This window comes from Polistes fuscatus, unplaced genomic scaffold (assembly GCF_010416935.1).
Source record: "Polistes fuscatus isolate 324 unplaced genomic scaffold, CU_Pfus_HIC Scaffold13, whole genome shotgun sequence".
In the NCBI taxonomy this organism is placed as follows: Eukaryota; Metazoa; Arthropoda; class Insecta; order Hymenoptera; family Vespidae; genus Polistes; species Polistes fuscatus.
In genome coordinates this window covers 4,246,577-4,381,537 of record NW_025113031.1, presented here as the reverse complement: position 1 = coordinate 4,381,537, position 134,961 = coordinate 4,246,577, and the positions used below count along the sequence as shown (strand labels likewise).

The window sequence follows — 134,961 nt, the reverse complement described above, 5'->3', positions numbered from 1 at the left end:
TATGACCGTAGCTCGAGTCACCCCACCCCTCCTATTTACCTTATATGGCAGTCGCGAAATGTTTTCTATGCGTACTCGATGATAGACGATGTGTTACTAGAGACAATGCTCGTTACCTCGTTTGACTTTGACCTTCACTTCGCATGTTTTTCTTTATCTCTGCGTACGTTCAAACGTATTTGATCATTATTACACATAAACGTTGATATAAAAAGTAAATACGTTATGAATAATACGTTAAATATGTTATATAAAATCTCCTATAATAAATATTTTTATAGGACGTTTGTTTAAACAATGGCACAAAAATTAAAAGACTGCTATAATATCATCATAATTTTGGTTTAATTTGGTTTATAATCATAAGTCGGTAGTCGCATTACCGACCGAAAAATGCTGATAGTAAATTACCATCAGAGTTACCGACCGCGACGAATGGAGGTTTAGAGTTTCGACCGAGAGAGTGATGTAAATTACCATCAGAGTTACCGACAGTAGAACCTTCATTGTAATTACCATCAGTGTTACCGCCAGAGTGGAAGACCGACAGTAGAAAAACTAATTACTTTATAATGTTTTTAATAACTTTTATGTATTTACAGATACCAGGGAGTTGTACAAAATTATAGAAATTAAAGTTGCGATGTATAAAAGAGATTGCATTCGATTCATTCATTGCATTGCACAGGAACATTAAAAAAAATGTACATTTGTTTAGACATTAAAAAATGAAAAAATGCTAAAATCAGAGCGTTTATCTGAATTTTCTCTTTATTTCAATTAAAATTCTCGTTACACACCATGCGCAACGTTAGGAAAGTCATATAAATAAAATTTAAAAAAACAAATTTTATAGAGCACAATGGCTCAATCTAACGACGAATTTCGAGGAGGAGGGATCACAGAACATATACTCCTAGTTTTTAAGCAACAATTGACACTTGCATCTATTATAAAACAATTATTTTAATGCACTAATGCACTCTCTTTATGTTTTCCAAATCTTCAAATACTTGCAAACCTGAAAATCAGAATATTGTATTAGTAAAGTATCAAGCAAACTGAACGAGTTATATATGTATAATATGTATCTCATTTGTATAAGATGTCACTCTCTCTCTCTCTCTCTCTTTTTTTCTGTCTTATACTTTTTATATTAATCTTCTTTATGTTATAAAGAAAAGAGATATAATTACCACAACTGATATCAATATAAGAAAGTAAACACAATTATTGTGTAGATAGAAAAGTAATCACAATTAGACTGACGATGAGTGTATGTATTCATGCTGTATTCTACCAGATGTTTGGAAACCTAAAAAAAAGTATTAATTAACATAGCATTGGTATAATATAAAGAAAATTAATATATAAGTGTTGTTTATACGTGTAACACTTTCCTTGTCAATATTTAAAGAATAATGTATAGAATAAAGACAATATACACTAAAACTTTGTCACTCTAGACGAAAAACACAATTGTATAGAAAAGAAATCACGTTGTAGATATTTCTTAAAACAATTGATATCACATTGCACAGCGAACACATAATCGTATAGATAAGAAACCACGTTATCGAAATCTTTAAAACAAATGACATAAAGCAATATAGCCATCCTTAAAGAATTAAAATATATTGAAACAAAACAATTGACTCATCTCTCATGCCAACTATGAAAGTATAAATTCCCATATTCTGTATTTATATGGAAACATTCTTGTTATTTTAATTCTTTAAGGATGGTTACAGTGCTTTATTTCAATTGTTTTAAGAAATATCTACAACGTGGTTCTTTTCTATACAATTGTGTTTTTCTGTACAGTTTCTTAAAGTTTCTAGTGTATATGTCCTTATTCTACACGTTGTTTTTAAAATATTTTAACAAGGAAAGTGTTACACGTATAAAACACTTATATATTTAATTCTTAATATTATACCATTGTTATGTTATTTTATACTTTTTTTTAGGTTTCCAAACATTTGGTAGAATACAGCATGAATACATATTCATTGTCAATCTATTTGTGTTTACTTTTCTATCCAAAAAATAATTGTGTTTACTTTTTTATATTGATATCAGTCGTGGTAAGTTTATCTCTTTTCTTTTATAACATAAAGAATAGTAATATAAAAAAGTATGAGAAGGGGAAAGAGAAAGAGAGAGTGACATTTTATACAAATATCATACATATACTATATAGCTCGTTCTACATACATATAATGTATATTAGTTTAAACAATTAAACAAAAATTGAAGGAATGTTTAAATCAGAACGTTGCCATGTGATAAAGTTTTTAGTCTATATTGTTTTTATTATCTTCGTTATTTGTTAATATACTTATATTTGATTTGTTTACTTTTTTTAGGTTTCCAACATTTGGTAGAATACAATATGAATGCATATACCTTGTCAGTACAATAATTGCTTTTACTTTTCTATCTTGATATTTGTTGTGGTAAGTTTATCTCTTTTTTTTTATAACATAAAGAATGTTAATATAAAAAGTATGAGAAGGGGAAAGAAAGGAGAGTGATATCTTATACAAATATCATACATATACATATATAGACTCTTTCAATTGCTTGATACTTTACTAATACAATCTTATGATTTTCAGATTTGCATGTATTTGGAGATTTTGAGAAGCACAGCATCTATTAGGCTTTCTTATTGTTTTGTGTATCAATTACATACATAAAAGAAAAGTTTACAAGATTTTAAAATTAATCCAGGCAATTTTTTTATGATACTGAAACGAGCAAACACCCCAGCTTTCTTCCATCATAATGGTAAACTTTAATAATTCACATTTACCATTAGTATATTGTTTATTAATTGTTTGAATATATTAATTGTATAATTGTTTAGAGAAATGTACTTTCTTTTTTCATTTACATATACGTTAATAAATGCCAGAAAAAGTAATTTAATTATACACGTTACTTTGTTAGTTAGTATTCATTCAATATTAACAATTGTATAAAAATTATTTTAATGCACTAATGCACTTTTCTTATATTGCAGCTAAATATTATCCTCGAAGTCATCACTGCGCAGGAGCATTAAAATAATTACATAATAGAAAAATACGAAAATCAACGTTATAATCTTAAATTTATCGATTAGATGGATTATTCACTTTATACACATGCGCAACGTTTGCAAAGTCATATAAACAACATCTAATAAAAGTACTTTCATAGAGGACAACGTCTCATTTCAACGGTGGATTTCGAAAGGGACGGTACATAGATCATATATTCCGATCTTTTAGACAACAATAGACATTCCTATCGATTATTTAACAATTATTTTAATATTCTAATGCAATCTCTTATATTTTAGATTGTTTAAACATATATGTACTGGTTTAAACATTACATACTTATTAACGTACTTTGAATATAAAATATTTTAATGTGATATTTTTCTGGATAAAAATTTTATTATCCAAAGTCATCATGGCACAGGGACGTTAAAACAAATGTATATTAGTTTAAACAATTACACAAAATTGAAGGAATGTTTAAATCAGAACGTTGCCATGTGATAAAGTTTTTAGTGTATATTGTCTTTATTTTACTCGTTATTTTTTAAATATTTACAAGGAACGTATACACCTAATAAAAAATAAATTAGATAGGAATAATTATTAATTGGATTAGTAATTAGATAATTATAATAATTCATAAAATTGATATTTAATTATTGTAATAAATAAATTATGTATGTTTTTCTGTTCTGTGTGATAAGGATTATAGAGCATATTGTCTTTATCTTTTCGTTATTTTTTAAATATTAACAAGATACGTGTACCTTAAATAGTAAAATAGAATAAATTTTTTATTTATTTAAAAATAAATTATCATATCTAGCTTGACTAGCGTGGTCATGAAGAAAGCCGAGTTACGTACGTGACGGGACAAGCTTGTGTGCGTGAAATTTCTATATGGTAATTGGGAATTTTGATTGGTCACTTATCTCTGCAATAATTATCAGATCATTCTTCTTTCCTTTTCGCGGCGTTTCCTTGGTGCTGGAGATCGGACGGATGCTACGTCGTTCCGTTAATCTCAGGTAATTAAAAAATATTTTCTAACGTAAATAATCTTCCTATATACTAATAGATTCTTCTAGCAAATGACTTCCAAATGATATAATCGAAAGATTACGATAATGTCGAGGATAAAAGTATTTGCGTAGAAAAAAATTTCATGTACATTGGTATGCATTTTTCTACGTAATATATATATATATCTTGTTTTACGGCATCATTTCTATGGATATCGACTTATAATGTTCAATTTTGATTGTTTGGATTAATAAAGTATATATTTTCGACAATTTTTATGTTCCTATATCCTATTTTTAACTATTCGATATTTTTCTCTAATAGGTGGAAAAATCTCAAGTAGCCATTGGTCAACGGATTTCGCTACTTTTTTTGAAAGTTGACTACCGCGCATACTACCGCGCGCAGCAGATGCGCAGCAGAGGCAACGCAGTGGCAACGGAAGGGGTGCAGGGGAAAGGTAGAGGAAACGCCATTTTCTGTCAGCTGTATATGTTCCAACGTACTGCGTCATCCGTTTAATCCAGGTAATTAAAAATAGTTCACACCTTCCTGTTATATATCAAACGATAGCTAATACAAGATTTTCATACATGAGTGTTTTCAAAACGAAATATTGAAAAGTTCGATAGATATATGTGAAATATAACATCGATATATCTCGGCGTCCCGCCAATTCACCAATGTTACTTAACAATATTTCTTCTAATTTCCAGCTTTTTTCATGGTATCGATACTTACTACCATCTCTAATGATGCTCTAATTAATTATTTTTCATAATTATGTATTCAAAGATCGTATTTCGTATTAAATTCGATTTTATCACATACACACACATACAGGCATATATACATAAGTATAGGTAGCTCGTACACATACACTCATATATTTGATTTTCTTTATGTTATACTAATGTAATCTTTTTTTTTCTTTTTTAGGTACCGAGCATTAGAGAGTCCAGCAGGAATACATATACTCAGTCTAACAATTGTGTTTACTCTTTTTTATCTTCATATTCATCGAGGTAAGCGTTATTCTTTTTTTTAAACCATACAGAAATGTATACAAAGAGTGAGAACGAAAGTGAGAGAGAGAAGAGAGAGAGAGAGAGAATAAGAAAACAAAATATTCTATCTACGGGCAATAACGAATGTGTACGTATATTCCAGGAATTTCTCGAAGCGAGAACAGAAGAAACGAAGACAGCCGAAAACAAAACGAAGACAGCCGAACGTTCGACATGAAGGACGCGATTACGTGTTCATTCCAGATCGTTCCTTCAACGAGCTAACAATAAGATCTAACGACGTGACGTATTAAACTATTATATATATATAACGTTATCGATTTTTATTAACAATTTTTACTGATATTAAATACTTTATATGTAATTTTATACAAGTAGTGAGATAAAGGCAATTAATATTGCTTGAATTTATATTGATTCTTTATGATAAAATATCTTTAAAAGTGTGCAATGCCTTCAGGAATGATTCACAGGATATATTGTTCTATAATCTTTTTAGTATGTTTCAGCTTTTCAGAGTTTTATTTAATTTTATTTTATTCATCGTCATCCTAAGGGTAGGATACCCATCCTGCAGTCATCAATGAAGACTAAAAGTAAGTATATTTTCCTATTAAACGTTTCTATGATAACTTTAATGGTTTTTTATTATAACGATGATATTAATTGTTCTTTTTCTTTTTCTGTTTCAGAACATCATTGCAATCGAGCGCGTAGGCAATGAGGTACTCGTGTGTTGCATCGTAAAAATAAAATACAAAAGAATCGGAAAGTAAAGTCAGTGTTGATCGTCGCATGTTAAAGTTTCGTTTGCTCGGTTAAGAAACTCCGTAAGTTTCTTTTATTCGGTTTAAACGTGTGCTCATCGTCATCCTAAGGGTAGGATACCCATCGTGCATTCATCAATGAAGAATAAACGTAAGTCAATTTTTATTTTAAACACTTTCTCAATAATTATAATAATTTTTTTACTTACAACAATGATATTTATAATTTTGTTTTTATTTCTGTTTCAGATCATCATGGGAATATATCAGTGTTGGAAGTGTTTGTGAATTGTGTTTGTGAAGTGTTGCAAGTGTTCGTGCATTGCTATCGTGCGCGAAGCAATATACGGGAGTGTTGTATCGTTAAATATAATTAAAATCACGGATTAGAAGCACGTTCGTTCGTTTTCTTTTCAATTCCGTCGCGTTCGCGAACTATTTTTGAAATTTATATATTAAATTAACTGCGACCAATGCAGTAATTGCATTAGAGTTTGTTCGAGTAAAGTTGTATTTTTATCTTTAAACAGTCGCACAGACTGTTCGCGTATTAGAATCAGTGCATCAATGAAGATTTTTTACTTGCATTGACTGTGTGCAAAGCAGTCTTTGAATTAGTTGTGTAGAATCAGTGATCGGGCGTAGTAAATTAAAATCATACGCGAATTAGAATCAGTGTTGTTCGTATAATAAAATTTCGGTTTCGCGATAAGAAACTCATCTATAGTTTCTTATTTTCGTTTATACCGCGTTTTTAGATTCACGCGAGGTGCATCGCCATGGTGCAATTGAATTTCATCCCATTGGAATGCATTGTAAGTATCTATTTTTATTTACATTTTATTCGATTTTATTTTATATGATTTTGGATTATATTGCAAATAACTTATCGTTTTGTTCTATTTTATTTTACAGATATGACGACGGACTTTCTACCTTATCAAAGATGTGGAATGAATTCTTCGATGGATCTTCGATGGATCTTCGATGGATCTTCGATGGATCTTCGATGGATCTTCGATGGATCTTCGATGGATCTTCGATGGATCTTCGATGGATCTTCGATGGATCTTCGATGGATCTTCGATGGATCTTCGATACTCGCATTCTACAATACTTGCTGCGAAGTAGGAGTGTTTTGGAGCCATCGTAGAACTTCTTATGCCGTGAGTTAAAATTTAAAGTCCCTCCGGTGCTCAATCATGTCGAGGATGAAAGGTCCTAATCGGCACGAGTTACTGGTTGTAATTATTTAAATAAATTAGTGACGAGCACATGAGTAATTCCTTTCTAGGAGTTACTCATGAAAATTGTATATTATATTGTATATTGTATTGTATATTTTATATTAGTTCAGGATAGGTTTTCTTGTCTCATCGGTTAAATTCATTTAATTAACAGTGCAATCAATTAATGCACTTTCTTTTTTATTACGTGTTTTGTTCGTGGTTAGTAGTGATGAAATCGAGCATTTATTTACTCGTTTTCGTCCACAAAAGCATGTAATAAATGTCTTACATGCATTGCTTCGTACTTAGTTTATCTAATCGCGATTAATTTTGATATATCGATACTTCGATATTACAAATAAATGAGCAAGAAGACAAACTCATTCGCGACGGATAGATTCTAGCAGTTAAGTGGTGGCTCAAAGCCCAGTTCTTTTATTAGAACAGCCAACTTAATGAAAGGAGTCGTCCGAGGTTTTTAAATATATTAAAATATATTAAAAGATATTCAAAGTCATTATTTATTAAAAAAATTGTAGAGTCCTTAGTCGCTTAGATGAATTTTTATAAAAATGTATATTTATATGTTATGTATATATGTGTTTTTAATCATATTTTTAGATCAGGATTTTCAGCTTCTAATGTACTAATCTCCCGTTTCTCCCCCCTATACTTTCTGCGTTCTCATCTATACGTGTGCCCAGGTGCTACTCGTATGGGTGAGAAACAGTTGGTATAGGTTTAGTTTTAAGTTTTTTCCCCTATTGGCGGCTGTCATTGTGCTAGTGATTGCACGGTGTACGTTGCACCTGTGTGTGCGTTTAGGTGTGTGCATTGTACATCGTTTCGCGACACGTAATACCGCGCTTATTATTTTTTAAGTTATTGAATAAAAATAACTTGTAGAGTCACGTGTACGATACAAACTTTTTTTTTTTTTTTTTTAACAATCGTTTTGCATAGTAGAGTTACCGCATTTATTTGTGGAAACTTTGATATACTCGTATATTACTAGTATGCATATATACTAGTGTATACTTGTATTTTTGCTGTAGTTTTTATGCAATAATCACTAGCCTTGGCAGACGATTACAGCAATCAGTACGTATACCCTTTAGCATATAAGTTTAGAAAACGTGGTTGAACTAGGGTGTCGGAGGTGCCCCGGGGCATGCTCTCTAGTTTAGGCTTTTGCACCCTGGTGGTATGTGAGAGAATCGTGGAGTGAGTGGTGGGTACGTATGTGTATTTGCTCTTTTTAAATACGGGTAATTGGCAGACAGGTAGCATACTTCTTTGAGCGAATGTGAAAACTTTAATTTTAAGTAGGTAGGACCCAGGAAAGGCACTAGGCTTACTTTCACTCCGGAGTGGAAATTCCGCCTCCTGGTTTATACAGAATTGTTGCAAAATTTTATCATCTCATTCTATTATGCTTGTTTTGTAATTTATTTTGTGACTCTTCTGTAATCTTTAGTATGTATCATAATTTATAGAGGCATTTGCAACCATTTGGAAGATTCATTTCTTATTCGATTCTATCTCGAACGAGATAGAGTCGAATCAAATTGGCAAAGCCTTTGATGAATTTGATACTTATTTTAAGTATATAATATTAGCACTTCGCACAATAGCGATTTTCTCTTGTAATGAAAAATATTTGATATAGTTCAATATAACAAATGAATGAAATGAAAATATTGCAAGAAAATGCATTACATTTGTTGCATTATTAAATTTCAATTGAATTTTGTTATTTGATATTAAAAGTGCGACGTGTTATTAGGTCATCGAGGGAAATTATCTGCTTGGACGTTTGATTAATTGTGCTCGTGTAATATTATGCAATGAACTCTAAGTTCATCCATGGTTATACGAGCTTGAATATAATTAACATTAAATAAATTAATTTTTTCATAATTCCATATTAGAATCATAACGAAATAAAAGTTAATTTGCAAAAAAAGATATGAGATATCTTATCTTTCTTGCACGTTGAAAATGTCCAATGCAGTTTTCAGGGATGAAGAAAGAAGAGGCTAAGGCCGAAGAGGCCCCCACTTAATTGTGGCTGAAGAGGGCAACTACATAGACTATTAAGTTATTTTCAAAGGTTCAACAATAAGTTCGAACTTTTCGAAAATAGCTCTTTAGTCATATTTTATATTCTATTGTATTATTTATTTGCTCGTCATTAATTTGTAATTGTAATCGGAGATGATGGACCATTCCATCTCCTTGGCACATCAAATCTGTGTGCCATATCGTCCAAAAGATGCATATGTGTTTAGTTACAGTCAGAAATATTAAATTTTTGTATTATTAAATTTTGAAGTTTAAATAACGTTCGGTAAATATTACAGTAATTTCTCTTTTCTTGTTTCATCTTTTAAATTTTTCACTTTGATCGTATTTTATTAAATTTGCAATTTTTCTTTTCTATATAATGCAGTTTAAAAGTATTTCATAATAATTAATAGATATTACTTTTTTAGTAACATAGTATTCTTATTTTTCCTATTTCTTTATTTTTATTTATTTTATATAAATGTAAAATCACGCGTTTAAATTTAATTTTATTGCAACGGTAATTAGAGATTTGATAAAAAGTAAATAAAGGATTCAATTGAAAAGTGCATCTGCGAATTGGACCACTCATATGTTAGGCTATTGTATCACTTGACTGTATGACTAATATAGTTTGCTTTTTGTTACAGGTAATCATCGTTGGATTTATCATCAAACCTTCTGGATTCTTTTTTATTTGAGTGTCTTAAATTGCTTCATTTTAAAATATATGTATATATAAATGCATTTCTGAAGGCACACACATATTTATATATTAAAAATTAAATATAATTATATAAAATTCTATATTACAATATAAATATACTATATATACTATCAAAGTATATGTCATATACTATCATATATACTATCAAAGAATATTACATTCTTTTATAGTATTGTATCGTCATCGCCTTAAGTATCTACTATCGCCCATTGATGGTCAGGTTAGTAACTAAGAGTAATGTGGTTACGCGAAAAGTGGACTTGTGAGCTTCTATGTACTTCTGTCTGGTATTGGTTGAAATATTACATTACCTATTAACGTATTTTAAATAGAAAATAATTTGGATATATTTTTATAAAATTTACCGATAACTTACATTGTTATTTAATCTTTGCTTTGTTAGATTTCGACATGTAAACGTTTTACTACCGAATAGGTGAAATTTTTATGGTGGGGCCTATGAGTTATGTTTCTTAAAAAACGTTCTCAATTAAATAATTTTCTCTCGTTTCATTTTTTTCTGATGTGGACATCTTCAGGATGTACATCCTGGGTATTCGGAAGCGGTGAACTCCTCGTGGTTAGACCCGGGCAATGGTGTTTTACTTTCAATATAATGTTTATCATATTTTATATGCTAAACATTCTATTGCAAGTAAAATCTAGCCAAAGACCGCTTATAATAAAAATTATAATAGTAATTAGTTTCTTTTAAATCCCTAATTAATATCATATTCTTTAACTCTCCTTTCCTTGGTTCCATTTATCCATTTCATATACAGAAGCTAATTACGTTATAATTAATAGTTTCATAATTATTTATTATCTCGATATTTGTCTGTTTGTTGTGATAAGGTTTATAGTGCATATTGTCTTTATTCATTTAGTTATTTTTTAAATATTAACAAGATACGTGAACCTTAAATAGAAAAATAGAATAAATTTTTTATTTATTTAATAAGTTTTCATTTAATTGCGAGTAAAATTGTCGAAAACATTGTTTACACCTTTTTTTTTAAACGCGTCAGTACAATTCAAAATCGATTGTAACGAACAGGGTATTATTTTAACATTAGATTTACCAGAGCAGTCAAAATGATTGATCTTACAATTTCAATTGAATATATCTATAACATTTTCTTTCCGTATAATGATATTATAACTTTTTTATTTTATATATATTAGACTGTGCCAAATAAATCGACTATTTTTTTTTTTCGGTCCCATATCAAAATTTCGTTGAGAGTGACGAAAAAAAAATTGTGTCAAAATTTGAGCCCTCTATCTTCATTTTTCAGTTAGCGCTCGCTAAAATAAGAATTTTCGCCAAAAAAAGTTTTTTTTCACTTATTTTTTGGTTATAGACAATTCAATATACCAAATATTAAAAAACCCTTGGTATGGTTTTGTAGGAAATTAAATTCTCTACAAAGATGATTTTTTATCGAACTTAAAAAGTCAACAGCTTTTTTTTTATAGCTGATTAAATTACATTTCGTTCTATAATTTTCATTTTTAATTATTGATGAACACTTATTAAACTACTTCCTAACGAAAAGAACATACTAATGCAATTTTTCTAGGAATATTTATGATCTAAAAAAATAGTTTTTATGCCGTAATGAATGTAAATACTGTTGAGTAATTTATATTCTTTACTTTTAAAATAATGAATTACATGTCAATTCTATTTTTTTTTGTTTTTCACCTTATTGATTCACACAAAAAATTCGGTGAAATTTTTTTTTACAGTGAGAATTGCACAAACCTATGATTGTATAAAAAATCATTAGTATTTTAATAGAAATAGATAATTACTAAAAACGAAATATCTTAAAAAATTTTAATAAATTAAAAAATGATATGCTAATCTTTATTATTGTCTTTATTCATATGTTTTACTAGTTTTAAAGAGCTTACATTTTTTAAATAAACATTAATATAATTATGATAGACACACTTTTAATCTTGTTATATATAAATGAAACTAATAAGATCTTTACTTGAATTATTTTAAAATCAGTTATGAGATTCGAGTAAACATATTACTCACATAAATTTCGTTTGTTACAATTGGGATATTTTTTGCGATGCTCAGCAACAACTTGTAATAAAAACTGTTTTTGTTCTTTATCACAAGTGAGACTATCATTATATTTATCAATTAACGCTACAGCTCTTTCGGCAATATCATTTACAACTTTTATCGATCGAACAATTTTTAAAGAAGCCTGGTACTTATTCGTTGACGAATAAAAATGACAGAAAAATATATATTTTATTAATTTTAAAGCATGAATAATTTTCAAGTCAATGAGACTTATAAATAAAAAATTAATCTTTTTGTCTTCATTTTATTTGGTGATAAAATTATTTTTAACTTCTATAGTACCGTACTACAATCAATTAAAGCATAAAAACTATTTTTTTAGATCATAAATATTCCTAGAAAAATTGCATTAGTATGTTCTTTTCGTTAGGAAGTAGTTTAATAAGTGTTCATCAATAATTAAAAATGAAAATTATAGAACGAAATGTAATTTAATCAGCTATAAAAAAAAAATAGTCGATTTATTTGGCACAGTCTAATATATATATATATATATATATATATTATTGACGTTTTTTCATTATTATCCAAGAAATACAGATATTTATATTTTTAAAACTTAAATTAAAAAATAATTATGCGCTTACTTAATAACAAATAAAGAATATCTAAATATCACTCAATAACCAATCAAAAAACTAATATAATCAATTATAGACATGTGGGGGAATGATACCACAATTATATAAGCAAATAGAATAGCTTTTATTTCTTTCTTTTTCTTTTTCGTCATAAGTCGAGGTGATCGTTACTCGAGAACTGACTTTATTCGTAACAAATATATTTTTATGCTATTACTATTTTTTTACCTCACCAAACACTTTGTTTAAAGACCAGTCAGTTTGATTAGTTTTGATAGAAATATAGGTATATCAAAATAACTATTAAATCTAATATTGAAAATAACGGTTTGAACGATGCGTAGGACAATAATTGGTTTAAATTTGAAGAAAAATCTTTTCTATTTACACAATAATTATTTTGAGAAAAAATAAATTTTTTTCAATTAATAAAATAATTTTCTAAGACAATTGGTTTAAATTTGAAGACAAATCTTTTTCTTTTTTACACAATAATTATTTTGAGAAAAAATAATTTCATTTCAATACGATAAAATTGTTAATACGATTAAAATTTGAAATAACATACAATCTGCGATATATTTTTGTCCGGGAGTGTACGTACGCTTACGATTAGAACGAAAGTTATCGAGAGAGAGAGAGAGAGAGAGAGAGAGAGAGAGAGGTATATACGTTCGAATAGCGTATGTATGTTTGCTGCGCTTGCGTTTCTCGACATTTCTCTTCTCCCCCTCTCCCACTATTTCCACCCTATTCTCTATTTCATGAGGGAGTACCATCACGTCGGTTATGTATAAATGTACGTCCGTTAAAAGGAGAGATAGTTAACGACAAGTATGGGAAACGTTTGACAGGTCTGATAGGCAGTGATAATGCTCTTCCCAATTGATGTTAGTCTTAAGTGAATCAGTTTTGTTCATTGATCGTGCCGAGGCTTGGTATTATTTGATATTCTTGCGTCAGACAGATAGACAGACGGACAGACTGCGAGAGTCAGAAAGGAAAATCCGATGAATTGTTCTCTTTCTTCGACCAGTTAGAAAGGGTGGAAAGTTGAGTGGATGCGGTAAAAACGGGGGGAAGGGAGGAGGTTCGTCGAAATTTAATGCTGGAAAATGTAGCATTAACGTAAATAAAAAAAAAAGAAAAGAAGAAAGGAAGACGATTAAAAGGGTTACGTGATATTCGCGAATGATCTCGATTTGTTTCATTCGTTAAGGAGGGAGGTGGTGGTGGTGGTGGTTAATGGTCAGGATGTTGATCGAGGACGAAAGGAGGAGGAGGAGGAGGAGGAGGAGAAGAGAAGCTACGACGACGACGTTGACGACGACGACGACGACGACGGAAAGGACGTGTGCGTGTTTGAAACACACAGAGGGATGCGGCAACGCAATATCAACTTGTTTCGCGATTTTCGTGATCGCTTTGATGATGGTCAGCGAGCTTAGCGATGCGAAACAATTAGGTTTGTCAATTTTGCATTCACATGTTTCTTCTTATTCTTGTAGATTTTGTTGTTTGTTTGTTTGTTTGTTTGTTGATCTATAGTCTTGTATTCATTACTTTCCCAGACAAACTTATTTTACAAGAAGGATGCAGGTTGGAAGGTTTGCATCCACTTCTCATCGTTACTTACAAAAATATCACCATATCGGTAAATTATTTGATTGATTTATTTGAAATATTAATATTGATATTTGTTTATTAATATTAATATTTGTTGTCATTATTTTAAATACGAATATTAAAGGATTATTATTTTAACAGGTAGACAAAATTACGGTACCTCATAAAGAACGCGTTATGGTTAGGTGTCGTGAACTTGGAAAATACAAACTCATCGGTGATCCATCCTTACATTGTCGTAATGCAACGTGGAATGGGAAATTACCTTCTTGCGTGCCTACTACGGCTATTTCCAATTACACCGGTTAGATAATTCTAATATCTTTAGATTAAGATTGATAATAATGGGAAATATATTTTGTACATCGACTAATTCACAACTCCTCTTCTTACTCGAGGAGATTCAGAAGACGTTCCACCGACGATCGTCTTCGGATTGCCAGCAGGTTCAGCTGCTATCGAACCCACTGGTACGCTTGCGGTATTTCCTGGGAGCATCCTTCATTTGGAATGTCTTTTTGCTAGAAGATTAGGCAATCCAGAATGGACGTGGACGTCGACTTATCGTCAATATTTAACGGGTCAGAAATTTCTTATTCTTCTTATCTTATTAAACGTTTCGTACCTTAATCGGGACTTCTTCTTCGACAACTGAAATTTTATTACGATAATTTTTTCAAAAATTAACATTAAACATATTATAAAACATTAATATGTAGTTTTTCATAAAAAAAAAAAGTCGTAATAAAATTTCAGTTGCTGAAGAAGAAGTTCTAATGAAGGTACGAAACGTTCAATAAGATTGAAATTAAACGTTCCGTTACCCTTTCCAACTTCCCTAAGACACATTTATTAATCATTTAGGATGGGCAATCGCTGCTAAAGAAAGAGATTGGAAGTATCGATTGTCGATATATTACGCCAAAGTTCAGGATTCTGGAGTATACACGTGTTCAACCCCACGAGGCCTAGGAAATTCCATAAAAGTTCACGTAGTTGGTAAGATTAGAATTTTTAAATAATCATTGAATTATATAGTTTCAATCTAAACAAAAAACAATGAAATTTGAATCTATCTCATCTTTTAGACGTCCAATGTCCAGTAATAAATTTACCAGAGGGACCGTTGATCGGAAAAATCGAGGGTGCACGGATGGGTCACAGTGCTAATTTCGAATGTCCCCTTGGATATAGATTAGAAGGTGCTTCGATGATAACGTGTCAGTATAACGGTGAGCAATTGGTTCTAAAAATCTTTCCAAGCGAAATTTCGATGCGAACAATGGTACATGGCCGAGGAGTTTTAATGACCACGCGACAGGGCTGCAGTACTGTTAAATAACACGAGTTACCAGAAAAAAAAGATATTTTATATTAAAATATATTCACATATTCGGTACTTTGCGTTAACCTCTTCAAAACTCTTTCAACATTTTTCATTGAAATCGTGCAGGGATGCCACGTCGTGCAATGATCGGTGACTGACACTGAACATTCTGTTTGGGCCGCGTCAGTCACCGGTGACCGACCGGTAACCGAACTGTTATTTTCAATAGTAAGTAACACGCGTGGCCTGACGAATCATCGCGTGCTGGCACTCGATGTCTTAAAGTCACAGGTCATACACCATTATTTCATACATTTAAATGTAAAGGACTATAATCCTCCTGTCGAGCGGCCGAATGCGAATTGTATAAGGCGTCGAAATAATTCGATCGTAGGAGAGAGTTAAGCGAAGACTCCCGTCGTCGTGCGATATATTCCAGGAATGTGGTCAGGAGATATACCACGTTGCGAGGCAATAACCTGTCCGGCGATAGATCTACCCAGTGATACTTGGTTACAACTGCTAGAGCACAACAATAGTTTTGGCGGCAGAGCTGTATTCGCTTGTATGTGGGGTCATAAATTAATGGGATCTCAGAGCATCAAGTGCGAAGGGAATGGCATGTGGAACGGAACCACGCCAAATTGTTTCGGTAAATTTCACATTTGATTATTTACTTTTCAAATTATCATCCAAATGTGTACTACTTCCAAAATCTTTTTCTTCATTTTATTTTCTGGACAAGATAAAAACCAATTTAATTGATTTTATATTTATTCATTATGTTTCCAGAGATCACGTGTCCGTCGCCATCGTTACCGCGAAGTGGTCGAATTGTCGATCAGATCTTACAATCTAATCGTAGAAAACATCATCGTAATCGGATTTATAAGGTCGGAGCTCTCGTTAAATTTGCCTGTTTACCGGGTCATCAATTGATCGGGGAAGCGTCTGTAATTTGCACCGAAAATGGCACGTGGTCGCATCAATCACCAGTTTGTGAGTTTCGTTTAATCGTTTCATTCATTCATTGATAATAATATTTCTTATTTATTTTTAGCTAACACTCCTCGGTTAGAAATCTAGATTTCATTTTTATCTTTATCTTCGGCCAACAACGACACATATGTTCGATACGATTCTCTTCTTCACTTTGATACTTACAATTTAATTTACCTATAAATCCTTCAAATTTTTGGGATTGGTTTAAAGAAAATACCATTGTTTAGGATATTTTTTTATTTTTCGACGAATATTACTGCGTTTTCAAGTTTGCTGATCATTTTTCTTTCTTTTTTTTTCTATTGGTGATTTAAATTTGACTACTACAGAATGTTTATTAATTTAAAAAAAGAACAAATAAAAAAGAGAAGCAATAGTTAAAAAAAATTTTCAGGTAAAGTAAGATGTCCATATCCTGGTGACCCTCCACATGGGCGAATTTCACCGTTGAAATTCTGGTATACACCTGGCGATAATATACAAGTCAGTATATCCAAAATGACATATTTTCTTCTAGCGTTTATCTTTTATTATCAAATTCTGAATAATCAGGTAGATAAATACCGAAAGATTAGGTACATGTAAAAAATTGAATATACAGGTGACATGCTCTCCTGGTTATGTCACACCTTTGGAACCTGTCAGAAAGCCAACGTGTCGAGAGAATGGAATATGGAGTGCACCACCACCACCATGCCGTTCTTACAAAGATGTTTGATCGATTTCCACGACGTTGAAGACAAAAGAAAAGGGAAATAAAATACAAACAAAAAAAAAAGAAAGAAAAGTCGACCTGATTTTCGTACGAAAGTAATCGCTTATCCGCACCGATCGTAACTCTTTAAAATTCATTCTAATGGATGAAAAAAAAACATTTAGAATGCGTCGAGTAATAATACGACGCGTTTAATAAATATAAAATAAGATCTACAACGAAGAGAGTACACTTTCTTTTTATCAATATTATACGATTTATTAGAAATCATTTTTCTTTTCTTCATCTTTTTTTCGATTCATTAGTTTTCCCAGGTAGAATATTTTTTTTTTTACGAGGGATATTAAATTAAATTAGAGGAACATATAATTATATTTGTCGATCGCACAAATGCAAACGAAATATCGTCATTAAATACCCTCGATAATAATATTTAACTAATCTGACACTTTTCTTTTTTTTTTATATGTATATGCAATAAAGTGTCTGTTATTCTTTAAAAATTGTCTACGAAATTTTGTCGTATATCTAAGAGCCTTTATATTCTCCTATCTTTCGTCGTCCTTTATATTTCAAATTATTATTTTCAGTTACATGTAAATGTATTTTACGTTACATACATATTTTTTATCATTATATTATTATATATTATTTTATTTTATTTTATTATTATATTAAATTATATATATTATTAAATTATTATTATTATATCAATTATATTATATTATTAATTATATTATTATGTAGATATTTTTCTTACCATAAATTAGATAGAAGCGTGCGCATAACAAAGATTAACGCATTGATTGTTACCTTGGTACCGTTATTATTATCACATCGATCACTATCATCCAAAGACAAACCTAATTTTTATCCTTTCGTATATTCTTCTATTTCTCTTTGTTCTCTTTTACTGTGTGTGTGTGTGTGTGTGTGTGGTTTTTTTTTGTTTTCTTTATAAATAGCAATTTGTAAATAGAAGAAATTTTAGTAGAAATAAAAAATGGCAGTTGTTAAAGCAACAACTTGTAAAGAAGCGATAAAACGTTGGGAGGAAGAAAACAAACAAGATCCTACAACTGCGAAAGAACTTAATCTTAGTTTTCAATGGCTTCCTATAGAAAAAATGGACAACTCTTTGGCTAGTTTAACAGGATGTGAAAAATTATCTTTATCTACGAATATGATTGAAAAGATTACCGGTGAGGATTTACGAAAATAGACATTTTTTTGAGGAATCGTATATACGTTTAGTTTAATGAACAATTACTCGATGAAATATTCATTCAAATATATCCTATAGCTATAGGTGATTGTTAGATTCTTATTTAAATATTTTCTATAACTTTAGTTAGAATTAAAATATGGATTTCTATTTTTAAAAAATTGTTATTACTTCGTGTCTTGACAAAACAGGAATTAGGGCTCTAAAAGATAGCTGCAATATATTTGTTGTTAAAATAATTTAATTAGTGATATTCGATCGTATCGATTAAAATAATAAAAAAAAAAGAATTAATAGAAAAATAATAAATAGAAAAGATAAAAAATAAATCATGTATGTTTCGTAGGAATTGGAACATTAAAAAATTTAAAAATCTTATCATTGGGCCGTAACGTTGTTAAAAGTTTTTCCGGTCTCGAACAACTTGGCGATAGTTTGGAGGAATTATGGATTTCTTACAATTATATCGAAAAAATGAAAGGAATCGGTGCAATGAAGAATCTTCGAACATTGCATATGTCTAACAATTTGGTAAGAGATTGGACCGAATTTGGCAGACTTCAAGAAATAACGAATATTAGAGATTTATCTTTCGTTGGAAATCCGCTTTACGATAGTTTCGAGGTATCACCAATTATAACGAACAAGAACATTGTCATTTGATTATTCAAAATATATATTATCGCGCACAATTATTTTCTATCATTTATTGTAGGTGGATCAATGGAGGCTGGAAGTTGCACGACGTTTGCCATATTTAGAAAAATTAGATGGCGAACCTATTATTAGAACCGAGGACAATACGTTTGTCAATCAATCAATGTTAATTAGGAACGAGGGTTCTCCGCAAAATTCCAAAATTTCTGAAGATACGCCATAATTTTCCCATTAATTGAGATCATTTATATCACTTTTTTTCTTTTCTTTTTTTCTTTTTTCATGAATAAGCAATAATTTTTATACATATATATCATTTATTTGTTCTCACGATACAAGATAGATTGTACATACGTTTTTGGTGGTCTGAAAAAAGCAAAATATACTAAGAAGTTCGATTTGATTCGATGCACGAAGTTTATATCATGGTTAAAACATACGGTGGTGGTATAGGTATACCTATTATTTAATTAAACTTTGCTTTTTGATATTATAAGGCGCGTCAGTTGTGTTAAGTGTTGTTTTACATAACATCCTGATCATTCGTATCTGTACAAGATACACGGGAAAGGCGCAAAGTTATATATATATACGTGCATTAGAAAAAAATTGACGTGTATTATGCGCTTGAGATTAGTTCTTTTCGCATTCAATTTTTTTATTCTTATCATATACTTCTCCTTCTTTTTTCTCTCTTTTTTTATTTTATTTTTTTTTTTTCCCCCGACTTCCATAAAACCATACATCACAAATGTATTTTAAATTTGTTTATCCCAATCATCACGCAAAAATAAGAAGGTACATACCTACTTCTCGACATTAAACGTTTCTTTTTTTTTTGTTTCTTTTTTTTTTTCATAAAATCGCATAAGAAAGATAGAAAGAGAGAAATATAGAGATAGTAGGAAAAATATAGATTGTTCGAGCAAATAAAATTAGGCGTAAACACACCCTTTGTTTGTATTAAACTTACGATTCCAAGGTTTTTTTTTTCTTTTTTTTTTTTTTCACATTTATCATTTAAATCGCATGATTTTTCGATAGATTTTGTTGTCGTTCAGAAAGAGTCGTGTGCTAAGACGTGTTGTCGTGTTCTTTCAATGTGTTACCGATTTCATCGGTATATAATAATAATAATAATAATAATAATAATTAAATTTCCTCCAAATTTCCTGAGATACCTATTTTAATAGTTTAATTTATGGACAAGATAAAAAATCAATTAAATAATAATAATCTTTCGAGACATCGTTTTAATTAACATGCCACAATTTGTTTACTTCGTAATCGGTTATCATTGTCGTGAATTTTTGACTGGCGTGTAGAGAATGATAGAATAAGTTTAGATATATTGACCAACGACGAGTAAGAAAAATATTCTTGTATATCGATCATTCATTTTTTCATTTCTTTACTTCTTTAGTATTATATATTCTCGAAACGAATCCAAAATAAGTATAGTATAACATATAAAGTAACGTTTCGAGAATATGATCGATCATTTAGTTGCGATCAGAAAGAAAAAACATAGGTACATATATACATTGTACATGTTACATTACGACAAAACCAGACCAGACGAGACGAGACGAGACGAGACTTTTCATTTCATTTCATTCATTTCATTTCATTTCATTTCATTTCATTTCATTTCAATTCAGTTCATTTCTTTCCTTTTATGCCCTTTTTTTTCTTTTGTTGGTTAATTAACATCCTTCTAAATTCAACAAATCGTACGTACCGAGTTGGACGATAATTTTTTTTTTTTTTTTTATGAACATTTACCGTTAACTACATCACACAGACATATTTTTTTTTGGTTATTTTTTTTTACTCTACTTTTCCTCGTTTCGATCTTTTCTTTATTATTTTTATTTTCTTTTTATTTTTTTGCTTTTTTTTAGTAAATTTGTTGTTCGTCCTCCAAACAGAAAAAAATAAATTTTTGTTGATTTTCTCGTTGCTATATTTTTCTTTTTCCCTCCCCATCGGTTTCTTATCAAACATTGATTTTAATTCGAACACGTGATTATTTTACACAGGACATTGGGATTAATTGGCGTTAAATATCCAGAGAAAAGATATTAACGAGCTAAATTCTTTTCATTCATCATTCGTTCGTTCATTCGTTCATTCATAACCGTTGATATTATCTTCGACCTCATATCTTAACCTGTGCATTTAGTAGATTTTTATTCATTAGAGTGATGCCAACATTTTTATGATGTGGCGAATCGTTGTTTTTGTTTCTTTACGAAGTCGAGGGCTAGCTTATCACCGGCTCTCGTTTCCAAAATTTGAAGAATTGGATGGTCTGAAATAGAAATCGAGAAAAAAATATATATTATATATAATCGATAAATATTACTACAAATTAACAATGCATTAAAAATTAAATAAAAAATCTAGATAATATATTTTGGTATTTAACCACAAAGTTTTACATTATAAAGGATTATATTTTATATATTTATACTAATTTTGTTTTATATTTATATAGGATTACATTGTATTAATATACAGTAATTTATACAAATATGACATGCACCTAATATTTGATTAATATTTTTTCTATTAATAAATGACATGAAAATCATTTGAAATGAAATTTTGGAAAATTTACTCTAAACGTATACTACTTACTTCGATTTTTTTGGTGCATTAATGGTAACTCAGTATGTTTGAGGCCATGAAAATTATCTATACTGGTATTAGTGTCAGCTACACCGGGTATCGTGCTTAATCCCAAAAATGCTTCACCAGCAAAATCGTTAGCTGTGAGTACATCGTGATCCATTACGGTGAATAATACTATAGCATCAGGACTTTGACACTGTTCCACGCTTACCGAACTTTATTTTAAACAAACAATTCAATAGTATTATTCGATAAAATCAAACCCATCGAAAAGAAAATAAAAAACTAAATATAATCTATATAAACTAAAACTACAAATTCGTAAACTTACAATTCGAAGCACTCGTCGAACATCGGATTCAAAGTTCTTTTCTTAACGTTAGTTTGTTGTTCAGCACAATGCTCGAAAACTTTTCGTGGTAATAATTCGATTATCACAAATGGATCGCTAAAACCATTTGGATCTAACGGTATTACGTCTCTAGCATTAATCACTTCCACGCAAAGCGAATCGTGATTTAAATATGCTCTTACTGTCAAAACACCATACTCGGATGTCATGGTATTCATTTGGTCCTATACAAAAATTGTGAATAAAACAAATTCAAATATTTAAGGATAATTCGTTGAACAATTATTTTCTTCTTTCTGACATGAATTATTATTATTACCTGCAATCGTTGATAATAATAACGATTTATAAGATAATTCGTATCCATTGTATGATACTTCAATCGTTCATCCACATTTGAATAATTTCGACTATTAAGTATCCCTAAAGGTAGACCCTTTTCATCCGCATGAAAGAATTTGGTCAATAAAAGAAGCGCTTCGTGCAATCTTTCGTAAAATACGGATGGTTTGTCCTAAAATAAAATCAATGTTTAATATTATCATTATTAATTACGATCGATATTTTGAATTATCTTTTATACAACGTACTCCTGCATTTCCATCCATTTGGTTGCTCAATTCACTTAATACTACTTCCCAAACGTCCTGTAAGACACGCGTAAAATTGACTGCTAAAAGGGCTGAATTAAGTGCAACCAAATGCACATCTAAATATTCCAATAACGGATTGATTGCTTCGGATGTCGGTAAACTGTCCGGTGACCAGGCAAGATGAAACATTGATTTCTTCAAAGACGGTCTCATCTGAACGCAACGACAACGATTTTATACAAATTTGTGTGTGTGTGTGTGTGAGTCTGATATCGAGCATTTTTTTTATATATTTATTATAATAAATTAATAATAAATTAATAATAAATTAATAATAAATAAAAATAATAAATAATAATAATAGAATAACTATTCTATTATTATACAGGGTCTTTCACCTAACTTGAACACCTTTTACCTTCATGCCGATTCTCGAAACAATTTGATTAATGTAAAGTAACATTTGTCCGGGTGTTTGTTCCAATGGTAAAGTCAATGCATTTCTCCATTGCACTCGAACAGAATCTCCAGCTTGATTTTCCAATTCCGTTAGAATTTCCTCAACCTGAAGTTCTTCTCCCAGATCTAATAACCATCTTCTTACATATTCTAAACCATTTAAAGCTACGCACATCTAAACAAACAAACAAAAAACACATTTATAATATATTAGTAAAATGATAATTGAAAGTTTATCGTTTAATGTCAATTTATGTATGATTGTAGAAAATGTATACAGTGACAATCAGATTTTATGTCTACGTGTAAAAATAATTAATATGGGGAAAAAGAAAAAGTGATAAAAAAAAATAAAAAAAAAAGATTTTTCAAATATTTTCTAAATTATATCGAAAATAAATTATCATTACAATAAATTTATACTCGATTAAATATTTGTTGACGATATTATGCGAATAATATATAACATACTCACAAATTTTATTAAAAATTACTATGATTCGTTTAAATAATATAAAAATGTTCTACTCGTTCAAAATATTTTCTTTCAATGAAACAATTTGTTTCTGATCGATTACCTCATCCGTAGTTTTGTATGGTGTCTGGTCGTCGTAATATCCACTTTCCGTTAATTTTTGATGGATTATTTCGGCATAGTAATTGGCAGGAGTACAGATAGCCTATATAAGAGAAACAAAACTTATACATGATTACATTTAAAACATTGTTTTGAATGAAAATAAATCGAATAATTTCATTAAATCACTTACATCAATAACCTTTGAAACGAAACTGTACGATCCAACGAGATCTGGCCATTCTAATTTTTTCCAAAATTCTTTGATCTATAAATATTTAAAAACAAATTATTTAAAAATATGCTCATTATCGTATTAAATTAAAATACAAATTATTGAAGTAAATTACCTGATAAAAGCACGCAGTTGCATCGATTGCAGATGTACAATGTTTGACTATAAAATCACCGGTACATATTCGATCCAATTCCGTAGCTCTTCGAATTCTTTGAACTGCTTTCAATTTTGCCAAATCCAACCATTTGTCAACAGCTGGTCTAAATAACTCGTAATATTTGCAAATTATCAGAGATTTCTGATCGGATAATGGTAACTTTTCCTTCATACTGAAAATACAAAACAAAAATTAATAAGTATTTTATAAATTATTATTATTATTATTATTATTATTACATTGTGCGAATCATTAATGAATATACCTGACAAAATTTTGCAATGCCAGATAAAACTCAAATATCGGTGTCCCAATTTCTGCGCCAGGTGGTAAAACGTAATCAACATCGCTGTTTTGTCCATGAATTTGAAGACAAGCTGTGGTGACTCTTGCACCGAGTTCATTTTGAATCTGTCGAATTATTTAACGATTAATATTTTAATCCATAACGATCGGTAATTTTGTTTCTTTTCGATTATCTCGACGTGTAAACAAATATTTCGTATCTGTCGCTAGCTACATGAAATAATAAAATAAATCCTAAGAAAATTGATTGATATTTAATTTAAAGAATAATTCTATTTAAAAAATAATAATTCTCAAATTTGTGGTTTATTAACAATTATTAATAATTATTCATTTAAACGAAACAATAATAATTAGTTAATAAATATAGATATTATAATAATAATCTAATGAACAATATTAGAAATATCGATTATCGATTGAAAATATTTGTTTTATTGTAAAAAATGTAATATCACAATATCGTGTTTCGTGGTAGAAAATTAGATTAATAATTGAAATAGGTAGGTAATGCAATTTTCAATAAATTCATGCATTCGCTACTAGCATGCATATCTAAATGACATACGTGCAGCACATACTGCAGTGCCAGTGTTACCTAACATTTATCGAGGAAATAAGTGAATTTCCGCTGAAAAGAAAAGAATCTTTAAAAAGGTTTAAGCACTATTCTCGTGTCGATATGTAATTTGTACATTAGTCTCTTGATGTCTTGTAAATGAAGACTTTGCATTAATAAACTACAATGGTAATGTAATAATATTACGTTACAAAGAAATAATGCTATAGTAAAAGATAAAGTGGTTTTACTAATGTCAAAAATATCATTATTATATTTTTTCTTCTTCTTTGTCTTCTATAAAATTCTATTTCTTTGAAATTGCATGACCACAGTTATACAGAAGATGGATGTCACAGGGTCGACAGGTAATTTATAATACTTTGACATCTATAGGAAAATATTGAAGAATATGGAAGAAAGAAAGACAAGGAGAGAGATTAACATTTTGTTAATCGACGTTAGAAAAGTACCTCGGAAGTGTTCTCCATGTGTTTCGTCACGTGTTCCGCCAGCTATGAAAAAACATTATGTGTACAGTCAAATAATTATGAACCGATGGACAAATAAACTCTTGTGAATCCTTTCATTTTCTTGTACACGTCAACGGTACATAATCATTTTCTTAAATATCGCAAGCTTTTTATATCTTGTATAGTAAATATATGTATGTGTATATATGTGTATGTGGCACGCATATGTGTACATTATTCAATTTTTGTAAGTATGTAATATAAACATCGATCGAATCTATTAAAGTAACGTCACAATATCGTGCTTTTCTTAAATTATTGACGTAATAATTAAAATATAAAATTATTTTATATATATATATATATATATATATATAAGAAGAGAGAGCATATAAAAATACGATCGATGTCTGCGATCAAAGCGTCAAAGCCAAACATAGCACATCGAGCTCGACGAGGTTCAAAAAAATGATAATTTTATAAATAACATCGTGTGTTTTATGTGGTCACGTTTATAATTTTTTGTTTTTCGCTGTGACGTAATATACCTAATAATCTCAAATAATTGTCATCATTGATATTAATTACTTTCGTATTCTAAATGCTTACCAATTTTTCCAACTGCTTGTATACTATCGAAAAATATGGTACACCGTTTGTACTGAAAGCAAAATATTTCAAATATATATATATATAACGAGTTAATCAAAATGTAAAATACACTTTCTGGTTCGATAAATAACGTAAAATATTATACAGGTATCTAGCTTACCTTTCAAAGAGGACATTATAATACATACGACCCTGTTCCAAGTCGACCAATAGTGCCGTGACTAAATTTGTAAAATCTTGCAAGACACGATCCGCATCTTGATCAGGTTCTTGATCGTGATACATTGTTTGATGTCTTACGTTCTCATACCTAGAGATTACAAAATGTGAATAATTTGAAGAGTAATATTTTATAAAGAAAAAAAAAAAACATAATATTAGGTTGATGCATATGAAATGTCGGATTTTCCTTAAATGTGAACGTTTTCTCTCTCTCTCTCTCTCTCTCTCTCCTCCCTGTTTTCCTTATTCTTTTATTTTTTATGATATGAATTCAACCGATATTCGTGTAATTTTGTAATAATGCTGCTAAATCTGCACGCAATATAAATCAGGCGTTTGGGAAGAATACTGGTAACGATCGAAAAGTGCATCGTTGCTTTGAAAAACTTCAAGACAATCTGAAAAAGTCCATATCAGAGTTTATTGATTCTAAAGATCGGAATTTCTAAAAGACCGACATCTGTGCATTATAATCTCGTTGAGAAAAATATATTTAAGCGAACGGAGCAATATTTTGATTAAATAAACAGCTTTTGAGAAAAAGAGATATGCAGTTTCAAATATTCACTTTAAAAATCCGACATTTCATACGCACCAACCTAATATTTTTCTTATATCGATTGAAATGTACCACTCGAAAGTTCCCTTTTTAAGGGCTGTTACAATTTCTACCCTTATTTCCTTGTTAAATGGACAACACAACGAAAAAGCGTTCATGTTTGATAAAAGACCCAAACATCTGTAAAATAAAGTTGAATAAATGTATTGATCAATTCAAATCCAATTGTAAAAGAGAAGGAAAGATTTTTCTTCATCGGTTGGTATACTCAAATAAATTATTCAAAATTCACCTGAGTAAATTTTCGAGTTTGGATATCGATGATCGATGCAATGGTGGATATAACGTACGATGTTGTTGAATTTTTTTCAATGATACTTCTAAAAAATCATTGAAAGAATCCGCCAGAGATTGTTCCTCGTCTCGCGACGACGACTCCGTTTTTTTCAAATGCCATAAGCTATCCATTTCCTGAAAAATAATGTTAGTTAACAAAATACTACCATCAATTAATTCATTGATCCTTTCGATCGATCCATTTCGTCCATTAAATTTTGTCTAAGCTCACTTTAATTGTTTAACTTTATTTATTATTCTCTAAATATATTTATTATAGTCTTTTTATTTATACTTATCTTTATTATTATGTATCTTTTTTATATTTTAATTATCAGTATTATATTTATATTATCTTTATATTATCTTTTTATCTTTCTATATTTATTCTGGTTACGTAACAATGGGTAATCCCCGTAAATGTTTCAATAAACATAATAAACAAAATCAAATTATCCAAGCTTAACATTTATCATTAACAATATTATTATAATCAACGGATTTAAAATGTTAACCTGAAGAAGGCGATGCAAAACTTTCATATCGACACCTGGATGTTTCGAACTGGCGATCCATTTGATCATTGTTTGTTGTAATTCCGTGACGTCACCTTGCACAGCGTGTTGATGAAGAATTGTCAGTGCAGTTAATGGTAATTCACCTGTGAAGTTTTCCTACAAAAAAAAAAAAAAAATCGTGTAAACGATTGACGCAAATTGTTTGAAATGTTTGTAAAAAATTCATCGAATACCCCTTGCTTGTTCATTTCGTGATCAAGGAATACGGTATAAAGTCTTTCCTGTTGTCTAAGTTCAGCCCAATTATCTTCTTCGGATGTTCCTCTGTCTTCCCGTGTGGATAACCACAATTTTAATTTGATTCTACCTTGTATGTTACTCCTTTGCGTTCTTGCCTCGAGTCTATACCAATTTTCCAATCCTGTGCTTGGAATATCCTAAAATATTTCACGAAAAATCAGATAAATTCAACATATTTGTCCTTGCCATTCGATTTCGTTTGACGAATATGGGGTTCTACCTGAAGTGGAATATTCACGCAACCTAAGAAGTCATCTTGACTACCGGAACGTGCGCTTTGCGCTATTTGTTTAAAAAATCTTCCAAGACCTTTAACACCTCGTACCTCGTTTAATTTACTTACGGCGTCGAATACCGAAGATTCGTCGTCGTGGTCCCTAAAAATTCAATTAATCATTTTTTCATAATTTTTTTTATTTTTAACTAATTGGTAACTGTTTTTTTTTAGTAGGTGAAACCTACTTACGAAGACATACCATATATCGAGATGCAAGATATCCGTGCTGATATCATCGATGTCACTGAAATCAAATTTTATATCGCAAATCATTTCAGAAATTCATCTGTTTAATTGACAATTTTTCATTTTTCATTTTAATACACAATTATTCATTTTATTTAGATTTTTCATTATACGCGTAACATTGTGAAAAATATTATTTCAAATTATTGAAAATAATTCATCAATAAATAAAAGAAAAGAAAAAAATGAGTCTGAATACTTTAGCGACAAACCGTACACAAATTCGAATTCAAATGAAAATAAATAAAAATACAAAATGTAAAAATGATAAAAAATTTACAAGCGAAATTTTTCTCTCCATTGCGGACTCAATGTGTGCGGTTTCACTGTGGTAGCGCGAATAAATTTGGCAGGAACCGCTCCGCTAAAGGATTCTCGATGTTCTCGTCTGGTGGTATGCTCTTTGCGTTTGAATGATAATCTGAAACTGACAATTCGATAAACATTCCGTCAATTTCATCGGAAAATACTTTCTTTTTTCTTTTTTTTATCTTTTTTTCTAACAACATATTGAAATAAATAAATGATTATTTTTCTCACAAAATGTTTAATCGTTGTTTCACCATAATTCCAATTTCGGCAGGTATTATTAAATTATAAGATAGAAAAAAAAATATACAAGGTGTACACAAAAATGTAGAAACGAAATTATAAACGTTGCTAATGTTCTATCTCAAACACTCTATGTCCACTAAAGGCGGTATTAATTGTGCTACTCTTTCTCTCTCTCTCTTTCTAATACCAGATGGCGTAGCTAAACAATAATAAGAGAAAGAGAGAGAGAGAGAGAGAGAGTGAAAAGAAGGGTGAATCATAGTACTACATGTGTGTTAGTGCTTTCGTTTGCTATATACTTCAAGTTACTAACATGTAAAGTAAGAACAGAAGTTGTTACATCCGGTGAACCTTTTGTTATCACACGTTGCATTGTCTCTTCGTCAAGAGAGTTTGTTCGAGATAAATATTCGCGCTTTGTACTAAGTTCGATGATGTTACACGAAGCCGTCTTTCGTGGATTAGATATTTTAACATGAATAGTCCTAGAAATATCCTATTAACGGTCCCCCAGTTTTCTCCGTTGCATTATATGTGCTGGTAATTATGACAGCCGAACGAACGCGATAAGTCAAAAATGGAAATTAAATTAATAATATCTTCTTTATTTTTAATATATTATTTTTTTTTTTTTTTATCTAATCCAATGTTATAATTATCGTCACATATGTATGAGCTTACGTATGTAATAAGTAATCGCATGGATAAAAATTCGATTAGAAAAATATTATGCTTGCTAATATGATTAGTTTTTTTTATTTATCGATTCTATAGAACAGCAGTCAAACAATGTGGTAAAATATTGATCTTTGTATATTTATTTTTTTGTAATTCATTTTTATTTGATTTATTTCGTCTCTCGGTTTACATCGATCTTACCTATGATGTTTTCGTAGCTTTTCGTGATGAGAGTTATCGTTCTCACCTCCATCGGATAAAGCACGAGCCGCTTGTCTCGGTGAAGCTGGAGGCGTGTGAGGAGAATGAGCCGACAAATTTGTTTGCGGGCTCAGTGGTGCGCTCGTATTGCCTGGTTGTATGCCCAACATACAGTATGGATCACTGAAACCTATCGTATCGAACCAGTAGTAGTAGCCATACCCTTGTTTTCTTTTTCTACGAATATTCATTATTAAATTTAACGAATTAATTAATTTACCGTTTGCGTCTTTAGCTTCTAATCCTTCAGCTTCGATAACTACTACACTTAGAACCACGATAGGGGGCTATAATTTGTACGAGAAATATTATTAATATATCTTATTATCTTGTTCATTTATAAACTTTAGCAACATTTTTTTTTGTAGATAATACGACCCATTTTGTCGTACGATAATATTATATCGTAGAATTCGTGAAAAGATTGGATGGGCCTGGGTAGCTCAATGGATAGCTCAATGGATAAAAAACAGTCGCCCGGAAAGCGAAAGATCCGTGGGTTCGAATCCCCCGGTCCAGTCGGTCCAACGGCCCAATTTTTCACGAATCCTACAATACTTTCATTGTTTCCGATTGATTATTTTCATTTCCGAATAAAAATATAAAATATAAGTTATGCAAGCACACAAAAGGGTTGAAAGGAAACTAAAGAAAAATGAAATAGAGCAGCAACCTTCTCTTTCGAAGCAATATCGAGGTATCGTCGATGTTGATCCTGCGGTATACCAAACGCTTCCTGCGCGTAACCATAAAGGTCTTCTTTATAGTGAGCGTACTGACCCGTACTTGCTCCAACAGTGTTCGCGATCGTATACAGAACTTCGACGTATAATTTTTCGATCTGAACAAAAGAAACATATACGTAGGTATATCACATTTCTAAAATTGAACTTTGAAAAAAGAAAAATAGAGAGAGAGAGAGAAATGTTTTTTTTTTCTTTTTTGCGCTAAGACCTCTTCTTTGTTGATTCGACGAGAATGATAAGAATTTATATTGACATCCCCGGAAGACGGTGGTGCATCCTTGGCACGAGCTTCGACTTCTTGAAGTGCCACCAGTCTACGATTTTCTTGTTTCCACGATAAAGCAGTGAAACTCTCGAAAAACGAGCCATCCGTTTCTTGAACACTGGAAACAAAAAATCACTCGAGTTGTATATGAATTTATATTCATTGAAAATTTGAAATTTTATGTAAATTAAAGAGAATAATTAAAATATGAGATTAAAATTTGATCCGTCGTTACCTTTTTTTGTCTACAACGATACTCGTAATTATCCATTTTTATTTCTTTCCGTATTTCGAAAGCCAATATTGTATTAGTAGTGCCGTTATATCAAATTTAATCTACAAATTTCAATTTCATACTTTAACTATTCGCTTCTTGTAACTTCACATAATATCTAATGTTAACACATGTAATATAATTATTTTTTAATTTTTTAAAACAAAAATAAATCCACACTCGACATTATATTTCCATAACGGGAATGTCTCGCGCACCTTGCGTCAAACGTACGCCCTAATGCACTAATTTATTCCAAGCACCGATACCGCCGCAATATATACATCGTACTACAGTCTTGTTATTAATAGACAACACTCTCTCCCTTTTGTATATATATTTTGTATATATATAACGCATTATAAGACCATGGACTGTATTTGTTCTTTTAAAAGCAAAATACCCACGTGATACTTCGTGCATTAAATTTGTCGAGGATTAAGAGACTCCTCCTATAGTTATACTAAAATAGGAAAATATAAGACGTCATTATTTTTCCAATTATTTTCCTTCCTCGACGACTGAATTTTTTTATTCGCGTAATCATAAACACGAAAAACGTTTGCTCTCTTCTAACGAGAACTTTAGCGCGGTTTTTTTTTTTTAACACGTTACATAGAACACTTTCCGCGTGGGGTGTGTATACGTCCCACGATTATACTATTGCATTGTTTTTTTTTCAGACGTATGCTTTCTAACGATTAAAATAATCCAAAGATCATCATAATTATCAAAGAATGTATGAAACAATAACAATGCGATTAATTTATTTTTCTAGGAATTAGTTTAACAGACGGTTTACCGAATATTATTCTTCATTTTACGATGAAAACACTGAAATGTTCAGATCGGAAATATGATTAATTATAAACGAGCGATATCATTTTTTTAAATTTACAAATTGATTTATCTCGCGAACATATAAATTTTTCATTCAACAATTGAAAATAATCATTTTTGTCATCGATGTTTATATTATTGAAAATTTAATTTAATTCATTTTAATAGTAGGCTCGATGTTACGTAATATTGTATCAATCATTCTTAATCTATATCAAATAATTTGAAAATAAAATAATCTAAAGCTAAGCTCTTTAAGAATATATAAAATCTTCGAAATCGCAATTCGTATCACAATTTTTATGTGATTTTCGATGAATGGGCATTAAATAAAAAAAAAAAAAAGAAGGAAAAAAGAAAGAAAGAAAGTAATAAAGAAAGAAAGAAAGAAAGAAAGAAGGAAAAAAATAGATAAGAATCTCTTGGAAAGAATAGTCCGATCGTGCATTTATTTCCGTCATGTTCATAGATACAGTACTATTCCCCTAAGTAAATAAGAAGAATATCGATACGACCTCGACATTCTTTTGGTATTTTAAATCCGAATCGATTTTTCATTTCGATTGTAATATATATATATAAGTTAGCAACGTAGTCAGACTTTTGTCTCTCTGTCGCATTACTCGCTTTTGATATAAACGTATATTCATCGGTTAGACGACTGACTAGACTTCTAATAATCTTGTCCCTTCCTTTTTAATATTTTTCTTCGATCCTCTCGATAATATCTATTTTCAATGCACTCGCAAATATGATTTTCCTCTTTCAAATTCTTCTTCAAAATATCGTTCGATACAATACTGGAGAATATTGAAATGAACAGAATTACGAATTCGATTTTAATTTTGCTAATAGAAAAGGAAAAATAAACGAACGTGCATATCCGCTTCATCGTATTTTACTAATAAATAAATAAACAAAATATATATTTGAGTCGTGCGTCGTCTACAGGTCAAAGCAATTAAATACGCTTTTATACAACTTCTCGTTCCTTTTTTTATCTTTTTTTTTTGTTGTACATTTTAATTCCAATTTTATTACGAAAGCTTTTAATTGATATACGTATAACTTTTGGATTTAAAATAAATTGCTATATAATAATTTGACGTAAATCATTTATCAAATAACAAGGAATTTTAACGAAATTATTGTTGAACGATTTTATTTCTACTTATTTATTTTGTTTTGTTTTGTTTTTTTTCTGTTTATCAATCGCGATTTGACTATAATGAGATGTTTAGTTTTAAATGGAAATAAATCTAGCAACGTAAATAAGATAATTTTTCTCGTGTGCCATTATCCGTTAACAGAGATCTTTCTTGGAGATATTTTTTTACCAATTTATTACTAATAAAATAGTGATTAGAAATCGGAGAACGAAATAGATATTGAGTTGGATCGATAATTGTACGTAACTCGATTTCTTATGAGTGCAGTCGGTGTCGTATTACACGGAATCTGGTATATTTTCTCAGTTCATTCATGCCAGACGCGTCACGATGCCAGTTAAATTCATTATCCTAGACATTTGTTCATTTCCTATCCAGACAAATCTTACCGGATCGTCGCCTCAATGTCTATTGGATTACATTCTACCGAATTAAACTTCTTTCCTGATTACCCACTAACGTCTCTACGTATGTACAAAGAATTGATTAGTTTCTTTTTCATTTTATTCGCATTACTCGCATATTTGAAATAACGTTGAAATCATTCGTATAACGAAAAATATAAAAGTTGGCAAACACTTTGAAAGGATTCAAATGACGTCCAATCAGTTTTTCTTGTATGCGAGGAAATTTAACAATTTTCAAGATCAACATTTTGTTTCTTTTAATGGAATATAGAAATATTTTCTTTTTTTCTTATATTATAGATAAGAAGATCATTCGATCATTCATTATAGGCTTTGTGCTTGATTTCTAAGAAGCTTTTTAATAACAAATAAAAAAAAAAACTTTGCGATATTCCAAATGAAAATATTCGAATTTGAGGGGAATGGTGGCAGAGCTTACCCGGAAGTTGCTTGTATGTCGAATTCTGGCCAGGATGGTCTACGACGACAAAACATGAGTGGCGGCCGATCCGAACTCATCCCAGCGGTACTTCGACGAAAGGAACCGACTCTTCGGGGTGAAGGGGAATTTCCAGAACTCTGACCGCAAGCAGAACCACAGACCACCAAACCATCATTCGCAGCGGCTGCTGCTGCGGCAACAGGATGAACGCTCAATCCTGACGGAACCGAGCAGTCGAGAGTACGTCTTCTTGAAAGCGAACGAACTTGCGAGGATGAAGAAAGTATCGTTCCTGGCGGTGGAACAACCTAAAATATTAACAAATTTCAATATGTCGTAAGGAACATCAATATTTTTCATTATTATATATATTTTTCATTGATAACGCAACTCCTTAATCGTTAACCGTAAAGATTGTTCAAATCTTGATCTAAATTCTCAAATCTGAAATTATACGTAAAAATTGTTAATCGCGCATTAATCGCGAATGGAAATGTCAGGTAAATGTAGGTTTTACAAATATTTCATTTTACGAAAAGAATCGACATTTTTTAAATCTTTATATTTTTCTTTTTAAGTCAAAGTACCTATCTCGTGAGAATTATGATCCGATAAAATACATTTTGTTGGGATTTCCTTTTTTCTTTTTTTTCCTCAGTAAAACCATATATTTATCTTTTAACACAGTGGTGGTAAGTTGGTATTTCTCGAGATGAATTCAACGGCGCGTTATATGAGGTCATTTATTATAAGGAAATGTTAAATTTGTAAGTTCGTAAGAAGAATAAGCATGTGCTCCTCTCTAGTTGCCAGTAAAACGGGATCTTCAAATATATAACTGTGGAAAACTTTAACTCGTCGGAAAAGTATCTGGTATAGGTACCTAGGGAATACAGCGAAGAGTTGATTGATGCGTACTATTATAAATAACGTAAAATATTGTCTAGTTTCTTGCCATTAAATTGCATATTAACACTACATTTACCAAACCTTCTTGCAATTTCAATTGACATGTAATTCATTTTCCTTCCGTAATAATATCATGACTTCTGTAACTGTAACTAAAGAATCAGTTTTATGAACTTTATATTATCTTATATAAAATTTGATATTCGTAACAAATATATTTGTTGCTATTGCTATTTTTACCTCCCTAATTGTAAATACTTTTTTTAAAGACCAATCATTTTAACTGGTTTTAGTAGAAATAGGTATATCAAAATAAGTACTAAATCTAGTGTCAATATATATGACTAGTAAAAGATTGTAAGTTATAAGAAAAAAAAGTAGCGAAATTACCTTGGGAAAGCCATGAGGAGTCGGCTGATGTGTACTCGAATTGTCATTGACGATACTTCCGCTAGAACCGCTTCTACCTGTCGTACCAGCCGAGTCCTCTCGACTGAAGGAGAATCTCTTAGGGCTGAGATTGAAGCTCGCCACACTGTCGCTCACGTATTGCTGGAGAGAATTGAAGAAGCTCATTTTCAAGATTTCTTTCCTTCTCTTACTCTTCCTCGCTTGCTTCTCTCGTGTCGCACTATTCGATAATTTTCAAACTACGATAATCATTTCGATCGTTATTTTCGATCGAACGATCGTTCTCAGATCATTCAACAGATTTTCTTTTTTACGACGACGACCACGACGACGATGACGATGACGATGACGACGACGACGACGACGATGACGATGATGATATTGATTCAATCCAAAATCCATCAACACTTTCCTCACTTTCCGTTCTTCTTCGTCGACATTGAAGCTTCATTCGAGTTGTCCCATTTTCTTTCGAAAAAATCATCTTTCCGAGAAATGGTAAATCATTGGGGCTCGTCTGTAAATTCAAATTATTCCGAATGTCATCGATGGGTTAAAAAACAGACAAGTAAAGTATTCTTTCTTTTTTCTTTTCCTTTTTTTGTATTTTGTAAAAACTGTACTCCTAGATGTATCATTTTTATCCAATGGTAAAAGCATATTTTATCATAACCGAAAACCACTAGACCATTGAAAAGGATCTGAATTGAATACGGCAAGGTGTCTTCCTTTGCTACCGGGAAAATTAAATTAGGCAAGAATAACGCGGGCACGTTATCGTTGCGGTTTCCCGTTCTTCTAGAAAACGTATTACGTGTACAAATGGAAATGCAAATGAAAAGAAGAAATGAGATCTTTTCCGTTGAAATGGTTAAATTATAATTTAAAACGGTTACTGTAGTATTGAAATCTTTTTTTTTTCTCTCCTTCAGTTCTCCGCTCGAATCCAAATTAATCTATTATTTATTTTTCTTTTTTATTAAGTTAAATTTTCTCAAATTTTACCATCGTGATAAAAACTTATTTTTTTAAATAATTATTGTCCGGTAAAAATTGAAAGCAGAACACGTTTACGTGTAAACAATAAAAAGAGATAAAAAGATCTTTCTTACGCTTGTTAAATAATATCAAAATAAAGCGTAAAAATTATAACTTTCTTTTCTTTTCGCTTATCAATACCCATACCCAAGAATAGTTGGGTAATGTAATTGGTAATAAAGAATTTTGGAAGTATCGGTAAACTTGAAATGTCTCTGGAGACTCTATAAATAAATCCCAATGCACTAATCCTACGTGAATGTAATATTTTCAAGTTTATATCGAAGAAAAAAATTCGACATAAGAAAAAATATCATCTCCTTTGGTGAAATTCAAGGACAGTTCGTAGGATAACAATGACTTCCGTATAAAATTGATATCAATCTAGAATATTTTATCGGTTACGCCCTTATCGCCACTTTACAGAACAGGCATCGATTTAACGCAACGATAAATTTCTCGACCATGTAAATATCGATAACAGCAGAACACTTCTATCGTTCTTCTCGTTTCGGATTTTCTATTAAAGAAAAAAACCAAAAAAAAAAACCAAAAAAATTGTAATAGCGTCGCGTTTTTATACAGGATTATGAACGCAAATGAAAAATGACTCTACGCGTTATTATTTTATAATAATATTATTTACAATAGACCGCGTCGAAACAAATTGTCATTTGTCGATTGGGAAGCTGGGGGGGGGGAAGTTATTTTCTTCCCTTTCTTTTGTTTTTTTTTCTCTTTTCAAACGATTAATTAATTACATTTCCCGACAGATTTCAATGAGAAAATAAAATTATCCCATAATATTGGAAAAAAAGTTAGTCAACTTTGTTTAAAAGTTTCTTCAATACGTATGTATATATCTACTCATCGAGGTGGGGGGGAGGAAGGGAAATAAAATACTCGGGATAAATATTTAACGTTAAAATGATTCCCTTCAAAGCCCGTGAAACGGTTTTCCTTGATGAGTCTTAAAGACTCATTGCGTTAAACGCAATATGACAAACTAATCTCAAACTTGTCGCGTATAAGTTGTTCAAAATTATCAATTATTATAAAAGTCATATGCCAAGTTAAACGCAATACTAATTCTAGTCGTAATTTAACGCTCAATTAAATGAACGTCATTTTTTAATGTCTTTTAACGGTTTAGCGGTTAAAATATCTAATTATTATACCTAATTATCTTGACGCATGCCATGCATTGTTTCGGATGTTCATAATAATATTACTATGTTCGTGCAAATATAAATCATAAAATGTAAAATATTTGTCTTTCCTTTTCTCCTTCGTTATTTTTTATATTTTCAGTTTCTTCTTCTTTTAAATTTTCCAACATCGAAAATAATGGCATTTTTTTGTCGATTTTTCGAATAACAGTAATGAAAATGAAAAGAAAAGAACGATGAAGTGTGGTGTCTTTCGATCGGCAAGAAAATCGATAAAGAACCATTGACTAACCAACCACTCCATCACGTGGATTTACACTAGTACTAGTCTACGTTTACTTTACCATCTTCATGACCCTTAGCGATTTTCTAACATTGGGTCTACGTTGATCTTAAATCGTAATAAAAGATCGATAACAAGACAATCTGAGAACACGAGTGTTATACGTAAGTTTGTGTGTTCCTGATTCGATAAATGAAAAAAAAAACGAGAAAGAAAAATAAAAATAGAAATAAGAGAAATCATTTGATCAACTCGATAGAAAATATTTTGTTACGCGTATTGAATTGTCGATTATAATCGACAATATATAATAAGATATTTATAATAATATATCGATCATTTTGTTCCATTATGAATTGCCATAATTTGTAATATACATAGGTGGATGGGTTTCAAAATTTGGAGAGCCTGACGTAGAAACAATATATTTTTTTTCTTTTCTTTCGGTCAAACTCGCTTTTATTTAATAGACAAAAAATAATAATTTTGTACTTTTTATAGAATTTGCAAATTTTGTCGACCCCCCAACCCTTTATTTATTATTTATAAATATTATTGCATATATCATTTATTTGGACTCCGTGAGTTTGAAATAATCAAAACCCACAATTCCGTGAACGTGATATATCGATCGACGTAAAAAGAATCGATCACTCGTTGTTGTTCCTCAACTTTGTTAATTACAGAATATGAATAGGTAGAAGTACAAGGTTGTATGAAAAGAATAACAAATAATACGAAACAAAAAGAGAGAGAAAGAGAGAAAATTTACAACACGGTTATCGAGATCGTAACGATATCGAAGAATATTTTTCTTTTTTTTTACATCGTATTTGCTCGATCCCCATCTTTTTAATAACATATGATCTCTGTAAGAAATTCTGACTCGCGTGAGTGAAACAAGCATAATTATGAGAGGCATAATTTTACAAAGACAGTTGACTTGTATAATATATATCTTTCCTTTTCCAACTTGGAAAATGTAAAGTAGAGATAATAAATGTTTTAACCCGATTGACATAAAGTCTGAATGTTATACACTCGCGTGTATGTATATACATGTTTGTGAGAATGTGTGTGTAGAACTTGCAGAAAACTCAATAACTTAATGACTTTCGACAGCAATTGGATTTACAGTAAGTACTCTCTGTAAAACCTCTTACAACTAATAAAACCTTTCGTATTCTTTTCCGTTTCAACCAACGTAACTCGACACGAACTAGTATACTATATATGTACGTAAATATACAGGGTATCCAATTTATAACCATATGAAAAATATGCACAAGCGAATATAAATATATATATTTATAATATAATAATAATAATAATAATAATATATTGAGACCGTTTATATCTTTTTTTAATTCTCCCCGTTCTTGAAAACTTGGCAAAAAAAAAATAACCGAAAGAAAATATGATTATAGAAGAAAAAATAGAGAATAAGTTATTTTTATCGGTCGTTTTAATTCCCCTTTTGAGATATCGTCAAAGTTTTATAGGAAAATATTTTCTTCATATCTCTTAACAATCGAAAAGAATTATTTAGCTATCTATTTTTAGACGAGTGACGACCCTGTATATAGAAGTGTCCTACTCCTAAACTCGTACCACGTATTCCTAAACACGTTCTCTTAGAATAAGTTAAGTATTTGAGTTTAGTTCTATCGATTGGCGTAATCAATTTTCCTTTCAAAATGAAACAAGAAACTAGAGAAAATTATTATTATTCTTTTTCTTCTTATTATTGTTTTTTTATTAATTCTTTGTCGTACATAAATAATTATTCATCGTAGAAAACTAATAGGTGTGGAAAATAAACTAAGAGGGAAAAATGTTTTGAGCGAAAGACTACGACGACAATGGTCGCAAAATTTCAAGAGACGATTCTTTAACTTGCCGAGATTCCTCTTATCGATAAATTTGACTATCATTCTACGATCTAGTATATTCGTTCTAGAAAAAGGAAAGAAAAGGAAAAAAAAATAATAATAATAATAATAATAAAAAAAGAAGAAGTAACACGGCAGGTGACGTCGCGCATGCCAAGTCGCGTGTCCCCCTTTTCAGAAATAGCCAATAAGCGCTAGTAATTAGCAAGTATATTACGTTTCGAAGGTACACGAACCCTGCAATTACATTTTTTTCTTTTCCTTCGTTAGATCGTACGAGTGAAAAAAATAAAAAAAAAGACGAAAGAAAAGAAAGAAAATTCGAAAAAGAAAACTTAAACGCCTATCGTCAAAGTGCACAGTGCATAAAAAAAAAAATGATTAAGAAAGGTAAAAGTAATTACTTTTTCTTAGAGAAATTTCTTTTCCGACACACAAATTAAATCTTTTTTTTTTAGATAATTGAATAATTTTTACTATTTTATTTTTTCTTTTTTTTTTTCTTTGGTTTTCGTTCTTCTACAAAATGTCAATTAATCCTTGGTGATAAAATAAAGTGTATACCTTGTAAAAAAAAAAAAAAAAAAACTTGTTTTAACAAATTCTATTCTCTGTAATATTATGCATTTTAAAGGTCACCCATTGTTTCAACTGCAGTATTAATTCTACAACATTTTGAAAACATTTTCAAGAACTATGATATTTACCATATAAATTGATGTAATTCATGAAAATTTATTCATTTGATCTTTCGAATTTAATCAGAACGAAATATCTTTTAAGAGACTTGGCCGAACATTTTTATTATTATTATTATTATTATTATAATTTCAGCTGGAAGTAATCGTCAAATGGTTGCGCAAAATTCTTGACATAGTTATTACAACGAATTAACTTTTTTTTAATCCATTCTTAACGTTATTATATCGTACTTAATTGAAATTTATACGAATTTTTAATTCAATTTTGTTATTTTTTTTTTTTTAAACCGTATTAAGATTACTTCGAATGAATCGTTATACGTATAAGCGAAGTACGAGTCTTGTTTCGCAATTAGTTCAAATCTGATCGTTAAAAAAAATTCTTCTAGCGTTTCACCAACCCGATATACTCGAACCGAAAAACAAAAACAAACGGAAAGAAAATGACATTATCGAAAGAATAAAAAGAAAATAAATGGAATATCAAAACGTTCTAATTTTTCCCTATTGTTTGGTTTTTGAATCACGCGTCATTATCGATTCGTATCGTGCTCTCGTTTCATTCGTTGTACACGATATTTCAATGTATCAATCTGCCAATAATCGAGACAAAAAAATTAGGGAAATGCGGATGAACTGTTAAGCTTTCTTTAGAAAAAAGATTATCGGTGCTTAACGAATCCTTTCATAAATCGAACATTCGATAATTGTTAAACGAATGGAAAACTTTTTGTCTTTTTCGTAGATATCCTCGTGCACGTTCATTTATTCGTTGCTTGATATATCTTCCCGAGAGTTTTACTTTTTTATTTTTATTCCAACCCCCCTCCACCACTCTCTTCTTTTCTTTCGTACCTTTTATTTTTTGTAATTTACCTTTATTTTTTTCAACGGGCAAAAGATCGACAGCTGATCATCGTCTATCGCAAAATAAAAAGTAGAACGTAGTCACGCGAGGTTGTTGGAAAGACACACACGCTCGCAACGCGCGCGAACGTGCGTCAAAAATGATCGATATTTGCGAAGCTATACGCAAAAGTTTATCTTTTATTTTTTTCTTTCTTTCTTTCTTTCTTTCTTTCTTTCTTTCTTTAATAAACGAAGGTTTTATTACGTTCGTACGATGGAAACTATTTTATTCAAACTATTTCTGTCACGGTCCTGTGGACTTTTTTCATCAAAAATGTGTCTATTGACACAATTGCAGTTTCAATGTAAATATTTTGGGAATTATTGTCGAGAAATTATTTTTCTCGACAATTTTTGCTTTAAATTTGAAGATATCGATTATTTAATTCAACGAAGAAAAATGATTTATTAATAATGATTTTAATACGTTCGCGAACATTAATGTTTAAAGCATTCAAATTTCAAAGCTAATTATTTTGAAATTGATTTGATGTAACCTCAAGTATTTGTAATTATTATATCTGTAAAGGTTAATTACTTATTGATTTTTTAATATATGATAATTTTACTACCCTTATAAAATGTTTTAAATCCAATTTTAGATATCACAACTATAAATTCTAAATAAAATTAATTAATCTTATATATTAATATATAATATATTTAATATTTTTAATAAAAATTTGTCCTCGCTGAAACTTTGACTCTCCGCGAACGTGTTAATCGAAAATTTGTAAATTTCTTTTTTTTAACACTTTTCATCAAAATAATATAAAATAATTATTATAACTTTCGAGTCCAATCAGCATTAAGCAGTAGTATAATAAGTAGGCCATTATTATTAAGGTCAAGTAACGTCAAAGATCCTCATTATTGTATATTATAACTGTAACATTCAACGAGATTTCATCAAAATTAATGAAAAAATCATCGAAATTCATTACAGAATAGAAAGCTCGTTAACGATAGAGTAACATAACAAAGTATAAGTATCATACGCTTAAACCTGTTGAACGAACTTATCGATACGATATCGATAACACGTTTACGTTTCGTTATTCTACGTTACGTGCTTATTAGTATTTATATACTACGTACGTACGTGTACGATTGTTTGAAGAAACATTTGTTATCATCTTTAAATCAAAATTGATTATGTCCCACGATTGTGTTTGTTCGTTCGTGCGTATCCGTCGTTCGCACGGTTAAAAAATTATTTCAATAAATAATCGATTATACGATCAACAACAAAAACAAATATTTTCCAAACGTTTTCTTCGATATATATTTTCAAATTTATTTTTTCTTCTTCCTTTTGTTTTTTTATTTTATTCGTCGCCATCGTCACCCCTGGCCCTGCTCGCCCTCGTTTTTATCTTTTTTTTTTCCTCTCTTTATACTTTCTTTTTTTAGTTGCTTGCTTCCGTTACTCCGTAGGTGAATTTTTTTCGTCCCAATAAATCTTTCATTTGCATCGGTTTCGTGAGGGAGAAAAGGCGTATCGTATCGATATTGGAATACGGGTCCATAGTAGTAGCTAGCTTTAATGCAAAGGGTGCCTTTGGCGTTTGCAAAATCGAGAATCGATTTTACGGATCTAGGAATTGCATCGACTACGACTACGACGACGACGACGACGACGACGACGACGACGACCATCATCTGTCTATTCAATTTTCCTTTTTTTTTTCTTTTTTTCTTATCTTTTTTGCTTTTTTTTCTATCCCTCTTTTCCCCTCTCGTGTACTACGAGAGAACAGGTTTAAATTTAGAAATTTAATAGATAATTCTATCCGTTTTGTTATTTTTGTTTGTTCGTTTGTTTGTTTAATGGGATAGAAATTAATTAGAACGATTGATAAATCAAAAAAAACGATCAATAGGAAGGATCAAAAAGAAAGGAAATTTATTTTTTGGATTAACGATAAATGAATCGATAAAATAAATTAATTAATTAATTATAGAGTAAGTTAAATTAATGAATATTATTTTCTAACTAGCTTAATGAAATTCAAACGATACGAAAGAATCTGTCGACCCTTTGTAAAAGGATAGCAGTGCGTTGGCATGATCTAAGGAAATTTCAATTAGCGTATCTCCTCGAAAGCTGCCATTTAAATCGAATTAGTAGAACCCAAGCACATTTTACGCGTTTATTAAAATCAAGGATTACTTTATTTCCCGAACGAGAAACAAAAAATACCCTCATTTGCGATTCGAGAAAACGACGAAGTAATATGCGTACACAATTACATGCGTACAAATACACACACAAACACACACATATAATTAATCACCGTCGTTGTTAATCAAAATCATTTATCTCAAAACGCAGAATTTCGCGAAATCGTAAAAGGTAATAGGAGAAGAAAAAAAAACCAAAGAAAAAAGAGCAAGAAAAGGCCTCTAACGATCTGTAAAAAAAACGTTGCAACGAACCACAGGCACGAGCCTGAAAAAAAAGAATCAAACAGGGTTCGCGACCAGAAGCAAAGAAACAAAGAAGAAACATAAATAAAAGAAAGAAAAAACGAACGAGATAATCAGTCGTAAAGATGAAAAATTTCTTATACTCGAGTTACTCACCAAAAAAAAAGATAACTCGAGTTCGTGTGGGACGATCGTAGAATAAAATTGGATGCGTCCCAGTAGAGAAGGTTCGAAGAAACCTCTCGATACTCAAACGAAGGGCTAGGTATCCTAAGAAGAAGGGCTGTATCGCGGGTTTTCCGTGTTAGAAAACGTGTGTGTACGTCTACGCAGAGCAGCGAAGAGGAAACTGGAAGGTACGATCGTACCAAGCGCGCGCGTGTGCTCCCAATTTACGAATCCAGCCACTTGTAGCGCCGCCGCCAAAGCACCCCCACCACCACCGCACCTAGGCACCCACCTTGCCCACCACCCCTATTGCCGGTAAACAGGTGAGAAAGAGAGAGACGCGCGAATACCCTTCCAGAGGTTCGACCCTTTTCTTCCTTATTAGAACCCACTCTTTTATCATCTTCCCCCCCGCCCCTTTTGTCTCCCATTTTCCCTGCTTTTCTTCGATATCTTTTCTCTTCTTCTTCTTCTTCTTCATCTTGTAGTTTTCTTTTCTTTTGTTTTTTCTTTTGTTTTCTCTTTTATTTGATATCATTCCGAGAGAATAACGCTACACCGATTTTCTGATTTTCCTCTTTTCTTTTCACCTTCCTCCCAACCCAAGCCGCCGCTCCTACTACCTCCTACTACCACCCCTTTAGGCGAGCTACACACACAAATTGAAGGAAATCGGTGGTACACTTGCGTGCGCATCCGTCCATCGATCTATTTTAGCTCACCTACGCTCCTGCCAGCCCTGCTTGCTTTCCCTCGACCACTTTCCTGCCCCTGTTTCTAACCCCTGTCCTTGCTTGCTTCTTTGCTTGCTTCATTGCTTGGTTGCTTGCTCGCTCGGAGTCACCTCTTTTCGTTTAAACCCTGTTTCTCCTCGACGACTAAATCTTAATCGAGTCATCTTACGAGCTACAATGACGTATATCTTATTTCCTTCTTTCCTTTCATTTTCTTTTTATTTTCTTTTTACCATTGTCTGTAGAAGAAAAGTAAACAAACTGACGACTCTATTAACTTTTTCCATTTTAATTTAATTCCAATTAATTAGGAACTTTTTTTAGTTTGTATTTTTTTGTTTACTTTGATTACACAATTGTTGCTGCAAAATGTTCTTTTATGTTCTTTTAGAAACATTTCATTTTTTTTTGTTTATTGTTTCTCTCTCTTTCTCTCGTAAAAGTGAAGTAATTTGAAACTTGGTGGTTCGGATATACATTTTTAATGATATCTCTGATTAACGGCAAAATTCGAAAAAACATATTTAATTTCATTATAATTATTGAAAGTTATTGAATTGTTTGTTCCTTTTTCCTATTTTTTTTTTTTTTTCCGAAGCATTAGAACGTTCACGAAAAAATGATAAATGGTGTAGAGAAAGTATTTGTAAATCGTAGTAGAGAGTATTCGTATGGAATATTCTGAATGGAAAGTACTACGTCCTATTTAATGTCAAACAATTATAACTTACGAGAAAGAAGAAAGCGACAATTATCATGCTCGAAAAAATAAACACAATACACCTAGACGACTCGCGCATTTATTTGTCAATTAAATGACGCTTTACTTTCTCCCAGGTAATTTAGTTGTCTAATCGTTTCGTAGTTTTGTAAGCAGACCGTGTAAATCATTTTCCTTTCGTAGTATTTATATTTAATTTCGCGTCTTTGTGATTCCAGTCTTTAGTAAAATATCTGTAACACTCGTAGTAACACCTTAAAGTATTAACAAATTGAACATTCAAGTATTTTCATTCAATTATTCGAGTTATTAAATTCGATCGATTATTTGAATTAACCGTAATGTTCGTCAAACGTTATTTCAATTTATTTTTAATGAATTTAATCGTCTCGATTATCGAAATTAATGCCTGGAACATTTGGAATATGCAAAAGTTTCCTCAGTTACGACGTTTTTGGCAAAATAACGAAAATCGTTCTCGTGAATCTTACGATCGGGAGACGCACGCGATACAAAATATTCAATCGGCACAAAGTTTAAGAGAAAAACGACGTAAGTTTATCGTTAATAATATATTTAAATTATTTATTACAATTAATCAAATATATTTAATTATCATACGAAAATTTGTCTTTCATTTTCACACACAAAAAAACGAAATTACTTTCCGAACGACTTAACAAAAATAATAATAATAATAATAATAATAATAATAATAAAAATAAAATAATGAAAAATTTGGACGAATTATTTATCTTCAGTTTTTCCGCTGTTCACCGTGGTGAGATTTGAAAATAATATTTGCGGTGGTTTGAACGGTGAAAATGGTACTTGCATATCAGCAACGGAATGTTCGCAACGTGGTGGAATATCCAGTGGAATTTGTGCTAACGGTTATGGGGTCTGTTGTATCGGTAAAGATTATTTATTATTTGAATGATGTATTATTTCGATTATATCATTATTTTTATAAAAGATTATTATTTTGAAGTAATGGTCACGTGTGGACAAACAATTAACGATAACAATACTTACTTTGTTAATCCGAATTATCCATCAACGTTCGATGGTACCGAGTCGTGTCAATTGACGTTATTGAAGTCAAATCCCGATGTGTGTCAATTTAGGTAATATAAACATACGTTTTATTGTTCTATTTTACGTGTAAGATAATAATTTGTTAAATAATATATTTTCATAATATCTCTAATGAAATTATACATACCAGAATCATTCGTTGTGCAATGTTTAAAAAGCAAAATATATTTTCTATCTAATATAAATGTAATATTATGGGGAGGTAATATCTTTTTCATTTACATATATTTAAATAAGATTTTTTTTTTAGATTGGATTTTGTACAGTTTATGATAAGAGGACCCGAAACTACGAATAATTTGTGCACGTATGACCAATTTATTGTCTCCGGTGGTAACCCAGTGCCAACCATTTGTGGAACCAATAATGGCAATCACAGTAAGTTTGATCTTTGAAAAATAAAAAAAGATATTATTATTATCTTTTTTAATATAATAACTTCCTAAGTTTTTTTTCTTTTTTTTTGTATTTTGTTTTTTATACGAGCTCGAGAAATTAAATGTTATTTCTTCATTGATCAAAAAAATACACGGATTTTTTTGTTTGTATATTTTTATCTCTTAGTGTACATTGACGCTGGCGTAGGCCAAACTAATCCCATTACACTGACATTCGTCACGAGCGGGAATTCCTTTCCACGATCCTGGAAAGTCCGAATATCACAGATTCGTTGTAGTACAATTTACAGAGCCGAAGAAGGCTGTCTGCAATATTTTACCGGTGTATCAGGACAAATAAAATCATTCAATTTTGATCCCACGACCGGATTGCAATTGTCCAATCAGGATTACAGTATATGTATCAGAATGGAAAAAAACTTTTGTGGTATACAATATATGCCCTGTTCTGACGAAGGTACGACAAACACTCTACATTTCTTTTTTTATAATACAATAAAATAATCCTTTTTTATAAATGACATTTTTTACGAAATGGGATTGGGAAAAAATGAACAAAGGGAGATGTTTCTTTTTTTCTTTTTTTATCATTTATCGAAATATTTCGTATAAAGTGAACAATTGTTGATTTTATTAGCAATTAAATGTAATAATGTTGTGCGTTCACATTATTAATAAATTATTTTGAATATAACAATAGATATTTTGTCGGACGATTATATTTTATGCGTTATAAAAATAAAAGTTTCCCGTTATAAAGTTAGACTTGACGAAAATAAACGGTGAACAAAAAAAAATGCAATATTAACTTTTTAAAATTCCTCCGTGATTTTTAGCTCGGTCCTTTAAACAAGGTCATGTACATATTAACTTTGCATAACTTTATTATTTAAATTACACGTTTTAGAGGGAATATGATTTAATACGAATTTGAATAATAATTTTATTTTTATATTTTTTTTATTTTTTTATTAATTAAGATAAAATATGTTATATTTTGTAAATCAAAATTTAATACGTAATAAAAACTCTTAGATTAATCGAAGATTTGATTACGCTTAACTTCAACTAATTAGAGAAGTATCATCGAAGATACAAACAAAACAAAGTTTCTAGTTTGTAGTTTGCATTAGATGAAAACTATATAACTTTCGTACAGGTCTTCGTGGCTCAAGTGGTAGAACGTTCTTTCGGTATGCGAGAGATCCTCGGATTATACACGGATAAAATCCGATAAGATATAAATAAATATTACAGGTACTATGGTAACCAGTGGGCCAGGACAAATGTCTCGTAGTAACGCGTTTACTTTAACTGGTAATACTCAAGGAACGCAAATAGCTTCGATGACAGGTGCCGCGTGTCAAACGGACTACCTGATGATACCTTGTGCGATTAACGCAGGTAGAACTCCTTCGATGTCAATCACCTGTGTTGACAGATTGTGCGGTGGTACGTTTAATGCCGAGAGTCAAAACTTAAACTCATCTTCGGTCATTAGTGAGTGTTCAATATTTTTATTACATCTTTACTTTAGACAAAAAAACGAACATAAATTGGTGTTTAATAAATTTGAGATATATTATTATTATTGTTATAATTATAAATATCATAAGCAGGGTCGCGGTAAGTTGAGAATGCGAAAGGTTAATGCACTGCATCAGGATGACCAAAAATATTTCAAATCACAAATGTTTTATTTATTTAATTGATGGCTAATTGAATTAATATTCTTATCGATTACCTTTGCATCGATTTTCATTCCGACAGCAAATACTTTTTTTCTTTTTCTAGGCACTGTTAAGCCTTTCAGATTAATATTTCATACTGATGCGATAGAAGCACCGAATGATGTTGGAAATAGAGGTTTTTGTTTAAATTATGTTCAACAACCATGCACGACAAAATTAAGGTAAGGTATTTTGAGGTATACATTCTATTGGAAAATGAAGGAATGGAATTATTCAAATCCTTATGAGAGTCCACAGTTTATTTCAAGATCTTTCCAAATATCTTATAAGTTTTCTTAATCAATACTAGGACGATGTTAATCCGATTAAAAAATAGGATCTCGCGGATATTATATTATCTTTTATATCTGTTTTCTTCTTCTTCTTTTTCTTCTTTTTCTTCTTTTTTTTTTTTGCAAGTAAAACTTAATAACACTTGCATAACAAGTACGCTTGTACACTTTTTTTCTTCATCTCAGACATATAATTCATTTTATTCGATTATTTTATTACACTCACACTTTTTTGATTGATGTATATTTGTTTTATTCTTTTTATTTTTACTTCTTCTTTATTTGTTTTTTTTTTTTTTTTTTTTTTTTCGTTGCACTTATTATCTAAAGAAATGATCAATCAGACTTTAAACCAGCCAATCATGCGAATCGTAAATACACGTTTAACATACGACAATAGTGCATCTCTTAGTTATAATATATTTTCACACGATAACACGTCGATATATGTATGTGCGTATACACAAATTTTCCTGTATACTGGTTGATACAAACAAACTGAAAGTGTGATTATTTTACATGAAAAAAAAAAATCAGTCGAAAAATTGTTCTTATAAGTCTTTGCATTTGAAAATATTTGTAAGTAATTTTATTTTTTTTTAATATTTTAAATATTTAATTTGTAAATATTTGTAAGTAAATATTTCAGTTTCAATTCGATAAATTTGACTGTCTTATTCTCGAATATTTCGAAGAATTATTTTTATGCTTTTTAATATTTTTATAAACATTGTCAATATGTTTTCTTATTTGACTTCTTATCGAAAAAAGCTTTTTTAGGTTCCAGAATTGCAAGTTCAGTCAAATACTCGACTAATTTTCCAAATTATTTTTCTCCAAAACAAAATCTTTTACGAACAAATTTCATTCTACATATTCGACTTGATTTTTCATATTGAATCAACTACTTATTCGTTTGTATCATTAGTAACAGAACATCTTGTATATACTTAAATATATATACATAAAATATTATAGATTAAACATTAATATTTCATTAAACAATGTTAACGAGAAATAGAGTATGAATTTTTGTTTGTTTGCGTAATATCAGATGATATATAATTCGTATCGTTATCTTCTTATTAATCAATGAAATAATTAATTAATAATTAATGTAGACATTAGTGTATTCAAAATCTAAACAAATCATTCTAGCAGTCAATTAAAGTATCATATATTAATTGTTAATTAATGAATCATTTTCATTACTATGATCTTCTAATTATGATCCAATGAATCTTGCCACGTCTTCTTCAGTTTCATCATTAAAAATAATTTAATCTATTTATTAATAAATTAACGCGAAAATTAATTTTTCTAAGATGAACAAAATTTTCTTGTTTTCAATTCGTTAATAGAAAAATGCATTGGTACAATCGTGTTAAAATTTACTTATCGTATACGTAATTATAGTATTAAAATATTCCAAAATATAAATAACGTATAAAAATAATGATTTGATATACACGCCAAGTTTTTTGATCGAATAAAACGTAAGCGCGTTGAAATAATTAGAAAAAATGTCCGAGCAAGTGTTAGCAAGTGTGATCATGAATTTCTTTTCATTGCAATATTTTTCTTTTTTTTTAATTACGAAGCATATAAAACGTCATTAGTCGATTTAATGAGACGGCGTGCGAGAACGCGAAGATCGATAATTCGAATAGTTCATCATATTTTTTTCCTTCTTCTTCTTCTTTTACATTTAATGAATAAATTGAGGAATTTTATTTGATCTTTCCAGAAAAAATTCATAACGGCTGTTATGAAACGTTAATTTACAACGTTTAGGTATGTAACATTTTAATTGACTGCTATAGAAGTAAACCTAAATTACTAATTAACATAAACTTTCATATTCCAATCGTGAATCGAATGTTAAATGAAAATATTCGATGAAAATGAATGCGATCGACAGCAGTCTTCTTCATTGATTGAATTATCATTCAATTATTAAACGTATTTTGGATCCTCGTAATATCACAAATCGATATTTAAATAGTTATTAACAATTCGTAATGACAAATTCACGATGGTGTATGATTTCATTGAATTATATGAAAAGTTTGACGCGTCTGATCGGAATACAAAAAAAAAAAAACAAAAAAAAACAACAACAACAACAAATGTTTCTCCAATATTTTTCGTAAATTTTTTTTCCTTTTTCTTTTCTTTTCTTTTTTTCAGCCGATCATAAGTGTCAACCTAATGAATAGTTAGAATAAAAATTGTTCAAAGTACAAACGTTCAAACTTACTAATTAATATTATTATTATAATTATTATTATTATTATTATTATTATTATTATTATTATTTTAATATCTAACCAAGAGAAAGACCTTTTTTAATAAGCACCATATGTAAACGCAATATGTTGCTGGAAAAAAAGTAGTAATATAGAAAGATAGAAAGAGAAAGAGAGAGAGAGAGAGATAGAAAAAGAATAGAAAAAGAATAGAAAAAGAAAGAGTTGCCGATGCTAGACCATTTATCATTACAGGCCGTTACGATTTGTTTAGAAATATTTGAAACGACGTATGCTATTTTAAGCTCTGCTATTCGATCTTTTTCTTTCATTCGAAGAAAACGACGATACGCGACATTGAGATCAATTTTCATCGGTTCGCGACTATTATTTTAGTGCCATCTAAAAATGAATAGGCGGAGTTTTATTATACGCTAAAACCTTCGGCGGTGTCAAAGCAAATATATTATTCTTCTTCAAATATATTTATTTCTTCTTCCGTTACGATCGAAATCAAAAAAAAATGAATCGTTCGCGAAAATAATTGAATTACGGTACATCGATTAAAATTGAAACTTAATTAAAACATGTTCAATGATCGTCGATATTTTTTCTATAGAAATGAACAAACATAAATTTTCTTATATTCTAATATATCTATGTATATATTTTTTCTATTGTTTTTTATTTATTTATTTTCTTTTTTCTATTGTTTAACCAGTCAGCACTCCCGTTATAAGCATTTTCCTCCCGCTCGAATCATTTGGTTACATTTCAAATGTCTCTACGTTATTAAGTCGTCTGTATTGGTCAGTATATTAGAAATTGTATTGTATAGTGTATATATAAATATTTGTTTACATAATCTTAAGATTCTTATGATTCCATATCCAAATAAACGTATTCTTATTTGTAGGTTTTTAATCTCTTATCGAAGATTAATCAATTCCATATTTGGTCTCGTAAAATGGTGCAGACACTTTTACGAAATGAAAAATTTCTTCTTATCGAAATAATTACGAAAAACTATATCGTGCTTAGATTGGCAGTGTAAAATTATGTTGAACTTTTTTCTTCTTTTTCTATTTTTTTTCTTTCGTGTATTTTGAATTTTTTGTCCTTTTTGTTTACGAGTGCCACAATTTTTACGCGATAAAGTAAACGTACGAATATTTAATAATTTACAATTAGATATTAATTCAACATGAAAACGTACTCGTGTATATTTTCATTTCGCGTACTCGCGTTAAATCATAGCGCACATTTTGTTTCGATGTTATTACTCGGTTTTTTTTTTTATCAATACGATTTTTTGATTGAAATTAAACGTCAGTTTGCGTTTAGTTTGAATTCGATATTGTTTCATCATTTTAATTCATTACTTTATATTTATTCGCAAATAGATCAATGCGATCTTATTTTATAAGGTCATCCAAAAATATCGATGAATGCTTTTAGTATTCCTTTTTTTCTTTTTTAATTGTATCATTTGCTATCAAAAATTCTAATAAACGTCGCAAACTGTCGTTCGTTCGTTCGTTCGTTTATGTTTTTTTTTCTCGTTTAAACAAATATTTAATCTTATGGCCTGTAGTATGTAATATAACAGTAAAAAAGGGTTGAAATTTGGTCTAATATTGGCAACTCTGCCCTTTTTCGTCCGATTCGAGTCTTGTTTGAACGTACGAATACGTATATATGTGTATGTAAGTGTGAGATACGATCATCAAATATCAGATCAATCATCCGAAAACTTTCCACCGTAACCATTTCCTCCTCGTCTTTTTTTTCTTTTTTCATTTTTCTTTTACTCTTATGGGACATATCGAATATACGTCATTGGAATAATAATATAATAATACATGGAATTAAGACATTTCTTTAGCTTTCATAAAATATGTGAGCATGTCAATCGGCAATGGAAATACGATCGTCGAATTCTTTTCAGCCGAAATTGTATTAAGCGTCTACGATTAAAGAAACAAAATATAATTCATTATTAAATGTATTTTCGATCTTACAATTATTAAAATGATAACAAATGATTAAAATCGTTGTTCTTACCTGGAGGTAACGCAATTGCAATGCCGCGGGCGAATCTCCGATTACTTCGGATGCTTCTCTTAATGCCCTACTTGCCTTCTGTTCGCCTTCAGCAGCGATGACCTAATCAAATATACAAAATCGTAGGATCATTTTCGCGTATAGGTGTATAAAACAACGATGAATAATAATTGAAATAAAAATTGAAATAAAAATTGAAATAAAAATTGACCTTAGCACGCGCTTCCCGTGCAGCTTCCGCTTCTGCAGCCATTGCTCGTTGCAATTGAACTGGTAGTCGTACGTCTTTGCTATTAAAAAAAAAACATTTCATTGATTTATTTCACGAAAAGTCAATATGAAGTTAATATGAAGTCAAATGAAAATAGTTTTTTATTAAACACTTACATTTCAACTCGTTCAACTTTTATACCCCAGGTATCGGTAGCTTCATCCAAGGAAATCTATGATGCACCTTAATCAATTTTCTTTTACATATAGCCTTACGTATGTGTATGCGTGTACGTAGTAATACGTGGAGTATATAATACAAATGTATGTTATATTTAATAATTAAATTGAATCATTTGAAAGATAAGACTTTTTTTTCTTCTTTATACTTTAGCACAATTACGTGGTAAAGGTGCACGAATCGAATATAAATAACGTACCTGCATGTTACCAGAAATAGTTTCACGTTCGCTAAGTATTTCATGCAATGGTCTGGTACCCATAGTATTTCGAAGCGTCGTTTGAGCGAGAAGTCTCGTACTGTGATGTGCATTTTCCACATTGGCGATAGATATAGTAGCATTATTAACGCGATAATAAACGACTGCATCGACTGACACTGTAACGCTGTCCTTTGTTAATACCTGTAAAATAATCAATACGTTTCACTTTCGTTATCTTTTAATACCTACATACCTAAGAGCATTGAAAAACTTATTCGACAAATTTATCTTCCATCGCCATTGCATTTCATACCATTCGATATGTGTGTATGTTAATATTCAATATTAATTATAAACGCATATATACCTCTTGAGGTGGAACATCGTAAGTCCTCGTACGCAAATCAACACGAGCGTAATTGTCAACGCAGGGTAGAATGAAGAAAATTCCTACAAAAAATTATATTTTTATTTTCAATTATTCGATATAATCGATATAATTCAAACTTATCAAAACCTTATCAAAGACTTTATATATTTTGTGGTTGTTCATCGATCACAGTAATGAAAACTTACCAGGACCTTTCGCCCCACCGGATAGAAGACGACCTAATCGGAATATAACAGCTCTTTCGTATTCCTGTACAACCTACAAACGTAATATTATGTAAAATGTAATAATCGATAATAATTAATTTAAAACAAATAATTCATTAGAGACACTTAATAAAATGAAATTCAAACTTATCGTTAGATTTAAGATTTCTAATTTAAAAGACGCTTAAATGAACAAATTTCAATATTTATATATAATCGACATTTTATTATTCTTATAAATCTTTCGAATAAAACTATGATGTTTTACTATTAACAGAATTGACAATATCTTTTATAGAACGTCAACGACGCTTGGAGGTCAATCGTCCGTTCTATTAATAATGCAACGAGGGTGATAGCTGTTTATACAGTGACCGTTAAAAAAGAAAAAAAAAGAAAAAACCTTCCGAATACCCTTTACACTTTCGTAATATTTTACCTTGAAGCAAACGAACAGCGAAAACGGCATAGTCAAAATTACCAAAATCCATGACAATATCACTAGAATATTACCGCAGGTCGTTGAGTCGGTTTGCGTAGAATCTTCCGCTGAAACGATTAAACGCAAACATTTATTCGTTATACAATTTCATCGAATAATTATTATTCGAAATGCGTAAATACAGACAAATCGTTTATCAATAGAAATATCATTGAAAATCAAACGTATGCGCGTTGTTGATTATTTGTCCATCCGATTGAACCAAGTTATTCATTAGGGCAGCACTTTCATTCGATATTTTCATTTATGCGAGCCCAAAATTTGACTAAAAATGTTTTTTATACTTGCCCCTCCCCCCACCTCTCCCCCAAAAAAAAAAAAATGCTCAAATGAGTTAGGATAATAAGAAAGGAAGGTGTACTCGACTTGATTTTACGAGGTGACACGAGAACTGTTATTGTCTCGTTAGTATTCTGTGAATTAGTTCTTTCGTTAGAGCTCGTTTTCTTAAGAAAGAAAAAGGAAGACTTTAGCACCGGTACTCTTGAACTATCTCAAAAGGGTTTTCCAGTCTAGCTGGTAACTAATAAGTGTTTATATAGTCCAAGCTATAATATATCATCGTCGTCCTCTTAGATGAACGATAGCTTGTTAGTCTCTTGTCGTTATAACATGCACAGTTCGTAGATAACAAAAGTACTCGAAAAATTCTAATCTTTCTCTTTTTTTTTTACTACTTAATTATTATTATTATTATTATTATTATTATTTACTTTCTGTTTTTTTTTGTTATTGTCGCAAAAATACAATAGACGTAAACAAATGTGTTTTTTTCCTCGTATTTCAAGATCGATAAAGGGATACATTTGCATATACTTGCACTTGTACATGCAATATACATATGCATATGCATATACCACTTGTGTAGAAGCGGTTTATAAGTAAACAAAAATTATGTCAAAATTGAAAAATTATTGTGAAATAAATTATGCATCCTGTGCATAATTTCTATATATTATTTTCTTTTTTTCTAAATATTTTCGATAACGGAAAGAGAGAAGGAAGAAAATTGTTGACAATACTAACTAGAAAACGTAATAAACGTTGTATATCCGGTAAACCCTAAAGTATTTCTCGCTCGATAATTCATTTAAACGCAGAATCGATCTTATTAACGATAACAACGCATCAAAGGAAAAAGAATAAGAATTACCGATCGATGTATTCCTATATACATACATACATACATACATACACGGATAGATAGAAATGCGCGTCCTTTCCAAGAAAACTACGTAGATCGACCAACGGAATAAATTTGCATACATAGTTGCCCACAATTATGAAAGTGGTCTAAGTGAAAATGAACAAAAAAAATAATAAGTTTATTAGTTCATTCGCAGCACGTTATTTTCGACTAAATTAATTCAATGTATAATTTTCATTCGCGTTAAATAGTATTTGTTATTACAATATTATATAGAATTCATTAAATGTTCAAATGTAATGTACCTTCCTACCTCCTACCCGTAATGTAATCTTCAAATATATCAAAAGGAGAAATATATGACTTAAACCACTTTCATAATTATGAGCACGCATATAACACTTACGCGTATTATATTAACTAATAATAATAATAATTAAGTAATACTTATTTATAAAAAAATCATTCGCACATTTGTTCCAAATATTTCATAAATTTACATAAAACCAAAACATACATAATTGAAACGAATCAACCGCACCTATACGAACATAACCCGCTCGACAAAAAAATTCGATTAAAATTCGATTGAAATTCGATTAAAATTCGTTATAACGCAATTGAAAGATTCAAATGTGAATGTTAATATAAATGAATGAATGATCGTATTTTTTGAATTGAACATTTGAAAGCTTACCGTCCGTCATAACGAAAATGTTACTAGCGACGTACCCAGTGACCCGTTGACCCAAGTCGGTGAATCGTTCCCTCTCCCTTTCTATCCCACCCTCTTTTGCTCGCTTACTCGCCCCTCCCTGTTTCTTCCTTGATGCGGGTTCGATTTGAAGGTTCGTATTGGACCTTACGCGTAAGAGGAAAATGATCGGAGATTCGTAAGGTGTCGCACTCTTTGGTTACGGATATTTTGCTCCCTTATCTGGCCGTGTTCAACCACCCACTCGCTCGCTCGCACGGATAAAATCCTGTCTATCTTTCTCTTCTCGTAGTGGCATGCGCGAAATGCGCCAAATGCGCGCACCACCGAGCACCCACCCACGCCACCTTCTATCCTTTCTATTCTCCTAGAACTCTCCTAGAACTCTCCTAGAACTCTGACCTACTCTTTTATTTTATTTTATCAACGTCCAGTTTGCCTACTTTTCCCACCCACCAACCCCATTTCTTCTACTTTAACTTCTATTTTTTCTATTTTCCTTTTTCTTCTATTTCCAATGGTAAACGTCACTCGTCGATGCAGTTCGCGTTTTCCATTTCCTTTCGTATTTTTCTTTTTTTTCCCAATGAAAATGTCGCGCGTCGATTTTCTATTTCCTGTTTTTTCTTTTTATATATATTGTTTATTTATTTATTTAACATAATTGGATAAAATGGACATTAGTTGTAAGCCATTAAAATGTTTGTATTATCATCGACTGAATTTTTAATGTTTACATCCAGTCTGCCTACTTTTTTCATTTCCTTCTTCTTTTTCTTTTTCTAGCGAAAATGTCACACGTCAACGTTCTATTTTCCGAGTTTCTTTTTTTAACATTTTTTTTGTTTTTATCGATCGCGAGGGAATTACAAGGTAGAACGAATTTTCTCGTTACAATTTGTATAACATTTAATACAATGGCTCGTTTTTTTTTTTCTTTCATCGATTTTCTTTCCACGTTTATAGATAAGTCTCGAACTTTATTTCTAACTCAAAGATGAAGATCGTGTGTATATTAAGTACATGCAAGGTGAATGCTATAGAATAACCAAGTTCAACTATAACTGCCTGATTAATGTTCCCTCGTACTATTTTCTTCCTATTAAAGATTCTTCGTTTCATCGTGTTTTCTTTTTTTCTTTCGCATCGAATATCAATTAAAGTGCCATTTTTATGTTGTCACCGCGTTCATCCGAGTTTCATATTTTATCTTCGTTAAAATATTCTTATTATTTAAACTGTAGTACGTTTAATAAGGTAGCGGGTAGATACTCAACTATGAACCCGATAGTTGACAGATCTACTTCAGGGACGCGCCCCTGCCTACGCGAGCCTTGGTTTATCTCCCAAGACCATACGGGGGAAACCATTGTCCTATCCCTGACTCTCCTTTCAAACCCACAAATTCTCCTTTCTTAATATCCTAGAATTTTATACTCGCCAACCTGTATGGCCAGCGTGCCGAGTTATCGCCAAAAATACCCTTAACGCGCGTTAAGGGAAGCCTATGCTCTGGCGCAAACGGGCTAAAGAAGAGAAGAAGAGACGTTTAATAATAATTTAATAAAACACAAATTAATGAAAACTTACAGATTTACTTGTTAATCAAATCATTTAACATTTACTTTACAAACATCAAAGGAAACATTTCTAATCGTCGATAAACGATCTTTAACATTTCCGATAGCTTTAAACACATTATCGACCGGCTATAATTTAATACAATCTAACGTGATTCGTAACAGTTATGAAAATAGATTATTATTATATTTTATATATAGTTAGGTAAACTTTGCTTAAAGTTTGAAACGTTCGCTACGGTCAAATAAAAATTACTTCTTTACACTTAAGTAATAATTCATTTATACCCAAATTTACATTATCGTTTACTATATCTAATAATTTCAAACAACGACGTGTCGATTCAATAATATTAAATGACTTAAAAAGGAAATAAATAATTATTATTATTATATATAATATAATAATTATTTATTTATTTATTTAGGAAATTTATTTAGGATATTTATTAGGAAATATAATAATAATAATATAATAATATATATATAATACAAAATATATATACATTGAAAAACAATGAATTTATTTTTATTATTACCAGAATTGGTTGAAAAGTTATGAGCCTCGATGAAAAATAATTAATTTATCCGAAAATTAAATTAAACTCCAAATTTATCAAACCAACAAATAAATAATATCATCTTACCTCCGATAATACGATTTCGTATATCATCAGGACGCGTGTTAATTTGAATCGTAGACCCATTACCATTAGTTAAAGTCGCCATAGGAAGAGATACTTCTATGGGATTAACGCGTGATTCAAATTTCGCCACCTAAAATCATTTCATTTCAATTATTACAAATAGATTTATTTTATGGGAAATAAATAATACCGTCTCAATTTTTATTTTGAATAAATTTTTGAACGCACGAACAAACACACACGTATCACAACATCCATGGGATTCGTGAAGAATTTAAATGAAAAATATTGTTCGAGCATATGCATTTATTATTATTATTATTATTATTATTATTATTATTAGATTAGATAATGTTATTATTATCCTGAAAAGAACGATGAATTATTAAAATGAAGCTCTTTTTTTTGTCGTCTTGTTTACGCGTACTTCAACAGTTATATGGATTAAAACATAAAACTGCTCGTTAAATTTATTTCTAGAACGCATTCTACGATTTGACGACACGATAACGATATAAAAGCCAATTTAATAATGCATGCAATTTTATTTTGACTTTAGATATATACGTATAGATTAATCAGTAATAATTAATCGATTAAAAAAGAACACTCCCCCGTCTAAATTACGTATTTATGATATTGAAAGCACTTGTTTGTCTCTGTCGAAAACAAAAAAAAAAAGTAAAAGAAGAGAAAATAAAAACTCGTGTCCTTCTGAAATATAATTTTAATTTTTTTTACACCATCGCGTTACCGTTCAAACGATATAAATCAAGACGATAAAACATAAAGCATCCTTGATAATATCTCATCGAGATAAAATCTAATAGAAAACACGTTGTTGACACACACGATAAAGTTCTCTCTTATAATTTAATAGGATAAATATTTTTGATTGAATCAAAAAATGGAGAATAAAGAAAATTCATTTTAACAATTTATCTTTTATTATAATTAAAACCTGTTCAAAGAGTAAAATCATAAAATATCTTTTTATAATATTCATCGATTATTCATAATTAACCGGCACATATATGAAACAAGTGTGATACTTCATCGGAAAAAATTCTATTCTAAAGTTTACAGATCAAAATCGTACATTTTATTCACAATTGTATAAGGTAAATCTAAACAAAAAAAATTATTCTAACTAATTCATATAATTAAATAAATTCTTTTTCTATAATCCTTCATCTTTTTTCTTTTTGTATTTTTCCAAAGGGAGGTATGTTACATCCCTGATGTAATTGGAACAAATAAAAATAACATAAGAAATAATATTAGGTATAAAAAAAAAAAGGGTAATGTACAAGTAATAAAATGAAAATAATATTAATCCAACATATATAAATATATAAAATATAAATTGATATTATATTATTATATAAACAAGATGAAAATAACGTTATAAAAGATTTGTTAACCAGTCCAATTTTCCTACGACACTTAGTTTAATAATATTAATAATATATAAAGTTTTGAATCACCTTGTGTCGTTTCTTCTTACACAAATGAAAAGGTAGACACAATGTGGACGTCGTCGTGGCTTCGGATACCTTTGTACGAGACGACGAACGCCACCCTAACTAGTAGTAGGCATTGGTTTATCACTATAACTCGACTACGCGCAGTTCGTCCTTGCGTACCGAACCCTTCCACTTTCAAACGGTGCTGACCCCTTGTCATTAAAACGTTTAAACTTCCTTTCAATATATAAAACTGTTTCATCCCTAGAAACATTATAAAAAGTCTCCCATTTTTAATACATCATCATCTAAAGACACTTCTGTCCTAAGGATCATTCAAAATTAGAATCTGAATTTACATTTGGTTGTCTTTAAAATATTCCAGCTAATGAATTAAACAAAATATAATTAATGAAATTTATTTGATACTAATTACTTGGAATATTACTTATTACATTTAATTATTTATACACTTTTTAGTTTTAGTTATTTGAAAAATTGTGAAAGATTATTTGAAGGTCGAACACTGGTCAGAAGTTTGTTTAAACGAAACACGTTTTAAATATTGTTTATTAAGTATAACTAAGCAGCTATAGGTATATGAAAAAGCTTTTAAATGTTATATGTGAGAATAAAAGCACGTGTCCCAACTATCGAGCTTAACTTTTTTACACGTAAAGCATACGTAAAAGGTTCAAGGATTCTTAAGAAGGTCAATAACCAATGAATACGTGACGTATTAATTATCCTATAATAAATATAAAATCAAATTTTCGTTTATGATCATGTGTTTATTAACATCAGGCTAGAATGTATGACAATATTAATGTATAATGCATCATATTTCTTGATTTATTAAAAACAGCTTTTTCTTTCTTCTTTATAAATAGCATTTTTAAACTTTCACTTTTATCCTGAAGAGTGGATGTATTATATTAATATTATATTTTTATTTATTTATTTATTTATTTATTTATATATATACTGACAATACGTCTAAATTTAAAGCACAAAAGTATTCGTTTTAAATCGTAATGTCACTTCGATAAAAATTTATCGGAGTCTTAAAAAGTACTATTTTTATTATTATTATTATTATTATTATTATTATTATTATTATTATTATTATTACTATTTTTAGTATTATAATTATTACAACCGACGAATAAAAATTGAAATATAAAAATGCACTGGTCTTGTAATCCCCTTTGGTTAGACAAACGACTTGTGAACGTTGTTAATTTTTATTGCTCGTAATTTTCGTGCAATTTAATGATACTTATAATAATTCATAGCGTAATTCTCTCTTAAGAGTATATTATTAAATATATATATATAAATATTTTTGATATATATTTATATATATCAAAATATAAACGTGTATATCCACTTAGGCAAATTATTACGGCGAGTTTGAAGATTGATGGGTGAAACAATGTACATGGAACGTTTGATCTTACGTGGTCAAAGTTACACCAGTGATCAATCATGAGTAATCTTTAAAATACTGACTTTTATGATCATTTTTTTGATAACACTTCGTTATCGTATTTTCCCTCTATTACGTATAATAAATTTGTCTTTCGTCTTTCTTTTATCTTGACTAGCATTTAAAAAGCGAGACCAGCCTCGGAATAAGTTGTAAAGATTTTTTCAATTGAGTTTGCGTAAGCTGCCGTCCTCAGATCAAGTCCAAGGTTAAACTTCATAGCGGTCTTCATGATGGCCTATGGAAAAATAATATAAATAGAACAAAAAATATATCAATGTCATTGTTAAAAATTGTCATAAAATATTTAAAAAAAAAAAAAAAAAACTTACCCTGGCAGATCGTTCCATTGTATAATCTAATCCTGAATGTACAATATCTTTTTCAGAAGCACCAGAAATACGCTTATTAAAAGCTTCTGAAGGAGTAACAGGAATACGACCACCAACTCGACCAAATCTACGTTCCAATGATTCTTGTACAGATTCTGTAACACAGCAAACGAAAAATGATTTATTTAATGAATGAAATTATTTCTAATCTGAGTAACTTAACTACTACTATAATATTGCATTTAACTAACCAAGTAAATGATAATTAGATTCTCGTTCGTATTTGAAAGTTAAACGACCATACGAAACGTGATTTAAATTCTTCAACCATTCGAAGAAAGAAACTGTAACACCACCAGCGTTAATATAAAGATCTGGTATAACGAGTATGTTTCTTTCAATGAGTATTTGATCGGCAGCTGGAGTCGTTGGACCATTGGCAGCTTCGGCTATTATTTTTGCCTAAAAGAAACAAGTAAAAATATGATAAAAATAATATTCATATCATTTTGTATGTGTAAATAAAAATACAATAATTAAATACAAATATTTACCTGAATACGGCACGCGTTATCTTTGGTAATAACTTTTTCTACAGCAGCGGGTATAAATATGTCGCAGGGCTCGTACATGAGATTCTCTCCCGTGTACGGTTTGGCACCAGGAAAACCTACAATCGTACCATTTTCTATACGGTAATCTTCTAATTGCTGAAATAAAACAAATATATATTCAAATGACAATTTATATTTGATATGATAAGTTTATATGAAAAATAAATGTTTAGATTGAATACTTTTGGATCGATGCCTTCCTCACTGACGATTGCACCGTCATGTTCAATGACTCCTATGCAAGCAGCACCAGCACGATGTAAATAACGCATTGTGTGCAAACCAACATTACCAAAACCTTGGATGATGAAAGTTTTTCCACCCCAACCAGGCGTGGTACCTACAAATCAAAACACACTACACTTCATTAAAATTTTAATTCTTTAAAAAGAAAACAACAATTTTATATGATCAACGCAATACGTACCAATCATACTCATAAAGTTAGCTTCATTAATAAAATTCTCCAGTCCGTGAAATACACCGCGACCAGTAGCAGATATTCTTCCATGAATTCCACCCTGATTAATGGGTTTACCGGTTACACAAGCATGAGCATTAATATCCAAATGGCCGATTGTTTTTGCATAGGTATCAGCAATCCAAGACATCTCTCGTTCTCCTGTACCCATATCAGGTGCAGGTACATCTACACCAGGTCCTATAAACAAATTAATTCTAATTATTATATTAATATTTAATGTACACGTATATATTATAACAATTAATTTACCACGAGAAGCTTACATTTTGTATTTTCTACCGTTCTCTGTTTTAAAATTAGTTTTAAAAAAAGGTTTTTAAAAATGCTAATACATTATGTTATTTTTAAGTATAGAAGAAACGGATAAGAAAAATTACGAAGAGTATATAGATGATTTTTGATGTTCTTACTTCATTGTTATAAATACTATTACTTGTAAATATTAGCATTACTTTATTTTTAGGTACGAGAGATAAAGATAAGAGAACAAGAAAGATACTTTAAATAAACAACAAAAAAATGCAATAAATTTGTTCTTTTGCAATATGTTAAGTAGAACACAATAAGAACAAGGATAGAGATTATTTTAAGCAGGCTCTCACAAATGTTGATTTTCTACGACAGATTTGATCTAAAATTATCACAGATGAAATAACGTCGAGGCAGTAACAGCAGCAGCATCAGCAGCAGACGAACAGGCAAGCAGGCATACGAAATGACGTAACAAAATGCTGTAGATTGAGATGCCAAAATGGTATCTTTGTTGTTCGATATAGAAAATGTATAGAAAAATTCGTTACTCTTATTAATTAATTTTAATAATCAATTACCAATGAATCCTTTCTTTGCAAGCTCCAACGTGAATCTTCTCGTAATTTTTTCAAGCTCGTGCTCGGAATAATTTTTCGGATTGATTTTGATACCAGCTTTGGCACCACCAAAAGGTACATCCACGCAGGCACATTTAAATGTCATCAATGCGGACAAGGCTTTTACTTCGTCTCGAGAAACATCCATTGAAAAACGGATACCTGTAAAAAGTTATTTATTTTATTAAAAATCATTCTTTTTATATAATATACGAAATATAATTATATTATAGTATATATTCCTACGACAACTATTTTAATAATTTTTTTATAATTATAATTTCTTTTTTCAATATTTATTTTAGATGAACCTCGACATACTTATCCTTGTATTTTACTTGCATTTTACAAATACAAGTTAATTAACGTTACCTCTCCAAAACTCGTACACATATTTGCGATAGTTATTATTGAAAAATACACGTTGCAAGATTTGTTGAATTTTGGATTTCTAATTCTAATCATTTAACACAATTCACAATTTATTCGTGTATGCTGACTTGACAAATTATAAAATCTATTCTAAAAAAAGAGAGCTTCATTTATATAAATAATAGAAAATTAATATTCGTATTAATAATTAATTTTCAATCAATAACAACAAATAAAATAATAAAATACAATTTTAATTAAATCATTTCAATTGATTGTTACTGTTATCAGCAATCACTGGGAAGGAACTATAATGAAATAAGAAGTATTTTCTTTTCAGACTTCTAAGCAACAATAATCTGCATAACAATGAACATATTCATAAATATTCAGAGCACCCACGATAAATTATCTTAATTACTGAAACAATACAAAATTGTATGCACTTAAATGCAATACAAATAATTGTATAATTTATATAAAAAAAAAAAAAAAACGATGAAGTTAATGAAATGAAATCAATCAATAGGAACAAAGAGAAGAACCAATTGTAAATGTTAATGACCTTAAATATCGTGTCATTGCCATTAAACGTATATTATATCGTTTTATCGTGTGATTAATTTAAATGCCAGATTACTAAGAAACATTTGGCAACATCACTTGACGACGTATATAATCATTGCTAAGTTTTTCAAACACACACTCCTTTGTGTATATATACCAAAGTATTCGAGAGATATGCTCAAGTTCACGAACGATTTATTCAAACGATATGATCAGTCAATCTAGTTATCAAGAATCTATGTAAATATGACCTGCCTCTGGTACTCGTTGAGTACTCAACCCTCTTTTTCACTTCATATTTTTATCACGTTCGATATAAAATATTGAATATACAGGCTTGAATATGCGTGATGGGGAAACATGTGTGCGTGTTTGTGTGTATATAAGCACAGGTTGTGATAAACAAAATAATTATTACGTTTAAATAACTTAGTGGTGAGTCATCCGAACGGACAAGGACAACATCTGCACTATACATTTTCATCCTCTCTCTTTCTATTTAATTGATTTGATTTGGCTAACACATAGTTAGTATTAGTTTTATCCCACACGTGACGATTCTAACAATTAAAAGATAAAGAAAGTTATAACAAGATTCATTTCGTAATCCATTAGTAGCCCAGGTGTTACATCTTAAAATGAACTATAAAAAGCATTGAGTATATTGGCATGTTTGAAATATTTCATTCGTAAGGTATATTTTTGTTCGCTGTTATTTTTCTTTGCCCGATGACGAAACACCGTATTATTTTTTCCTATCGTTATCAACTTAATTAGTATATGAAAATGTTATCTCCTCGTTTTAAAAAAGAAAAAAAAAATAAATAAAAGCGACAATATTTAAATATTTTCAAACAATTTTTCTTCTTATGCTCTTGTAAAATTTTAAACGTCGTAAAAAAATACAAAATGTATATATTAGGTTTATCAGTATTTTTCTATTGAACACTAATTTGTTTAATTACAACTGTTCGAGGAAACACGCAATGAAACTCGATACTTGTGTGAGTACATTTCTGTTAAAAAAGTAACTTAAATTAAAGTATACGCTAATTCTCTTATTTTTCTACAAAGTTGTATGTATACGTGAGCGTGAATTAATTCAATTCTCTTTATCCTTGCAGTGGTACCTCAATCATTGAAATATTCATGTACGTTTTGCTGTTCAAATTTATTCAAAACAAAAGAAAAACAAAAAAAAAAGATATTAAAAATAAAATAAAATTAAATTAAAAAAAAAAAAATACAAATTTCCAAGAAGAAAAAAAAAGAGTCAAGAAAAAAAAAGGGAATGAGATAAAAATTAAATATACCAAATATACCAAAATATTTCTTTTCTTTTCTTTTTTTTTTTTCTTTTTTTTCTTAATGTCTTTACATCACAGTAGAAGAATTAGGTGATAATTTAGTCTTCTTTAGTATCGAGGTTAAAACCAACTACTTTGAAGCCATAAAAATGGTTACAAGTGTGCGAAGAGTCCTTACATACGCTGATACGCTATACCCATAAAAATGAACTCGCAAATAAAAAAAGACGTGGGATGAGATGTTCAGCTGACGCTAAGCAATGCAAATTACATTTTTCGTCGAATCTTATATTTTGTTTTCTTTTATCGTACACTACAACTGTCTTTTTCGCAAATTTACTCTTACACACTTTTTTTAAAAAAAAAACATGCATCCAGATGCAAGGAATTCAATTAACGCATTAAAAAAATAAACATTTTATTCATCGTTCTTATTACCACGGTGTTTTACATTTCTAAAACAAAAAGTTTTTCTCGGTAATCAGTTTAAAATTAGAATAAGAATTATTTCATCGTCGACATGTAATATCTAATTTGACAGTCATCGCTTTAATAATAAAACAAGATAAATGTTTCATGAGAATAAAATACATGTGTTTTAGGTATTCATGTAATCTTTTCAATTATATATATTTGAAAAAATAATGTTTCATAATTCAAGTATTTAATAGCGTCAGTAAATCTCAGCGGAGACTTCCAAACAATTTTTATACTTCCTTGTTCCTAATTTTCCTCTACATTAACATGTTATTTACCGAATAAGAAAGTAATATACCATGTAAGAGAAAGAATACAAAATACAAGAAAATAAAAATGACATTAACTATGACCAACTTCGTCGCTTCGCTTTGTGCTAAGTTTACAATCACATGAGTGATCGTCTCATTCAAAATTGATCTTACCAAGATGAAAAATAATTTTGAAAATACTTGTTGAAGTATTGAATCATACAGTTAGATTATGAATCATTACTCCTTAAAGTTAAAAAAATGTTGTAAATTAAGAAATGTTTAAATTTTTTAATTGAAAAAAAAAAAAAAAGAAAAATGATTGATTTTAACTTATAATTAACATTTCTTTAATTAAAAAAAAAATAATTTCTATAAAATATTGATAGTATTTAGAGTATTTATCTGTTTTCCATTTGTTATCTTTTTATCTTTTTATCTGCGAATAAGAAAGAACGTGCGCGCACAGATATGTGACGTAACCAAACTGCAAACCATCAAAAACCTTGTCTACAATTAACTTATCTTTAATCTTTCAACGATAAACGTTTCTTTACATTTTCATGAATATCTTCAATAAACCCCGGAAACTAAATTTTATAAGAAACGTGCGTAACATAAAAAAAAAAAAAAAAGAAGAAGAAAAATAAACTTACGTTGCATTCCGATAAATAATTCATTCGATTCGCGAATAATAAAATGAAAAATATTGAACACTTTGATAAAGTAAAATATAAGATGATGACGTAACAGACACAATTGGATTCCAATTGGGGCCATATTAAATATAATAATATTAAATATATAAATTTATTTGTGCATCTTGAAATGAAATGCTATTAATCTACGTTTAAATCACGATTTTGTATTATCAAAATGAATTGATATTAAAATATACGCGATTATTTTACCTTTATATCTAATTAAAAATTGCTCGATTATTAAAGGTTTATTTTTGGCAAAATTTCAAGTCATATTGATCAGCTGAAATTATATAACGTATTTTCATTTGATTTTACACACGAATAGATACAACATAAAGCTTATGTACACACACAGATATCCATAGCAAAAGATAGATAGATAGGATTAAATACTTACTACTTATTAGACAATCTATTCGTTATCGGTTCAACTGTCGTTCAAAAATTGAACAGGTAAATCGTATAATGCATTTGTTATCAAACGCGGTAAATTATAATTGTTCTATATGTATAATAATGAAGAGAGTATAGTATTATAATACTTAAATACTTTCTTTGTTTTCTTCAAAGCATGCAACGTAGCAATGAACAAAAGAAGGAAAGTAAAAAATGAATAAAAAAATCAGAAAATAAATTCTACTTATAGTGTTTAAAAAAAAAAATTAAAATAAACAATAATAATAGTAATAATAAATGATATACGCACCTCCTTTGCAAGGTGTACGATGTGTCGAATGTTGGGCACGGTAACCAGTGATCATTTCATAATCACCGGAATCACGTCTAAGAGGAAATGTTGTTTCAAGTATGTGATCGCATGGTTCCATCAGCATTAATATTCCCTTAACTTTTTTCTTACGTTCTTCCACGGATATCCTCGAACGTTTACCGATATCTTCGACTAACTTATCCTCGACTATCTGGCAAGCACGATGGAAAAAGTATTCGACCATGTCGAAGAATTTAGGATTAGGTGCATTTTGCACATCCTTCAAATGTTCGGGAATTTGATGATCAGCGTAACCTCGCATTTGCAGGGCCGCTGTTGTACCTCGAATTAGTGTACCTCGTAAAACATCATTACTAGGCACCTGTTTTAAACCGATAGGTGATCTCGTCAATTTTCTCACGTGGAACATTGTTCTTATTCTTGATTTAATAATTATTCCCCAGGAAATACTTGTGTGATTAACACCGGACGACTAATTTGAATTATCTCGTTTCCTTTTTTTGGAACGTAGATTACTGAATCGTTTTTATATTTTTAACACTGTTTCTCTTTTAGTTACTCCATTTGATTTTCTTCTTTCTATTCTTAAGGCGTCTTCTTTATTTCCCCCTCTTTTTCTTCTTCTTCTTCTTCTTCTTCTTCTTCTTCTTCTCTATGAATTTTAATTCCTCCTCCTTGTATCTTGTTAGAAATGATCCAATAACCAGCCACGAATCCTGAACAAAATGTATTGGATAATTTTTAGTTTTCTTTCCCCCCTCCTGAATCTTCACTACCCCTGCCCTTATTTTTATTCTTCTTCTTCTTCTTCTTCTTCCCTTCTACTTGCCCCTTTTTTGTCTATCCTTTCTCTTCTACCTACCTGATCGTTTTGGTTTGCTTTGTCAGATACTTGTGTTATATTTACTACTACTAATCTTTCCTCACCTTTTTCCCCCAACTATTCAGTGTACCGACCGACTGACTCTACTCAAACCTTCTACCTTCCTCCGCTTTTTCTCTGTCGATACTACTTGACAAAATATATATATATATATATATATACATAACCATTGATTATCATAAATTTAATTTCAAGAAAGGCAACTCCCCTTTCAGTGAAGTTTTCTCAACTGTCTGAAGCGCCATCTAGTCGTGTCTGCATACAAACTGGAAGAAATTATAATCTAATTTTTTTTAATTTATATAAAATATATTATTGAAGTTATTTAAATATATTCTTACAGATAATAGAATTCTATTGTCTTTTATATTGCATTAATAAAGTTTACTTACGTAAAAGAATTATTTTCCTCGTACCAATAGTGTGCAAGATTACAAACTTTAAGGAAATGATCGTTTTCTTTATATTTGGGAAAAGTATCATTCCTTTTTTTCCGTTCTTTTATTAATATTTATTTATCTTTATATCAAGGTAGTATAGAAATATTTTATATGTCGTTTAATTTTATTGTTTTTTTTAAATAAAATGTACAATTCTGTTTTATATATTAACGCGTATAACGGAAGTTACACTGTGACGGCCATCTTGCGCTTATCTCATTCGCGCGAAATTTAAATGATGATTTTATTGTGCGCAGATTGCGTAGATTTTTAAATATTTAAAAATATTTAATAACGATGTATTCACTTTTTATAAATATTTCAATACATTCAATGCAAGATCATTTAAACATACGTATTTTTATGAATTGTATTTACGTTAAACATATTCTATACACTCGTTAATATAAAAATGGTACACCAAAGATGGCTGAAACATAGTTTCCGTTTTACACATCATATATATTATTATTATACACATATTATACACATTTTATTCTTTTCTTTTGCTAGTCTCTTCACAGAGTTGAAAAATAACAAAGAAATTTTTAGGTTATGAATGATCAAATAAAAACACATTCACTATTTAAACGTTTCTTAATAACTTACTTGTAACTATTGTATTATACAGTATTTTATTTTATTGACGCCATCTCAAAAGATTATTAATTTAAATTAATAAAAACAATATTAAGAACTTAAATGATATTTTTTACTGGGTATTTAAAATATTGTTTATAGAGGTTACATATTTTAAATTTACATGATATCTAATTTTTATTTATTTTGACATTCATGTTTATTTAATTCTAATAGGTTATCTATAAATAAAAGAAAATGTTTCCAAAAAAGATTATTAAAAAAGTACCGGGGGACTTACCACCACCTACAAAAAAGGAAAATCAAGGATATATTGATAACTTAGCTAATAAATCAAAGATAGAGTTGGAGGAACTTTTAGAAAGACAGAATAAAATGTTAGCTAATAAGTGAGTAATGTTTGATGAAGATTCTATTCTAATATTATTTTACATATTTTTTATTATTCAAATTTTATCTCTTAGAAAATTTATTTCAATGCTTCCCGATAAAGGGGAAAAAATTAAAACGTTCAGAAATAAATTGTTAAATCAACTCGATCATCAAAAAGAAATAGATAAAGCAGCTGTGCTTCTTTCGAGACTGAATATAGCATCGGAAGGAAAAGCAGCAATGAATGAATTGGAATGGACAGGTGTTTGTCCCAAAGAAATTCATAAAAATAAAATTGTTGAGTTGGATAGCGACGACGAAGAAGAAGACCCATTAAAGATTTTAGCACAAGTAGGTAATTCTTTTCCGAAGTATCTATAAAGTAATATAGATATTCTTATCAATATTTAAATAATATTAGCCTACAGGAACCGGTGTACATAAGAAAAAAGTTATACATTTACAACCAACGGAACCGTTAATAAAACCAGAAGATTTAGAGGAAATAGAATCTTTCGAAGATGAAGGGAAATCGCTTTCCGAATTAACGCATGTAAAATATCTTATCGATAAGGTTGAAAAATCTCCGGAAAAAAATCAAATTAAAAAGGAACCATTTAAGCCATACAAAACTACTAAGAGTAATGTTCATGATCCGGAAAAAGAGAAACAAAGGAAATATATTAAAAATTACGCGGTTACGGCTGCTACTCCACCTCATATTGTACACGGTGCTGTTAAATCATTAAATTTAAGCGAATCGTTACAATTGCAAAGGGAACAAGTTAAAAGGATGCAGGTAACTTGGCAAATCATTTTATACAGAATAGATGTTATATTTAAAAAAAGAAGAAAATAAGAATGTTTTCTTCTAGTTAATTAATATGTTTTGTATTATCACTTCGATGTAGGATATTCAAGCGAAACATGCAGTTGAGCGATTAGTAGAACAACTAGGCTTGCATAATGTTGGTTCTGTACCAAATAATGTTGGTGATTATCGTATACCTGAAGAAATTAAGGATAATAGTTCTAGTTCAGAAAGTGAACAAGATGAAGTTTATGACGATGAAGATAACGATAAAAGAGTAACTGTTGTTTATACAACAGAATTTACAAAAAGTTAAATGTTATTAATTGAATACAACTATGGAGAAAAATAAATTATAGGTTTAATATTGGCAAAAACGAATTGTTCAAGATAATTTGTACAATTTGTTTTGTTCTGTAAATATTGTTGTGAAAAATAATACTTTCTATACATGATAAATACGTTTGTAATTAAAAATTATGAAACATATTCAAATCATTTACATTCCTTTAACTTTTCTTTAAATCAAGGCTTCTAACTTAAGAGCTCATGGAAAGTAAGCAAAACATATTTTATCAAAGTCAATTTTCATTTTTAACATGTTGAATTCCACGTCAGTGGAATAATTGTTTCCTTAAGAATTCGCTCAATGTGTTAAAGAAACCGATTTGGTGGATGATAAAAATCCATCCGAAAAAAATGTCTGCCGTATGAAATTTAGGTTCCTAATACTATCATAAATAACATATTAAAATATATTTGAAATTTGATTTTTATTCAAAAGTGTCTGCCATAATTTTCTACCATTATTTTATTTTTTGAATAATAATAATAGTAAATAATAAAATAGCCAAATATCAGCCTTAAAAAAATGTTTTTAAAGTTGGTCTAAATTCTGTACCTTTGCTATCTGAATGACGCCATAAGAATTTACATTATTGAATAATTTTGAAAATTTATAAGGTGATAAGAAAGAATAAAATGTTTTCGCAAGTCTACGTTTATAAGTTTTATTTTTTTATTGTAATTATAAATCAATTGTAACCAAAGTTATTAATGATTTCTGTATAAGGTGCAGCAATTCTGGAAACAGATGCTTCAGCCTGTTTTGTAAGTTTCTGTAATGAAAAAATTCATTTTAAAGGTATATTTGAATAATACAAAATTATATATGCATGTATAGAACTTCTTAAATAATAATAATAATGTATTATAATTGGAAAAATACTCACTTTGAGTTTGTTTCTCTTCTGGACTTCGAGGATAGATCTGACGCGCCGTTTGTTCTCTAAAGTGCGAACCACAGATTTGTACTTCCAACCAACTTCGTGGGATAATCTTCCAACGTGACAATACTGAAATACAAAATATTTGCAATGTTTTATTATTTTGTTCCATTTATATTAATACAAATGAAATATTTCATAATGTTATAAAACTCAGCTAAATATATCATCAAATCCAGTAAAATGTACTGCATTCAGGCGCAAATTACCATACCATCATTGTTTGTTATAAAATAATGTTAAAGAATAATCAAGAAAAAAGAAGTATATACAATAATCTGACTAGAACTTGAAAATATTTAAATAAAAAATTACCTTTCTACCAGGTTTTAAGCACATTACTCTCATAGCACCTGGTACAACGACACATTTCCTGCGATCATAAGGAGGTGGACAACCTTCATAAACTTTTAACCTTCTTAGAGCATCCTTACCTCTTTGCGTCTTATGTGGGATCATACCTGCAATCAAATTAATATTTCATATTATTAATAAATGTTAACAAAACAAAAATCATTGAACATGTATCCAAATTTTGAATAATCTCATAAGATATAGTGGTTTCATTACATATCAAATAATGTAGGTATAAGTAATCATTGATTAGTATTAATAAATAAATATAAAACAAATGTTCTCTTAAAAGAAAATATTATTGAATGAATATACCTCGTACTGTCTTCCAAAGAATTTTACTTGGTGCACGGAAATGGAATGGACCACGCGCAGGATTAATATTACATCTTTTACGCAAGAACGACATAAACTTCAATTTATTTCTGCAATCAAGAAGATTAGTATTGAGATTATTTTGTATATTTCTTTTGTGTTCATCTTATAACACAGGTAACTTATCTTTCTAGATAATTATAATGATAATAATGATAATAATAATAATAATAATAATAATAATATAGTAATATATTATACGAACTTGAAAAAATTTCCAGAAATGTTAAGTTGTTCGCTACGAACAACAATAACTTTATTTCCTTGCAAGATCGTTTTGGCGATGATAGCTGCTAAACGGCCGAGTAGATGGCCGCGGCCATCTATCAATATTGGCTAAAAATATACCAAAAAAAAGCATTAGTCAAATTATTATAGTTTTTTTTCATTCATAATTGATATTATACAAAGGATTTGACCACAAGATATGTATAAACAATTATAATAATAATAAAACAAAAAACCGATATCGACATAATCCACGTGTGTAACAACGTAAACGCACCAATTATTCGATGAAACATTAAGAATAAAAACACTTAAACAATTTTATTATGGAACAAATTTAACGTAAAATATGTTAATATTATTGTTAATAATTATTTATCTAGTATATGAAAAGAATAAATAATAAATCTTAAGAAAACAACAATTTACAAAGAACAACGTGCGCGACTTACTAATAGAACCTAACTGTCCATCTTTGGTTTGGTACAATATGTTAGACAAAATAATATTTTCGATGGATAATATTGTTTTTTTATAATACATTTTTAACAAGGTGAAGGAATAAGTCTAAGAATAATTTGTTATAACGTTAATATATACAAAACTTTATCCACAAACCTTTTCACTGAAACCAGTCATTGCGATGTCTATCCGGAAAAGACTGATCAGGCATTTTACTATATAAAGGTAAAGGAAGTCAACCTATAGGAACATTTTAAGTGTTGCCAACCAATTAGAAGAAAGCAACATGGCTGCTACTCGACTGTAGCGCCGCCACACAGGTTCCTAGTTCTTAAACTAGGAACTTTTCAGCGACTACGTCATTTCTGTCTTGACTTTCAAAGAGTAAAGGTATGTACTTTATTTATTAATAAATAAATTGTTTATTTAATTGGGTTTTTAAGTAAAATATACAGAAAAGAACAAATATATCATATATTTTAGTAATAAATTGTTATATAAATATTTTAGTTATAAATTGTTTTTATATTATTATAACATTTGTTGAATTTGGATAACAGGAAGTACATGCGCGTATTACATCTTAATAATGTCACACACAAGTAGACACGATTACAAATTTAAATAAATTATTTAAATGATTTAATTATAAAAAAGAAATTAACAGTCTATTATTATTAAATAATATAGGAGAGGGAAAATAGATGAACATGCGTGAGTTTTGATCATTTTTCCAAAACAATAAATTATTATAATATTCTTAGAGTAATATAAAAAAAAAGGAAATAAAATCGAAGGATAATAACAACATATAAACTCAATAATTGTCGAGGATTTTATTAACAATGTATACAAAAAAAATTTAATTATCAATTTTGGATGCTGTTTGTTCATCGTATTGAATCGAAGGAATCATCGGTGGTTTGAAACCATATTCGACTTTTGATTGTCTGAAATTACCAATGTCTCCTAAAGGATATCCTTCCGATTGTCTCGCATTTCTCATAATTCCCGGTACGATTGATTGTTGCGTTTCAAGGAGGAACAATGGCGAGGACTTTAACTGCATTCTTAAAGAACTCGATGAAATTTGACGCGAATCGATGTATTTGTTTTTCGGTGTCCTATCTTTATTATCAAAAATTCTGGCACGTCTTCTGTGAGATCTTAAATTTCCGTTTGAAATCATTTCTTTCGAGGGAACGGAATTCGAGGATTGTTCCAAGTAATTAAAATGAACATTTTTATTATTGTTATTATTATTATTATTATTATTATTATTATATCCGGTAATATTGTCTTCAAAATAAAAGTTCGGCTTTTTGCGCGAGTTTTCGTGAATCGATGAAGAAGAAGAGGAAGAAGAATTAATATAATTTCTATGAAACGGAATGGATGTAACTTCGGTGTAAAATTTGTGTAACGATCGATGTACTTGCGATTGCGGTAAAACAAGTTTATCGATATCTTCGGAATATACTTTAACATTTTCCGAATGTTTTCCCGCTTCGATAATATACGGTTTATTATTATGTTTAATTACTTTCTTTTCCGAATAATCCGGAATAATTTTGTCGCTAGAAATATATGGTAATTTAATATTAACCGGATATGGTTGCATAATTAATCTATGAATTACGTGAGGTACTTTCTTTTCTCCTGTTTTTTCGATATAAAACGTATAAGGATCAGATAAACGAGTTTGTTTTTCTAACGTCTGTTTGTCGTTAGAAATTTGTGGATGTATTTGTCCAAGTTGTTCAGTCGAAGTTGTTTGTTTGTCCGTTAACTTTTCTATCGAATAAAATACTTTATTATCGAGATTTTCTAATTCAGCGGTATGCGTGCTGTATGCAGGTTTCTCGACAGATTTCTTTGCTATTATGGAATAAGGCGAAGATACCGGTACAACGTATCTGGTCTCAATAAAAGGATTATTTTGAAGAATCCTTTGGAAAAGATGATATTGATTTTGAGAAGGATCCGATTTTTCTTCGTACTGATTTTCTATATAACGATGACCGCCATTTTTATCCGATTTCAGGTTATTAGGTGTCTGATGTTTATTTCCAAAGCTAAAAATATTTCCAACATCCGTCGAGTATTGTTCGTAATTTGTGCTAGAATCTTGGGATTGTCCTGGTAATACAAAAATTGGTATACCAATATTGTTAAGTTTGTTGTTATTATTATTATTATTATTATTATTATTCTGTTGCGATGGAATGGAACTTGCATCAACTCGTTTATCGCTAGACAAATACAATCCCATTGAAATGTATGGTAAATTGATATTCCTTTGAACACCATCCGCATTATTGATTAATAAATTATTCGTTTGACGAGATCGCGAATGATTTTCTTCGATATTATCGTCAAAGTGATCAACGTAAACGTTGGAATTTCCTGATCGAACATCTTGCAATCCACTTATACGAAATTCTTTCTGTACGTTTTCGTAATTAATCGGTTCATTTATTTTACCTTTCTGAAATATATTTTCAACGTTGGGAGACAACGGTAATGAAAATTCAACCGGGTAATGAATTTCTTGAATTGGTGCGTTGTGATAAATTTCGATCGATTTTTGAATTTCCACTGTATCTTCTGCTTTATTTTGATTCGTCGAATTCCCATGAAACTTTTGGTATTCCGATTGTTTAGAAAATTGTTGATAATTGTTGTTTATATTCGAACACGATTTATTAGATTCGTCGTTACTCGTTGTATTTTCTTCGTCTAGTGTATTAACTTCGGTTTGCACAGTGCTAGTAGAAACAACACACTTGACCGATCGATTATTTTCGCTATCATCGTCATCGATGAAAGTATTTTCTTCATCGTTAACGAGAGCTACGCCAACTCGAAGTGGATTCAAAACCAAAGTTGATCCAATCGTGTCTTCCAATTCTGGACTTTTTTTTTTCTTATCATTCGACAAATTTTCCGACATCATTAATTGCGGAAAATCTGGTACAATAATTGGACCAGAAAATTTTCCATAAGACGTTGACGAAAATGATGACGCAGTTGGAAGATTATCGTTTGTCTCCGATTCAAATAATTCATCCTCGTCGTTTGATTCAATCCTTTCATTTGTTCCATTCGTGATTTTACTTTCTTTATTATTAATTACAGTCATTTCGTAATTAGTGTTTGATAATGGAACTGATTGATGATGGTTTTCATTAATAGGAATACGAAAAGCAAGATTCTTTATATTTGTATCGTTTGTTTCATTATCTTTCGATGTTGTATGATTAAAGTTAACATTATCGAAAGATGAAGAAGATCGATCTGATAATTGATCTTGTTTAAACGTTATTATTTCGGTAGTACTTTGGTATAAAGTATCATTCTCGAAGTATAATCTTCTGGAAAGTGATGGATGTAAAATTTGTTTATGCGGGTCTAACGTTTTAACTTCTGTCAAATGTCCAGACTGAAAAAAAAAAACAAAAAATGATACGATCGAAAGAAAATTGTTTAATATTATTATGTAAGCGTAAGTTTATAGCTAAAACAAATATTATTTTATGTTATTGTAAAAAAGGAAGAATGTAATGAAAAGCCTCCAAACCCAAAAGGGGCTGAGTAAGAAATAAATAAAATAAATAAAATAAATAATAATAAATGAACGAACGAACGAACGAACGAACGAACTAATTAATTGCAAAACAGTTTCACTTGAAAAATAAATGTCTTCGAATCGTATCACATGTCACACGTTTGTGTAATGCGATTGAAGGAAGAAAGTTTGTAGAATCGTGTCACAAGAATCGACACGATTCATCGCGAAACCTGTTTAAGTGGAATACCTCTACAGTAGAGCAGTTTGAAATTAGCGCATCAGGCAGAGTCGCAATGAGAGAAAGGTGCAATTACGGTACCAGGATGGTCTTCCTTTCTCCTATACCGTTGGATGCACAAGTGAAAAAAAAGGACTGCGTTAGTGTGCGGGAAATGATGCGTCGGATTTTTCTGACTCATTTGAAAGAAAAACCAGTGAGAGTTGTATAAATTTGGTTGGCTCGTGTAAAAGTAAAATGTGCATAAGAAATCATTACTTCCTTAATGTACCGGAACGTTCAAATCATAATAACTACTTTTTCGCGTGCTCTCTCTTCCCATTATTTTCGCAAGTCTTTCATTTGTTCCTCTTTTGTTCTCTCATTTTCCTTTCTTTTCTTTTCTTTTTTGTTTTTTTTTAGACGATTAGAGAAGACTTCATAAAAATAATTTAATTTTAAATATACACGTGTATGTGTGTACGTTCTTGAAAATATGATGGTAAAAAGGAAGAAATGTTTTTTTCATATCCTTTGAAAATTATTTCAATTGTACTTACGTATTTGTTAGCTAAGTCATCCGCGGTACAAAACTCCAAATTTCCAATAATGCTCGACCAAATGGTAACGGCTAGCTGAAATCAAATTGATCGAATATTTATTTTTTTGTTAATTTTAAAAATTTTATTCTTTAATAATTCATTTTATTCATTTTAATTGTATTACTTTTAAGTTTAAATTAATTTTTTGCATTTATTTTAATAATTATATTCAATTATTCTATAATTAAACTCTTTACACTCATAGACAAATTGTTTTTCTATTTTTTTTTCTTTTTTTTTTTATATTAATTTAATAAAATTAATAGCAGAAATATACTTACTATACGGTATTGCATTTCTTCCAATTTAATACATGAAAATTTAGCTATCACTTTTACAATAATTGTACGTTTTTAAGAGAAACCTTTTCCTTTCTATTTCTTTTTCTTTTTTTTTTCTTTTTTTTTTTGTCTCGTTATGCGAAACTTATGCGAGGATATTCTGATTAATTGTAAGTAATCGAATTCTTCAGAGAATCTCTACAAGAGAACTAACGCACTTTGAAATGACACAGTATACTACTTTGCTTTGCCGGGATGCACTTGACTTGACTTAAAAGTTCCAGTTATCCCCACGCGTCGAAAGTGCGAAGAAGAAAGCTACAGCCACATACAGAATCTGTCCAGCATCCAGTTTTCGATATACATACATATGTCGGATAAGATCGTCCGCGATTACTAAGAATGTGAGATCAAGAAGAAACAAAACAACAAGATCATCTATAGAATTTAAGAAGAAAGTGGGCCATTCATACACAACAATTTCACGTTTCGGATTATCCTTTCTTTTTTTTTTTTTTTTACATTTATCCTTATTTAATATGTTGCAATAAAATTCTATCAATACTTTGTACATTTCTATTCAAAACTTTCGTTATAGTTAATTTGAAATACGGTTAATTAATGATTACATATTTTGGGTTTACTTTTTTTAAATCTAAATTACTATATTAAAAATTTATAATCGTAGAACTTCTCGAAGAATATTGGAATAATAATTATTATTATTATTTATTATAAAGATTACATCAAAATATATTATATTTTGTAAGAAACAAATTTTCTATACCTTTCCAAAAAGAAAAAAGAAAAAAAAAAATTTTATTGTCTTCTATATTAATAGAATATTTAACATCGGGAAAATAGAATGTTAATCTATTACTAATCGTGTGAAATTGATTATATCATAATTAACTGCTTTATATAAATACATGTAGATAATTTGTTACGCTAAGATAACTACTGGAATAAATTATTTTAAATTATCGCATTTGAACGCGCTCAGATTTGCGCATGCGCACTATAGCTGACAAAATATTTTTTCTCGATAATATTTTATTCATAAAAATTAAATTGAATATATAGTTAAGATTGTATTTGTTTTTTGTTTTTATTTTTTTTTATTTTAAAACTTAATTATTAAATTCGTTTCAATTTTGATTCGTTTCAATTCGTTTCTCCCACCATTTTTCTAGTAACTTTTGTCATACAGCTTATAAGCATCGTTCATAGCTCATCCACTTTCTATTTAAACGTATTACTTTAAAATGCATTCCTATATATCCCTAATATAAACAACATTAATTGCATTTATTTATATATATATATATATATATATTGGATATAATTTATTTCAAATATTACAAAAAGTTATATTTTTAACCCAAAAAATTGATGATAACCTTAAATACTATTTATCTACATTTTAATGTATTGCTATTGACCAATAGAAAATGAAAATTTAAACGCAAAGTCAGTTTTGGTCCAATCATAAAATTGCGCGTATTCTATCAGCTAATAGCATTCTTGTACATTGTTATAAATCTTACGAGTAGAAGATCTAATTGGTTAAAGATATTTTAATTTTTTTCTATTTGGTAACAGCAACAGGTCTTGAAGAAATACGCAACCGGTCTTACGACCATTGTATTGTCATCGCGCGGGTCGCGAACATTTAATGAGTACTTTCGTTATTTCAAATTCAGTTATACGATTTTCCTCGCATCTCTTATTTACAAATTAATTTAAAGTAAGTATTGTTGTCAATTGATTTCTTCATTTTATCATTATTTCCACATGATTTTCTATTAAATGTAATGTAATAGTAAAAAACATATATATATATATATATATATATATATATATATGTATGAATTATACGTGTAAATAAGAAACGGTTATGAGCAAAAAAAAATATGTAATAACTGTCATACCATAACGCTTTCAATTGTTTCTTTCAAATAAACACAACAATATGATGGATACGTATTCTTGTAAATATATACATAATAATTATTATTTATTATTCATTTCTATCTCACATAAATAGTATAGTCTTTTTGTAACGGTTTTTTTTAGTATTGATCAGATTTTATTTTAAATTATGATAAGTAATAATTGTCTTTTGTTGTATACGTTTTTTTACTCAATGATATCATGAGCAAGAATAATTTGCTTTTTAATAAATACATTTAACATAAGAAAATAAATGATTTAACGTATATTGTTCTGTGGTTACAGTATTATTATTTTTATTTGATATTTTAGAATTATTTATAGAATTTGTAAAAAGGCGTATTTCCAATCTTAATTGGACTATTATCAATAATATGCCTGCCAATAATACAGCTATACCTGCTCAGGAAATTGAACGCAATTCTAGAATTGCTAATTTCAAATTCAATAGTAAACATGAAGTGAGTTAATGCTTTTTTTCATTTTTATACAATAAAATACATATTACTAATATAATAAATATATGTTATAATAGAATAGGTTTACATTATTTATTTACAATTTGCAATTTTAGGAAGCACGTAGAAGGAGAAGTGAAATTTCAGTTGAATTACGCAAAGCAAAAAAAGAAAATCAGTTATTCAAAAGACGTAATTTAAATATCGTGGAAGATGAGGAAACATCGATATTTATCGAAAACAATGTAAAATCTGCCTCTTCGTCAATTGAAGATATCGTAGCCAATATGCTTTCCTCCGATGAAACTATCCAACTACAAGCAGTACAAGCTTGTAGGAAGATGTTGAGTCGTGAAAAAAATCCACCGATAGACTCTATGATAAATTTAGGAATAGTACCACGGTGTATTGGATTTTTGGATTATCATCATAAGTACGACAATTACTTTTTCTAATTATTTACAATTTGGTGTGTTGTATGTAAAATTTATTTATTTATATTTCTGTAGCCCCGCACTTCAATTCGAAGCATCATGGGCTTTAACTAACGTAGCCTCAGGCACATCCGAGCAGACATACGTTGTTGTCAAAAATGGTGCTATTCCAAAATTAATAAATTTACTTAAATCCAACTCATCTAATGTCGCTGAACAAGCTGTATGGGCATTAGGAAATATTGCTGGAGATGGACCAGTGACTCGTGATCTTGTTCTTGCCAATGGTTTATTGCCAGTTCTATTAAGTTTAATAAAACCAGACACCAATGTACGTATGATATATTTTTTATACGAATGACCTTAATAATACATTTGTAAATATTTTATATAATATTTATGAATGTATAGAGTGTATATATATATATATATATATATATATATATCGAAATATTTTGTTACAATGTAAATAAATTATACATTGTAATACAAAGTACATTAGAATTTTGATTATATTTCTGGTGGGACAATATTTTAACACGTTCCGTGCCAAGCCATTTGATGTTTAGCGCATTAAGTAAATATGACTACGTGTACCACCGGTGGTACTTATTGTTATGTATTATATGTTCGATGTCTTTGTTAATTTCCTATAACATCAGTCCCGTACCATAATGAATAATTGAAATTCTATTAGTAATATGTTGTTATAAAAATTCATAGATTTGATTAATTAGATTTTATTATATTTAACAAACATAGATAACATTCGCTCGTAATATAGTCTGGACTTTGTCGAACTTGTGCCGAAATAAAAACCCACCGCCACCATTTGAAGTTGTAAAAACAGCTCTGCCAGTTCTCAATCGATTGCTTAGCAATACCGATAAGGATATTTTAGGTATAACAAACATCATTCCGTTACATGATGTGTTACAGAATATGTTAATCAATATTTATATTTTATACAAAAATATTATAGCTGATGCTTGTTGGGCATTGTCATATCTTACCGATGGACCCAACGAGAAAATACAAGCAGTAGTTGATTCTGGTATTACTCCAAAATTAGTAGAATTACTTTCGTCTACTGAAGTAACAGTGCTTACGCCAGCACTACGTGCAGTTGGAAACATAGTTACTGGAAACGATGTTCAAACGGATGCAATCATTTCTGCGGGAGGACTTAATCATCTTGCGCTATTATTACAACACAATCGTATAAATATCGTTAAGGAAGCTGCTTGGACTATTAGTAATATTACTGCTGGAACCGTACAACAAATTCAGCACGTTATAAATGCTAATGTTATACGACCATTGTGTCAAGTTCTCGGAGGGGTAAAGTTGATAGATAATCTTTATAACCAAAAAATGTTACATTTTTAAATCATTTTGAAAAAGAAATGAAGAAATTTATAATGAAATATTAATATATTTACAGGGTGATTATAAATCACAAAAAGAAGCAGCATGGGCTATAACTAATTTAACTTCAGGATGTTCCGTTAAACATATAGCTTATTTGATACAAGCTGGCGTATTACCTCCATTCTGCAATTTACTCGATTCCAAAGATTGGAAAACTGTACTTGTTGTTCTTGATGGCTTATCTAATATTTTAGAAGCGTCTGCAAAAATGGGTGAAATTGAAAGTGTTACTCTTATGATCGAAGAAATCGGTGGCCTTGATAAAATTGAAAATTTGCAACAAAATGAAAATGAACAAATATACCAAAGAGCCATAGCAATCATTGATACTTACTTCTCAGATTGCGTAAGTATACAAATATACGAGCATATATTATATTAATTTAATAAAATTTGTATTTATAATTAGCTTCATAAACATCTAAAATTAATAACTGTCATTTAATAATAAAATTAGGACCAAGAGTTCAACGCAATAGATCAGAAAACGTCAGAAGGTACGGAATTACAGTTCATAGCTCCTGATATTCAACCGCAAGAAGCTTTTAATTTTTAAAATGTTTTATCATTCTTATACTACAGTTCCCAGTGAGTTATAAACCCATTTGTAAATAATTCATAGTAATGGGGCAAAAAAAAAAATAATATTAGCAATTTCTTCTTCGCGTTAATCTCGAATATTTTGTATACTTTGTGTTTTATTTTATATTCTTAAACAGCGAAAATTATTTCGACGAATGTTCTTCTTTTTTCTTATGATGATAATATTTTATTATATATCTCGTAATTATGTTAAGTTGAGAAAATTTCTTTAATTCGAAAAGAGACAAAGTAATATATACACACAAAATTTGCTCTCTATAAATTCTCCGATGATATTTTTTGGATGATGATTTGAGAAAGAAAAAGACAAATATTAATTAAGCGTTACACACAAGAGAATTTATGATTAAGCTTTGTTCATAATATTAATTATTTCAAATCGTGCATGTAAAGAGTTTCTGTCGAATTTATTTTCATTTCATATTGTGACGCGCAAAGACATATGTCTATCAATTATATTAAATCTTATTAGTGATATAAATTTGTTTTTTTTTATGTATTTTGTAATAAAACTTATATATACTTGATTGGTTAACATACTTGTGGTCGTCCTTACAACCTTTTACACATTTCTTTAAGAAGATTTAATTCTTTCATTAATCAATTTCAATAAATGACTCGTATATTGATTGCTAATAACGAAAGGATTAAAATATTAATTGTACATAATTGTATTACATATAAATAATATAAAATTGAACATAGAAATAAACAAAAAATACGTTTATATATATGTATATATATATATTTATGTAAAGTTTATTATAAATTATAGTGACTAGATAATCGAGTACATACTTTAATATCTATGTATAGGTATGCACTAAAAAACTAATATTTATTTAACGTGTTTACTAATCTTGTAAGCACGTGGAAAGTGAATTATGCTATCGTGAAATAAAATAATACTCACAAAGACTTTACGAAAAGAATAGAAGTCTAATAATGAGTACTTCATATAATATTGCTAAAATACTTAATATTGTCAAGTAAAAAATAATACTTTCTGGTTATTTCTTCTATATCATCTATCCGTCCTTAATTCTATACATAATTTATCCTATACAAATGTATATAAAATATTAATAATAATAGGCAAACGTAGTATAGCGATGATAATTCTTACTAAGCATATTTTAACGTATATACACTTTAGGTAAAATGAAATAAAAGATTTTTATACTATCGGCTAAGAACGATGTCGCTTTGATCATTCACCATAAAATGATAAACAAATGCAGCTTTTTTCCTATCAAATGTTGCTTGCGTCGCCCGACTTCTTTGCATTCTGTCTTCCCTGCTTCTTGGTGGATCTCGTAAAAAGATTGATCCGAACAAAGTTGCTGTAAAATAAAAGATTCGTCATTTTTATTTCTTTTTTATTTATCATTACATTTCAATTTATGACAAATAAAAACAATATTCTTATTGTAAATATATATCTTAACTTACCAAGAGTTTTAGCATCCAATTCATTATCCGGAGTATGGTTCAGAAGTTCTTGTAAGAAAAAAATAATATATAAAAACACGCTTCTTCTAGTTTCGGAAAGCTGCATGACAATCTGCAATGAAAAATAAATTGACAATTAAAAACAAACAGAAATTACAAAATTATTTACACATAATATAAAATATATATATTTATAAGCTTTTCCTATTACTTGTTTGCATTGTAAATAACTCGTAGCTGCTGTTAAACAAACGCTATGCAGATTATACGGTATCAGAGGTTCTGCCGTTGATTCCAATAGCAAAAGTAATGCTTCTGCTACAGAATGTACGCTACCAGCTTCATTTCATTTAACGTGTTAAGAAATACTTCATTTGACATCTTTCTTATAAATAAATAAATAAATACTCAGACTTATTTTAAAGGATACGCATAGATTCTTGGCTGCCGTTATCCAACCAATCTCTTATGGCAATAATTTCACTATGAAGACCAGGGGTTTCGAAAAGACCAGGAGTTTTTATACCATGACGATATAATATGTCAACTAATTGAAATATTTCTTTTGGTATCGCATATGGTTCTAGGGATAAATTTTTATTATTTTCCTAAAATAAATATTTATTATTAAAAATTATAAATAACATAATTTCATATAATTTATAATTTCATTTCACTATTTATGTTTTTTTTCTTTTATTTCTTATCAAATTAATATAAAGTAGACTTACTAATTCTGCCAATCGACCAGCTGTAACTTCTGCAATTGGTATCGGAATGTGAACTAATGCTTCCATTGATGACCCAAAACAACTTCTCTCATAAGTACCTTATAATAATAATATATCGTTACAAAAAGAAAATATTTCTTGATAAATTGTTATAAATATTGATATATGATCTTTAATTTATATTATTAAAAACTATTAGATATATGTGTACCTGTAACTGTTATAAAAATATCTTTGCCTCCTTCGAGATGTAAAACTAATATATCGTATAATTTGTCCTCTCCAGAATTTAATTTGCACGCTGACTTTTTATCGACATATATTTCTAATTTAATATCACACTTTTCACCTATAAAACATATACAATGCAATATGAAATAAGTAAAAAAAAAAAAAGAAATTATTTTATATATCAAATAAAAAATGATCACCTGGTTTTATAAAGCCCGTATAGGGTTCTATATGTAACCAATCTTTACAATAACTGGTATCATCTAATTTTTTAATAAATTCAAACTGAACTGGTACTTGTCCTGTATTAGCTATTATGAGATCCTTACTACTAGGCTCGAGAAATTTTAATGTATCAAAGATTACTTCAGTAGTATCGACCATTACTTGGGGTAAAAATTCATTTTCTAGTTTATCTAATTTCTTCATAACTTCTTCATGAGTCTTACGATATTTGACCACATCAATAATTCTAATCTATATTACAAATAATCGAAGTTAAATCAGTAAATAAAGTTACATTCAAATAATATATAATTACTTTCAGATATCTTACTTGCGAATCAAAAACAGCGCTGACTGGTTTATGATCAGATAATTTTAATTCAGGATGACTTCTATAATCTATTGACGTAATAGCTTCACCCTTCCATAAAATTCTATCGCACCAAGCTGGCGCTCTACCCTTTTCACTGTTTATTAATTAAATGTATGAAAAATATAATACATTTAATTTACTGTCATATGTTGTATATAAGCAAATAATTTAATAATCTTATATGTAAAAGAAAATGTTATTTTAATTAAACAAACCTGGAATCCCAATTGTCAGTACCAGGATCATATTTATATGTCGGTTTGAACTTAATCTCAGCTTCTTGAAATTCTTGGAATACACGACCTAGTCGTCTTTGTTCACCTAATTGATCTAATGCTAACATCGGTGCATAATATCCAATAAGAATGTAATGTTTGGCTATTGTTGCATCCATTTCTGTTATCCGATAATTCAGATCTCCCAACCAATAAATTTGACTGCGAAAATAACAAAATAAAAAAACAAATGTGAAATAATATATCTTGTAAAATAAATTATATCGAATGATCATACACATATATTTACTTACTCGTGTTCTTTGAAGCTTTTAGGTGGGACGTATTTATAAAAAGAGAGCCTTGCACATATATCTGCGTAATCTTGATTACGTCGTTCGTATTCTTCACAATGAGCTGCTAAATGCGCATTAACGAAACAAATGGATGTATTATGAATTGAACAACTTACTGCTACACCACCTTTGTTTCCCTTTAATAATAATGTAAGATAAACTATTTAAATAGATGATTATTAATATTAGAATAAATAAAAAAAGATGTACCAGTTTACCCATTATTCCTGTACCCACTGTATCAGTACAAACATTGTGTATATGCGGCATGTGTACTTCTTTAGCAAATACAAGCAACATCATGCCAACTAATCTTACAGCAGCAACCGAACAATAAGTACCTTTAGGATGAAGAGATTTTGTTACAACTATCCTGTAAGAAATATTATGAAATTTATTATATAAAAATAACTTTTATGTTGTAATAACTAATATTTACCTCCATTCTTCTCCTCGTGGTGTATCGTTAAATAAAAATGCTTCTTTACTTAAATCTAATTCTTGAAATCCAATAGCGTATACATCAGGAGGTTCTTCATCATTACTTAACCACTCCTCTAATTTGATTCCATTTGGTGGTTGTCCATTCACATTCCATGTTCCTACAAATATACTGTAACACAAATATAATGATTTACATATTGTAAATATAACAAATTTAAATATCTGTAGAAGAAAAGGTAACAAACCGAAAAGTCTTGCTATACGTATAATCATCTTCTTTACATGCCATTTGGTAACGCACCACAGATTCTCGTGCAGCAACTGGTGATTTTCCAGATGCTATTGTTTGTCTGGATACAACTAAATCAGGACTTTCTAATTCTACGAGCTGTAAGATAATGAAATTCTCAATTAACTTTCAAATAAATGATAAATAAATTAATAACAATTAGAATTACTTTTAAATTCTTACAGGATCAACCACGACATTTTGAGTTTCATTACTACTAGTACTATCTAAATTACTCATATATCCTGTTAATTTTTTAATCCATAAATATTCCGCTGGTGAAATTTTGGATTTTTGGTAAACTAAAAAAAAAAAGTATATTAAATACTTTGAATAATATCAGAAACTATTTTAATTCCATAATAGAAATAATATATTACCTTCTATAGCACGAAATATTTCAGAAACTAACGAACTCGTTGATGTACCACGTTTCATTTCAAATATCAAACGAAGTTTCCTGAACGCTATATTTAAATATACATATAAACCTTCTTGTTGTTTTCCACCAGTATCTAAATAATACAGTAGATATTTATTACCTGTATCTCAATGAATATAAAATTTAGCGAATCCTCATACAATGAGAAAGATACATTCCGTTATACGAATTACAAATAATAAAAATATTTTGTCGACAAATAATATGTCGATTATGAATGAATTCGAAAAGTATAAATATACTCTCGATATAGTAAAACAATGTTTTCTTTAATGTAAAGTGTATCACTTGCATTGTACAAGAAAGGAAAAGGAAAAAGATTAATTGTATTTATAATTACCAATATCGCATTTAAAATCCTGATCGATAGGTAGTACTCTTTCGATAGTTAAATCACTGTATACCTGTGGAGGTGTTCTAGATATAAGAAATACTACCAATGCGTATGTTACTCCTTTGCTAACCAAAGCTATCACACGTGTTGCCTTAGCCCATCCTTGCATCAAAGATGCTTCCATCGCCTTTAATTATAGTTAAGGTATTTTTTGTATACGTGCATATAATAATTATTATTTTCATTAACACATTTGTTACCAGTGTTAAATATCTATAACGCAGTGATTTTCATTGAAAACGCAGCATCAAACATTTGTAACGGCAACCATCGCAACAAATATTCTGGACTGTAATTGAAATTTTCTTTGCGGTATGGTAACAAACATGTTGATAACATTTACTTCAACAAAAATTTACTATTATTTTATAACAAAGGATACGATTACTACCGTTTCACCAGAAATAAATTTCGATTGAATAATTGCCAATTGTTCTGACGAAGCCATGGTATTTATTATTAATTTAATTAATGATTGTATAATACTCGATATATTATTTCTTTAAATGCAGATGCAAAATTAGATTTATTTTACTATTGTTATTTCAATAGTAAATCCTGAAAAAAGAAAATATATATATATATATATATATTATGATTAATATATTCAATTTCTTTCTTAAAAGAATATCGGAGAACATTAACGGTCAAAGAACAAGTATGTAACTAACTATAATTTGATTATAAGATTAAAAGAAAAATAACAAGTCATATGCGTTTCTGTGACATTGAAAGATTATGAAATGAAAAAACTATGTGTATATATATATACATTTCTTAATTTAAAAAATATTTCTTATCAATCATAATTATACATAAATGTAATAATTACTTAAGACAAAACATGTGTGAGTTTATATGTGTGTGTGTATACGTGTATAAAATTTATATATTATACATATATAGACAAAGAAAGTAATAGTATGAGAGAAAGAGAGATAGAGATAGAATTACTAAGAATCAAGATGCTTAATAAAAAAATATATAACTTGTCATATAATTTATATTACCTGATTGATCACTTAATATATATTTAAAAACAATCATATATTCGTTATTAGAATCATGATTAAATTCTTAAACAATGTATTAAAAATAAAAAGTAAATATTTTACATATTTAAATAAAAATGTTCAATTACAACAGACTCTTTGACATAGAGTTACAACTGGTTATCATTAAATACTAGTGTCAAAAATCTATTATCTAAATCTATGAAAGTTCTATACTATAGATTAGTATGAAACGTCAGAGAACTTAAACAAGCAAAAGGATTAAGAATGGTACGATTGTCACTGTAATGTAAAAATATAGTAGCGAGAGAGAGAGAGAGAGAGAAAAATAATTGTCTTATTTACAAGAAGAATAATACAAAACTATCGTAAAATATTATTTTCATGGTGTGATTCACTTCAACCTATCACTAAATCGAATGGTAACAATTATCGTTACATAGAAATGAGCTTTAGTTAACTGAGAAGGGGGATAGTATAGTGAATACGTTTAGTAAATGATGTGTGTGGTAAGACTGAAAAATAAGTGCAACATTGGAAAAATGACGACTATCTTGCTAATAGCTTCGTAAAATTGATATTTTATTTACTTATTGCCTTTTTAACAGGCAATGGGCTAAACTAACATTTCTGAACGTATTTCCAATTAAAAGTTCGACGTAAATAGAAGGTACAATATATTTATATGTATGTTTATTTGTAGGTTAGGTTGATTACAGTTTTAATCTGACTTTATACAATGTTTACTATTTTCTTATTTTATTTGATTATTTTATCGTTAATATTTTATTATCGTTAAATTTTGCAACATTTTTTAATTATTCATTTTAATTGTATTCAATTTATTTTGTGAACTTTTAGATATATAATTACTTTGAAGATTTACGATAAAAGAGGTAGAAAAATGATAAGATTTCATGGAATTCTTTCAGTGATAATCTCAGCCAATTATTCTTATTTCAAGATAAGATAATAGTTGTACATTTTAGAATTATTAGTGCTGGCATTTATATATATATATATATATATATACTTTTTCTACTTTCAATGTCATTCTAGGTAAATTAAACTAATTAACCTTAACAATGACATATACATGCACACACACATATATATACATATATATATATATATATGAATTTTATTTCTTTTTTCTGACTATTTAATCTTAACATCCAAATGTATTAGCAAACAGTATATATATCTATAATTCAAAGAATTTATTATTTTAAAATGATTAGTTACATTTATAAATAATAAAATATTTGACTTTTATTTTACAGGCATAATGTTGAGCAGTATTATGAAACATATTTTACATTGTTGCTTGCTAATAGTTGTTATTCTAATATTTGAATTTGTCTCCGGAGGACTGCAATGGAATACCAATAAAACAGAACAATTAGATCCCTGGGTCAGATATGGATTCGTTGGTGCTCTAATATTGTATCTATTAAGAAGCGTAACTTTTCTTTCGCTTCCTCAAGTTCTATTTAATTTTGTTGGATTGACAATTTATAACGCGTTTCCGGATAAAGTCGTTTTAAAAGGTTCACCCTTATTGGCTCCATTTATTTGTATCAGAATAGTAACGCGTGGTGATTATCCGCAATTAGTTAAGACTAATGTAAATAGAAATTTAAATAAATGTATAGAAGCGGGCCTTGAAAACTTCCAAATAGAAGTAGTAAGCGATAAACCAATAGGGTTGGTACCTCATCGTAGAATTAGAGAAATTGTTGTACCTGCTAATTATCGCACAAGTAGTGGTGCTTTGTTTAAAGCGCGCGCATTACAATACTGCCTTGAAAATTCGGTTAACGAATTAGCCGATCATGATTGGATTGTACATTTGGATGAAGAGACATTAATGACGGAAAATTCGGTTCGTGGGATATTAAATTTTGTATTGGACGGAAAGCATCAATTTGGCCAAGGCCTAATCACGTATGCTAATGAAGATGTTGTTAATTGGATAACAACATTGGCTGATAGCTTTAGAGTAGCAGACGATATGGGAAAATTAAGATTACAATTTACAATGTTTCATAAACCATTATTTAGTATGAAAGGTTCTTATGTTGTCACGCAGGTAATTAGTAGATGATATTTTTTAAATTACTAAATCGGGTTTGTTTGAACAACATTTGTCTATGTTTTAGATGGCAGCGGAAAGAGAAGTTTCGTTCAACAACGGTTTAGACGGATCTGTGGCGGAGGATTGTTTCTTTGCGATGAAGGCATTTTCTCAAGGTTACACGTTTAATTTTGTAGACGGAGAAATGTGGGAAAAGTCGCCGTTTACTTTATGGGATTTTGTACAACAAAGAAAAAGGTGGCTACAAGGTATATTATTAGTAGTGCATTCCAAAGCAATTCCGTTGAAAAAAAAATTGCTATTAGGTATATCGTGTTATTCGTGGATAACTATGCCCTTATCTACTTCTAATATAGTTTTAGCAGGGCTATGTCCTATTAGTTGTTCTCCATTTATAGATTTCTTGTGCGCTTTTATAGGAGCAGTTAATATTTATATGTACGTATTCGGAGTAGTCAAATCATTTTCCTTATATCGTTTTGGCGTTGTTCGTTTTTTATTTTGTATATGTGGTGCGCTATCAACTATTCCTTTTAATTTAATTATCGAGAATGTTGCAGTTATATGGGGCATATTTGGTAATAAACATAAATTTTATGTTGTTAACAAAGAGTACAAACTGCCTGTAGTACTTGTATAAGTACCGTATGTTCAGCAACGTATCATATGTGCATATAATCAGTACCTGTAAGTAAGTCTATGAAAATAGCAATATCATTGTCATGAAGAAATATCATTATGATAGATAGATAGATAAATAGATAGGTTTAAAATATTGATTAATGAACAATTTGTGAAATTTAAAATATTTAATTACTTAAATAAGTATTTAAAAAGTCTTACCAGGAAACCAAAAAATGTATTCAATTCTATTATATTGTATATTAATATAAGGTATTATTTATTTATTATTAAAGAAATTTTAGTATTATTAGTTTAATAAATGTTTTCTATAATATTGATCAAATAATTCTTATATTACATATCCATTTTTCAAAGCATTATTAAATGGCAATATGAATAAAGCTTAAATCAACATTATAGATGCTCTTTTTATAGCATACATTTATCTCTACAATCTGTAAATTAATAAATACGAACAAATAACTTATAATGTTATTGCATGATATTCAATTTAAGGAAATTTAATGTTATTTAAAAAACGAGCACTTGCAATGCATTACAATTATATACACATATAAATATTTTTTGTTCCTTTTTTTTATTATTATTATTTGTAAATTAATTTAAAATAATTGCGTACTTATATATATATAATCAAAAATATATTAATATTATCTGTGATAGAGATGTCTAATGGGATTAATCTTCATTTCTACTACTTTATTAGCTTTATTAATCTAATTATACATATTTTGTAAATGAACAAAATATATAAAAGCTAAGCGCTATTAAAATAACATACATTACGCATTGCAATGAGGTCAACGTATTTGCAATAGCAAGCGTAACAATTCAAGTAAACACTTATTATTCTTATAAGCTAATTGTAAGTCTATTTAGGCATCTCTGACTCTATGATATAAACATCTTTATGTGTGTACGATGATATAATGTTATTAATTTAATTCTATTATTATATTAGATTAATTAAATCTTTACATAATATTACTTATAAAATATTTCAATTATTTTATTAATTGACGAGATAAAAAAACATTCAAAATTTTTAAAAATAGAACTACTTATATAACATTTATTATAATTTAATGTAGATAAATATTTTCAATGCATATTTTGAATCGTTGAAATAATTTTTCAACAACATTTACGCGAAGGTTTATCGTTTCCAAATTTTCAGTTTTGAGACATTATTAATATTTATTTTCAATTTTCTACAGTCTAATTGCAATTAAATGATCAAACGAGGCTAATTTATAAAGACTTGATATTTTTGAAAGCATATTTATCTACAATAAAAACAAACATACGATGAAAAAATTTAATATGACTCTTTCGTTGTAAAACTAAAGGGAAGTTAATTTTTTTATTTTTCTCCACGTATATAATTCTATACTGTTTTCATGCTATATATAAAAATAGTTTTACTCGATAGAATATCGAAGAATGCGTATTGTATTATTTTTTCGTTGTCATGCGACAAGTAAAAAAAGTGATGGTAAAAATAAATTTATGTTGCAAAAAAGTATTAATTTTAATCTTAACAAAATATTCTAGATTTATAAAATATTGAAAACTAAAATATATATATATATTCTTTTTAAAAGATTGTTATTTTAAATTTGTGTACCTCTTAGGTCTGTGCTTTATTGCTTCGTATAATGATATATTAAAAAATATAAATCTCAATATTTAGTTAAGTAATGTAAGTAGTAGATAAGATTATTCAAAAAGACTTAAATTATCTAGTCATAAAATTTAAAAGAAAGAAAAATAAAATTGACATGTTACTGACCGTTGAATGTAATGATAATAATGAATATGTGTATCGTATTATTATTATGTCTATGTCATTTATTTCTAACAAAATAATGTGATTCTTTAAGAGATTATGTTCAATATTGAAAATTATAAATTAGAAAATATTTAAATGTATATATGTGACTTAACACAAACGTATGCATAAATATGCACGGACCAAACTTGGTTTATATTAATAAAATCATTAAACGCATAATTTATTAAATGAGATATATAATAATAACCATGAAACAAAATATATTAAAATTACTCTAAAAATATGTGACTGCGTTGTGATTAATTTTTTAAACCATAAAAATACAAAAATAAGATTATTCAATTAAAATTGAATAATAGATATGATATCTTTGCATTTGTAGGATAATAAAGAAAAAGAAAATATGCAGGACGAATGTAAATTTACAAAATAATATTTAAATATATAGGGTATATTATTATAATTATTTTTATAATTAAAAAATGGCTTAACTTGTACTATTATATTTATGTATATATATTACATAATGCACACATTAGATTATCAGCATTTAAAACGATCAAGAAATATATGAATACTTCAATTTGTTTCATATATACATCAGTCAGAAAGCGAAGGTGAAAGATTAACATCTAAAGGATTATGTTTTTTAGTAGACGTAGAATCTATATTTTCTAATAATCTCTCTTGACGTTGTTGATTAACAGGTGCAGTTGCAGGTGTATATTTATTCGATATCAATCCTTCTATATGGTATCCAATAAAACCGATAACACAACCAAATGGAAGTGCTATGTATGGTATATTTCTATGAACAATTCTTGTTATTAGGGACCACATCATCTGAAATAGAAGACATGTATATTTTCATTTCTTCTTTTTTTTTTATTACAATTATACAGAATTGATTTCTAAATCTATACTAGTATATGTGCGTGAATAATGAAACAGTTTTTATTTATAAGAGCAAATACAAAAAAAGAAAGACTTTTGAGAATTATTATTTTATTTATTAATAGTATCTTATAACGAGATGATTATTTTATTGTTGTTTTATGAAAGAACACGAACACATTTATACTGAACGTGTATGTGCATATGTGTATGTATGCATGCATAAATGTAACCTAAAACTTACGCTAGAGAATAAAATGTTTCATACATTAATTAATTACTTGAAAATAATACAATAATTATTAAACAATTGAAATTCTTCAAATTGACAATTCTTTTAAATTATTGCATCAATTATTTATTAGTTTATTAAAATTATCTTTATGCGTTTTTACACAACAGCGCCATGATACCGTATAAATGTACATTATAGTTATAATAATCGATTATTATCTTAATTGATTTAAAAACATTATGTTTAAATTATTTCAAATTACGTACTTGTTCTATATATTTAAATAATAATGTATATTTATTTAAACACTTTATAACCATCAATCGTGTACGAACATTATTATTATCACGTGATATTTTACTATACGCAAATTTGAAAATAGTATTATTGGCGTTGATATTTATTAATAAGAAAACAACAAAATAAGAGTTAATAATAGATTAGTTTATAATACTGATATAATAAAAATTAACAATAGAGTATAAAATTAAAAAAAAATGATAACGAAGAAATAATTAATGTTTAAATTTAATAAATTCTGGATCGTTACATAGTAAAGCAAAGCCTAATTTGCTTTTCTTCCCAACTGAAACACGTAAGGCATGCAATGCTAAATATGCTTTTCATCTGTCATCTTTTTAACAGTTAAATTTGGCGCCTCAACATCAGCGCCATCTTTTTTAACGACGTATCTGCGCATTGCGAAAAATTTAAATTTCAAAACGATCATGCAACCGCTAACCAATCAGCAGATGCTACACTAGCACTATCTACATATTACTAGAAGTAACCGATATCGTTTCAAATATATATTCGAAAGTATATTATTGTATAACGCGTTCTAATTTATTTTTAAAAATATTCTTTAACAGTCTGGTATTTTTTCTTGATCGTTCTAACGGTTTAATCCACAAATAGCAGTACTTTATCACATAGTGACTTTTTCACTTAACTTTTTGTCCATAAAAAATTGTAAACAATACATAATAATAATAATTACGTAATCAAGATACGATTCGTGCGTGATATTTGACTATCTAGATAATATACATCGATGGGGAATTTCGTTTGATCTTTAAACTTGGCGGGAATGTTACCGGCAAATGTTTTCTTCTGTATCTCTTTGTTAAAGAAATTTGACTAATTTTGTTTTAGTGTATCTTTGAAAAATGGAGGAAATTAATATGAATATTTTAAGCATAAAAGAAAACAACAATGATAACACCAATGATATAAAAAATCCAGTAAATGATAATGATTCATCAAATATAATGAGTTAGTATAATTAATGTCATTTTCAAACATGTAAGATTTGACAATGATTTGGTCTCATCATGTTAATAATAATAATAATTATTATTATTCAAGGTGAATCGTCCGATGATAAAACTGCAATTTATACCGAACAATATGATAATTTACTTGAAGTTAAGGTTGGAAAACGAAAGAGAAATCGAGAAGAGATTGCTGAAGAACTTGAAGAGAAACGTATGGCACAGGAAAAATATGATAAAGAATTACACGAACAAAGATATAAACGTTTGATGCATCTTTTAACTCAAAGCCAATTTTATGCTACTTGTTTGCTGGAAAATATTTCTTTTACTTCATTGGAAGTAGTGACGGATAATAAAAATGAAAAGAAAGAAGTATTGGTTACGAATGAAAATATACCACCGCAGAGAAAAAAGAAAAAAAATGATAAACAAGAATATGATATAAGACAATTTGTTACTACCAAGGTAAACACGGGGTGTTTTCAAATTCAATTTTTATACAGTACATACAAAAATACAGTTATTTATATAGATTCACCTCCTGATAAGACACCAATTTTATAGGTCACCCTATATAATATAAAATACGCCCACGTTTTGTTTTACATTTGAAGGAATTTAAAGCATGTTTTTTAATATTTAAAATTTCTCTTTTAGATGAAAAGCAAAATAACGAATAAATTGAATTTAAGTGAAGAAGAAATAGCAGATGAATTATTAAATTCTGATACTCAAAGTCAAGAAGAAACTATTGACCTTCCTAAATATTTTAATGGTTCTTTATACGGTTATCAGAAAACTGGGTTGCAATGGTTAAAAGTACTCTACGAGAATGGATTAAATGGTATTTTAGCGGATGAAATGGGACTTGGAAAAACAGTTCAAGTAATAGCATTGATATGTCATCTTATAGAGAAGCGACAATCTGGGCCTTATTTAATAATTGTACCGCTTTCTACATTGCCAAATTGGATTTCTGAATTTGCTAAGTTTGCCCCGTCTTTACCGGTTGTAGTATTTCATGGTTCACGATCTGAAAGACAAACTCTTTATAAAAAAATTATCCAATCTTATCATATTATGGATGGATATAAAACACCACCTATTGTATTGTGCACATTTGAAACGCCGATAAAAGAAAGTCATTTTATTTCCAATCAAAATTGGAGATATATCATTTTAGACGAGGGTCATAGAATTAAAAATTATAAAAGTCTATTAGGAAGGTAAGTTAATAAAATCTCTAATATATACTATATATCTTAATTTATTATATCTTATTTTATCTTATTTTATTATATAGGATTTTAAGAACATTTAAATCTATGAACCGTCTTTTATTGACTGGTACACCGCTTCAAAATAATCTAGCCGAATTGTGGTCGCTTCTTAATTTTTTATTACCAGATATATTTAACGACCTGACTGTCTTCGAATCCTGGTTTAACGTTAAGGAAATGCAGAGCATGGATGGTAAAGAAAAAATTTTAAAACAAGAAGAAGAAAAGCAAGTTTTGTCAGCGTTGAGGAATATTTTGAAGCCGTTTGTTTTAAGACGCGAAAAGGCAGAAGTCAATATTAATATTCCATCTAAAAAAGAAGTTATTGTTTACGCTCCGCTTACTTGCTTGCAGCGCGAGTTGTATAAAGCAGTTTTGAATATTAGCCTTAGTAGTAAAAATCCTAAAGAAGAATTTATTTTGGATATACCAAATGGAATTAGACCTAAAAGAAAGTGCGTATTAAAAAATGTCTACAATAATTCAAATGATTCAACATTTTTTGTATCGGAAGAAGAAAATAAATTAACAGATGTGGCAAAAAGTAATCTTGCTTTATGGAAAGGACATATCAATGTAACCGATGAGAATCGTGATTTCTTACTCAATATAAATTTAAAAAATAAGGGTAAATAATTACAAAAAAATTATATGTAAAATTATATAGATATACATATATTTATTATATGTATATTGTTTTTAGAAATAAATAATTTAAATTGTTAGTTTTATCAATGAATATGTTTTATGATATTTCAGGAACCATATATAAAAAGATTGTTAATCATCCGTATTTGCTTTTGAAGCCTTTGGATTTAGCTATGATGCCAAAAAGTAATCAAAACAAAATCATCACATCTTCTGGCAAACTTATGGTGCTGGATGCAATGTTAGCTAAGTTGAAGAGCCAAGGACATAAAGTTCTTTTATTTTCAACAATGACTACGATACTCGATATAATAGAAGATTATCTCGCATTACGAGATTATATTTATCTTAGATTAGATGGGTCAGATAAATTAGAAGATAGAGATTTAAGGATTAAACAATTTAACAGAGATTCTAAAGTATTTTTGTTTCTTATTTCTACGAAAGCTGGTGGAACAGGACTTAATCTTGCTGCCGCTGATACTGTGATAATATATGATAGTGATTGGGTATGTTTTTAAATCTTATATATTACATTATACACAATTTTGAAAGTAAAATTATATTCAGTGTAAATAATATTCTTAGAATCCACAAGTAGATATACAAGCGATGGCACGTTGTCATAGGATCGGTCAAACCCGTCCTGTTGTAATTTATAAGTTATGTACTAAAGGAACAATCGATGAAGCAATTGTTACACGTGCTCATGCTAAACGATTATTGGAAAAGATGGTTATATCTAAAGATTTTTCTAATTCGATAAATAGGTGTACTAAAGAAATGATTAAGGAATTGGAACAACTTTTAGAATCAACTGAATCTTCTTCCGTAACATCTTCAGAAAATAGTAATTTTCTATACATTATTTTTTACATTTAACTTTATCTACAGCTATATAAAATATAATATATAATAAAATATATTTTTTTTTTTATAAATTTAAATATTTTTTACGGATCTAAATGCACATTATGTTTTTTTTTATATCTAATATAAAAAATACAATGTCTTATGTGAAAAAAGATAATAAATACAAACAATAATTCTTTTTAGTATTCACGGAAGCAGAACTCAATGAACTATTGGATAGAAGTGATCTGGCATGTAATAATAATTTGATTAATACAAACGAATCTTAATTATACTCAACTCAACTAAAATATATAGCAATTTTTCAAAGATATTAATTTTATAAAACCATAGTTCAAACTCGTACAAATATTAAAATGAATTTTCATCTATTTTATTGTCAATAAGCATCATATTTATTAAGTATTTATTTTGTATGTTTTAAACAACGAATTATTGTTGAATTTGAAAACAATCAAATTCTGTTTAATTTTATGGTAAAATATTTAAAATTTTTGTTTTTTTTTTCTTTTTCTTTTCTTTTTTTTTCTTGTTTCTAAATGATTAATGATTTAATATATAATACGATAAGTTATTATTTTTCTGCATAAACGTGGTAATATAATACTTTTCAATCGATATTATGAACAATTGTGAATAATAATTATATTATATATTATTAATAATTATAAATGTTTGACATTCCATGTTAGATTAACACTTTAAGTGTTATATTAGTCCCTAAGGACTAACAGTGAACTTTCCATTTAGGCGGCATCAGTCCCAAGGGACTGACAGCGAACTTTTTGATGGTCAACATCGGTGCGTTAAACATTCATTGTCTTAAACTTTCATTGAACTTTATTAAAATATTTTAAATAAAGATGTGGTGTTGAGATTGGCATGTATTAAAAATACTCACTCGCCACCGCCTGAGCAGAAAGTATACCACAATTAATGCCGCACTCAATGTGTTAATTAAATTTAAAACATTATAAGTAGAGTCTCTTTTTATATTTTTTTATATTGTTTAATTCGTATTAGAAATTATACAAAAACATGTAAAATGTATCGAATAAAATTTATTATTTTTTAAAACGCATCGCATTCTTTCCCGTCGAAGAGTTTTTATAAGTGTGAGCCAATTGATCACGAAACTCTGCTTCTAATCTTATATAAGTTCCACCTGTTTTAAGAAATAGTATAATATATTATAGTACGTATTATATATAAATTAAATTAGCACGTACCTATTGGTAGAATATTTTTATAAATTTGATTACGTTGTCTGTTATATGATTTTGCTAATAAAATGTGTTCTACGGATGTTCGTTTTGTTAAGAGCGAAATCATTTGCGCATTAATTCTTTCTTCAAAATCTCTTTGATTATCTTGATTATATCTTATCATTAAATTTGTACTCCAACATCTACTATTTTCCCTATATATTAACAGAATTAGTATACTTTATAGAAAATTAAGAAAAAAATATTATTACAACACCTTTTGATGGTTGTAGTTTTATTTTTCTTTTTTGATTTCTTAATTGTTTTTAAACTGGACCATACTGATGATTCTTCGCTGTCACATGATTCATTATCCGTATTATCATCATTGTTTATTTCCAATTCATCGTCTTCGCTGCATGTAACTGAAGAACTAGTCGAAGTTTTGTCCATTGTTTGATGATAATCTTTTTGCAAAGATTTGTCTAAATCTATTATTTGAGTAGACTTATGGAATAATGATCCATTCCAAATTTTACCTATATTTATAGAAAATATTTAATATCATCTACAATTTGTCCCTTAACAAACTATACAATAACAAGAGTTTGTATGTGTTATGTTGTATAAACATATTTTTGTTCATTTCTTTATTCCTTATAAAAACATTTTATAATATTTTATTGTACCTAATAGACCAAGTTGCGGTCTTGGTGGTACAAGTTCTAAACCGTTCCACCACATTGTTTCCTTACAGATTAATTTTCCTGGTTGAATACTTGAATCGTGTGGTACTAATCTTACCATTTTTTCTGGATAAAATAACTGAGGTGGTTCTATAGATATAATATCTTTATACGTTAAGAAAATGTTCAATATGTTCATGTCATTTTCTGTTTTGATGTTTGGTACATGTTCCTAATCCAAAAAAAAAAAAAAATAAAGAGTATAATAAAGAAATAAATATAAATTAGCATATAATTAATAAACATATCATTTTTAACACATTCCGTGCCAAGTTATTTTTGCCTGACTTGTCGTTCAAGCCATTTGATGTTTAGCGCATTAAGTAAATATGACTACGTGTACCACTGGTGATGCACATGGCACGGAACGTGTTAAATGATACCCTATGATAATCAGAAAAAAACTAATAGTAAATTATGGACCTTGTATTTGCAACCATATTGATTAGGTAAAACTTCAAATCTGTAAGCACGTTGACTACAACAGGGATATCTGCCTAATGGAAATGGCATAGATCTTTGATGCTCATTAACAAAAAATTGTGGGCATTCAGGATGATAACAACACCAACCCATTTGGTGAATCGAAAAATATGTATTACAACATTGACAAAAGAGAAAATGACAATCACCCCATAATCTCCAATATACTTTACGCCATGAACGTAATTCTAAGCGCAAATTAGTAATATATTCATTTAATGACCAAGTTGAATCTCTAAAACAAAAACAGAAAAAACAGATGTTTCTTTTCTTTTCTATAATTACATAAAATAATTGATATATCAAATAATACATCAATGTTACCTTGTATGTTTATTATGAATGGTCCCCTTATTATCTATTTGCATAGCGGTTGAAACACATGGAATGAAATCAGAAATTGATTGAACTACGTTTTTATTACATTTACCACATTTAAACAAAGTTGCCAAAGAACCATAATGTCCTCTTTTATTATCTGGATTAATTTCTATTAACGACACGATGAACTGGCAGAACAACTGGCTTTGAATTTTATCTTTTTTATCTTGCAAATTTTCTATATCCTCATTTGTAAATAGTTTAGCCAATCTTATAATATAAAATATAATGAAAATATTAAAAGTTAATCGTTTGAAAATATGAAATATATATTTTTTACCTTGTAAGAAGATTATCGTTCAGGCACGTTAAAGTTGTAGATGTTTTTAAGATATCTGACATATTGTCGTAACAATACTGCAAACAATTTTCTATTAACGGTTCCATTTGTAGAAAGGATGCGGAAACCATTATCGGAATAACATTGGTTGCATCTAAAATAGGCCATTCAGATTTTTTAGTGATATCTTTTTTAACCCATCTCATTAACCAGTCGAATATAACTATATCGCAATGAACAGATATATCCATTTCTTCTAATTTCTTGTTAGTCGTTATACCAGCAAAATAATGCATTTTTTGTATAAGTAATTTTTGAGGACATCGGAATTCTTTCTTCATATTTTTTCCTTCGTCACATACACGAATTTCTACTTCTGTCATACTAATGATAAACATAAAACAAAAATGAGAAAATAAAATTGTACGAATACATTGATCTGTAAAAATTAATGGTAGTGCGCTTTTGTAATAAAATGAAATTGTTCAAAAAAAAAAAATAAATAAATATGGAATATAAATATATTTTAGATCGATATTAAATAACATATATAATTTTTGTTCATAGAATCTTTCAATTGTGCTCTTAATATTTTACATAATATTATCATATAAATCGATAACACCAAAAAGCAAGATTTAAATGAGAGAAATACTAACTCTGCAGTTTTTTTATTTTGCTTATTTTTTTCTTTATCTTTAGATATTGATAGATTAGTCATTATTCCGTTATCGATATTGTTGGGTAAAGAAGTACTTTTTTTGATGTCTATACTGGCATTAGGTTTTTTAATAATAGGTTGCGATGTTACAGGCTTCGGAAGCATATATGGCAATATAGAATCTAACAATCCTTCGTGTAATATATCACTCAAATTTTTTCTCATTACATTCGTTAAAGTATGTTCTTTTTCTTCCGTGTTTAATTTAGCTTTCGATAGTTCAACGTATGATAAATGATCCAACGATTGATTCTTATCCTTAATATTATTTTCTTTAGATTTTGTATTTTGCAATTGGTCTTGCTTTTCGGAACAATTTACAGTTCGCAAAAATAGAACCGATTCAGTATCATGAACGCTTTGTAAAGGTTTTATTTCTTGTTTGTATTGATTAGTAGTAGCCGAAGGTAACGGTAAATTATTATCAATTTTATTATTCGCTATCTCTGGTATAGAGAATTCTGTATTTTTGTTCATACACGTATTCAGCGCTTTTGTTAAATCCGAGATTTCATTGTTAGAACTTTCAAATGGGTTAGATTTAAAATCATTGGATAGTCGACCGTCGTTAGGTGACTTTTTATTATTGATGGTCATATCCAAATTTAAATTAATTTTTGCCAATTTATTCCAATCTATTTCGCTTTTATTTGTTAGAACAGCGGCTAAGCCTTCGAAACTGTCGTTGACTTGATACGCAGTTCTCATAAATTCAAAGAACATTCCGATAGTTAATTTGGGATATTTATTATTCTTGATATTGTATATATCCTTGGATAATCCGTAATTCTTTTCATTCGGTTCTGTTTTTCCTTGAGATTTATCTTTCAATAGATTAATAAACAATATGAAGTATTAATAAATTTATAATTAATAGAAGAAAATATCATTAACATAGTGTTTATACGATCAATAACAAATAAATTTTAATTTGTACCTTTTTTATCAGCAGAATTTGATGTTAAAAATGTACACGAATGTCTTTTTGATATTACATTTCGATTTTTATTTAATTCCATTTTTAACATAATAATAATGATAATAATAATATTAATAATAATAATAATATTAATAATGCTAATAATTTGTAGATTTTCTATAAATTTTGATAAATGATTGAGAATCGTTTATTATTATTTTTTTGTCAATTTTAAATTGTTCTAATTTTTAATTGTATATTCATTATTATAAACGACGAATTTTAAAGTATATTACATAATATAAATAGTTTAACTTTATCCACATTATAGAACAATTAAATCGATTTTTATCGCTGACTGATACCGCCAGTCGATGTATTTTGAAGAGATTAGTTTGTTTTGGTTATTTCAATGAAATTTAAATGCACTTTAGGCCTTTTAAACAATCCTACCAACATGATAATCAAACTTTATCCTATGAGTAACATCAAAAATACATTTAGTATTACCAATCTCTCGTGATAATAATAATAATAATAATTTTATTATAAATATAAATGTTAATTTATAAATTATTATCGCAAATTGAATATTAAAAGAATAATCATATATTTTGTCAAATTGTTTTTGACAAATTTTATAAAATAATTCATGCAGTTTATTATGAAGTATACAAAATGAACTTCATTAAATAAACAATAATTTGAATATCAAATTTAAATTTATATTTATAATAAATATTTAATTTTTATTTTAATATTTTATTTAAATTTATAATAAATAGCACTATGCTAATGATTGAAAATATTCGAAGAATGAAAATACTATTAGCATTAAAAATATTTATATTAAAATTAATATTTAATATTAAATCCAATATAAATTTGGTATCACAATATCTTTTGTAAAAAGTAATTGACAAATTCATTAAAATATGTCTACATAATATAACGGGTAGATATATTATGTTTAAACAAATGTGTATTTTGAAAATATTCATATACATATAATATAAGATACCATAGGACAATAAACATAATTGTGACATATATTATAGGAACAACCGCAGTTTTTCAAAATTATTCAAAAACTTCATATCAATTAATTTATCTCGCATTTTTAAACTACATTGCTAATATGCTCAATGATCTTTTAATATTGGATGTGTCAGGCAATGACACAGCCCACTTTTTTAATCCTATCAATAAAACAGAACTTGTTACCAAGATTGCACCACCTACTGAATATTTATTAGGTATTTCGTTGAAAAAGAGTACTTGCCAGAAAAATGCGAAAACTATATCAGTCGATCTTGCTATAGCGACAGGACCAGCCTGTTCTATTTGTAAAGCTAAAGTGAGTAAAATTTGACCACCAAAACTGAATAATGCTAGAGCAACGACCAACAATCTGTCGGCTCCACAACGAGGTAAACAAAGAGCACCGATTGCCCAAGAAATAATAACAGTTTGTATTAGAGCGAGCGATCCAAAATTTGTCATAATAACAGAAAAATGAAGACCTTTTAATGCGCGCAATAAGACGTAAACATTAGCACCAAATAAAGTCGCAGAAAATGCAGCTATTGCGCCCCATAAATTTGCATGTTCCGATGTATTATTACCATCCGATAGAGATTCTATGGTATTTCCAAATATTAACGGTGGACGAGTTATTAAAACAACTCCGATTAATGTTAAACATACGGTCAATATGTTAAATAATCCAAAAGGCTCTTTTAAAAATATTTTCGCAAATATTGCTACAAATACAGGCACGGAAAATACTACAATGGAAGCATCCGCTAACGGCATATGTCTAAAAGCATAAAAACTAAGCATGAGAGCGGTTGTACCTACAAAACTTCGCAATATTAACATTATCCTACGTCCTTTGGGAAACGGATGTTCACCTTTGTAAATTAAAATTGGTATTGCTGGTAATAATACCCCAACGAATCGAAATGCTGCCAATTCCATCGGATTAACTTCTACTAACCCTTTAACAATAACGCTACATAATGAGAAAAATAAAGATGAAAGTGTTGCTAGTACTAAACCAAGATACGGACATGATTTACAAATTGGGGATGAAATTTGCTTTTGATGGAAGGCCGTATTACTTTCCACATCTTCGTCAACTAAATGTTGTAACTCGACGTGTTTTGACATATCTAAAAGAAGATCATTTAATATCATCATCTAAAAAATATAATCATCTATACATATGTAATTAATATAAATACCTTTAGAAATGAGCCTTGATACAAACTTGTTAAACCTTAACTTTCATTGAGTTTCACATATATATTATATTATATATTATACTATATTATATTTTTATAATAAATATTTATTAATAGAGACACTGTAATGAAATGAGGATTTATTAAATGGAATGATGATTATTGTCATTTCCTAACATAAATTTATTTTCTAATATATGAAATATTAATCATATATTACTATTATAAAATGCACTCACTTAATCATCCCATTTATCATTGTTGCAGAGAATAAAAACTTCTATGATGATTATTAATAATGACTAGATTATAAGACTAGATTGTGGAATAATTAAAAAAAAGAAGACTAAATCATAGAATAATTTTAGTAAAATATATATCTTCTTTACAGTTTGATAATTATCATTCAACCACCAAGTTTAAGTTAATTATCAATTCATAATATCGTGCCAATGAATTGTGTCATCTTGGTAAAAGGTTATTCTTCTGTGATTTCAATTAGACTTCATGTTACATTACATTTTCTTAACATTTTATTTATTTGTTTGTTTGTTAAATTAATTAATATCATTACTTTCAAATTCTTTTTTCACATATTAACACAGATAAATAGAATCATTAAGAATTTATTAATCAATGTTTAACTTTCGTAACTCCTTTCATACTCAAAAGCATTCCGAAATCATTTCCAAAGTATTTGTGACGCAAATATCGTATTTTTTACGCATGCGCAGACAAACCAATTGAGTTTCGAGTGATTATTATTATTATTATTATCAGATTTTACTTTACGTCATTTTTTTGATTTCTAAATAAATGCATATATTTATGTGATAAAAAAGATAAGAGATAAAGAGATGAAGGTTAATTTTAAAAAAATTAACCAATCGGTGACGCGGAATTCTACGAGATTTTGATTGGATTACATTAAATAATAATTATAAAAATTATCCAATCAAGATTCAGCTAAAGTATTTATCTTCTATAATTTATCTTTAATTGTTTATATTTCAAAAATTAACTTCTTTAAGTATATATATATATATTTGTTCTTAAATATTTTTATGAATGTATTGAGAATTACAATAAATTGCTATGATACACTTATTAAAATAAGATGAAATAAGAAGTGTTTATTAATTTTAATGATCTTAATTGTTAATTATACTATTATGTAGATATTATCTTAATTTATGAATATGTACTGACTTTATCTTATCGGAAGCAATAGATAACAATCAAATAATTATGCTCTATTAAATATAAGAATGTAGATCAAATGTACTCATAGATCATTCCAATAGTTCGCAACAGGCAATATGTGTATTTTATTTATTTATCGAAATCCTAATGCCGATGCTGAATCTTATCGGCTAATCCTTGCTGCTAATCGTGATGAATATTTTAAACGTCCAGCTTTGCCTGCGCATTATTGGGAAAAACATCCTACGTGTTTAGGAGGTATATTTCAATTATATAGTTTTTTCTTTTAAATGTATATATATATTTTTGTTTACTTAAAGGTTAATTTTCTTTCAACATATTTTATAGTAATTTTTATCTTATTATATTCTTACTTTTTACTGCTATTAGGTATCGACATGGAATCTGGTAAAGAAGGTGGTACTTGGTTCGCATTATCAAAAAAAGGAAAAGCTGGTATTATTTTAAATCTAAGTAACGAACCAGATAAAACTCCAACTCCAAAAAAGGGTCGTGGAAATTTAGTTAATGATTACATTACTTCTAATGATTCTGCAGAATGTTATCTAGAAAAATTGCATCGAGAAAATCAAAATACTCAAAGCTACAATCATTTTAATTTAATTCTGATTAATTTGTAGTATGTATCTATCTTTCGTTTATCTATTAAGATTGTTAACTAATTTATTAAGATCAAAATTATTTCTTACCATAACTTTATTTTCTCTCGTTTTCATTTAGTACCACAGATGTGTATTACTTGAATAGTTCTTCAAGTTCATTGGGACCAAAAATGTGTCAAGATGATGTAATAGGCATTGGGAATAGTTTAATGGAATGTCCTTATAAAAAAGTTCAAGTAGGAAAAGAAAAATTTGCGAGTATTGTCAGTAATGTTAAAATTTCGCAGAAAAATGATATTATAAAAAATCTTTTAGAACTTTTAAAGTTACAAGAAAGGTATGTAATATAATATACTTTACTTTAAGATGTATATTAATATTAAAACTATTATATTATTATCATTTATCATTTATATAGACATTTACCGGATCTTGAATTACAAAAAAGATCACCAAATAAGTATGCTGAGTTAAGTTCTATTTTTGTTTCTCTTCCTGATTATGGTACAAGAACTCATACTATATTAATGATTAATGGTTTGAATCAACTAACTTTTGTGGAAGAAACTCTTATGCCAGATTTATCGTGGAAGCGGCAATTATTTAACTATACCTTAACTGGTAATTAGAAAAACTGATTTTGATAATTGGTTGCATGTTAATATAGTATATAACACTTATATCGGTTCGTCTGGAAAATAAATATGTAGATTAATAAATGAGATGATTAATTAGTTTTTAGCATATTGATACAGATACACGCATTTATATCAATTTATTTGTAATAGTAAAGAAATACTTACCATCATCATCGTCATTATCATTATCATTATCATTATCATCATCATCATCATCATCATCATTAACATCTTCCATATTTTCTATAGACTTCTCCTCATCACTTGAATCACTTTGTAATACCTCCGATGATATATTTGATGTTTCATTCGTAATCGAATCAATGCTTGGTAACGTTGTTTCTTCGGATGATGTTGCCTACAAATAAAATATATTAGTTTCTTTTCGATATATTTTTGCATCTTGAAGAAAATATTGAATTGCAATAATTTGTATTTAATTAGAACATAATTGTTAAAATACCTGAGAAAGTATTTCTTGACCTTCTAAATTTTTATTTAGAAGATTTCCCATCCAAAATGCTGTAGAACTGTTGTTGAGTACAAACATTCCTTTCACGCTATAAACTAATCTTTCAAGGACAGATTTTGCTGCGGGTATATGTTTTGATAATATCGTGTCTTTTTTTTCCATCCCATCGCAACATACTGCATGCAAATACTTTGTACCAACTACAATACGCAGTAGAATATAATTAATTAAATATTTAAATGTGTTTATACATTTGTTTCTCTTTTAATGCATTATAATACACTTTAACTTTTAGTACGTGCTACAGTTGATAAAGATTATACATCATATGTATATATACCTTGCATCAATTTTACTGATTTAGTTATATCATCTGATTGGTATTTTAAATTATGTTCCAAAATTGGTATACCAGAATTTAAGAATAATCGTAAAAGGAGAGGCATACATCGTAAGAAGATAAGTATATTAGTTTTTGTCTTCAATGTTTTACATATTTGTACCATTTTTTGAACATTCGTTCCAACATCTAGCCATATTTGTATCCTTTCAGGATCTCTAAAGGAAAAAAATTCAATCTTTAATAAGTTATCCAAAATTATTGAATTAATATATATGTGCGTATAGATTTTTCATTTTACCTGGTAGCTGTAGATAAAGATATTTTCACACCTTTAATCATACCATCGAATATCTTTTTATACAATAAGTGAAAATTATTTCTACTTATCGATGGCAATCTATCCAAGTAATCGTTTGATTTTTCTAATTTTGTAACTTCATTCGGTAACCATTCCAATAACATAGTTATCGTATCGAGTGGTGATAATTCATAATCAATCCAACTTTTGATTAATGTACTAACAGCAGCTTTATACGAAGGACCAGCGTGTTTATCTTTAGACCAGTCCAAAGATAAAAATCCAAATGCCATTTTCGCTAACATGTTAAATTATATAAATTATATACATTACGTTTTTTTTACTAATTTCATAATTCAAAATATTTATTTTATTATTCATTATTATTATTATTATTATTATTATATATGTTTTACCATTTTTATCTTTATGCTCCAGCATATAACTTTCTGAATGTTTCATTATTGATTGATTAGTTGTAATAAGAGCAACACTGATTGATATTCTTGTGGCTATATCAGATAAAGATTCAATATATTTGCATGATTCAGTAACAAGTTCTTTGCAAGATTTAAGAGTTAAATTCGAATCATTTTGTTGACAAGCTAATATTCTTAATCCCTCTGAAATGTATGAAAATGATTAATTATTGTAACAAATACAATGTATTTTTATACGAGGAATATAAAAACAATATATACTGTACCACGAAGTAATGGGTTATAAATAGCACTATGAAATTCTTTCCAATTGAAAACTGTTGCTAAAAGAGATAATATCAATCTTGCTGCTTCTCTTTTTTCATCGACGTCTTCTTCTCTGAGTTCTTCTACAATTTCATGTAACTTCTCGCATATTTTTGGCAACAAATTTATAATATCCTTCACAAATACTTCATTAAGATCATTTTCGAACATTCCCAGAACTTCTTTAACAATAAAACATACTTGGGATATTGAAATGCTTTCTGTTCTTGGAGATGCATGTAAATCTAATTTAAAATCTAGTAAATGTATTATCTAAATAGAGAAAAAAAGAGAGATACACACAAGGAATTAGCAAAATAATAACACTTATTTTGTAATAAAATAATAAAGAAAGATATAAACATATGAAAGAGAGAAAATACTTTGGCATCGAGTTTTCTAAAATAGGCTGGATTTTTAAAGCACAGCGTAGAACCCATTTCCCAACTTCCTTGTTCGCCACATGTATTTACACTTTTTTCTAATGATTTCTTTTTTCCTTTCTTCTTTATAGTTTTTTCAACTTTTAAAAAGGGTGGTGGTGGGAAATGATGAAAATAACATGGCGATGGTTGATATTTTGAATCGCATAAGGATAACATTGGACTTAATTCTCCTTGCAAAGACATTAAATCGTTTAACCGTGTTAATACTTGTTTTCGTAATAAAGGTTGCGATTGGGTTACAAAGCCGCTTATAATTTCTCGAAACCTGTAAACAACATATCTAAATGTTAATTAATTATTAAATAATATTTATTATTGATTTGCAATATCTACTCACCAATTAATACAAGATATTACAAGATCTAATGTTAAAGGTTCCGGTACATCAAAATTATCTGGCATTAGAATGGAACATCCTAACAAAGAATCTATTTCTTCCAAGTTCCCATTTTCACTGAGCTTCATGTAACAGGTTTTTAATAATCTAAACGTAATAGGCACAATAGCTCCGTACTTTCTATTACTAAAATTTAATACCAAATTCTGTGGCTCGTCGTCAATATTATTCAAACCAAATTTAGGTATAAGTTCACCGCTGCAAATAATATCAATATATTTAATAAAAATATAATCTGAATTAATTATCATACGTTTATTAATAAATTTAACTTACTTATAATCTGATTTATTAACCATGTATGTATTGATTAATTCTTTTTGTAAATAAGCAACCACGTATTGAAGGAATTCTTCATTAATAGATTCGGTTTGTGAAATAACTTGTGCCAGTTGATCATAAAATAATGCCTGCGAACGTGGATATGATTTTACTGCGTGTAAAACTTTTTCTATGGAAAAAAGATATTTAAGTTAAAAAAAAAAAAAAATTAAAGAAAAAGAGAAGTAAAAAACAGAATATATAAAGTATATCAATTTTTCATACTGAATAAATTATGAGCAGACATATGAGTGTCTGATTTGCATGCCATATGTTTTATTGCCATTACTGCTGCAAGAACTCCTTTGCATTTTATTCTATAACAAGAAAAGAAAAAGAAATACAATAATATTTATGCAGAATTGTCATAATTGTCAGAGTAATAATACTAACAGCGGTTTAATGGCAGAAAGTTGCTTTTGTAATACTATAAATAAATCATCGCGTAAAGTATCTGCCAGCGTACTTGAACATAAACTGTGTAATAAGTCATTTAACGTGCCAACTTCTTCTATACCAAAATGATCTATTTTCTCTAATAGAATTCTCAAATGATTGCAATGTTTATACAAATATTCTTTTTCTTCTTTTCCCTCTGCCATTTTGCACAATACTTTAAGGGCATTCCTCGCTGTTTGATCATTATTACCCATAAGCAAAATAAGTTTTTCTATTATTTCACGTTGCTTATGGATGGCATCTTTTTGACTGAGAAACTGTAATCTCAACCATTCGATAGCAAAATCAACATAAATTCTTTCCTCCGCTTTCAACAAATTGCTTGCTAATTGTAATGCGGATGATTGTAAATCTCGTACAACCTTCAAATCACAAATTATTTGTATAAAATAGACTATAGGAAATGAAATGAATTTATAATTGAACGGTTTATTTTGAAAGTGACCTAAGTCTATTTTAATATTTTGTCGTTGTTGACCGTAATATCATCTACAACTGGAAGTTAATGGTCATAAGAAACATTTGGTGGAAAAAATAAGAACTAGACTTAGATCGCTATCAAAATAAATAGCTCAATTAATTACAAAATTGCTTACCTCTTTATAATTATTATACAAAAGTTGAAGTAAACTTAATCTGTAAAATCCAGACCGAACGTGTTGTTTTAAAATAGCATCAACATTTTTCTTTCTTGATGATCCAGTAGGCGATATAAGAAGTAATAATATTATATCCATTGGTTTTGGATCTTTCGTAACTTTTTTTATAATCATCAAAGCTGCAGATATCATATCCTTTGATAGTAGAATATTCATTTTAATATTTTGGATCATAATCGTTTGACTTTTATAACAATCTTCAAATTGTTCACCGTGAAGAGGCTGCATATCAAGATTGCGTAATACGCATAATATTTTCTTATACGCTTCCACCGTTGTACAATCGCTGAGAATAAATCTGCGCAATAAACATTAATAAATTCATCGATATATATTCATGTTGATTTAGAAATTGTATAATTTAAAAATATTGTATACTTAGCAATGGCAGGTATTAAATTTGTTTTTAAATGTTTATTCAACATTTCTAATACTTTATCCTTATAATCATTCAAATATTCTTTTCCAAGTGTTAAATTATTAATACAGTCTAATACTGTATCTATCAGTTCAGTATTATCATCCATTAATTTATTCAGAATTTCAGCAATAGCTTGATGTTGTACTTCCATTACTATATCAGGTATATATGGAATTAATTCCCGTTGAAACCAAAATGGGCAAGTCTCTAAAAGCTGTTCGAAACATTTAGTTAATTCATCCGGATCGACAATAATTTCTAAAAAACGAAATTTTTGCAATAATAGTCGAGCCCAAGGTATTTTTTCTATAGATTCGCTGTAAAATATAATAATATATTTAAATCTAACATATATATATAATATAATATATTTTAAAATTTTTCATAAAATAATATCACTTACGCTAACAAAACAGATTCGTTCAGTTTATTTAGAAAGAATACATGTATATCGGGTTGTAATTCTTGTACTTGCAATAAAATTCTTACGATACATGTATTACTTATATGATCGAAGCTTCGATAATCAGATGATACTTCATAATCGGATAAAATACTTTGGAAATTTTGTTCTTTATCGATAAATTCTTCTAATGAATTTATAATTTCTTGTTTTTGATATTCTTTACTTTTTAACTTATCTTTCATATTTTGTTTTATTATTGAAACTTCTTGATCTACAAAAAATATAAGATACATGTAATTATATAATATAATATTTATTATATATCATGTAATAAAGGAAATAGAAGAAGAAAAAACTTACCGAACTTATGCGTGCCATTGGAAAGTAATTTAATACCGCATTCTTTAATAAAATCAATGAATAATTTTGCTTTTTTAGTTATTTCTATTTTATTAACATCTTCTTCTATATTTCTACTTCGTTCCGGTACGACAATATCGTTGTTACTTTTTTCTAAAACATTAGAAGTTTGATTTGCTTTGAGAGGAGTTTTCCTAACACTTGATTTCGATCTTGTTTTATTTTTATTGGAATGTTCATCGTGCTGAGAAATCTTACTTTTCTTCGATGTCGTATCAGTTATATCTGAATGTTTTTCATGTTGAGTAAGTTTATTATACTTCGATGTCGTATCAATTGTATTCGAATGATTTTCATGTTGAGTAAGCTTTCTTTTCTTCGATCTTGTATCTGTCACATTCGAATATATTTCATTTTGAGTAAGTTTATTATTCTTCGATGTCGTATCAATTGTATTTGAATAATTTTCATGTTGAGTAAGCTTACTTTTCTGTGATATTGTATCAGGTATATTTAAATGTTTATCATATTTAGAAAGCTTATTTATTTCTTGTTCTAGATTTACATCGCTTTTTCTTTTTTTTGCTATTGTTTCATTTTGAGATAAAGAAGAAAAATTGGATTCATTCTTGGTTCTACTTTTTGATATATCCAAAACAGGTAGCTTACGTTTTCGTGATGTTAATTCATTACTCGTTTGATCATCGTCGATAATATAATTATCTGTTGATGCTTGACTTGAAATTACATTTACATTTTTATGTAAAATTCCTTTAGATCGGATCTTTCTTTTATCCATTACGATTAGGTTATCATTTGTTCCTATTTATTGTATTTTTTTTTTTTCAATATCATCAACGTTTCATTGTAGATCATAAATGTTTATTTAAAGAAACAAACAAATAACTAAAAAGTTTTTTTAATTTCACGTATACGTAATATACTATAATATTCTTCTTATTGTTTTAATGTCACGTTAATCGTTTAATTTATTTTGAATAAATTTTGGCGGCAACATTAAAAGTACACTTTTATGCAAAAGTAAAAACTAGTGACTTTTATAGTTATAACAAAATAACCTAGATGGCGCATTATCGCGACAGTGCTGCCACGAAATAATCATTTAAAAAAAATAACTAAAGAGATAGGAATTTTTCCAACCTCTCATTTTCGTATATACGCAATTATTTTCAAAACAATAAACTACAACAATAAATTTAATCGCACAATGAGAAAAATACTTTCGTTTTAATAAATTCATTCCCACAGATGTATAACTGTGCTGCTATTTATCTTTGATCGTTTTATTTGAAATATAATATAGAAGGTTATAAATAATAAAAAGAAATAAAAAGTATAACTACATTTGAATGATGGTTTGAAATTTGTTCAAGTTCGTTTAATTTGTGAATAACAACAACGGCAGCATGTGTTGTTCACATATAACATTGGTTGTACCACTTACATACATTTTGTTTATATTTGATGTCTTATCCAAAGTATGTTATATCGGTTTGACGTAAGACTCGTACATTATATCAGTTTCACATAAGATTTACTTGGCATATTATTTGTGTTCTCAGCCATCTTCAATAATTATTCATTCTCACTATTCATTTGTAGAAAAAAAAAAGAAAAATATTTAAATAAAGAAATCAAGTGCGTACAACGACAGAATGAATCCAATTGGAGAAATAGTTGATTTTAAATCACTTGGTAATTATGTGACACTGATATTTTTTTTTAATAATATTCTTTTTAACACAGTAACTTATTGAGAAATAATTGTATATGTTAAAACCCATTGAATTTCGATTATTCTCATATTATTTGTCTCTTTTAAATGTTTATACACATGCATGCAATAAAAATCTATTATTTTTAATTTATTATCAATGTCAGTAAATTTATATTTATTTAATACTTTGTATGTTAATTTACCTAATATTTAAACGCTACTGTTAACGTATATTCAAATCTGTTTGTTTAAATATAATTGAAAACTTTCTTAAATCATATTGTATGATCAAGAAAAAAAGAAAATTTATGATATTTTGTAAGTCGAAAGAATAAATTATAAATTATTTTCTATTAGAATTGTTAGAACCGGTGTTTCATTTTTATAAAAGTTGGATTTTAAAGGTCACGTCTTGTTGATAAATAACAGGTTTATCTGCGTCGATTAATTTATGAAAACAGTCTCTATTCGGTAAATAAGGTTTCTCTCATTACACGTAGTTTTTTTTTTAAATTATTTTATCAACGAATGACCTTTGTACGATTAATCTGAAATATTTGATTTATTATTCTTACGTAGATTTTATTTCACAATTTAATAAAATCTTTAACCATATGCGTATTCAAACAAATTTTCTGATAAAATAATAACATTTAAATCTTTTTATTACATATAAATAATTATATAAATAAAATCTAATATTTTATTTATAATTTATTGCAAAAAATATGTGAAATCTTATCGAAGAAAAAAAAAAAGAGCGAAGAAGATTAAGGACAAATATGATTATATTATAATTGTTACAATTATTAAATCAATTAGTCAAATTTTTGCATATAAAATAAATCTGCATGATACGTGTGTGTGCATAATAATAATAATAATATGCATAATCATCATAATAAAAATGTTAACAATTTTGTAAATAATTTATTTACACCGAAGATATTGAGAATGTACATTTTTATTCTTATTTTTTTTTTTTATAAACTTTCATATATGCATGTATATATTATTGACAATTAATTTCAATAAAAAACAGGAATTCCTTTTACGATTATGTCATCTAAGAAAAATCTTATTTTGCTTTATAAATATATTTATATATATATATTTATAAGATAACTTTTTCTCGCAAACGCAAATACATTTATTTTAGCGATTATTGGATGTTTTCTCCTTCTCTTCCTATTATGTATGTACAAATTTATTTCAGTGTTACATATACAATGGTGTGTGTGTGTATGTGTGTGTCTTATTTCCAATCGTTTGATTATAAATCATTAATAAAAAGTATAACTTAAATATATAATATTATATTCAATATAAATTAAAATTTTACTAGATAAAAAAGTTAAAACTTTAAAAACTGAAAAATTGTCTTTTCATTATTATTATTATTATTATTATTATTTTATTATTATTATTATTATCTGTTTTATTTTTATAGATTCAGACATTCAAGAGTTAATAAAACAAAGTGCATTAGTAAGAGAATATGCGTATGCACCTTACAGCAAATTTAAAGTGGGTTCTGCAATACTTTGTACCGATGGAACAATCTTTAAGGGTTGTAATGTAGAAAATATATCATATCCTGTTGGAATATGCGCTGAAAGAGCAGCTATTGCAAAAGCAATATCAGAAGGGAATAAAAAATTTAAAGTATTAGCAGTAATCGCGGATAAATTAGAAGATAAATTAACTACGCCTTGCGGTATGTGTCGACAAGCTATCGTTGAGTTTGGAAATATACCTATTTATTGTGCAGGATCGGATATGAAAGATGTATTACGGACTACAATAAATGATTTACTTCCTTTTGCATTCAGTCAAATGGATATGAAAAATTAAATATTTTCTATTATCTTACAACATAGTTCAGCGATATAATTAAGATTAAAATACAAACATAAAAATGAGGTTCTATATATAATAACTAATGATATTATATATATACAAATATTATTTGAAATGCGTCGTTGAACAGGCTGAATATATATTTTTACATACAAAATTAATGCAATGTAAACTGTTTTTGTAAAATATGAAGTGTTGATGCGCTTCATTTATTTATCACACAAACAGTCTATACTGCATTTGCTTTAATATTAATCTTTTTTAAATGGCTTTGTTTTATACTTATTGAAAAAAAATATGAATAATATATATTATTAATTTTTCAATAAATATTTATAATTTTTTCTTTTTTTTCTTTTTTTCTTTTGATTATATAATATTAAGTTAAAGCAAATATTACATCTATTTTGTCATCACTCACATTAAACGTGCAGAAAAAGCACTAAGGGCTATAATAATCATTTCGAATTTTGTTATTGTAATTTGTAATTTACCAAAATGGACACCTGAAAGAAAAAGAGAAAACAAAAAATAATATTATTATTGTATGAAAATATTGTTAATATCATTTAATATTAAAATTATGGGTGATGTAACTATTATATAAATATATCAACTATCAAACAATTTATACTATATATACACATGTAGATAAAAATATATGTTTTATATATATATATATATATATATATATCAGGTCATTAACTATGAAATTTCTGAACACTCCAATTACTTTTCCGATATCAGTTTGAAATTGGACGTTTCATATTTAATGATCTAATATATATCACCTGTAAATAAAATATTTTTCTTTTTATATTCAAGTAATATTTAATACTCACCATCCAATGTAACACTGGCAAAGATTTTCATTATTTGTTGCCTGTTGAATTAATAAATCCACTTGTCGTTGAACGCTCAGCGATTCTTCGTGTGAAAAATCACGTCCAGTCAATTTATCTCTCACTCTTGTTATTATAGCTAAAGCCTTTTTGTTCAATGCTTCTGGTTGATTGTTATCACCTGTAAAAAATACGTTTGCACATTGTCAATGAATGAATTAATTAAGTAATCGTACAAAATCCAAATGAAAAATTACATAACGATGATTACAATATTAAAAATTAAAAGGTTAATTTTTAATTAATTTTTTAACTAAACTATAAATTAAAATTACCTCCATTTTCAACGCTACATGGCACACCCTTCTTTGGTAAAGTAGCTGTAAGAGAGTCTAAGACATCTCCGTGTTCCTGGCTACTGCTAGAACTCATTCCTTGCGCATCTGATCTTTTGCCCTTTAGTGTCGTATTATCCATTAATCTCCAATTTAAAAGAGGATCATAAACAAAAGCTTCTAATACAGCCATTAAACTATCTTTGTTACGATGTAGGACAGACATTACTGATTCGCAAGTTCTTCTGTATGTGCCTTCGATTCCTGTTACCTCCATAGCATTTATTAACATTCGTGTCAAGCGAAATGGTATCTTTTCAGGAAATTTTTCACGTGTCATTGCTACTTCAAAACAATCTCCAAAATCAATATGAAGAATTTTGCCGCTTAAGCGATCCAACATTAAATTAGATGGATGACGATCTCCAAGACCAAGAATATAACCAACCATAGACATAACAGCAAGAGAACGTGTATAGTTTGTTCTACGATCAAACCACACTTCGCTCGATGGTGACTTCAACCATAAAAGCCGTGATAAGTCATCGCCATGAGTATGTTCTAAAGCGTGCTCAAAAACTTCAACCTTCTGCATAAGCATAAGATGTTCGTAATCTGGTGCCATCTATATAATAGGTATATATTTTATTAAATATAAATTATATAAGATATAAATATATATTATCTTAAATTGATATTCTAATTTATAACTCACTCTTAGCATTATCCTATGTTCTATATTAAGTAGTATTTTCTTTTTTTCTCTATAATCTCTGATCAAAGTATGTAACGTATCACAGTGTGGAACCCAACCAATAAGACCGCTATTTGTTGATAATGGAATTACTGCATACCTCTAAACAAAATATACAGATAAATAGTACAGATAGATTGATAATATAATTAGCATGCATTTTATTTAATAGCATACCTGAATAGTAAGATTTCTTCTAAAAGTATCTGGATCATGTAATAGAAGTGTATTTACTAAACCGAATAGCTGCATTACTCGCTCATCTTGTCTGAGATCTTCGTGTCCTTTTAGTAAAAACATATAATCTTTACCGTTACTACCTAAAAAAGTTTTAAACAGATGACGCATTAGTATAATTATCTTTTTAAAATATCCGTAATAACACAGTATAAATAAAAATACTTCACCTTTAATACATAACTTTCTTGGTCGTTGTTTGCTTGTTATCACTTGCATCGAGCTATGAATACTTGCTATCCTGACTATAGGTTGACCTGGACTATAACTCCCAGGCACAGCTAATTCTAAATCTCTACAAAGAAGGAGTTTTGGGCTTACATATTGAAGTTCTAAACTAGTCAATTGTGGCAATTGTCTTGATATTCTTCTAAATACATGATAATACACATCCCATGCTTGGTTTAAATCTTTAACATTTCTTGAAGCTTTATATCTATGGCACCACTCCTGTGCTTCCATTAAATCTTTTCCATAAGCTTGATTAAAAGATGTTTCTTTTAAAGTTTGCGGACCTCTTTCTAACATTGCATGTAACGGTTCCAACGTATCAAGCATCCCCTTGACATTCTTTTCTCCAAAATATAATCTACTGGCTTCTTCTAATCCTTCGTGCCATAATTCATGCCATAAGATTGCAACTCTGATTAATTCGTCGCTTGCCATTATAGCTTGTTGAACCAAAGTAGGACTGTGTTCGCACATACTTTTTAGTATTTTATTTGCCGCTGTTTTTCTAGCATGACTCGCACTTTTCGAAGCTACTGTTAATGGATACACCAGTGCTTGTGGATGCGTTTTTCCGATATCAATAAGAAGATGATGAATGCATCGTCCAACTAAAGTTCTGGGTGTATCTATTCTTGCTATTAGTTGTGGTATTACTTGTAGCCACGTATTAATTTCGATTAATCTGATACCTACCACAATAGCTTCGTATACTTCGGGCCATTGACCATAATCAAACCATAGTGTAAGTAACCGAAGTGTATCTTGTAAAGAATTGCCATGCGAAAGATTAATTGATCTAAAAAATCCTTCCACAGCTGGAACAGTAAATTGTGATACGTATTGCGGGCTAGAAAGATTATTACGTGTTCCATTGTTGGAAGTATTCTCGATATTAGAATCACCCTGTTGGTGTTTATAAAACAATACAGTTTCAAAATTAGTATAAGCAAAAGCATGCCATGCTTTATACCATGTTGGATCATGTTTTGTTGCAGCAGCATAATAAGATAATACTGCGGGTATAGAATGTTCATTTATACCTTGTAAAGCTTCCAACCATTCTCCCAATTTTAGATAACATCTCGCAAGCAATCTTTTTCTCGCGTCCTGTATTTTTTCGTTCTCTTGATTTATTACCGATACTATTGTTGGTTGCAGAGAATTTTGCACGAATCTTTGCAGTTGATTATACGCTTCCTCTCGTTTTTTTGCTACCCACATGTGTTTACAATAAGCAAATGTTACTTGCGGATGTGTCGTTGGTAAAGGTTGATCTGGTGTTAATGAGGGATCTACACCCAATAACATAACTAATGTTTTATGACACAACATTAAGCTACCACTTTTTCTACAAAGGCTAGCATATTTAAGCCACGTATACATATCTTCTTGCGGAGAAACAACTAAGGTATGAACTTGTATTATTTTCTGCCAATCCTCGACAATTTTCTGTCCTCCTTGAAGTCTTTCCCACCACATAGATTTAATAGTAGATCTTCTTTCCGGAACAAGCTTATATTGTATTACTTCTTCTAGTTCTGCTAATTTTTGAACTTCCACCATAGCATTGTAAGCTCTTTGATAACTTTCACCAGCCATAGCAGTTAATTCTGTATCTAATAAATCTCTAGCACTATCGATAAGCTGATGCGCAACATCATATTGTTCGTCGTGTATCGCTAATACTGCTCTGTAAAAAGCCCCATCTTGAGTATCCTTTGGTATTAACGAGATATATTTTTCCATACTTTCCCATTGACCCAAACCCCATGCAGCTGCTGCTGCCATTCTAGCCATTCTTTGTTTTATTTCATCGTTCTGATTTAACCATTGTTTCGTAGCCTCGTCGTGCAATTGTCCCCATTCTCCAAGTGCTTCCAAACAACGCATTTCACCCAAAGTAGATTCCACATCTGTAGGATCGCTTTCTAAACGTTCTTTATATAAATGAAGCGCCTTATCCCAATTATGAAGTTTTTCATACCAACGTACTTGAACTTTAAGATCTTGCTGACTGTATTGATTCATAACGTACTCAAGTAAACCTTCCGCAGCTTCCTTTTGTTGGAGTTTATTATTAATTGAAATTAAAGATTCAAATACATTACTATTTCTACTTTTATGAAATTCATCTTCTTTGTAATGCAATGCTTTAGCATAAGCGCGACAATGCATTGCTCTTTCTCCTAAAATTTTATTATCTAATGGTAATGGTCCTTTGTCGCAATGTTCCATAAATTCGGCCAAATTTAATATCGTCTGAGTTATTTCAGGAAGATCTGGTACCATTAATGCTTGCTGAAGCGTTTGAATTAATTCTGTTCTATACGTATCATTGAGTTCGGTCCAACAGGAAACAAATGCTGCATTAAACAAATCACGCGGTAACTGTGAATAAGTTTGCGCAAGAGCCCAACATGATCTTAATGCTGGTGATGGAGATTCTTTAAGTAAACCAATAGAAAGACTTCTTAACCATTCAAGCCAGTCATCTTTAGATACTCTACGGGTTGCTGTCCAAGCTTTTTGTAAATTTGAAGCCGATACATGCAATCGTTTGATGGTTGCTGTATCTGATGGTGCCAAAGGTAAATCACGATTCTTATTTCTTGAATGTCGATGTCTCATTAACAAGAAATCTTCGCTGTCCGCAACAGTTGATTCCGTGAGAATCTTATCAACTAAAACATCGTAGTGAGGATTACTAATTTTATGTTTTGTCATGACCTTTTGAACCAATGTAATAAAAATCTGATATTTTTTCCCCAATTGTATCAATAGAGCGCAAAGCGTATCCATCGCTATACTTCTTAATTCTGGACATTGATCCAATGTTCTTACTAACGGATGAACTATTCTTGATGCAAAATCGGTAAAATCCAACGTATCTGCTAAATGATCTACTGTTTCTAGTGCTACTCTATTCACTACTATAGGACAATCAGTTGCATGAAATAATTTAACGATTGGTGGAAGAACTAAGTGAAGATAATTGTCAAGATTATTTCCAAATTTTTGTAACGCAAATAACAACTTTACTGTTACAGCACGGTCTTTACTAGTGTCATGTGTCAATACCCTTAATATGTGTGGCATTAACTGTGGTAAATAAATTTTGAATTCTGCTCCTAAAGCTATTGCAATGTGTTCAACTAAAAGAATAAGTGTACTTTGTAAAGGACTATTCACGATCCAAAATTCTTTAATCAAATTAAATATATCATCGAGATAATTACGAATATGTTGTTTCACAATAGCAATAAGAATAGCCAATTGTTGGAATAAATATTCTCGAAAATTGGCATCTGTTGAACGTACAACATTCAAGAAACTTGGCATTACTTGAGAGATGTATGGAACGCACTTAATACCAAGACTTTTAAATATAAAAGTGACTGCTTGTACTACCATCGTATGATGTTGAGATAATGTAGGATCACGAATGATACGCATAAGAGTAGCAATGGCTATTGCAGGATAATATTCTTCTAAGGTGGGTGATGACATATTTACCAACATTTCACTAGTTGTTAAATCCTGCGTACTTTCTACTTCACTTTTAGTATCGGCCATTGATGTAAGCGTATCCAATTGCGAATCTATTTGGCCAAGATTCATTTTGTGTTTATACGGATCTAAAGCTCCTAATAATCCAAGAACTCTTATTGTTTCTCTTCTTATGGCTGGCTGTTGTTCTGTTTTCAAAAAATTAATAAGTACATCTAATAGAGATGGATATTGCATGTATGGTTTTACTGCGTGTCCAGTACTTCCAACTAATTGTCCAAGAACCCATAAAGCAACGCCTCTTTTTTCTGGCGAACTAGCGTCTACTAACATTTCAAGTAATATTGATAATAATTCAGGCATCCACTGTTGCATTTCAGCACCATTAACTTCCGCTAAATCTCCTATAGCACGAAGGATTGCTAATATTACTCCTGGATTTGACTCTGCTTCCTTTAATTTTGGAACGAGAACTTTTAAAATTGGTTCCATGTATGGTCGAATAAGTTGCGGCGCACTGACTACTAATTCATCCAACATACGGGCAGCTTGTTCTTTATTACGACCCATTCCAGAATGTTCTAGTTCGGTGAGGAATTGTATAAGCGTTTTACGAAGGGATGGCATCACGTAAGCAGGATTCATATTACTTAGTCTTCCTATAGTTCTGATTGCTTGTTCTCTTATATCAAACATTTCGTCATTCATAGCAATAAATAATGCAGATAAATTTTCCGCCTGTGCTAAATGAATATCGAATGAATCATTTAACGAAATTAAAACTGATTTTCTTACATCGGAATCTGTATCTATAATCCCCACAACTAGCAATTGTCCAAGAACTGTAGATACGGTGCTAGTTACCGTAGGTCCCGGTTGATTTAATGCCAACCTTAATAATCGAGAACACGTTTTTACAGCTTCTAATCTAACTTCCGGTTGTTCCGATGTTAAAAAGTGATCAGCACATCTTCTTACAAATTGTAATAAAGGATTACCATCAAAATTGAATGTGCCAAGTGTTTTCAATGCAAGAACTGTCGAAGGAACATCTACTTCTGTCGATGGCATGGATACAGGACTAGCTACAGTCCAGGGTGCTCCAGGATGTCTTAATGGTTTCTGCATTAGAACTTGTGATAACATTCTTAAGAGACCTTGCGATATGTCCAGTTTTAAAGATGGTACGCAGTGTGCCAATTCTCTAAGAGATGTTGTCAGAATAGGACTTAATCCAGTTGCTAACATTGGTTCTAAAAGATCCTTTACATCAGATGCAATAGTTAACTTTACAGCATGTCCTAAAAGCGTTATACATATAAATACTGCAGGCTCCAAAGATATTCCACGTTTTTTATTAGGTGTTTCTTTTGACGGTAATAAACTTTTAATAACTTCCATTATTTTAGGAAGATATGGATTAATCGAATCTTCAACTGCAACAGCTATGAAACCGATAGTCATAAATGCAGCGTATCTATCTTTTTCACGAGCTCTTAAAGTCATTAGAAGATAGGTCATAGATTCTTTTAAATGGTCCTGCGTAAATTTTTGCTTATTAAATGCTGCCAATCTTGGTAACAACATCATCAGTGCGTGTTGAATATGTGGATTTCTCGAAATTCTTTGATTCATCACATCGGTATAAATATCATCCAATCTCTCTTGCATTAAACATCGACAAACAGCTGATTCATGTATTGAATATAACGAATGTTGTGGTCCAGAAGAATTTTGAGATGTTCCTGCCCATTTAGATACTATTGTTGTTTTTAATCTAGGCATTAACGATTGTATATCATTTTCATTTTGTTGCGCTGAACAATTTAATCTTTCCATTAAAGCTTCATAATTGATTTCCCATCGTACATTACTACATCTTAGTAATTCATTTAATACTAATAACGAACCGTGCACTCTGTCGTCCCTGTTAACACCTCTTTCTTTTAAATATGAATCTTCAAATCCTGCCATAACTTCATCGTAACATTGTTTATACCATTGCGATTTATGCATTTGTTTAGCCGTTTCCCTTTGAGCGGTAACAACTAATGCTGCTCTTAACGCTTCAACAGCACCTTCTCTTATCACAGGTTTTGGGTCACGCGTTGCATTGAATATAAGATCAAAAAAAGGAGTAACTTGTTGAAAAAAATATGTCGGCATTGATACTGCAAGTTCTCTGAGTACGAGTACAGCTGCGTGACGCTTTCCCTCATTCCTATCACCTCCAAGCCATTCGAAGGCACGTCTAACTTCAAATTCAACATACTCTGCTGTGTATGTTCCAGAAACTAATGCTAATTTGCCAACAGTTTTTGCAGCCAATTCCATAACACCAACATCGTTAGATGGTAAAAGATTTCTCAAGTAATTTGCAAATCTTATTATGCGTGTATTTATATTACCAACGTCAGCTCCAATAAGACAAATAATAGCTAATATTCCACCTTTCTTTTCGTTCATATCAGAACTAGATACCATTTCAAATATATGGTGATTGAATTCATCCATAAATGCGGTAATCTCTTCTTGAGATACCTCGCGTAATTCTGTCTTAACATAAAAACATAACTCCTTGGCTGCTTTAGTACGTGATTCTTCATGTCTTGACTTAAGTCGTTGGACATATTGTTGTACAAGTGTATTTGTCATCTTTGTAATTATTAATACATTATCGCGTTTTTATTTTCTCAAATATATACTTGCGAGTCAAGTATCTAACATACTAAGTACTGCATAGAAATAAAATCATACTTTGAGGTTATGTTCAAACATTGTGTTTCTATACGAGCGCTTACGGAGGCGCTTCAAATCAATAAATTGTGACCGTCACGCCAAAGCTTGGCGCCTTCGGCACTTTTACCGTCACGCCCCCGGTGGCGGAACAATATACTAAAAAAAACCCAGGTACATGAATAACCGCTGCTATTCGCTCTCTTCCTATCCAATCACCGAATGAGACATGCGTACTAACTAGCAGCGACAGAATGTGAACACTATATAATATCAATGAAATAAATTATATAATTGAATTGATTTGTTTTGATGTGGTTTATATATACATTTACATATTCTACGAAATATAAATATTAGAAGAAGAACAAAAATATTAATGACTAATTAAATTATAGGAATTTTTATTTTGGTAATTATATTACCATAGTATAATTGATTTTTAAAGTTTATTTAAATATAATAATGTTGTTGTTTTTTTTTTTTACTTAAATATGTACAATGTGCATATATTTTAGGCAAAAAAATTTCTTATAATTTTATATTTCCATATAATGCACTCTCCTCAGTTATATTTTATATAGGGATTTTTAAATCTTTTGCGACTATTATTAAAATTTGATCTACACTCAAACACCAATTGGCAATATTTTTTGATACTCTGCACCAATTCTCACCGTGGTGTGGTTCTGCGGCAATACATCTTTTCTTAACTTCTTCTTGTTGTTCTTCGGTACCATTTAAAAGCTCAAATTTATAAAAATAAGCCCATGCATCTCCTAAATCTGGATCTATTTTAACAGTTCTGTTAAACCAATCTCTACATTTGGAAATTTTGTGTTCGCACCAAAATAATCTGCAATAAATAATACATGGTTGAAATAAATTTAGAAGTATTAATATTATAAGAATTTACAAATTATACATTTATGAGATAAAATCTTACTTTGATACCGCAAGAAGAACATGCGGATCGTGTTCACATTTCTTAAGAGCATCAACGCTCTTTGTTTTTCTTTGTGGTCTTGGTTCCATAAAGATTGCTTCTGCCCAAAGTAATCCTGATGTAGGACATTCTTGTAATGCTTTTGCCATTAGAGTGTGTGCCATATCACGTACACCGCCAGATTTTAATTCATTTCTAATAGCTTCAAGCCATAATTCTGCATTTTTGGGATTACGTAATCGTGCCTTTTCTAAGACCGATCTAGCTTTCGTTACTTGATTTTTTCTGTGTTCTAAATGTGCCAATAAACGCCACAAAGGAATTGAATTCGGACATTTTTTGATCTGAAAATATTGAAAAATAAATATCAATTTCAGATATAGAAGACAAAAATTAAATTTAATTAGAATATAAACAATATAATTACTTACAGCTTGATTATAAGTTTCCAACGCTTTGTCCAAATCTCCTTGTTGTTCCTCAATTTGTCCTTTCATTAACCATAATTTAGGAAAATCTTCAAACGCTTCAAGGGCTTCTTTTAAAAGATGTAAAGCCGCATCAAGATTGTTGAGAGCCCATTCTAACTTGGCGCTTTTCATCATTACTCTTGGCGTGGGAGCAGATGCTCTGGCTTTTGCAAGTAAACGCCTCGCTCTTTCATATTCAGCATTTTCTGACTCCAATTTTACTGCTGCCAACCAAATTTCTTCTGAATTTGGATTAGCTTGAAAGGCGAGGGATAAGATACCTCTTGCAGCAGGTACATCTCCCTATAATACACAAATAAAATAAAAAGATTATAATGATTAAAAAATGAAATTAAATTAGAAATATTTGTGATTAGAGGATTACGTTAAGTATATATAATAAATAAATACTTACAGCCAACCATTTAGATTTAGCTCCCATAAGCCAGAGTACTTCACTTTTAGGGCAATGCGCAACTGCTCTTTGCAGTAAAGATTCTAAAGATTCACGTGTACCGTATGTTTTCTCGAAATAAGCTGCTCGCAACCAAATGGATTTTTTACTGGGGAATGTTGTTAACGCATATGCATACACTGCTCTTGCGCATTCTAATGCTCCTTGTTGTGCGCACTAGAATATTAATACAAAGTTTTGTTTATTTTACGTATACAAAAAATCAATGGATATAATATATAAATGATAAGAATAACTTACAGTTTCTGCATCTTCCATCCAAGTATGTTTTCTATCTTCCTCCTCAACGCCAAAACCAATAATGGCTTTAACGATAACTTGACAACAGTGTACTGCTCCAGCTTTTTCTGCTTCCATAGCTTCTTTAAACCAATGCTCTCTATTAATTTCAACTCCATTTGCACTTAAGGAAGATATTGCTCGATCAATAATCTTTTCCACCATGTGTTTATTTCCATTGGCTTCTTCTAACTTAGCAGCTGTTGTCCATATTTGTCTATCAGTAGGAATGTTTTCTCTAGCCTTGTTAAGAACTTTTCTTGCATTGTCATAGGTTTCTAATCTGGCTAAAGCAAGCCATAAATCAACACTAGTTGGACAACACTCTACGGCTCGACTAAGAAGAATACGAGCATCTTCTGGTTCCTCCAATTCAACTGCTGCTTTCCACAATCTTACAGAATTTGGAATATGTTCGAGAGCTTTTCGATAAACTCTTCTTTTTGCCTTAGCTTCGGTTTCCAAGTCAGCAGCTTTTATCCATATTCTGACCGATGTTGGAATATGTCGCACCGATTGAGCGATCACTGCTTTCGCAGTATCAGGCGGCTGTAATCTTGCAGCTTCTAACCATAAATCTTCAGATGTTGGGTTTACTTCGCAGCCTTTCATTATTAAATTTCGCGCAGCTTGAACCTTTCCTGTTACTTCTTCTAACCGAGCAGATGCAATCCAGGCAGAAGGATGATTAGGATTTGTCTCTCGCAATGATTTCAATAACAATCTCGCTTTTTTTATGTCACTAAGAAATGAATAAAAGTATAAATTAATCGATGCAACTTTTTATTACTTAAATAAATAAATGAAATTTACACTTACTTGATATCTCCACCATATGTTGGGATCATACTCTGCAAATCTGTAAGATATCCTTTTGGATCAACAACAGTTTGTCCTTCTACGGAGTCAGATACTTGGTTTAATTTAACATTCATAAGAGTATTCCTTGCTTGTCCAATTTTCCTTAAATCTAAGTCTCCAGTTGGTGTTAACATTCCAGGTGTAGCTACGCCAGGCATCATAGATGCTAAACCACTGGATGGATCAATACTTGTAGAAGTTTCTCCACCTAAATTTCTCGCTAATACAGAATCTGGTAACGGTGTGAATTTTTCTGCTCTAGGATTTCTTTGTTTTCTATTTCTAGCATCTCCAACTTCGGGAACATTTTTCCATTCGTCGTCACTAACATTAACTAATTCTCTTTTTAAATCTGAAAACTGTTGTTGAATTTTAGGACGTTCTTGACGATATCGTTCCAATTCTTCCCTCAAACGTTTTTCTCTATATTCTTTACGTTTCTCATCCATTCGTTTATCAATTGCTTCATAAATTGCATCGGCTTCTTCATCATCTTTATCATAAGGATCCTTGAAGTGTATTTTTAAATATTAATAACGATAGTTTTTTTTCAATATTTCTAGTATTGTTAATAAATATATATATTTATATAGATACACTTACTTTACTAAAAAGGGAACCTCCATAACCAGAAAATTCATCGTAATTAGAATCATTTAAATCTTCTTCGTCTTCTTCTTCCTCTTCTTTTTTCTTTGCGCGTTTTGTAGGTGGAGCATGTCTATCATCTCTGTATACATTAAAGATAATAATTAATTAAATTAAAAGTAAATTATTAATGATTTAGTCAATGTTCTCGCTTTGTTACAAAAATTAGTTCCCGTTCAATCAGTAAAGTTAAGCAACGATGAATACGATTACTGCACGGATAGATGACTGCGTATAGATATAATTTTACTAATCTTTATTTTAAAAATCATTTATCACTTGTTTATACTATTCCTCTATTTACAATAATACTTACGATACATCATTGGCATCTCTTGCTGGACCGATATCAGACCGTGTTGTAAATCCAGTAGCTCTGAAATAGGTTACATTTTAAATAAATTTCTAATCAAATTTATTTTAAAGTTAATTTGACAATATATATATAACTAAAAATTGTGATTAATTATATCATTTAAATTACCCTCTTCCAACACCAGCTACATAACCAAGTGGAGCTGGTACGCCAAGAAAATGTTTCTTATTTCTTGTAGACAAAGATACTGAAGGAACCGCCATCTTAATTTAACGATGCACGAACTGTCAACACTAATTATTCATTTATTAAAAGATCAACAACATTATTTAAAAAACTTAATATGAGGTTTATTATTAAGTTACTTCCATATAAACAGAAATTCTGAAACTTACAAATATAAAGAAAGGATACGCGATCTTAGATTATGAACATGGGATGAGTTACCCACACTTAACACATGTGATATGACATGATGTAATAATTATTAGTTAGATAAATAAATATATATATATATAAATATAAAATATGCACAAATATGGCAGGAGGGGGGAGGAATATCATTTATTAGCGATCGAGACGCCATATTTGTCGGCCATATTTTTTTTTAATGGTCATTTTGAATTGCAATTGAAAACGAAACAAATATCGTATTTTATTTGTCAGTAAAAAATGTGAAAAAGAAGAAACTTCGTAATGTAATCTTAAAATATATGTATAATTTTGTGTCTTGAATATTTGTTATTCATTTTTTCAAGATAAATTTGTATCATAATTTATACGTGTAATACACGGTGTGTGAAATATTTGAAATGATTTATAACTTCATGTGTGAATATACGACTTGTATACTAGTCTGACAAAAAACATCAGATCCGATTGTTCTACCTAATATTCTATGACTATGATGAGAGCTTTTTTTGTGGAATAAAAATTTCTCTAACCATGTATATTATGCATTCAAATGCATGAAATAGTAACAACAGTTAAATTACGTTGTAATATATTACATTATATTATATTTATTTGAAATTGTCAAATGTCAGTATGGTGAGTATAAATAAATGTTTAAAAAAAATGATTTATTCGAGTTTCCAATAGGGTAAGCTAAATTGTTTAAGAATATATATCCGATAACCTCCCATTTTTTTCTTGACGTTTCCTTAGTGCCAATTATTATCGTTACATTTGTTTCATCAAAGTATCTTCTGATCTTTGATATCTTATATTGTGTTCGATCGAGTCGCAATGGTGCGAGGGAACATAAATCTCTCACGACCATCTCGAAAAAAACGATATGTCGACCCCATGACGGCTGAATGATTTCAATGATTTCCATGCGAACAGATTTTTTAATCCAACTTTATTATTCTAAAGGGAATAAACGTTGAACCATCACGCGTTAAATGTTCAAAAGCATTTAACAGACAACAGGTAATATTATTACTCTAATTTGTTTGTTATTATTTGAATAAATTTATATTTTATTGAATGTATTCATTGATACGCATTGATTAATATATTGTTTTGTTAAATTATTTTGTTAGCACAGGGTAACGTTGACTCAAGTATATAGTTAATGAAATGGGTAGTGCTTGGTGGCAGTGCGCTGCATGTCTGAGAGCACAGGAAGAAGATATTTGTGAATTGCAATTAAATCATTGTAATCTTTACGATGTACCACCTGATGTGTTCATTTATGAGAGAACATTGGAGAAATTGTATCTTGATGCCAATAGAGTAATTATCTAATTAGATTTTATTCATATTTTTCTATTCGTTAGTTTAATGTGATAGTTTATCATGGAACATTATAATATATTTTGCAGATAAAGGATCTTCCAAGACCACTCTTCCAGTGCCATGAATTGAGAATACTTTCCCTTAGCGATAATGAAGTTACTGTTTTACCACCCGCCATAGCGTCATTAATTAATCTTGAATATTTAGATTTAAGCAAAAACAGTTAGTATATAAATATATATATATAGTCATTGTGTTTTTGTTTTTTAAATATTAATTTAAGAAATAATCTCATTCACGTGTTTCAGCTATAAAAGAGTTACCAGATAGCATAAAAGAATGCAAGAATCTTCGTTCTATAGATATCAGTGTTAATCCTTTTGAAAGATTTCCTGATGCTATTACGCATATTGTTGGATTACGAGAACTGTATATTAATGATGCGTATATAGAATATCTTCCAGCTAATTTTGGGCGACTATCGGCTTTAAAAACGTTGGAACTTCGAGAAAATAATTTGATGACGCTTCCCAAAAGTATGAGCCGTTTAGTAAATCTGCAAAGGCTCGATATCGGTAACAATGATTTCACTGAATTAGTAAGTATAATAGTTGACGCATAACTATTGTTATACACAAATTTTCTTTAATATAATTACATTATCATTTTTTTCTCTGTAGCCAGAAGTTGTCGGTGATCTTATTAATCTTACCGAATTGTGGATAGATGGTAACGATATAAGACGCATATCTCCAAATATAGAACAGTTGTATCGTTTAAATCATTTTGATTGCACCATGAACGCAGTACATCTTATCCCATCGGAAATTCGAGGATGGAGAGATATTTCGATAATGAATCTTTCGTCGAATGAAATTTATCAACTTCCAGATACGCTCTGTTATTTACGTACAATCGTGACACTTAAAATTGATGACAATCAATTGAACGCACTGCCAAATGACATTGGTCAGATGTCAAGCTTAGAAGAGCTTATAGTCACTAAGAATTTCCTTGAATATTTACCGTCTTCTATAGGACTTTTACGAAAATTGCATTGTTTAAATGCGGACAATAATTATTTGCGATGTTTACCACCAGAAATTGGAAGCTGTACTGCATTATCTTTGCTTTCGTTAAGATCTAATAATCTCACCTGTATACCACCAGAAGTTGGCCATTTGTCCTCGTTAAGAGTACTTAATCTTGTGAATAATTGTATTAAATTTCTACCAGTTTCTATGTTAAATTTAACTAATTTAAAAGCATTGTGGTTGAGTGATAATCAAAGTCAACCATTGGTTCCACTACAACAAGAATTTAATTGCGAAGAAGATATGATGGTACTGAGTTGTTTTATGTTGCCACAAAAGCAACGACAAGATCTTGAACGTAAGTTTTCATTTATTTTTTTAACATATAAAATGTGTAAATGGTAATTAATATAAATATTATAAATACTATTGTGCTGCTATATATTAGTGGATAATGATCAGCAAGATGAAGACTGAAATGGTAAAGTATAATTAATGAAATAAATTAGAATAAATAAAAAATGTTTAAATATATAATATTTTAGTTTGTAAAATTTATATATATATTTCTTTGTAATACAAATTAATGTGATCGTTCACGTTTATTACTTTTTAGAAATGGCACAAGCTGTAGGACCAATTTCAAGCTCAATAATTGGAACTGGGAAAAGAATATGTTTTGCTGCTGAGGTAGAATCCGAAGTCCCTAATCAACTTCATCGAGCACCTACTCCCTATCCCAAAGAATTGCGTAATCTTGCTAGGCATGCTCGCAATTTACATCATCAAACTACACACGACCAAAAAGTAAACATATTTCAAAAATTATTATACAGAGGAGGAAAAATTTGTATAATAAATAATTAATAATTTACAATTCCCCAGATGAATTTAGAACAGCAGACAATGATCAAAGAAGCTATCATTACAAAAGCTACAACTACATTAGAAAATGCATCCAAATCTGGAACTTCTTTCTCACAAAGTTTTACTAATAAGGTATTTATATG

At 29.2% G+C, this 134,961-nt stretch overlaps 22 protein-coding genes and 1 long non-coding RNA gene across 34 annotated transcripts in view; 10 read left to right on the top strand and 13 right to left on the bottom strand.

Moving 5' to 3' along the window:
• The first annotated feature begins 13,342 nt into the window (after positions 1–13,342).
• LOC122513990 (locomotion-related protein Hikaru genki) lies at positions 13,343–17,285 on the top strand. Its single transcript, XM_043630565.1, has 10 exons — positions 13,343–14,050; positions 14,157–14,239; positions 14,353–14,515; positions 14,619–14,792; positions 15,076–15,210; positions 15,300–15,443; positions 15,978–16,190; positions 16,331–16,537; positions 16,935–17,023; positions 17,142–17,285. Exons 1-10 carry the CDS (start codon positions 13,831–13,833, stop codon positions 17,256–17,258), a joined length of 1,545 nt encoding a protein of 514 aa, XP_043486500.1. The 5' UTR covers positions 13,343–13,830; the 3' UTR covers positions 17,259–17,285.
• A 663-nt stretch (positions 17,286–17,948) lies between these two features.
• LOC122513991 (dynein axonemal light chain 1-like) lies at positions 17,949–19,540 on the top strand. Its single transcript, XM_043630566.1, has 3 exons — positions 17,949–18,457; positions 18,827–19,104; positions 19,196–19,540. Exons 1-3 carry the CDS (start codon positions 18,259–18,261, stop codon positions 19,358–19,360), a joined length of 642 nt encoding a protein of 213 aa, XP_043486501.1. The 5' UTR covers positions 17,949–18,258; the 3' UTR covers positions 19,361–19,540.
• A 1,571-nt stretch (positions 19,541–21,111) lies between these two features.
• On the bottom strand, positions 21,112–44,350 carry LOC122513989 (BAI1-associated protein 3). 2 transcript variants are annotated; one of them, XM_043630562.1, is made up of 27 exons: positions 44,094–44,350; positions 35,495–36,032; positions 34,193–34,503; positions 31,007–31,181; positions 30,726–30,893; positions 30,273–30,339; positions 29,993–30,182; positions 28,839–28,985; positions 28,512–28,556; positions 28,256–28,412; positions 27,969–28,172; positions 27,733–27,891; positions 27,174–27,352; positions 26,954–27,061; positions 26,261–26,410; positions 26,098–26,149; positions 25,489–25,530; positions 24,416–24,561; positions 24,106–24,322; positions 23,949–24,023; positions 23,757–23,858; positions 23,138–23,353; positions 22,717–22,932; positions 22,446–22,640; positions 22,106–22,350; positions 21,781–21,989; positions 21,112–21,451 (listed from the first exon to the last, which is right to left on the bottom strand). In XM_043630562.1, exons 2-27 carry the CDS (start codon positions 35,678–35,680, stop codon positions 21,357–21,359), a joined length of 4,056 nt encoding a protein of 1,351 aa, XP_043486497.1. In that variant the 5' UTR covers positions 35,681–36,032; positions 44,094–44,350; the 3' UTR covers positions 21,112–21,356. The 2 variants fall into 2 exon arrangements, with proteins under 2 accessions (XP_043486497.1, XP_043486499.1); XM_043630564.1 differs by lacking the exon at positions 25,489–25,530.
• A 1,053-nt stretch (positions 44,351–45,403) lies between these two features.
• Positions 45,404–55,075, top strand: LOC122513896. Of its 3 annotated transcripts, XM_043630417.1 has the most exons (8): positions 45,682–46,112; positions 46,322–46,474; positions 46,552–46,687; positions 46,909–47,036; positions 47,223–47,513; positions 48,314–48,556; positions 48,851–48,968; positions 54,941–55,075. In XM_043630417.1, the coding sequence occupies exons 1-8, from the start codon at positions 45,902–45,904 to the stop codon at positions 54,996–54,998; spliced, it is 1,338 nt and encodes a 445-aa protein (XP_043486352.1). In that variant the 5' UTR covers positions 45,682–45,901; the 3' UTR covers positions 54,999–55,075. The 3 variants fall into 3 exon arrangements, with proteins under 3 accessions (XP_043486351.1, XP_043486353.1, XP_043486352.1); XM_043630416.1 differs by lacking the exon at positions 54,941–55,075 and adding an exon at positions 45,404–45,676 and having other exon boundaries at positions 45,779–46,112; positions 48,314–48,867; XM_043630418.1 differs by lacking the exons at positions 45,682–46,112; positions 54,941–55,075 and adding an exon at positions 45,601–45,676 and having other exon boundaries at positions 48,314–48,867.
• On the bottom strand, positions 52,878–60,850 carry LOC122513897 (band 7 protein AGAP004871). 3 transcript variants are annotated; one of them, XM_043630419.1, is made up of 10 exons: positions 60,721–60,850; positions 59,234–59,363; positions 55,082–55,191; positions 54,622–54,694; positions 54,413–54,495; positions 54,043–54,246; positions 53,780–53,835; positions 53,604–53,682; positions 53,393–53,494; positions 52,878–53,295 (listed from the first exon to the last, which is right to left on the bottom strand). In XM_043630419.1, exons 2-10 carry the CDS (start codon positions 59,313–59,315, stop codon positions 53,197–53,199), a joined length of 888 nt encoding a protein of 295 aa, XP_043486354.1. In that variant the 5' UTR covers positions 59,316–59,363; positions 60,721–60,850; the 3' UTR covers positions 52,878–53,196. The 3 variants fall into 3 exon arrangements, with proteins under 3 accessions (XP_043486354.1, XP_043486355.1, XP_043486356.1); XM_043630420.1 differs by lacking the exon at positions 60,721–60,850 and adding an exon at positions 56,989–58,532 and having other exon boundaries at positions 59,234–59,307; XM_043630421.1 differs by lacking the exon at positions 60,721–60,850 and adding an exon at positions 57,024–58,532 and having other exon boundaries at positions 59,234–59,305.
• A 1,074-nt stretch (positions 60,851–61,924) lies between these two features.
• Positions 61,925–69,458, bottom strand: LOC122513891 (glutamate dehydrogenase, mitochondrial). The gene is made up of 8 exons (XM_043630410.1): positions 68,872–69,458; positions 64,449–64,649; positions 63,562–63,795; positions 63,317–63,474; positions 63,075–63,230; positions 62,772–62,982; positions 62,521–62,675; positions 61,925–62,426 (listed from the first exon to the last, which is right to left on the bottom strand). The coding sequence occupies exons 1-8, from the start codon at positions 69,302–69,304 to the stop codon at positions 62,310–62,312; spliced, it is 1,665 nt and encodes a 554-aa protein (XP_043486345.1). The 5' UTR covers positions 69,305–69,458; the 3' UTR covers positions 61,925–62,309.
• Positions 69,459–69,540: 82 nt separating this feature from the next.
• LOC122513895 lies at positions 69,541–69,998 on the bottom strand. The gene is made up of 2 exons (XR_006302908.1): positions 69,823–69,998; positions 69,541–69,611 (listed from the first exon to the last, which is right to left on the bottom strand). It is a non-coding gene; the product is annotated as an uncharacterized LOC122513895 (long non-coding RNA).
• Positions 69,999–70,736: 738 nt separating this feature from the next.
• LOC122513892 lies at positions 70,737–72,777 on the top strand. 3 transcript variants are annotated; one of them, XM_043630411.1, is made up of 5 exons: positions 70,737–70,829; positions 71,035–71,207; positions 71,283–71,541; positions 71,612–71,989; positions 72,102–72,777. In XM_043630411.1, exons 2-5 carry the CDS (start codon positions 71,056–71,058, stop codon positions 72,315–72,317), a joined length of 1,005 nt encoding a protein of 334 aa, XP_043486346.1. In that variant the 5' UTR covers positions 70,737–70,829; positions 71,035–71,055; the 3' UTR covers positions 72,318–72,777. The 3 variants fall into 3 exon arrangements, with proteins under 3 accessions (XP_043486346.1, XP_043486347.1, XP_043486349.1); XM_043630412.1 differs by lacking the exon at positions 70,737–70,829 and adding an exon at positions 70,908–70,937; XM_043630414.1 differs by lacking the exon at positions 70,737–70,829 and adding an exon at positions 70,933–70,961.
• Positions 72,778–72,997: 220 nt separating this feature from the next.
• Positions 72,998–74,963, bottom strand: LOC122513894 (60S ribosomal protein L13a). Its single transcript, XM_043630415.1, has 6 exons — positions 74,863–74,963; positions 74,222–74,352; positions 73,957–74,066; positions 73,603–73,748; positions 73,234–73,356; positions 72,998–73,119 (listed from the first exon to the last, which is right to left on the bottom strand). Exons 1-6 carry the CDS (start codon positions 74,881–74,883, stop codon positions 73,036–73,038), a joined length of 615 nt encoding a protein of 204 aa, XP_043486350.1. The 5' UTR covers positions 74,884–74,963; the 3' UTR covers positions 72,998–73,035.
• Positions 74,964–75,568: 605 nt separating this feature from the next.
• Positions 75,569–79,392, bottom strand: LOC122513943 (protein PFC0760c-like). Its single transcript, XM_043630480.1, has 4 exons — positions 79,378–79,392; positions 79,055–79,129; positions 76,146–78,148; positions 75,569–75,863 (listed from the first exon to the last, which is right to left on the bottom strand). Exons 1-4 carry the CDS (start codon positions 79,390–79,392, stop codon positions 75,569–75,571), a joined length of 2,388 nt encoding a protein of 795 aa, XP_043486415.1.
• Positions 79,393–80,991: 1,599 nt separating this feature from the next.
• On the top strand, positions 80,992–84,331 carry LOC122513890 (importin subunit alpha). 3 transcript variants are annotated; one of them, XM_043630409.1, is made up of 8 exons: positions 80,992–81,124; positions 81,655–81,791; positions 81,905–82,221; positions 82,298–82,553; positions 82,985–83,123; positions 83,205–83,563; positions 83,667–83,999; positions 84,111–84,331. In XM_043630409.1, exons 2-8 carry the CDS (start codon positions 81,705–81,707, stop codon positions 84,207–84,209), a joined length of 1,590 nt encoding a protein of 529 aa, XP_043486344.1. In that variant the 5' UTR covers positions 80,992–81,124; positions 81,655–81,704; the 3' UTR covers positions 84,210–84,331. The 3 variants fall into 3 exon arrangements, with proteins under 3 accessions (XP_043486344.1, XP_043486342.1, XP_043486343.1); XM_043630407.1 differs by having other exon boundaries at positions 81,643–81,791; XM_043630408.1 differs by lacking the exon at positions 80,992–81,124 and adding an exon at positions 81,264–81,368 and having other exon boundaries at positions 81,643–81,791.
• Positions 84,332–85,220: 889 nt separating this feature from the next.
• On the bottom strand, positions 85,221–89,933 carry LOC122513888 (inositol polyphosphate 5-phosphatase OCRL). The gene is made up of 17 exons (XM_043630405.1): positions 89,791–89,933; positions 89,355–89,535; positions 88,953–89,087; positions 88,756–88,874; positions 88,529–88,671; positions 88,279–88,452; positions 88,050–88,212; positions 87,798–87,976; positions 87,484–87,705; positions 87,227–87,362; positions 86,871–87,147; positions 86,651–86,788; positions 86,440–86,537; positions 86,139–86,316; positions 85,920–86,047; positions 85,709–85,820; positions 85,221–85,599 (listed from the first exon to the last, which is right to left on the bottom strand). The coding sequence occupies exons 1-17, from the start codon at positions 89,854–89,856 to the stop codon at positions 85,439–85,441; spliced, it is 2,610 nt and encodes an 869-aa protein (XP_043486340.1). The 5' UTR covers positions 89,857–89,933; the 3' UTR covers positions 85,221–85,438.
• Positions 89,934–90,890: 957 nt separating this feature from the next.
• Positions 90,891–93,332, top strand: LOC122513889 (beta-1,4-mannosyltransferase egh). Its single transcript, XM_043630406.1, has 3 exons — positions 90,891–91,091; positions 91,705–92,513; positions 92,584–93,332. Exons 2-3 carry the CDS (start codon positions 91,710–91,712, stop codon positions 93,157–93,159), a joined length of 1,380 nt encoding a protein of 459 aa, XP_043486341.1. The 5' UTR covers positions 90,891–91,091; positions 91,705–91,709; the 3' UTR covers positions 93,160–93,332.
• Positions 93,333–95,446: 2,114 nt separating this feature from the next.
• Positions 95,447–96,472, bottom strand: LOC122513887 (small integral membrane protein 12). Its single transcript, XM_043630403.1, has 2 exons — positions 96,355–96,472; positions 95,447–95,802 (listed from the first exon to the last, which is right to left on the bottom strand). Exons 1-2 carry the CDS (start codon positions 96,406–96,408, stop codon positions 95,560–95,562), a joined length of 297 nt encoding a protein of 98 aa, XP_043486338.1. The 5' UTR covers positions 96,409–96,472; the 3' UTR covers positions 95,447–95,559.
• Positions 96,473–97,164: 692 nt separating this feature from the next.
• On the top strand, positions 97,165–100,473 carry LOC122513759 (lymphoid-specific helicase-like). The gene is made up of 7 exons (XM_043630231.1): positions 97,165–97,363; positions 97,457–97,830; positions 98,023–98,591; positions 98,669–99,273; positions 99,405–99,802; positions 99,882–100,143; positions 100,350–100,473. The coding sequence occupies exons 1-7, from the start codon at positions 97,258–97,260 to the stop codon at positions 100,433–100,435; spliced, it is 2,400 nt and encodes a 799-aa protein (XP_043486166.1). The 5' UTR covers positions 97,165–97,257; the 3' UTR covers positions 100,436–100,473.
• Positions 100,474–101,207: 734 nt separating this feature from the next.
• Positions 101,208–105,032, bottom strand: LOC122513758 (uncharacterized protein KIAA1841). Its single transcript, XM_043630230.1, has 9 exons — positions 104,920–105,032; positions 103,921–104,806; positions 103,262–103,645; positions 102,925–103,191; positions 102,541–102,835; positions 102,061–102,289; positions 101,649–101,910; positions 101,396–101,586; positions 101,208–101,331 (listed from the first exon to the last, which is right to left on the bottom strand). The coding sequence occupies exons 1-9, from the start codon at positions 105,008–105,010 to the stop codon at positions 101,231–101,233; spliced, it is 2,706 nt and encodes a 901-aa protein (XP_043486165.1). The 5' UTR covers positions 105,011–105,032; the 3' UTR covers positions 101,208–101,230.
• Positions 105,033–105,825: 793 nt separating this feature from the next.
• LOC122513970 (solute carrier family 35 member G1-like) lies at positions 105,826–107,908 on the bottom strand. 2 transcript variants are annotated; one of them, XM_043630532.1, is made up of 4 exons: positions 107,387–107,908; positions 107,148–107,269; positions 106,974–107,075; positions 105,826–106,901 (listed from the first exon to the last, which is right to left on the bottom strand). In XM_043630532.1, exons 3-4 carry the CDS (start codon positions 107,071–107,073, stop codon positions 106,027–106,029), a joined length of 975 nt encoding a protein of 324 aa, XP_043486467.1. In that variant the 5' UTR covers positions 107,074–107,075; positions 107,148–107,269; positions 107,387–107,908; the 3' UTR covers positions 105,826–106,026. The 2 variants fall into 2 exon arrangements, with proteins under 2 accessions (XP_043486467.1, XP_043486465.1); XM_043630530.1 differs by having other exon boundaries at positions 105,826–107,075; positions 107,387–107,906.
• A 361-nt stretch (positions 107,909–108,269) lies between these two features.
• On the top strand, positions 108,270–112,159 carry LOC122513971 (transport and Golgi organization 2 homolog). Its single transcript, XM_043630533.1, has 5 exons — positions 108,270–108,608; positions 108,741–108,990; positions 109,092–109,310; positions 109,392–109,594; positions 111,985–112,159. Exons 1-5 carry the CDS (start codon positions 108,467–108,469, stop codon positions 112,020–112,022), a joined length of 852 nt encoding a protein of 283 aa, XP_043486468.1. The 5' UTR covers positions 108,270–108,466; the 3' UTR covers positions 112,023–112,159.
• LOC122513969 (Fanconi anemia group D2 protein homolog) lies at positions 109,636–116,036 on the bottom strand. The gene is made up of 15 exons (XM_043630529.1): positions 114,940–116,036; positions 114,577–114,850; positions 114,131–114,490; positions 113,690–114,050; positions 113,028–113,455; positions 112,860–112,951; positions 112,590–112,764; positions 112,254–112,511; positions 111,854–112,181; positions 111,431–111,743; positions 111,141–111,347; positions 110,725–111,022; positions 110,424–110,641; positions 110,075–110,283; positions 109,636–109,969 (listed from the first exon to the last, which is right to left on the bottom strand). Exons 1-15 carry the CDS (start codon positions 115,736–115,738, stop codon positions 109,739–109,741), a joined length of 4,551 nt encoding a protein of 1,516 aa, XP_043486464.1. The 5' UTR covers positions 115,739–116,036; the 3' UTR covers positions 109,636–109,738.
• Positions 116,037–116,069: 33 nt separating this feature from the next.
• On the top strand, positions 116,070–118,532 carry LOC122513972 (cytidine deaminase-like). Its single transcript, XM_043630534.1, has 2 exons — positions 116,070–116,655; positions 118,128–118,532. The coding sequence occupies exons 1-2, from the start codon at positions 116,616–116,618 to the stop codon at positions 118,529–118,531; spliced, it is 444 nt and encodes a 147-aa protein (XP_043486469.1). The 5' UTR covers positions 116,070–116,615; the 3' UTR covers position 118,532.
• Positions 118,533–118,848: 316 nt separating this feature from the next.
• LOC122513968 (serine/threonine-protein kinase mTOR) lies at positions 118,849–127,098 on the bottom strand. The gene is made up of 6 exons (XM_043630528.1): positions 120,876–127,098; positions 120,646–120,788; positions 120,430–120,570; positions 119,715–120,339; positions 119,380–119,560; positions 118,849–119,043 (listed from the first exon to the last, which is right to left on the bottom strand). The coding sequence occupies exons 1-6, from the start codon at positions 127,096–127,098 to the stop codon at positions 119,028–119,030; spliced, it is 7,329 nt and encodes a 2,442-aa protein (XP_043486463.1). The 3' UTR covers positions 118,849–119,027.
• A 516-nt stretch (positions 127,099–127,614) lies between these two features.
• LOC122513967 (pre-mRNA-processing factor 6) lies at positions 127,615–131,738 on the bottom strand. Its single transcript, XM_043630527.1, has 10 exons — positions 131,570–131,738; positions 131,343–131,467; positions 131,175–131,234; positions 130,814–130,940; positions 130,169–130,719; positions 129,311–130,091; positions 129,011–129,226; positions 128,557–128,898; positions 128,126–128,469; positions 127,615–128,035 (listed from the first exon to the last, which is right to left on the bottom strand). The coding sequence occupies exons 2-10, from the start codon at positions 131,435–131,437 to the stop codon at positions 127,756–127,758; spliced, it is 2,796 nt and encodes a 931-aa protein (XP_043486462.1). The 5' UTR covers positions 131,438–131,467; positions 131,570–131,738; the 3' UTR covers positions 127,615–127,755.
• A 779-nt stretch (positions 131,739–132,517) lies between these two features.
• The window catches only part of LOC122513966 (protein lap1), a 4,666-nt gene continuing 2,222 nt past the window's right edge, over positions 132,518–134,961 (top strand). The window contains exons 1-7 of one of the 2 annotated variants that reach the window (XM_043630525.1): positions 132,518–132,608; positions 132,722–132,914; positions 133,004–133,139; positions 133,226–133,515; positions 133,598–134,309; positions 134,568–134,758; positions 134,837–134,950. In XM_043630525.1, the coding sequence (XP_043486460.1) occupies positions 132,759–132,914; positions 133,004–133,139; positions 133,226–133,515; positions 133,598–134,309; positions 134,568–134,758; positions 134,837–134,950 (1,599 nt within the window). In that variant the 5' untranslated portion in view covers positions 132,518–132,608; positions 132,722–132,758. The remainder of the gene's footprint in view (positions 132,609–132,721; positions 132,915–133,003; positions 133,140–133,225; positions 133,516–133,597; positions 134,310–134,567; positions 134,759–134,836; positions 134,951–134,961) is intronic. The other variant, XM_043630526.1, reaches the window with a different exon arrangement.

Excerpts from the sequence above, each read along its gene's own strand:
- LOC122513896 (XM_043630416.1), top strand. The coding sequence starts at position 45,902 with ATGTTCGTCAAACGTTATTTCAATTTATTTTTAATGAATTTAATCGTC. Across the intron at positions 46,688-46,908 it reads CCCGATGTGTGTCAATTTAG|ATTGGATTTTGTACAGTTTA; the intron begins GTAATATAAACA and ends TTTTTTTTTTAG. Across the intron at positions 47,037-47,222 it reads AACCAATAATGGCAATCACA|TGTACATTGACGCTGGCGTA; the intron begins GTAAGTTTGATC and ends TTTATCTCTTAG.
- LOC122513897 (XM_043630419.1), bottom strand. The coding sequence starts at position 59,315 with ATGGCGACTTTAACTAATGGTAATGGGTCTACGATTCAAATTAACACG. Across the intron at positions 53,683-53,779 it reads AAAGTTGAACGAGTTGAAAT|CAAAGACGTACGACTACCAG; the intron begins GTAAGTGTTTAA and ends TTTTTTTAATAG. Across the intron at positions 53,495-53,603 it reads CACGGGAAGCGCGTGCTAAG|GTCATCGCTGCTGAAGGCGA; the intron begins GTCAATTTTTAT and ends ATATTTGATTAG.
- LOC122513989 (XM_043630562.1), bottom strand. The coding sequence starts at position 35,680 with ATGAGCTTCTTCAATTCTCTCCAGCAATACGTGAGCGACAGTGTGGCG. Across the intron at positions 30,894-31,006 it reads GTCGAATCAACAAAGAAGAG|ATCGAAAAATTATACGTCGA; the intron begins GTCTTAGCGCAA and ends TCTTTTGTTCAG. Across the intron at positions 28,173-28,255 it reads GCGTGAATATTCCACTTCAG|GATATTCCAAGCACAGGATT; the intron begins GTAGAACCCCAT and ends GAAATATTTTAG.
- LOC122513967 (XM_043630527.1), bottom strand. The coding sequence starts at position 131,437 with ATGGCGGTTCCTTCAGTATCTTTGTCTACAAGAAATAAGAAACATTTT. Across the intron at positions 131,235-131,342 it reads GTAGCTGGTGTTGGAAGAGG|AGCTACTGGATTTACAACAC; the intron begins GTAATTTAAATG and ends AACCTATTTCAG. Across the intron at positions 130,720-130,813 it reads GAGGTTCCCTTTTTAGTAAA|GATCCTTATGATAAAGATGA; the intron begins GTAAGTGTATCT and ends ATACACTTCAAG.
- LOC122513972 (XM_043630534.1), top strand. The coding sequence starts at position 116,616 with ATGAATCCAATTGGAGAAATAGTTGATTTTAAATCACTTG. Across the intron at positions 116,656-118,127 it reads AGTTGATTTTAAATCACTTG|ATTCAGACATTCAAGAGTTA; the intron begins GTAATTATGTGA and ends TTATTTTTATAG.
- LOC122513990 (XM_043630565.1), top strand. The coding sequence starts at position 13,831 with ATGGTCAGGATGTTGATCGAGGACGAAAGGAGGAGGAGGAGGAGGAGG. Across the intron at positions 14,793-15,075 it reads TTATCGTCAATATTTAACGG|GATGGGCAATCGCTGCTAAA; the intron begins GTCAGAAATTTC and ends TTAATCATTTAG. Across the intron at positions 15,444-15,977 it reads GATAACGTGTCAGTATAACG|GAATGTGGTCAGGAGATATA; the intron begins GTGAGCAATTGG and ends GATATATTCCAG.
- LOC122513991 (XM_043630566.1), top strand. The coding sequence starts at position 18,259 with ATGGCAGTTGTTAAAGCAACAACTTGTAAAGAAGCGATAAAACGTTGG. Across the intron at positions 18,458-18,826 it reads TATGATTGAAAAGATTACCG|GAATTGGAACATTAAAAAAT; the intron begins GTGAGGATTTAC and ends TATGTTTCGTAG. Across the intron at positions 19,105-19,195 it reads CGCTTTACGATAGTTTCGAG|GTGGATCAATGGAGGCTGGA; the intron begins GTATCACCAATT and ends CATTTATTGTAG.
- LOC122513887 (XM_043630403.1), bottom strand. The coding sequence starts at position 96,408 with ATGGTTATAAAGTGTTTAAATAAATATACATTATTATTTAAATATATA. Across the intron at positions 95,803-96,354 it reads TATTTAAATATATAGAACAA|ATGATGTGGTCCCTAATAAC; the intron begins GTACGTAATTTG and ends CTTCTATTTCAG.
- LOC122513758 (XM_043630230.1), bottom strand. The coding sequence starts at position 105,010 with ATGTTAAAAATGGAATTAAATAAAAATCGAAATGTAATATCAAAAAGA. Across the intron at positions 103,192-103,261 it reads AACGATAATCTTCTTACAAG|ATTGGCTAAACTATTTACAA; the intron begins GTAAAAAATATA and ends TTATATTATAAG. Across the intron at positions 102,290-102,540 it reads AATATGGTTGCAAATACAAG|GAACATGTACCAAACATCAA; the intron begins GTCCATAATTTA and ends TTTTTGGATTAG.
- LOC122513892 (XM_043630411.1), top strand. The coding sequence starts at position 71,056 with ATGTTTCCAAAAAAGATTATTAAAAAAGTACCGGGGGACTTACCACCA. Across the intron at positions 71,208-71,282 it reads AATAAAATGTTAGCTAATAA|AAAATTTATTTCAATGCTTC; the intron begins GTGAGTAATGTT and ends TTTATCTCTTAG. Across the intron at positions 71,542-71,611 it reads CATTAAAGATTTTAGCACAA|CCTACAGGAACCGGTGTACA; the intron begins GTAGGTAATTCT and ends AAATAATATTAG.
- LOC122513971 (XM_043630533.1), top strand. The coding sequence starts at position 108,467 with ATGTGTATTTTATTTATTTATCGAAATCCTAATGCCGATGCTGAATCT. Across the intron at positions 108,609-108,740 it reads ACATCCTACGTGTTTAGGAG|GTATCGACATGGAATCTGGT; the intron begins GTATATTTCAAT and ends TACTGCTATTAG. Across the intron at positions 109,311-109,391 it reads CTTTTAAAGTTACAAGAAAG|ACATTTACCGGATCTTGAAT; the intron begins GTATGTAATATA and ends TCATTTATATAG.
- LOC122513889 (XM_043630406.1), top strand. The coding sequence starts at position 91,710 with ATGTTGAGCAGTATTATGAAACATATTTTACATTGTTGCTTGCTAATA. Across the intron at positions 92,514-92,583 it reads GTTCTTATGTTGTCACGCAG|ATGGCAGCGGAAAGAGAAGT; the intron begins GTAATTAGTAGA and ends TCTATGTTTTAG.
- LOC122513970 (XM_043630530.1), bottom strand. The coding sequence starts at position 107,073 with ATGTCAAAACACGTCGAGTTACAACATTTAGTTGACGAAGATGTGGAA.
- LOC122513888 (XM_043630405.1), bottom strand. The coding sequence starts at position 89,856 with ATGGCTTCGTCAGAACAATTGGCAATTATTCAATCGAAATTTATTTCT. Across the intron at positions 87,977-88,049 it reads CAGGAATAATGGGTAAACTG|GGAAACAAAGGTGGTGTAGC; the intron begins GTACATCTTTTT and ends TTATTATTAAAG. Across the intron at positions 87,363-87,483 it reads ACTGACAATTGGGATTCCAG|TGAAAAGGGTAGAGCGCCAG; the intron begins GTTTGTTTAATT and ends ATTAATAAACAG.
- LOC122513969 (XM_043630529.1), bottom strand. The coding sequence starts at position 115,738 with ATGGATAAAAGAAAGATCCGATCTAAAGGAATTTTACATAAAAATGTA. Across the intron at positions 114,851-114,939 it reads CAATGGCACGCATAAGTTCG|ATCAAGAAGTTTCAATAATA; the intron begins GTAAGTTTTTTC and ends TATTTTTTGTAG. Across the intron at positions 112,182-112,253 it reads GTAATATCTTGTATTAATTG|GTTTCGAGAAATTATAAGCG; the intron begins GTGAGTAGATAT and ends TGTTGTTTACAG.
- LOC122513890 (XM_043630409.1), top strand. The coding sequence starts at position 81,705 with ATGCCTGCCAATAATACAGCTATACCTGCTCAGGAAATTGAACGCAAT. Across the intron at positions 81,792-81,904 it reads AATTCAATAGTAAACATGAA|GAAGCACGTAGAAGGAGAAG; the intron begins GTGAGTTAATGC and ends TTGCAATTTTAG. Across the intron at positions 83,564-83,666 it reads TGTGTCAAGTTCTCGGAGGG|GGTGATTATAAATCACAAAA; the intron begins GTAAAGTTGATA and ends ATATATTTACAG.
- LOC122513894 (XM_043630415.1), bottom strand. The coding sequence starts at position 74,883 with ATGACTGGTTTCAGTGAAAAG. Across the intron at positions 74,067-74,221 it reads ATTTCTGGAAATTTTTTCAA|AAATAAATTGAAGTTTATGT; the intron begins GTTCGTATAATA and ends TCTTGATTGCAG. Across the intron at positions 73,357-73,602 it reads GCTTAAAACCTGGTAGAAAG|TATTGTCACGTTGGAAGATT; the intron begins GTAATTTTTTAT and ends TTTGTATTTCAG.
- LOC122513891 (XM_043630410.1), bottom strand. The coding sequence starts at position 69,304 with ATGTTCCACGTGAGAAAATTGACGAGATCACCTATCGGTTTAAAACAG. Across the intron at positions 63,796-64,448 it reads TGCAAAGAAAGGATTCATTG|GACCTGGTGTAGATGTACCT; the intron begins GTAATTGATTAT and ends ATTTGTTTATAG. Across the intron at positions 63,231-63,316 it reads AGGAAGGCATCGATCCAAAA|CAATTAGAAGATTACCGTAT; the intron begins GTATTCAATCTA and ends GTTTTATTTCAG.
- LOC122513759 (XM_043630231.1), top strand. The coding sequence starts at position 97,258 with ATGGAGGAAATTAATATGAATATTTTAAGCATAAAAGAAAACAACAAT. Across the intron at positions 98,592-98,668 it reads TATAAAAGTCTATTAGGAAG|GATTTTAAGAACATTTAAAT; the intron begins GTAAGTTAATAA and ends TTTATTATATAG. Across the intron at positions 99,803-99,881 it reads TAATATATGATAGTGATTGG|AATCCACAAGTAGATATACA; the intron begins GTATGTTTTTAA and ends TAATATTCTTAG.
- LOC122513943 (XM_043630480.1), bottom strand. Across the intron at positions 78,149-79,054 it reads ATGACTTAGCTAACAAATAC|TCTGGACATTTGACAGAAGT; the intron begins GTAAGTACAATT and ends TTTTTTTTTCAG. Across the intron at positions 75,864-76,145 it reads AAACTTGTTTTACCGCAATC|AAGACGTGCCAGAATTTTTG; the intron begins GCAAGTACATCG and ends AAGATCTCACAG.
- LOC122513968 (XM_043630528.1), bottom strand. The coding sequence starts at position 127,098 with ATGACAAATACACTTGTACAACAATATGTCCAACGACTTAAGTCAAGA. Across the intron at positions 120,571-120,645 it reads GAAGAAATCTTACTATTCAG|AGGTATGCAGTAATTCCATT; the intron begins GTATGCTATTAA and ends TATTTTGTTTAG. Across the intron at positions 120,340-120,429 it reads AACATAGGATAATGCTAAGA|ATGGCACCAGATTACGAACA; the intron begins GTGAGTTATAAA and ends CCTATTATATAG.